This window comes from Mustela putorius, unplaced genomic scaffold, assembly GCF_011764305.1.
Source record: "Mustela putorius furo isolate JIRA1106 unplaced genomic scaffold, ASM1176430v1.1 tig00000430_pilon_pilon_pilon, whole genome shotgun sequence".
Taxonomy (NCBI): Eukaryota; Metazoa; Chordata; class Mammalia; order Carnivora; family Mustelidae; genus Mustela; species Mustela putorius.
In genome coordinates this window covers 15,729,517-15,873,695 of record NW_025421377.1, presented here as the reverse complement: position 1 = coordinate 15,873,695, position 144,179 = coordinate 15,729,517, and the positions used below count along the sequence as shown (strand labels likewise).

Sequence of the window (144,179 nt, the reverse complement as noted above, 5' to 3'; positions counted from 1 at the left end):
TAAGAAAGCAAAAGGCCGTGTCTTGCAAAGAAAAAGCAAGGTTGAGTACATCTGCAAAAGAGTAGAATTGGTCTACTTAAGGGACCTCTTATTACACATTTGTGCTGAGTGCTACATTAAAATATTCAGGATTAAATTAGCTGCCTAGCTGGAAAATAAGAAAAAAAAAATCACACACCAAATTCGAAAACAAAAATGGACAAAAACAGTGCAGGTAACAAAAAGCAAATTTCTCTCCAGAAGGGGTTTAGCTCATCCCTTTGGAAAAGACAAATTGGAATCCATCTAAATTGTACCTTAATATTTCTGGGCCCATTTTTATCTGATTTTTCGTGAAAAGCAACCATTTGCAACATTCTTTTCTTTTTTTTTTTAACTGCTTCCCTGTAGAAATACTAAATATGCATACTATCTGAGCTAGCTTGATACTACGAGTCATTATCTAGTTCCATAAATAATTTTCCAGTATAATTTCACCCTGCTAGAACCCAATTTGAGATTCTTCTTCCCATACTTCTAATGATCTAATGAAGATAAATATGTAGGCTTTCAGAAAAAAATGATTTTCACACAAATAGGTATTTTTTTTTATTAATTTGGCTTTGTCACTCATAAAAAAACTGACTCTTATCTTCCTGATAGTCTAGAGACATTCTTTCAGATATCTAGATTCCTTTCTGACAAGATGCAAAAGAGAGAACAGATTTAGTTGGATATGTATATTCAAAAAATAAACCATACTTAGTAAAGGTTTTAAATAAAAGAAATTCTAGTTTGTGAAAAAAAACTCTGTAATACAAAAAAAGGAGATGTCATTTATTAGATATAATTTGTTGTTAGGCAAAGGTTTCTTTGTTTGTTAGGTTGGATGGTTGTTGTGGTTTTTATTAGTGTTATTGTCTTCCCAACTTGAAGGGAGTGGTGAAACCTGGTGTGGTGAACCGTGAAGAGTGTTTTACCCCCTGTGGAGTTGATGGAGATGTGGGTGAACCCAGGTTTCAAATGCCGGGAAGTGGTGAGGCTTGGAGATGGGGGGTGATTCCCATGGGTTAGGTGGAGCCCAGTCCGTAGGTATTCTGTGGTGCTACCAGATGTGGTGCTGCTCAGAATGAACCCAGGCGGTCTTTTTACAGCTGTCAAGAGGATTGGCTCCTGAATCCTTCCTGGGTTATGACTTCCTGCTAAAAAGAGTTTCTTTACTTAGGGATGTTCCCATCTTGAGATGACTGAGCTGGAAATACAAAATCTCTTTCCCCTCTCTTCAATTTAGAGACTCAAGGGACATCCTAATTCAAGGGGAATTTTGGATCAACTGAGAGCTTTCTTAGGTTTGAAATGCACCTAGTTTCTCTCTTCGTCATTTGTTTTTTCTTCTTCAGAAAGCATTCCCTGGTATATTTCTTGCCAGATAATTATTTCAGGGTCAGTGTCCCCGGAGTTCCAACTGAAGTTAGCCCAGGAGGTGGGAGGATGTGAATTTGCGCCTCAGGTGCTAAAGGAAAGATTTGATTTGAAAAGACTTCTCAGTTTTGGTTTTGACCTAAATTATTGGCTTTGGTCTGTAAACCCATCCCTACTTACCCAAAAACACCATTAGTAAAACAATACTTTCTGAGTGAGCTTTTTACCTAGTAAAATGCCGATAATAGCAGATTCCAGTATTAACTGAAAAGAGAAATTGGGCTTCCAAAAGGGGATGGTCAAACAGGGCTACATACATTTCATAAACCAGTCTATTGCCAGAGACCAGCATTAGAATTTAGCCTATGGTTTGGGGGACGCATGTAGTTAAATAATCCCTTAAATACATCTAAAAAAGGTAATGAATCATCAATTTATTGATATGGATTTAGTGTCTATTAAAGGAAAAATGAGGGGCGCCTGGGTGGCTCAGTGGGTTAAGGCCTCTCTTTCAGCTCAGGTCATGATCTCAGGGTCCTGGGATCGAGCCCCACATCGGGCTCTCTGCTCAGCAGGGAGCCTGCTTCCTCCTCTCTCTCTGCCTGCCTCTCTGCCTACTTGTGATCTCTGTCTGTCAAATAAATAAATAAATCTTTAAAAAAAAAAAAAGAAAAGAAAAATGAGGAAGTACTTGGCCTGTGATAGTTTCTAATCTAGGAAAAGAGATAAGATTTATGCACAAATAATATAAGCCAGAAGACTGGCAAATGTTATAGAACATACAAATAAATAACAATGGAACCAGAGAAAATAACGACCACCCTTGTTTGAATGCTGAGGTAAAAGTTTCCATATTAATTTAAAATTAATCAACAAAAAATATAAGAGGAGGGAGAAATTGCTATGGAAAGAAATATGATTTATTATTGAATTTCTCCTAGAGCTGATTCAAAGATGGCATTTAAAATTGAGACAGCACATCTGTCACATCTAATAGGGCGATTGCTAGAAACACAAACAAATGATACCTTCTCCTTAATTTTAGAACTTGTCATCTCCTTTACACTGTGTTTATAGAAGACTGTGTCCCAGGCATTAAGAAAATAGTGACAATAATGGAAATAATTGCTGATGTGACTGTCATCTATAGCTAAGAGCTCTGGAGAAAGAGAAGAGTATCAGTTTGGAGTAATAACTTCCAAAACTTAGGCACTCCTAATTTTCATGTTTCTATATACTACTTGTTACTGGGGTGAAGTCCATTAGTCTACATTGGCATGGATTAAGGGGTCATAAGAGCATTTTCTTTGTTTTTTGACATAGGTCAATATTTTTCTTTACACATGGCTTTCAAAACACTTTGTTTCTATTTTTTGTTTAAAAGCGATTTTATCATCATATTTGGATGAAGTGTGTCCTATATAGTCTTCTCATTGTCATCTCGTAACTGTAACCTGTCAGATTACCATTGCTATATATTGTATTTAATTTCAATATTATAATCTATTAATGAACTTTTGTTTTTTATTTATTTTTTGCTTATTTGTTATAGTTACTTGCCCACACATGTACACCATATACACTTGTGTCCTAATTGAGAGAAAATATAGAAATTCAAATTATATTGCCCTAGTACAAAAAAGGGACAATTGATAAAAAAATTTCAAGAATTAGTATACATCATAATTGATACATTAAACATATTTGAACTAAGTTAGTCTTAAATTTCTTTTAAGACACTGATCGAGGAATCCATCAGAAGCAAGAATGGAAGCAATCATTCCTAAACTAAGAACAGTAGTAGTTTAATAGCTCACAAAAATGCCTCTTTGGAACAAGGCAATTAACTGTTGCCTCCAATGAAAACTGCCATGGGAATTTAGGTAGGCAAAGTGTAATTAACTAAATGAGAAGTAATGAAAATGCTACACTTAAACAGTGGTAGAATTGTATAGAGACTTAATATACTACAGTGGTTTGTGGTCCATTTGAACTCCTAGATACAATTAAAAGACATTTCCTCTAAAAAGATCAAGGGATTTTTATCATGGAAAATTGCTGCTGCTTGCCAGCTCTTTCCTAAAGAATGTTAAGATGCCTATATTGTACATGGGCCTACTGGCGCCATTTTGTGTTCAGGCAGGTGGTTGATGCTCTGTTCATGTCACAGCTGTCTGGGCAATGACATTGACATGATATTGAGGAAAGTTGCAATGTCCCTCCGGCCAAGTCTCAGATTCAAACACTCGCACATATTAGATACCCAACATGTCCAAAGGGAATGACATTCAGGATCTAGTTAGTGATAGATATGGTATTACATCAATTCCACCCTTTATAATTTTGACTAAGATTTAGTAAAATAAACATCCATAATATAGTTATACTGGAGCCTGACAATTGCAAAATTGCAAAATCAGGTAATAAAATTATTACCTTTAGATCATGGCCTTTACATTTATTTTTACAAAAATCCCACAATAAAAATGACATATATTCGTACAGATGTTATATTACAAAAGTTGAACTCAAAAATTTTACTATGGTCATTTCTTTAGTTGAGAATAATTTCATTTACATTTTTATCTATTATTTTGTCAAAAATATAATCCATGAAGTCTTTATAGACAAAGGTGTTTCTGGCATCCAATCACCCTCCCCACAACATTAATTAAATACCTAATAGAAACTAAGTTCGGATGAATTAATGTTGCCTAAATTTTTTTTGGGGGAGGGAGTCTTTTTTTATTTAAATTCCATTATTTAGTGTATAGTCTATTATTAATTTCAGAGGTAGAGTTCAATGATAAATCAATCTTATATAACCCCCAGTGCTCATTACATCATGTCCCCTCCTTAATGTCCATCACCCAGTTACATCACCTCCCCACCCACAACCCTCCAGCAACCTTCAGTTTGTTTCCTATGATTAAGAGCCCCTTATGGTTTGTCTCCCTATCTGATTTTGTCTTGTTTTATTTTGCCCAGGTTTGTTTCTTTTAGTAACCAGAATCATGCTAGATACATTGTTCTTTGATATGTTTCTTAGAGATGTTCTCAGCCTAGCACACTCTTTTTATCCATTCCCTATTCCATAGACTTAGTGACATTATAGGGGTTGCTTTATTCTACTGTTTTTATTATGCCCACGTTTGTGCACAAACTTTAGCCCAGGGGTTGGAATTTCAGGGGACAAGTGTCATTTTGAGTTCTTGTCAATCTGAGGTGAAGATGTGTTGACTTGGCATCAAGCAGGAAACAGGCAGTGCATGATGGCTAGGGCAGGAGGGTGGCTGGACTGTTGATTTGGAACCCACAGGGGGATGGCATCATGTGTGATGGGGAAATGGCTTGTTTTGCTCCTGGTCATGAACTCCTTTAACTTTTGTTTTTTTGTTTTGTTTTGTTTTGTTGTTTTTTGTTTATTTGTTTTTTTCTGGGAAACTCTATCTTGCCAATTCTGAATAAAAGACTTGCTGGACAGAGTATTCTTGGCTGCAGATTATTTTTCCTTTTAGCACTATGAATATATCATGCCACAATCTTCTGGCTTGCAAAGTTTCTGCTGAAAAAAATACACCGATAGCCTTATGGGCTTTCCCCTATATGTAACTGCATTCCTTCCTCTTGCTGCTTTTAAAATTCTCTCTTGATCACTATTTTTGGCCATCTTATTTAATTTGTGTCTTGATGCAGAGTTTTTGGTTTGGTTTTGTTGGGGCTTTCTATGCCTTCTAGATCTGGATCTTTTTCCTTCCCCAGACTCAGGAAGTTTTCAGCTGTTATTTCTTCATATAAATCTTCTGCTCCTTTTCTCCTTCTGGGATCCCTATAACGCAACTCTTATTGTTTACAGTGTCACTGAATTCCTTGGATCCACTCTCAATTTGCATTTTCTCTTTCTCATCTGCTCGGCCTGATTATTTACCGTTACTCTGTCCTCCATATTGCTGATATGTTCTACTTCCTTTTGTTTGGTATTTATTCCAGGTGGTCTATTTTAAATTTAATTCAGTGAGTTCATTATCTCTAATTGGTTTTTTTTTAGGTCTTCTATCTCTTAGTGGAGGGTCTCACAGAGGTCCTACACTCCTTTCTCAATTCTAGGGAGTATCTTTATGAGCATTACTTTAAATTCGCTGTCATACATATTATCTCCATTTTGTTTAGAGGATAAATCATTCTTGCTATGATTTTGTTCTGTTCTTTCATGTGAAACATATTCCTTTGTCTCCTCATTTTGTCTATTGCTGTGTCTGTTTCTATGTTTTAGGAAAGTCAGCAATGTTTCCTGTACTTTAAAGTAGTAGCTTCATGAAGAAGAGTTCCTGCAGTGCTCCAGTACAATGTATCCTTTCCACCAGAAAATGATGCTTCAGCGGTGTCTCCTATGTATGTTGTTACAGGAGTGTCCTACTGTTGTGGTAAATGTGTGTTTACCTTCAGTCCAGTTTGTGATGGTTCTCTGCCTGTTGTAGGCAGAGTCTGGTGCCTGTGGTGTTAAAGGGCCAGTCTGGGGCTGCCTTGGGGTTGAGTTGAGCCAGACCAGGTGTGTGCCAGAGACAAAGTCGCACCAAACTGCAGGGCACTTTCCCTATGTTGTCCCCTGAGAAGCTTTTGTTGGTGGTTGGGGCCTGCATTCAGACCCACTGCCTGCCCCCAGCTCACTGCTAGGGTCACAGTCAGACTGGTGTGTGGTTATCTTCCCTTTGTGCTGGAGGAGGACTCACTTTGGAATGGTGTTGACTCTTCTCTGGGCTGCTTGCACACTACTGGGCCCATGGCACTACTTTGATAGGATCTTGTAAGAGCATAGCAGAGGGGGTGGATCTGCTTCACTGTGGCCTTTTGTCTACAACTACCTGTGGAGGGTCTATTCTGCCAGTCTTGAGGTCACTTTCTTTGTTTTTTATGTCGATGTGGGTGTTCTTTAGGTGGTTAGGTGGCCACACACATGAGGTGAGCCCAGAGGCCACATACTCTTTCCAGCAGCCTCTGGACATTGCCTGAATTTTAAGTTATTTCCCCAAATCTCAACTGTACATGGCAACCATATTAACAAATCCAATCAAAGTGTATTTCTAAGGAAGCTGCCTTTAGGGAAACTGAACAAAATGCTGTGAAATCATAATTGAAGAGATTATAGTAGTTCTCTTTCTGTCTTAACTAAGATAATTAATAGAATTTTTATTACTCAATAAATCAAAAACATAAAATAAAAATTTTAAAAATCAATGCATTTTTGTTATATATACAAAACACATGTTTTTCACTTCCATCTTAAAGGATATTTTATTTATTATCCACCCAGCAAACCTCCATTATACTCCAGGTGGGTCAAAAATCATATAATCTCAAAAAAAAAAAAAATTACCTATGCCTATATATGAAAAAATTATCTTCAAGAAAAAAGATAACTGCTTCTATTATTTATTTCTGTCTGAAAATATCTTATTATTGGTGTTGTTTTTGTTAATATATTTATTGTCTAGCTCTTCCCATTTGGATGCTACACACTTAGATAAGAGACCTTAATATACCACTGTATTGCCTCAGTGCTTTCATAGTGTCTGCAGAATGAAACCTGGCATTTAGCAAATATTAATTAAACAAAAAAGAGTGCCCACCTGATTATTCAAAATTATATTTTAACTTGATAAAAAGTAGGTGGTCAATGAATATTTCACTTCCTAATTACATTTTAGTTTTCTCATTTCTCTTAAATATATTAAATAGCAATAGTGATTTATAAAATTTGTTATATTAATAGAAATGTATTAAAAAGAAATTTATTAATAGGAACAATCATAATTCATTGAATTGTACTTTTTTGCTAAAAGATGACTGCAGAAAGAATAAAATAGTAATAAAAATTTAAATTTGGAATAAAATCAGATTCAAAGACAGCTTTCATAGAGTTATTTTAAAGTCCTTATTTTTTAATGAAAAACAACATTTATTTTTAATTTTTTTTAAGTTTTATTTATTTATTTGAGAGAGAGAGCATGGGTGAATGGGGAGGTCAGAAGGAGAAATTCCCCAAGCAGACGCCCCGCTGAGTGTAGAGCCCCACTTCGGGCTCTATCTCATGATGCATGAGATCATAACATGAACTAAAACCAAGAGTCAGATGCTCAACCTATTAAGGCACCCAGGCACCCCTGAAAAATAATATTTAAAGTCACTTATATTAGTAAAAATGTCTGTGATTAGATATAAAACTTTCAAAGAGAACTAGTTTTAACCTGAAACGACTGAGTAAAAGATGTTAATAAACTGTTATCTGTAATATTGAAAAGTAAGAAAAAACATACAAATATTTATAAAGGTGTGAAGAAAACAAACTATGACCCAAGGCTTTATTATGCTTAATTTTGAGAGAAAAATATAATAATTTATAACTATAAATTATAATTATTATATAGCTTAATTATAATTATTATATAGCTTAATTATGAGAGAAAAAAAATTTCAACTGGCAAAGCTTTCAGAAAATGTTACCCGTAATGTTTTGTAAAAAAAAAAAATATATATATATATATATATATATTTACTCATTAAAGTACTTAACTCAAATGGAAAAAAATGGTTTTAGTTTTAAATATATGTTGTTAATTTAATTGTACACCTAAACTGTGTATCTGAGTATATAATCTGAATACAAACATTATTGTATCAATGTAATACCACAATGACTGAAAAGCAAAATTTAAGTCAGATTCTTTAGGCCTATTAAATGCTGAGAAATTCATAAGCAACAGAAATGAAGGACTATACTTTTTCTCTCCAAAAATAAATCTTTAGCACATAAATTCTAGCTACTTTGGTTTTGAAATGCTTAAAATGTTGAAAAACACATTGGTGCTTACCAAAGTAAAATTCTTCATTGTGCTTTTTTAACCTTGAAATTTGCACCTGGAAAATTAAAAACAAGAAAAAGAACCTTTCAAATTTACTAAGGCTTTTCTCTAATAATGCAAATATATTCCACCCATTCTATAATTAAATAGAAAGACATAATTTTGGTTGGTTCATTCTAAGTTCTACCCTTAGTTTCTCTGTAAATTCAAGAAGATTTGTTATAAAACAGATATTACACGTGATGGAATTTTTTTTTTAATTTATTTTATTCACTAATCTATATCTGCTCTGCATTTCTGCCTTCTTTCTTATAGTGAAAAAGCAATGAAAAGTATACTCCTGTCAAAATAAGTTTATGCAACAATTATAACTACCTATGAAGCTCAAAATATGTTCTATGATCACAGAAAATGTTTTGTTGGTTTTGAAATGGTTAAGTAAGGAACTTGAGTATGTGGTAGTCTTTTATGAGTCCAGATCTACTAGAAGTTTTAAAAATTCAATATAATTAAATGGTCAAGTACATAACAAATGTTCCTTTCTTGTTTCAAGTATAATCAAGTAAATATAACTTAAATCCTAAAATAATCAATTATTTACATTGAAAATAACCAAGCTATGGAGGGTATAAACATAAAATATGCATAAATTTTCTATAAAATTACAAAAAAAAACCAGAGTAGCTTGTTTAAAGAAATATTTTGGAAAACACCAATATTTGTAAAAATCACTGAAATACTTTTGTTCTAAATGTTTATAGAAAAATTTAAAAGTGCTAAGATGGGTATAAGTTCTAAGTTTAAGGAAATAAGTAAGGATAATAGGCTTATGTATCAGAATTTGAAAATACTTTGTCAGCTTCCAGTTTTTTCCAGCATATTATGTCACATAATACATTTTCTTTTCTTTTCTTTTCTTTTTTTTAATTTATTTATTTGAGAGAGAGACAGTGAGAAAGAGCATGAGTGAGAAGAAAGTCAGAGGGAGAAGCAGACTCCCCATGGAGCTGGGCACCTGAAGTGGGACTCGATCCCGGGATTCCGGGATCATGACCTGAGCCGAAGGCAGTCGTCCAACCAACTGAGCCACCCAAGCGTCCCTATGCCACATAATACATTTTCAATAAATATTGCTCATATGTGATTTTAAAATTGAAGATCTTAATTTTAAGTTTGTAAGCATATATAGAATGCTAGAGTTTTCTTTTCTTGCTTTTTAAGATTTTATTTATTTGTTTGCGAGAGAGAGAGAGAGAGAGAGAGGAGTATGAGAATGAGAGAGAGCATGAGCAGTGGGGAGGGACAGAGGGAGAAGCAGACTCCTGCTGGAGCAGGGAGCCCAACGTAGAACTCAGGGCTTGATGCAGGGCTCGATCCCAGCACCCTGGGATTATGACCTGAGCTGAAGGCAGACACTTAACCAGCTGAGCCACCCAGATGCCCTTAGAATGCTAGAGTTTTCTATATCATTATTCAGTTTGGGTGACATATGGAGAGGTTACTATGATCTGTTCTCACAAGTAGAAAGTACTGACACGAAAAAACCTGTAGTTCTTTATAATGTGCATAATTTGGGCACATATATTTACCTCTATAATCCACATCATTGGAAATAAATTATTCATATTTATAAACATTCAGAAAATGGAGCTTTAGTGCATCATTAAGAAAATCAGTGACTCTTCTTTAATATTTTTAACATATCATTAAATTATTTTACATGCATTGAAAGAAATAGTTCTTATTTAGAACTCATCATTAATATGAGTTTTGGATTTAAAAAAAACACTCCTTTTTGGATAAAATAATTTATATTGTTTTTTCATTATAAAAGCAATAGACATTCTGTAGAAAGTGGATTTTATCAAGTTTGTAGATTATTAAAAACCTGCTGAGTTGATCACTCTGAAAGTGATCATGAAGCAGTAATCTTAAATGTAAATCCAGCAGGGATTATGATAATTTCTAATGATGACACATTAATAAAAACCTGATGAAATTTGCATTGTAAGATAATTTAAACTGTTGTGCATTTATGCTTACTATTTTACTGTTGTACATATTCTAAACATCTATATTCCGTTAATATATATTAAAATTTAAATTTTTATGTGTGTGTTTTATCCAATATTCTAAGATATTAAAGAGAGAAAGTTGAAGGAGAACAATGAAAATGTCAGATTTTGGATTTTATGAAAAAAACTAAAATCACAAAAATTTTATTTATTTATTTGCTTGTTTATTTATTTATTTATTTATTTAGATGTCTAATCTTATTTATTTGTCACTTTTAGAAAATCTCATTTTTAACTGGGCTCGATTTTAACTGGTTCCAGGTTTCTTACTATTTTTTTAGGGGCTTTCCAACAGCATACTGATGGAGATCATCTTCTTTAGAGATGGAAAAGTTTAAGGATTTTGCCAATTCTTTGGGGCCCCAAGTGATGATGCACAGTAGTATCAGCAAGTTCAGGGATGTTCTTCTACCCAACCCCCACAGTTGTTTTTTTTTGTTTGTTTGTTTTTGTTTTTTTTAATAATGACCAAGTTGAGGAGGAACACAGAGACTGGCATCCACAATGCAACTCTGACCAGATTTGCGCTTTCTTTCTCCTGTCTTCCTTGGTTTGTAGCAGCAATGTCCCTTCATCAGCAGCAGGCGGGCATGGCCATGGGTCAAGACACCTACTTCCTGGGGAAACCTGGTCTGCCACTACCTCAGACCGTGTAATCTTTTCAGCCTTCAACCAGTGCATCAGCAGCAACCTCTGTGGCCATAAGCTTCTCACAAAAGGTACAAAGTTTGCATTAATCATCCACTTCATTGAGTTTCTAGAAGCCAGTAGTTGGGAAATAGATGTTCAGTTTCATCTTGAAATAGCATACTACCTCCAAAGCATGACAAAAAGAGAGCTACGAAAATGGTATTTAGCTGGGCAGTCTTTACAGAATAGATTGAAAGAAATAGGATGGATGTAACATAATACAGATTTTCCTCAACTTACAGTGGGGTTATATCCTGAATAACTCATCATAAGTTGATAATATCATAAGAAAAAAATGCATTTAATATACCTATCCTAATAAATATCATCGCTTAACCTAGCCATTTTTTTTAAGAGGGGGAAAGTATGACCATCAGGGAGGAGCAGAAGGAGAAAGAGAATCTTAAATAGATTCCATGCTCAGTGCAGAGTCCAGTGGGGGAGAGGGTTCCATCTCAGAGTTTTGAAACCATATAAATTGAGCTGAATTCAAGAGTTGGACACTTAATTAACTGAATCACCAGGCACCCTATAGCCTAGCTAATTTTAAACATGCTCAGAACACTTAAAATTTGCCTATAGCTAGGCACAATCATCTAATGAAAAGTCTATTTTATAATAAAGTATTGAATATTTTATGTAATTTATTAACAACTGTTCTAAAAGAGGAAAAACGAAATAATATATGGATACAAAATGATTCTAAGTTTTTTTTTTTTTTTTTTTACCGTTGTGATCATGTTGCTGACGGGGAGCTACAGCTTACTGTTGCTGCTCAGCAACATCGCGAGAAAGTTATCATACTGCACATCACTATTTCTGGGAAAAATACAAAAATTCAAAAGCAGCTCAAGTGTCTGTCAATAAATGAATGGATAAGACAATTTTAGACGTTGTTCCTAGGAAGATGTTTCTGCGGCTGAGGTCAAAGAGGTTGCTGCCTGTGTTCTCCTCAAGGATTTTGATGGATTCCTTTCGCACATTGAGGTCCTTCATCCATTTTGAGTCTATTTTTGTGTGTGGTGTAAGGAAATGGTCCAATTTCATTTTTCTGCATGTGGCTGTCCAATTTTCCCAGCACCATTTATTGAAGAGGCTGTCTTTTTTCCATTGGACATTCTTTCCTGCTTTGTCGAAGATTAGTTGACCATAGAGTTGAGAGTCTATTTCTGGGCTCTCTATTCTGTTCCATTGATCTATGGGTCTGTTTTTGTGCCAGTACCATGCTGTCTTGATGATGACAGCTTTGTAATAGAGCTTGAAGTCCGGGATTGTGATGCCACCAACGTTGGCTTTCATTTTCAATATCCCTTTGGCTATTCGAGGTCTTTTCTGGTTCCATATAAATTTTAGTATTATTTGTTTCATTTCTTTGAAAAAGATGGATGGTACTTTGATAGGAATTGCATTAAATGTGTAGATTGCTTTAGGTAGCATAGACATTTTCACAATATTTATTCTTCCAATCCAGGAGCATGGAACATTTTTCCATTTCTTTGTGTCTTCCTCAATTTCTTTCATGAGTACTTTATAGTTTTCTGAGTATAGATTCTGTGTCTCTTTGGTTAGGTTTATTCCTAGGTATCTTATGGTTTTGGGTGCAATTGTAAATGGGATTGACTCCTTAATTTCCCTTTCTTCTGTCTTGCTGTTGGTGTAGAGAAATGCAACTGATTTCTGTGCATTGATTTTATATCCTGACACTTTACTGAATTCCTGTATAAGTTCTAGCAATTTTGGAGTGGAGTCTTTTGGGTTTTCCACATATAGTATCATATCATCTGCGAAGAGTGATAATTTGACTTCTTCTTTGCCAATTTGGATGCCTTTAATTTCCTTTTGTTGTCTGATTGCTGAGGCTAGGACCTCTAGTACTATGTTGAATAGCAGTGGTGATAACGCCAAAGGCAAGGGAAGCAAGGGCAAAAATGAACTATTGGGATTTCATCAAGATCAAAAGCTTTTGCACAGCAAAGGAAAAAGTTAACAAAATCAAAAGACAAGTGACAGAATGGGAGAAGATATTTGCAAATGACATATCAGATAAAGGACTAGTGTCCAGAATCTATAAAGAACTTAGCAAACTCAACACCCAAAGAACAAATAATCCAATCAAGAAATGGGCAGAGGACATGAGCAGACATTTCTGCAAAGAAGACATCCAGATGGCCAACAGACACATGAAAAAGTGCTCCATATCACTCGGCATCAGGGAAATACAAATCAAAACCACAATGCGATATCACCTCACACCAGTCAGAATGGCTAAAATCAACAAGTCAGGAAATGACAGATGCTGGCGAGGATGCGGAGAAAGGGGAACCCTCCTACACTGTTGGTGGGAATGGAAGCTGGTGCAACCTCTCTGGAAAACAGCATGGAGGTTCCTCAAAATGTTGAAAATAGAACTGCCCTATGACCCAGCAATTGCACTATTGGGCATTTACCCTAAAGATACAAACATAGTGATCCAAAGGGGCACGTGTACTCGAATGTTTATAGCAGCAATGTCCACAATAGCCAAACTATGGAAAGAACCTAGATGTCCATCAACAGATGAATGGATCAAGAAGATGTGGTATATATACACAATGGAATACTATGCAGCCATCAAAAGAAATGAAATCTTGCCATTTGCGACAACATGGATGGAACTAGAGTGTATCGTGCTTAGCGAAATAAGTCAAGCGGAGAAAGACAACTATCATATGATCTCCCTGATATGAGGAAGTGGTGATGCAACATGGGGGCTTAAGTGGGTACGAGAAGAATAAATGAAAGAAGATGGGATTGGGAGGGAGACAAACCATAAGTGACTCTTAATCTCACAAAACAAACTGAGGGTTGTTGGGGGGAGGGGGTTTGGGAGAAGGGGGTGGTATTATGGACATTGGGGAGGGTATGTGTTTTGGTGAGTGCTGTGAAGTGTGTAAACCTGGTGATTCACAGACCTGTACCCCTGGGGATAAAAATATATGTTTATAAAAAATAAAAAATTATATAAAAAAAGACAATTTTAGAGATATTATATATATGTGTGTGTATGTATATATACATATATATACACATATATATGGTAAAATATTATTCAGCCATAAGAAAGAATGAAATCTTGCCATTTGTTTTTTTTTTATTTTTTAAAATATTTTATTTATTTATTTGACAGACAGAGATCACAAGTAGGCAGAGAGGTAGGCAGAGAGAGAGAGGGGGAAGCAGGATCCAGGACCCTGAGATCATGACCTGAACCAAAGGCAGAGGCTTTAATGCACTGAGCCACCAAGGTGCCCTTGAAGTGTTTTATTTAACAAGAAGATTAAGGAGCAAAGAGTTTAGGGGATACTTCTCAAATCCACACAGACACTTAACAGAACTGGGACCGGAATCAAAGTCTCACATACTCTAAGTTTAGAGCTGTTTTCTCACTCTTATGCTGCCTTCCAATCCATAAATTTCATGTTTCTGCTTGTATTTTATCAAATTTATATGTTAGGTTTTAGAAAGATATAGCAATAGTTATGTATAATATTTGATACCTTATAGGTAATTTCCAATGTATCATAAACCAGATTGGAATAGCTTGAAAAAATATATTTTATTTATTTATTTATTTATTTATTTAGTAATCTCTGCCTGCAATGTGAGGCTCAAACTCATAACCCTGAGGTCAGGAGTCACATATTCTATTGACTGAGCCAGACAGGCACTTCAAAACAGACATTTTAAACTCAGTTGTCAAGTTCGAGAGTGATAGATAAATGATATAAACAGCTATTTTAATAATCTAAGAACAAAAGTTTTCAATATAATTCAAGATATATATATATATATGTATATTTCTTTAAAAATTTTATTTATTTATTTGACAGAAAGAGATCACAAGTAGGCAGAGAGGCACGCAGAGAGAGAGGAAGGGAAACAGGGTCCCCGCTGAGCAGAGAGCCCGATGCGGGGCTCGATCCCAGGACCCTGGGATCATGACCTGAGCTGAAAGCAGAGGCTTTAACCCACTGAGCCACCCAGGTCCCCTGGTAAATATATATTTTTAATTACAAATTTTTATATCCAACAGCTGATTTTTGCCCACTATTCATCCAGCTTGTTTTTGTAACCATTACTTTTTAAACAGAGCAAAGCTGAAACTATGAATTTTTAGTAAAATTATAAACTAGAGGATTTAATTTTATAGCGTCGTAATCTTCAAAGTTAGTATGGCACAAATACATAGAATGATGGGACAGCAAAAAGCTAGTTATTCAAGTAGGTAGTTATTTTCTTCTTTATCAGAATGATCAGTGTACATCTATTCAGATCACTTCCTAATTAATATTATCTCTGGAGTTTGTAGGCACACAGCAAAAGTATATAACAGAAACATTTTTGTCCCAAGGTAAGTACAATTTATCAACATCATATTCAATACTCTGGTATGGTACAAAAAACAATGGTAAAGTCATTGTTAATCTCCTATGTGCCATGTTAACATTTACATTTCAGTGTAACAACAGGATTTTGTGACTCCATTAACATAATTTAAAACTTTAAAAAGCTAGTGGAAAAAAAAAAAAGAGTGCTATCTCTGGGGCCAGACCATCTGGGTTTGAGTCATGTTTCTGTCATTTTCAAATTGTGTGACCTTGGGGAAATTATGTTAGCTCTTCCTGACTCCATTTCCTCATCTGTTAACTAGAATTGATAACCTGATACTACTACTGATATCCAAATAGGATTTCTGTAAGAATAAGTAAATTGATACATGCTGAGTGCTTAAACCTGGACCAGGCACATGGCTTTTTTTAAATATTAGCTATTATTATCTTTTCAAGCTTTTGGTATGCATTGATACTAAGATTTTACCTTGTTAATGGTGTAGAGAGAAACATGTGGGCGGAGAAAGTGTACAGTTTTAAATATAAGCAATTGGAAATATGTTCAAGACCATCTCCAGAGCTACTGTGATTTTCCAAAAAAGATCCAACTTTGTCTATAACAAAATAGTACAAATTTCTGAATGTATAGAAATAAAGGGAAAGAAATAAGAATCACATGCTTTAAAATTTAGTCTATCACTAGTTAACATATCTGTTAACATTTAAAAGGATTTCCTGGAGTGCATAATAATCTGACTTTGTATGTTAACATGTGCAGATACCTAAAGAATACATGATACCTAGGAAAATGACTAATTTACATTCTCAAAAGAATATTACCTTAGATTAGTTTTATTCTTTGAGATGACTTTAAATAGAATTATCTTTGCAACGTGAGAACAATATATAGAAATAGCCAAAGTAAAAATTAGAGCATCAAATATTGAAATAGATTTTGCCTATTTTTTCACAATCTTATAAAAATTTTTATTATTGCCAAACAATTGAAATGTAAGTTGCAGGATTGTGGCAACGTTGATAGTATTGCATTTAATGTAAAGACATCACATGAGATAAACTAAATAAAATTTAAAACTCCAGAGATGAAGGAAAAAAAAGTACACATAAAAAGAATACACTTTTTTTTGTTTTTTTTTTTTTTGTCTCAGAATTAATTTGAGTATATGTGTGTGGCCTCCACATAAGGAAGGGAGAATTATGAAAAAATGTGTAACATGTACATCAATGAAAAATCAGTAAGCCAAAGCATAGTGTTAAAATTTGAAATATTTAATTATTATGAAGTAATTTTTTATCATGGAAAAAATAAACAAACAACAATAAGTGATGTTGAACTTTACAGATTGAAAAGAAAACCACATTGTATATGTGTTAACCCATAAATTAGATTTATGAAATTGGTTAAAACTCTCTTCTTGTTATCTTAACTTTATTCCTTTAACACTGGCAGAATTAAACTTTATTTAAAATATATTTATGAATGATGTATCATATTGCAGATTTTGAAACAAGAATTTTCAGTACTCTAGAGGTATCAGTTATATTCAAATATATCTAAAGATTTAATATAAGCTTCTTGAGGTAGGTCTCTATTTGCTATATACTTCCCTCTTACATCTGCTTTTGCTGTATCCCAAAGGTTGTGGACCATCATGTTTTCTTTATAATTTGTTTTCATGTATTTTTAAATGTTTTCTCTAATTACCTGGTTGACCCATTCATTCTTTATGAGGATGTTCTTTAACCTCCATGTATTTGTGGTCTTTCTAACTTTTTTCATGTGACTGACTTCAAGTTTCATAATTTTGTGGTCAGAAAATATACATGGTGTGATCTCAATCTTTCTGTACTTGTTGAAGTCTCATTTGTGACCTAGAATGTGATCTATTCTGGACAATAGCACATGTGCACTCAAAACGAATGTGTATTCTGCTGCTCTAGGATAAAATGTAATGAGTATTATCTGTTAAGTCAGTGTGTCATTCAAATAAATTGCTTCCTTATTGATTTTCTGCTTAGATGATCTCTCCCTTGATGTGAGTGTTAAAATCCCCTAATATAATTGTATTATTGTCAATGAGTTCCTTTATGCTTGTTATTGACTGTTCTATACATTTGGGTTCTCCCAAGTTGGGGCATAAATATTCACAACTGTTAGAACTTCTTGTTGGATAGAACCCTTTATTATGGTAGAGTGCCCTTCTTCATCTCTTGTAGTCGTTCATTTAAAATCTAGTTTGTCTGATATAAGCATTGATACTCCAGCTTTCTTTTGACATACAATAGCATGATGAATCATTTTCCATTCCCTCACTTTCAATCTGCAGGTGTCTTTAGGTCTAAAATGATACTTCATGTGGAAAACCCAAACCCTACAACTCCGATAAAATATTCCTAAAACTAATACATAAGTTTAACAATATCATATGATACAGAAATCAATGTACAGAAATCAGTTGCATTTCTATACACCAACAATTGAAGCAGTAGAAAGAAAATTCAAGGAACTGACCCCTTTTACAACTTCACCAAAAACCATAAGACACACAGGAACTAACCTAACCAAAGAAGTAAAAGATCTATACTCTGATCTGAAAACTACAAAACATTTATGAAAGAAAATAAGATAATGCAAAGAAATGGAAAAACAGTCTATGCTCAGGGATTGGAAAAACAAACACTGTTAAAATGTTTATACTACCGGGCGCCTGGGTGGCTCAGTGGGTTAAGCCGCTGCCTTCGGCTCAGGCCATGATCTCAGGGTCCTGGGATCGAGGCCCGCATTGGGCACTCTGCTCAGCAGGGAGCCTGCTTCCCTCTCTCTCTCTCTCTGCCTGCCTCTCCATCTACTTGTGATTTCTCTCTGTCAAATAAATAAATAAAATCTTTAAAAAAAAATGTTTATACTACCTAAAGGAATCTTCACATTTAAAGCAATATATCAAAATAACACCAGCATTTTTCATAAAGCTAGAAGAAACAACCCTAAAATTTGTAGGGCAACATAAAGAACCCTGAATAGCCAAAATAATCTTGAAACAAAAACAAAAACAAAAACAAAGCAAAGCTGGAAGCATATAATTCTGGACTTTAAGTTATATTACAAAGCTGTAGTGATCAGGAGAGTATGGTACTGGCACCAAAACAGACACATAGGTCAATGGAACAGAATAGAATACCCAGAAATGGATCTGCAACTATATGGTCAACTAATCTTTGCCAAAGCTGGAAAGAATATCCAATGAAAAAAAGTCTCTTCAACAAATGTTGGGATAAATGGACAGAAGCATGCAAAAGAAAGAAACTGGACCATTTCCTTACACCATGCACAAAAATAAATTCAAAATGGATGAAAGGCCTAAAAGTGACACAGGAAACAACCAAAATCCTAGAGGAGAAGGAAGGCAGCAACTTCCTCTTTGTCATTGGCCATAGCAACTTCTTATCAGACATGTGGCCAGGGGCAAGGGAAGCAAAAATAAAAATGAACTATTGAGACTTCATCAAGATAAAAGCTTTTGCACATTGAAAGAAACAACCAATAAAACTAAAAAGGCAACCTTCAGAATGAGAAAAGATATTTCTAAATGACATATTTGATAAAAGGTTAGTATACAAAATCTATAAAGAACTTACAAAACTCAACACCCAAAAACCAAATAATCTAGTTAGGAAATGGTCAGAAGACATGAAGAGACTTTTTTTTTCCACCCAAAGACATATAGATGGATAATAGACACATGAAATGTCACTGTTCAATCTTCATTCATCATCAGGAAAATACAAATCAAATCTATAAGGAGATAGCACTTCACACATGTCAGAACAACTAAATCTAACACCACAAGGATGGCAAGGATGCAGAGAAAGAGGAACGCTCTTACACCATTGGTGGGAATACAAAGTGGTGCAGCCACTCTGGAAAACAGTATGGCTGGTCCTCAAAAACTTAGCAACAATTGCCAAACCATGGAAAGAGCCCAAATGTCCATGGACTGATGAATGGATAAAGAAGAAATATATGCACAGGAATATTAAATCACCCATAAAAAAGAATGTAATCTTTGATTTACAATGATGTGGATGAACCTAGAGGCTAATATGCTAAGTGAAATAACTCAGTCAGAGCAAGACAAATACCATATGACTTCAATCATATGTAGAATTTAAGAAACAAAACAGATGAACATAGGAGGGAAAAGGGAAAAACCATAAAATAGACTCTTAACTATGAAAAGTAAACGGAGGATTGCTGGCGGTATGGTGGGTGGGGGATGGGTTGAATGGGTGATGGGTACTAAGGTGGGCTCTTGCTGTGATGAGTACTGGGTGTTGTATGTAAGTGATGAATCACTAAATTCTATTCGTGAAACTAACGTTACACTACATGTTAACTAACTGGAATTCAAATACAAACTTGAAAAAAAAAAAAGGATTTAATACAATCTCAATTTAAATCCCAAGGAACTTTCATTGTGAAATTTAGTATTCTCGATTTAAAGTGTACATAGAAAGCAGATGACTAAAAATAGCTAACAATATCTTTAAAACTATGAATAAAAGTAAGGGATTTACTCTACCAGATACCAAGACTTAGTTTAAAATCGTTTGACTTTGAGGTGTAGTATTAGTATGATAGCAGGCAATAAACTCATGGGAAAGCACAGAGGGCACAGAAATAGGTGTATATGTGCAAGGACACTTGATTTATGATAGAGTAGTAGGGGAAGCATAGTCTTTACAATAAGTGATGTGTTCTAGGTGTTATGTTAGTGAGGAATCACTAAATTCTACTTCTGAAACCAATATTACACTGTATGTTAACTAAGAATTTAAATAAAAATTTGAAAAAAAGGAAAAAAAAGAAAATATGAGACCCCACAAAACCAAAAATAAAAACAGTAAGTGATATGTCGCATAGTACCTAAAACATGTTGCAGGTGAAGGGTAGACCTAAAGGCAAGAGAAGAAATAATATAGTTTTGAATAGAAAGATACTGTTAAGGACTCAAAAGAGCCAAAAATATCTTACACAATGCAGTAACATATGGAAAGAGATGGGTTATATATATTAAAATGTAAAGACGAATTAAGAGTGAAAAAGAAAAACAGTTGAAAGAAGAGATTTCCTTCACATATATCCAAAATAATGCTTGTGCTCTGTAAATATAAAGATCTTCTATAAATCAATAAGAAAACAGAGACAAACCAACCAAAAACTGGCAAGATGCCTAAATATTCACATCCTAGGAATGCCTGTGGGACTAATATACCTAACAATAAAGGGAGTCTACCACATTAGTTTCCTTCTGAGACACCAATGAACATATATTTTAAGCCTGTTAGATATAGTACCTCAGGTTTCTAAGGATCTGTATTTTGTTTCAAACTTTTTTTTTTAACTTTCTGAACTTCAGATTGGATATTATCTATTGATCCATATTTAACTTCCCTTATGGTTTCTTTAGTTAATTCCAATCATCCGTTTAGCCCAACTAGTGAAGTTTTAAAAACTTTAAATATTGAATTTTTCCTGTTTAGATTTTTCATTTTGTTGTTTCACCTTGGGATTTCTATCTGTTCTTTTATAATGCCCATTTATCAGTTTGAATCCGTGAATATTTATAGTAGCTGCTTTAAATTATTGTCTAGGTAGAAATCCACCTCTGGACAAGATAAAGTAATAGGGACTAAATGTATCCTGCATCCTGAAACAAATTAAGAAAAAAGAGACAACATATAAAACAACATTTCCCAAATGCTGGACAAAAGGGAATAAAGAATAGCAATCCCGGGGCGCCTGGGTGGCTCAGTGGGTTAAAGCCTCTGCCTTCGGCTCAGGTCATGATCTCAGGGTCCTTGGATCGAGTCCCGCATCGGGCTCTCAGCTCAGCAGGGAGCCTGCTTCCCCCTCTCTCTCTCTGCCTGACTCTGCCTACTTGTGATCTCTGTCAAATAAATAAATAAAATCTTTAAAAAAAAAAAAAAAGAATAGCAATCCCTAAGAGGCAGAAGAGAAATGAATTGAAACTTTCCAAAAGAAGTCAGAGAAAAGGAAATAAATAGTTGGGAAAATAGAAAACACATAGAAACCATTAGATTTAAACTCGGTTATATTATCAACAACCACATTGAATGTAGGTGATATTAAGAGGCAGAGATTTTCGGACTAGATTTAAAAAGCAAGATCCAATTATAAACTGCTATAGGAAAACTACTTTAAAATAATAAAGCCACGACATGTTAAAATTTAAAGAATGGAGAAAGTGTACTATGATAATAGCATACCAAAGGAACACAGAAAGACTATATCAGATGTGGTAGATTTTAGCAAAAAAATTATATATATATATAATATTTAGTAAATATATATTTATAAATGTTTTGATAAATACAATATATATAATTTTTTGCTAAAATCTAAATATATATTACATTCAGCAAAAATATATATTATATTCAGCAAAATATGTATATATTTTGCTGAATATAATATATATATACTTTACATATATATTAACAAAAATATAACATATATATAATTTTAGATTATAGATAAAGAGGTTATTTTATTACCTAGACATTCCTGCATTTTGCACTCGATGAAATCTTACCATTTCCCTTGAGGAGGAATGGTAGTTAATTGTACCACAGTGGTTTAGCAAACCACAAAATTTGGAGAATTTCTATCTCTACAAAGTTTGAGGTTTGCTTGCGTCCATATGAGATACTTTATATGGGATTTGGAAAGCAACATGAAGCAACAGCTACATTCTATTTTTGTACTCAGAAAGACTGTTCAGAGCATCCAACATTACTGTAGCTCACATGTCATTAAACTGTGCTTCACTTTGTAGGTGTAAGGCAGCAGCCACCCAGAGGTTTCTCCAGCTTCTCCCAGACACATCCTTCAGCTTCTGAAGTTCCTGGGCCAGGTGTGTGCATAGTTCCATGTCAAAGAGCTCCAGTTTCTCCTCCTTGCTCCCTACAGTATCAAAGTTGGTAGCTTGGAGGTGGTGAGAGAGCCCAACAGGGTCCAGCTCGTCTTCATAGGGTCCAGTTGGGTGTTGCTTGCCCCACTTTATTTATGTCCCTATTTCTTGCTCTACTATTTGCCCTGCTGACTTGAAGGCCCAGCATCAGATCCCAGGGTAAAAGCTATAGCTAACCTGTTGAATATATAATATTAATTGTCTATAATAAATTCATAACAAGGGGCACAATTTATCAGGAGACCCTAATAATCCTAAAGACTAATAATCCCCAAAGACTCTGCATCTATAACAGAATTTTGTAGTATGTCAAGCATTAACTGGAAGAACTATATGAAGACATAGACAGATCCGTAGTTATAGTCAGAGATTTTAACATCTGTATCAAAAATTAATAGAACAAGTAGAGTTTCAGCAACACTATTGACCAACGTGACTTGATTGAATTTATAGAATACTCAACATAAAATGCATGGAAATATATTCTGTTCTACCCAATATTGAACAATTGCTACTAAGATAGACCACATGCTGTCGAATGAAACTGCTGTCAATTACCAGAGTAAGATTCAAGTCATAGGAAGTATGTTCTCTGACCACAGTGGACTTAAATGAGACACTAATAACAAGTTAGCAGCAGAATTCCCAAATATTTGGTAACCAAACACATTTCTAAATATCCTGGGCTAGGGTTGCCATAACATAATACCCAAAACTGGGCGGCTTAAAGAAGAGATTCTTTTTTTTTTTTCTTTTCTTTAGTTTTGGAGCCTAGAAATTCAAGATCAAGGTATTGGCAGGTTTGGCTTCTTCTGAGGACTCTCCTTGGCTTGCTGAACACCACCTTTCCACTGTGTTCTGACATGGACTTTTCAGGTGCCAAGTGGCAAAAAATTGACTCACCTGATACTCATATTTCCAAGAGATAAGTGCATGTGTATTCCTGGTATAACTCGTGTGCCCATAATTACTTCTCTTATTAGGACAGCCATCAGATTATAATAAAGCCCACAGATAGGATCTCATTTGAATGTAAACTCTTTGAAAGCTCCATCTCCAAATACAGTTACAGTCTGAGGTGCTGGGGGTGAGAGTTTCAATACATGAATTTCGGAGGCAGGAAGAGGGGATACAATTCAGCCCATGACACTGTGCATCTCAGAAGAAATCCAAAGAGAAAATTCAAAAGGTACCTTGAACAGAATGAAGATGAAAATAAAACATACTTGGGGCGCCTGGGTGCTCAGTGGATTAAGCCGCTGCCTTCGGCTTGGGTCATGATCTCAGTGTCCTAGGATCGAGCCCCGCCTCTGCTCAGCGGGGAGCCTGCTTCCCCTTCTCTCTCTGCCTAGCTCTTTGCCTACTTGTGATCTCTCTCTGTCAAATAAATAAATAAAATCTTTAAAAAAAAAAAAAAGAAAAGAAAACATACCAAAAACATACCAAAATTAATGGAAAACTGCTTAAACTGGTACCTTCAGGATAATTTATAATATAAATGCCTGCATTAAAAAAGAACAGTCTCGGGCGCCTGGGTGGCTCAGTGGGTTAAGCCGCTGCCTTCGGCTCAGGTCATGATCTCAGGGTCCTGGGATCGAGTCCCACATCGGGCTCTCTGCTCAGCAGGGAGCCTGCTTCCCTCTCTCTCTCTCTGCCTGCCTCTCCACCTGCTTGTGATTTCTCTCTGTCAAATAAATGAATAAAATCTTAAAAAAAAAAAAAAAAGAACAGTCTCAAAGAATCAATCTTAGTTTCTACCTTAAGAAAAAATAGAAAGAAACCCAAAGTCACCAGAAAGAAAAAAAAAAAAAATAGGAGGAAAATTTAAAAAACAGAGGGGCAACCAATAAGATAGAAATAATGAAGAAAGTCAATTTGAAAAATAAAGTCTGTAATTTGAGAAAATTAGTAAAATTTATTAACCTCTCCTTCCTCAGGCTGATAAGGAAAAGAGAGAGAACAAAAATTGCCAATGTTAGAAATGAGAAAGCTGTTATTACAGATTCTACAGACATGAAAGGAATAAGATGAATTTAACAATTTATAGAAAATGGTAATAGTACTGAAATATATAAACTACCAAAACTCACTCGAAACAGATAACCTGCATAGGCAATGATTTGCAAGGAATAATGAATTCATCCTTAAAAAACTTCCTATAGGGGCGCCTGGGTGGCTCAGTGGGTTAAGGCCTTGGCCTTCGGCTCAGATCATGATCCTAGGGTCCTGGAATCGAACCCCACATCAGGCTCTCTGCTCAGCGGAGAACCTGCTTCCCCCTCTCTCTCTCTGCCTGCCTCTCTGCCTACTTGTGATCTCTCTCTGTCAAATAAATAAAATTTAAAAAAAAATTCTAAAATTAGCAAACTCCACCAACAACAAAAAATACACGTTGTTGGTTCTCATTGTTCATGAACTTTTAATTTACTATTTTGCTTATTGGCTAAATTTTATTTCTAACACCCTAATCTATACTTAAAGTACTTCTGCATTCACTTCCCAACACAGACAGAATTGCCAGAAATTTGACTCAAAGGACAGTCATATTCCCAATGAGATAAAATAAGGCAATGCCCTGTGTTCTTGATTTAGCTTGTATCTTGTAAACAAGTGTCCTTCTCTTGGTCTATTTGTGTCACATTTTTGACATTTCTGTTGGTGATTTTGCTGTTTAAAAATGACCCTGAGTGTGGTACTAAAGTGTTGTTTTGGGTTGTTAACTGCAAGAAGGTTATGATGGAAAATACGCATGTATTATAATTTCATCAGGTTGTAATGCTATTAGTCATGAATTCAATGTTAATAAATCAACAATATGTATTAAATAGTCTTTAAGCATAAGTGTACATAAACCAAGGTTATATATTGATCAGTTAATGAATAGTTGTGATCAGAGGCTCATAGGAACCTAATTTTGCATTTTCCATAGAAGCAGTGTTTAGTATCCATTAATTCAGTGTTCACATTGATATTATAAACCATAAGTACAAAAATCAACTATTTACTAAGTGGCTGTTATTCCATAAATGTAGAAGACTAAAAAAGAATATTCATATTCATCTTTGTACATATAACTGATCCTATATCTATCCTGATTTAAAAAAATAAAATTAAAACCTCTTAGCAAACCTGGAATAGAAGTAAATTTCTGGAAAGTATGGAAACCAGTTATTAGCATTATACTATAAGATGAAAGCCAAATGTTTTTCACCTAAGAACAGAAACAAATCATGCATAACCACTGTTAATATTTCTTTTCTGTATTATACTGGTGGTTCTAACCATTGCAATGAAACAAGGCCAAAAAAAATAAAGACTATCTTGATCAGATAAAAATAAGAAAACTGTATTTACAGATTGCAGAATTATCTCTATAGACGATCCAATGAAATTGACAAAAAAATCTGCAAAAAATATTTAATAAATTTGGCAAAGTTATAAGGTATAATATCAATGTATAAGAATAAATTGTGTATTGATATACTAGTAGTAAACACTGGAGGTTGAGATTTAAAAATAGCATTTATGTGGCACCTGAGTGGCTTGGTCGGTTAAGTTTATGCCTTTGGCTCAGGATATGATTCCAGGGTCCTGGGATAGAGCCCCATGTTGGGCTCCCTGCTCAGTGAGGAATCTGCTTCTCCATCTCCCTCTCAGTCTATCTCTCCACTCGTACCCTCACTCTCACTCTCACTCATTCTATATCTCAAATAAATAAATAAAATCTATATCTATATATATCCTCTAAAAAATAAAAATAAATAAATAAAATAGCATTTATATTAATATCAAAAATACCTAATATTGGGAAAAATCTGAAATTCCTAATATTTAAGAAAAATCTGGCTTCTTTCATTTTGTAGAAACTAAAAAGTTTATTCTAAAATTTACATAAATATTGAAAAGTTTAGAACAACCAATTCATATTCCAAATGAAGAAATAATGTAGAGTTATACTAGCTAACTGCAAAGTTATAATAAATATAATAAATGTAGTATGGTATTGACATGAAAATAGAAAAACAGATCAAGAATGAACAGACAGATTATATGTTTACTAATTGCATATGTGGCAAACAATTTATATCTAGAATAAATAAAGAACATTTTAAAACTTAACAAAAAGAAAATAGAAACTTAACCAAAAGAAACAAAATTTTAAGAAATTGGCAAATGATTTGAATATAAAATATATAATATATATAATATATATATTCATAAAAGCAAATGTAAGATATATATCAATGGAATATTATTAAGCCTTAAAAACAAAAGAAATTCTGCTATTTGCAACAACATGGATGGGTCTGAAGACATTATGTTAAGTTAAATAAGCCATACAGAGAAAGAGAAATACTGTATGCTCTCATAGTCAGACTCATAGAAACAGAGAATAGAATGGTGTTTACCAGGGGCTGGGGAGAGAAGAAAATGTGGATGAGATTGTTAAAGGGTACAGAGTTATGAAAAATAAGTCCTGGAGATCTACTACATAGCAGATTGCTTATTAGTTAATATTACATTGTATACTTAAAATATGCTAAGAAGGTAGATCTTATTTTAAGTGTTCTTACCACACACATTAATATGATAGTAATAATAAAAGGGATGGGAGGCAACTTTTGGAGATGATGAATAGGTTTATGGCCTTGGTGGTGGCAATGTTTTCATGGTATATACTTAACCCCAGAATCATCTAGTTGTATGCATAAATATGTACACAGTTTTAACATGTCAATCATACTCCACTAAACTAGTTTTAAAACTGCAACTGTTTTAAAATGGGTTCTAATGAGCTGCTCAGAGTGCCAGAAAAGAATGCATTTAAACCCAGATGGAGCAGATCAGAAAGATAATGGAAAACCTCCCATTTTGGTTGGTGACCAGCATGACTGACTACAACATGCCGATTACCATGTCCTATACGAAGCACACAAAACCGCAGCTGCTAAATCACAACAAGGTAAGGATGAAAGTTCCATAGTAAGTGATGAATTTGATATAAGCAATTCAACACGGATGTCAGCTGTGAACGCTGATCTTAGCTCCAATCTGGAGGAAAGAATGCAAAGTCCTCATTCTCTTCATGGCCAGCAAGATGGATGCCTGGATGGCTCAGTAGGTTGGGCATCTGCCTTCATCTCAGGTCATGATCCTGGAGTCCTGGGATGGAGTCCTGCATTGGGCTCCCTGCTCAACAGTGAGTCTGCTTCTTCCTCTGACCCTCACTCCGCTTCTGCTCTAGCTCTTTCTCAAATAAGTAAATATGATCTTAACTAAAACAAACAAAATATAGCAACTAAACACATGAAAACGTACTCAACACTATTAACCATTAAAAAAATGAAATAAAGCCACAATTAGTTCTTACGACATCTTTTAGAAGGATTAAAATTAAAACATAACTGTTTATAGCATGTGTTGGTGGGAGTGCGGAGCACTAGAGTCTCCAACACTGCCAGAACCTTTTTGAAAAACAATTCAGTAGGCTCTTAAACTCACATCTACCATATGACTCAATCATTTCATAACCAGATATTTATTCAACAAAAATAAAAGTATATATTCTTAGCAGCTTTATTTGTAATAGAGAAGAAACTGGAAATGTCTACTATAATAGGTAAACAAATACATATATTGTGGCACATGTATACAATGGCATATTTGTCATCAATGTATATGAATGAATTTGATACAGATGCCAACAAGAATGAATATCAGAATTATTTTTTCAAAGATTTTATTTATTTATTTGTCAGAGAGAGATCATAATTAGGCAGAGAGGTAGGTAGAGAGGGAGGAAGGGAAGCAGGCTCTGTGCTGAGCAGAGAGCTCGATGTAGGGCTCAATCCCAGGACCCTGGGATCATGACCTGAGCTGAAGGCAGAGGCTTTAACCCACTGAGCCACCCAGGCGTCCCATGAATCTCAGAATTATTATGATGAGTAAAAGATGTCTGACCAAAAAGTAGTTCATGCTGTATGATCTCCTTTTCATGAGATTTGAGACCATGAACACACAATCTATGGAGATGGGGACTTGGAAGAGGCAAGGGGGAGCATTGCAAAAGGAGACAAAGATATGTCAAACTTATCAAGTTATTATGTGAAATTTCTTTATCTTAGTTAAACTCTCAGAAAGAGCTCAGTAAAACTCTTACAAATACTTTGTTAAGGAAAAGAAGTCATAAACAAAGAAAGTATTGAGTATGACTCCATTTATTTGAAATTCTCTAGTAGCAAGCCAATGTTTGCCTCTTATGAAAGGGTGTAGGACTAGGAATTATTGGGAAGAGGTATGAGAGAACATTCTGGAGTGACTGTACTGTTCTATATCTTTATAGGATTTTGACATATAATTCCTTCATTGTCAACTCCTCCATGAACTTAAGAATTATAGATTTCATTTATTTTTACTTTTCTCTCCTTAAAGAACATAAACAAATAGCAAACCTAAATTTACGAAAACCATTACCAAAGTGTTTAAGGTTGTGTATATTGGTATTTGTAACTTACTTTGAAATTCATTAAAAATTTAAGATGTGCTGATAGATAGCTCCAGGAATAGATAGGTTTTGAAGCAAATACTGTAAAATTCTATTTGTAGGATTTATGTGGTGACTATGTGAGAATTAACTGTATAGTTCTTCATAGTTTTTTGAATATTTGAATATTTTTTATAAAAAATGTTCTAAAACCTCCAAAAAGATGAGGCTACATAGTCATCAGAATGTCTAAAATTAAAAATGTTATCTGTGGGGCAATTTGTACTATCATAGACTGCTTGCAAGAACATAAGTTGATATTGTAACATTGGAGGAATCTTAATATTTTCTAACTGAACTGAACATATGCAATATGCTATGAATATAGCAATTTCACCCCTAGGTGAACACACAGAAATTCACAAAAGTAATTATAAGATTTTTCATAGCAACATTATTCATAATAGCCCCAAACTTGAAACAACCTAAATTTCTGTAGAATGGATATCATATTGTGGTCTCTTCGTTTAATACACTATTATAAACCAGTGAAATGGAATGGACTGTAGCTATACAAAATCAAGATGAATAACCTGAACATAATATTGACTAAAAAGAACCAGATATAAAAGCTTAAGCAAGGGTATGATTCCATTTATATGAAGTTCACAAACAGGAAAAACTAATCTACAGCTTGAAAAATCAGTAGGGGTTATTTTGGGGGAGAAGGTTATAAAAATTGCTTGAAGCACAAAGCGTGTTTGTGGGTTGATTTGATATTTCTTGATTTTGGTATTGGTTACACATACATTCATTTTATGATATTTAATTGAGCTGAATTATTTTTCTATGTGTATTTTTTTGTATATTGGTCACACCTCAATAACTGATATTTAACAATACATGGGTTTTTTTCCAACTAGATAGAAAAATATGCCTCTAAGTCCAGCATTATGTAAGTACACTAGATATTTTATATGAACATGTGTATAAGAACAGGAGTACACAAAATTCTTTCCTTAATTTTTGTCAACATGGACATGTATGTGAATAGGACAATTTGATAATAAATATCAAAATAGAACCTTTTTTTTCTTTTTTTTCCCCTCAAAAACTGTGATTGACTAAATGTAATGGAAAAGGAGAAAGGAAGTCAGCAATGCTGCTCAGAGTAACAAGTGGTCAACAGGAAGGAGAAGATAAGTGCAGATAAATAGTAAAGAATTGATAAGAAGCCAATCTTGGAAGACTTTGTGATAACAACATATTGGAGCCTATCTGACTAGACCAATAACTCAGAGGGAATAGAGGAATAAATTGGAGAAATGGTAACCACACAAACGTGGGGTTGTCCCAGGGGAACAACGTGGTACATTTTTGCCACAGAAGTATATAGAATTGGGGCGCCTGGGTGGCTCAGTGGGTTAAGCCGCTGCCTTCGGCTCAGGTCATGATCTCAGGGTCCTGGGATCGAGTCCTGCATCGGGCTCTCTGCTTGGCAGGGAGCCTGCTTCCTCCTCTCTCTCTCTCTGCCTGCCTCTCCATCTACTTGTGATTTCTCTCTGTCAAATAAATAAATAAAATCTTAAAAAAAAAAAGAAGTATATAGAATATAATAATATTTGCTAAAAAATTTGAGGCTGATAGGAAATGCATCAATTTAATATGTTCTGTAAACCCTCATCAAGTGTTAAAGGCAATGACAGTGTAACAGTCATGTGTCATTTGTTTCTCAAGGTTGTTCTGAAAGGTAGGTCCTTTAACTTTCATACTATGAATGTGAAACTAAGAGGATTTTAAGTAACACACCTAAAGTGAGGAGCCACCATTTTTATATAGGTCTATCTGCTATCCATGTGTGTGATTTCTCACATTCTTACAAGCTATCAAAATTTGAAAACAAAGTATATATATATTTTTATGTTTTTTAATACAGAATTGACCATAGCTGTTAGAATTACGAAAAAATAAATTGTGAAAATAGATTCCAGAATTTACTCTCTTTTAACCAGCTTGCAGTGAGAAGGATGAGAAGGAGCACTCTTTGGTATTACCTCCTCATGAAAAAACAAATCAGTAGAAAATAAATCGGTACAAGAAAGAATCATTACATTTAAGCTGCTTCTCTGAGGTTTAATATATTATGTTTATATCAAATTCCACTTTTCTGATCATTTTCTATATTCAGGCCTGACTCCCATGGTTAGTATTTCCAAGTATTTTTACTATTTGAAAACCGTTTTGTTTTATGAATGATAATCATTATTAACATTAATGTTACACTACTGCCATCTTGTGAGGGTTCAGGATCTCTACCATTTCTTTGAAAGGGCTTTTGCCAGATTGCAAAAGCAGAGAGATCATAGAAATCAGCAAATTACCTTTGATGACATAATATAGGCGGCAATTAAAATGTACTTTGCAACCAAAAAGTCATGCTTAATTAGGAAGGGCTTTTAAAAAAATTGCAATATGAATTTCTCATGGAATCATTCTTAGCTGTTTATCTTAGCTATATAATTTTACTTATTTGTATATATACATATATAAAATATGAATCAGCTTAAATTAATACACATTCGATAAGACTGCTATAAGCAGAGTCAAAATTTCAAGGAGTAAGCCTTAATTAAAGAAAATTATTAAATAATAATTGTTTCTGCTCCTTTGTGTTTTTCTTTTTTCTTTTTCCTTGTGGAGTTGTAAACAGCTAGTTGAATACAATGAAGAAATTCTGATTAACAATAAAACTATTAGGGTGCATGGGTGGCTCAGTGGGTTCCGCCTTTGCCTTCAGCTCCAACCCTGGGATCCCGCCTCTGCTCAGCGAGTAGTCTGTTTTTCCCTCTCCCTCTGCCTGTCTCTCCTCCTACTTGTTTGCTCTCTCTCTCCTGTGCCTCTATTAAGTTAAAATTAATTAATTAATTAATTAATTAAATTTAAAAAATAAAGTTATTGTTGGATATTGTGAGTGTTTAGGTAAAGAGTATGATTCTTTGGGAACCATTCGTGAATTATTTACTTGCATTTAATGTGAGAAAGTTTTAAGTCATAGCTTTAAAAAATAGTAAGTTATCACTCTTCCTTATACACACACACACACAGTATTTTCTCTTGAGATACTTGAATTTAATTAATAATAGCAATTCTTTCAGATCTCTGATTTATCCAATGATATTTATTTTATTTCCAATTTGAATGAAAACATATCTTCTACACTTTTGTTATGTTTCAAAAAAAAGCATGCTTTAAGAAAAATGTGTTTATGTAGAATAATCTTTCCTTAGTGTACATAACACTAAATGAATAAAAGGCATGAAATTATATGATTTACTTGCATTATTTGACAAGACAACCTAGATAATTCAGAGAACTGAATGTTTGTTTCATCAATCTTTGGTCAAAAATCCCAAAAGATTATTTAGAATCACTGGATATTTGTCTATGATTAAGATTATGATATCAACTTCCACTGACAGATCCTCAGTGATTTATTAATAACTTTGTAAATTATTTTTCTGCATTGAAAATCAATTATACTGTTATGGAAACTGGACTGAATCTTTATGGAAGAACCAAGAGGGACTTGGAGACTTAGGAGGATTGGAGGTTTGTGAAATACTGATGGGCTCCAAGCAAGCTGTTCTCCAAAGGACAGGCGGGGAGGACAATTTATACCCTACTACTTCTACAAACTTGGTACTTTTGGCATGAGTGAGAACAGCGTAGGAAAGAGGAACCCTGAAATGCTTTAAGAGAGGGACTGGAATTCCCTTGATTTGGTCAGCCATCTTGGAGTACAGTTTTTCCCTTATCAATACTTGCACCTAAGTTTTCACCTATAGATTATATTTCAAATTATTTCTCAAATAATTAAGTCTCTTTTTAAAAGAGATTGCAATACTTAAAAAAGAAAATTGGGATCTTTTTTTAAAAATATTTTATTTATTTGACAGAGAGAGAGAGTTCACAAGTCGGCAAAGAGGCAGGCGGGGAGGGGGGAAGCAGGCTCTCCGCTGAGCAGAGAGCCCTATGTGGGGCTCGATCCCAAGACCCTGAGATCATTACCTGAGTGGAAGGCAGAGGCTTTAACCTACTGAGCCACCCAGGTGCCCAGAAAATTAGGATTTTTTAAATATAAATTAAATTTAATTTAGAGTTAACCTAAATAAAAACTTTGTTCTTAAAATAGAGATTAACTCTATAATCAAGTATATCTATTTAACCAAAATGGAAAGAGATTGCTTAGGCCTGCAGGAAGATGAGATAAGGTTGTTTAGGTCTACAGGTAGAAAGAGAAAAAATAAATGAGAAAGAACAAAGGAGGAAAGAGGGAGGAAGAGAGGGGAGAGAAAGAAAGAGAAAATGGAGAAAACCTTGCAAATCTTTAACAAGGAAACCTCTTGGCTTTTTGTAACTTACATTTAGGATGCATTTACATGTAACACTCCCATTTAGTTTTCAAAACTTAGGAAAACAAACTACATCTAAAACACATTTTTGGCTCATCGGGGTATTTTTTTTCCCCCGCGAGAACATCTTGAGGACAAGAATCAGAGTGAAAAAATGCTTTTCAGGGCAGATTACTGTAAGTCAGAATTGAATCAAATGGTTCTGGAGTGAAGGGCAAAATCCAGTCAATGGCTGGCTATTTTAAATAAATTATTTAGAACAAGAGTGATATAGTACTAAAATTATTGCTACCATTAGAGAAATTGAGGAAATCAAATGCCTAATAATTTCCTCTATTGAAGACTGCACCAAAAGTGGTTATCAAGGATATGCCTAAGTGTAAAATTACCAGAATATGTTCTTTTCTCTATGTATTTTTTTTCTTGTTGAATTAGCCAATATTTCCTTCCTTTTTTTCTTCCCTTTCATTAGGTTATGAAAAATAATGAGTGCAAATTTCTGGCTTTCTTATTTAATTGTCTTTTAAGGCAGAGCTCCTGGAAAGAGGTTAATACATAGTTTTAAAAATAGTTGCAAATCCTTTTTTTTATATTCACAAGTTATGTATAAAATTGGTTAACTTATGATCACTTATTATAACTTATTATTGGTTAACTGGTAATATAAAATGACATAAAAATGCTGGGGTTTCACTTAAAATACTAAGTATCAATTAACACTTGAAAAAAGTCACTATGTACAACTTGTGCTGAATAAAATCCGTTTATTAAAAAAGTAGGAAAGGGGCGCCTGGGTGGCTCAGTGGGTTAGAGCCTCTGCCTTCGGCTCAGGTCATGATCCCAGCGTCCTGGGATCCAGCCCCGCATTGGGCTCTCTGCTCAGCAGGGAGCCTGCTTCCTCCTCTCTCTCTGCCTTCCTCTCTGCTTACTTGTGGTCTCTGTCTGTTGGATAAATAAATAAAATCTTTAAAAAAAAAAGTAGGAAAACTTGATTTTTAAAACTTTTTATTTATACTTAGCAGATGAATATTTTTGATTATTTAATGTATCTACTATTTTCATTATGTTTCAAATAAATCCTCTCTTAGTTAAGAGCAGCTGAAATTGAGTTTGGTCTTTTTCAACTGTAAAAATCCTGATCATGACATAATTTCACTTAGAAAATGAAAATTCCCATATTTTGCATATTTTTCTATTATACAGTTATTTTTAACAGATTGTTTGTAACATAGCCATTTAATCAAATGCCTTTCTATGATTAGGTTAGATTCTGCAATTTTCTAGTGGCTTATTTTCACTAATTTATACAATTTCCAGTGAATCTCATTTACATGTGAAAATATCTCCATGTAAATAGCCACTTTCTTGGGGAGCCTGGGTTGCTCAGTGGGTTAAGCCTCTGCCTTTGGCTCAAGTCATGATCTCAGGGTCCTGGGATTGAGCCCTGGCCCACTCTCTGCTAGGTAGGGAACCTGCTTCCCTCTCTCTCTGCCTGCCTGTCTGCCTACTTGTGATCTCAAATAAATAAACAAAATCTTTAAAAAAAATAACCACTTTCTCTAACTATTGGATCTACTTCTCACTATATGAAAACTTCCCAAATTGGTGATTTGACCTCTAAAATTACGCTGAGGGATTAGGAAAACGTATGGAAGGGATAATTTATACAAGATAGAGTTTTACTTTCATTCGAGCCTTTGAAACTATCAGAAGACATTTGAATAAGGCAAAAATCTTTCTAGTAAATTACAAAACCTATTACTGATTCCATGACGGAGCAGGCCAATGAGTTTTTTTTTTTTTTTAACTATGCTCTACTGCCTGATAACTTCCTCAAATGAAATTTTATCTTATTTTTGCAAAGGGCTTGAAATTACTTTCAGTAATATGTGAGGCTCATCAGTTTCTATTTATAATTCTCTAATATTTAAACCTCGGATGGGCATCGGTGCACTGAACATCCTACAGAGATTCGCAATCTCATTTACATGTTGATTCAACCTGGACTGGCATTTGTGATAATGATCCAAAGACCTTTATACTCTTTACAAAACTCCCTAATAAAACACTGGCATTTGTTTGTTTGGAAGGCTGCACTTTATGGTGTTTTAATTATTGCTGTGTGTTATTGCTTTCTAAATCACTTGAGGGCATGTACGTTGAACACTATATGGCTCTTTATCAAAAGCTGAAAGAAAAACACAAAATGGTGATTATCATTGTTCCTCAACATTGTAGACATGGAATCGGAATAGAATTTATGACTTTCATTACTGTAAAATTTCTTGCAAATCATTTATAAACACCGTAAACTATTTCAATCTTGTCCAAAAGAGGTAATAAATTATTTGCATCATTTTTTTATTTGTTATACTGTGGGGAAATAGCACAATGGTCACCAAGCTAATTGCTTAAAAAAGCAATAAGTAAAAAATAGTTCTTTATGCATGATGCAACCTGAATCTTAAAAGATTTTCTATAATGTGATTTCAGTGCCAATTACATAGATCAATAAAGATGTTAAGCTGGCTTTTTTTTGGATGCAGTTATTAGTGCAGCAGTGATAAAAAGCTAGGGAAAATAGCAAAAGTATGTTTCCAATATAGGAAATTAAGTGATTAAATATAAGCCTTAATTAGAGCATCAATACAATGCTACTGCTCAAGTCTCGCTACAGAAATAGAAAGCAGAGAGACACAGAACCATTGGACCATCTGGATCATGTTACTAACATTTTTTACTTGTAACACTTTATCTGAATTTATATATTTAGGGAGTAAGATGCTCATTAAAAGAAAAAAATAGATTATGCATCTTGCAACAATAGCAAGAGATACTCTCTGTTCAAGCCAAAATTAATAATTCACTGCAAAGGATTCTAGAGACATCACATGCTACCAGAGCTCTCTTCCTGGCACTGGGAGGTCAACACTAATTTTTTCAAGGGCTGCCACAAGTACCACAAGACATGGTCTTCTGAAATCATAACAGTGCTTCATGCTACAATTTAGAATAATGCACAACAATAAAACTAGAACTTGTGTGTTACCGGAAGCTTTGTAATCTTTTTCTATCTAAATAGTGAAAATTCCTAACTAAATCCTACAGTCCTTGAATGTATCAGTTCTTTGTAAATTGGCACTGTAATTAGGAGCCAACACATTACGGTTTATTTTATTTTATTTTATTTTATTTATTTATTTGACAGAGATCACACGCAGGCAGAGAGACAGGCAGAGAGAGAGAGGGGAAACAGGCTCCCTGCTGAGTAGAACCCCCCCCCCACTATTGGGGGCTCAATTCCAGGACCCTGGGATCATGACCTGAGCCAAAGGCAAAGGCTTTAACCCACTGAGCTACCCAGGCGCCCCCACATTATGGTGCTAATGGATTTTTTATGAAACATCTACCATAATTATATGCTCCCTTTCTCTCTGGTGACATTCTTTGTCTAGATGCCTATTTTTGTTTATTGTTAATATAGTCACTCAAGCTTTCTCATCAGTAGTGTTTGCATGATACAATTTTTTAACCCTTTTAACCTGAGTCTTTAGACCAGAAAGGGAGATTTTCCCTCCTTCTTCTTTGTAAAACAAACAAACAAACAAAACAAAACAACAACAACAAAAAACCCTTGAGTTTCTAATATCTTTTTTTTTTTTTTTTTTTTTTTTTTTTTTTTTTTTTAAAGATTTATTTATTGATTTGACAGAGAGAGATCACAAGTAGGCAGAGAGGCAGGAAGAGAGGCAGGCAGAGAGAGAGGAGGAAGCAGGCTCCCTGCCGAGCAGAGAGCCCGATGTGGGACTCGATCCCAGGACCCTGAGATCATGACCTGAGCTGAAGGCAGCGGCTTAACCCACTGAGCCAGCCAGGCGCCCGAGTTTCTAATATCTTAATGTGGGATTCTGAATGTTCATTTTTAGATAATACTTAACTGAAAAAAAAAGTGCTTTTTTTTCTAGATAAAAACTGTCTATCCATTTTTAATAAATAATCCAATGGAAGAATCTCTGATTTTAATTGGAGTATTTTTCCATTTAGTTTTTATACAGTATTTAATATGGTTGTGCTTAAGTCTGTCATTTTACCTTTGCATGAGTGGAGGGATTGGCAGATGTCCCACTGACTGCAAAGCCTGATCTGAGATCACAGGCTTGATCACAGATCTCACCACCCACAAGATCACCACCCATGAGAACATGACCTGAGCTGTAACCAAGAGCCAATAGCCCAACTGACTGAACCATCCACGTGTCCTACTATGTTTTCTATTTATCCCTTCTGTATTTGTTTCTTTTTCTCTTCAGCCTACTTCCATTCAAATATTGTTATTCCATTTTTTCCTTATGTTATATGCATTTAACTTTTAGTTTTGTATGTTTGTTTTATTTGAACATATTTATCTATTGATCGATCACATCATGTATTAAAATATGCAGAGTCAATTATCATATGGTTTCACTTATTTGTGGAGCATAACAAACAGCATGGAGGACATGGGGAGTTAGAGAGGAGAAGGGAGTTGGGGGAAATTGGAAGGGGAGGTGAACCATGAGAGACTATGGACTCTGAAAAACAATCTGAGGGTTTTCAAGGGGTGAGGGTGGGAAGTTGGGGTACCAGGTGGTGGGTATTATAGAGGGCACGGATTGCATGGAGCATTGGGTGTGGTGCAAAAACAATGAATACTGTTATGCTGAAAATAAAAAATCAAAAAGAAAATATGCAGCCTTAATTTGTCACACTCTGATCTGACTTAGTATTATATCTCTTCATCTATACTGTAAGAATTTATTTATTTATTTGTTTGGTTGGTTGTTTAAAAGATTTTATTTATTTATTTGAGAGAGAGGAAGGGAAAGAGAGGGATAGTGAGAGAAAACATGAGTAGGGGGTGGGGAGAAGGAGAAGCAGATTACCCACTGAGCAGGGAGCCCTATGTAGGGCTTGATTCTGGGATCAGAACCTGAGCCAAAGGCAGATGCTTAACCTAAGCATCCTAAGCATGCCTAAGTCATCCAGGTGTCCCTGTATTGCAAGAATTTAAAACAATATTCTTCCATTTTGCTATAAGTTGTTCCTATTCACTTTACCTCTTCATATTTTATAACATTATACCTGTTATTTGTCTTTTAAAGAAATTTTAAAAGTTGAAAATTTGTTTATATTTATTTACATATTTTTTTTTCATTTCTGGTATTTTTTATTCCTTGTGTAGTTCCAAATGTTTATTTATATTCATTACCTCTCTTCATCTTGAAATATTTTCGGTAACATTTCTAGTAGTACAAATCTGCTATTGATGAATTTTCTTAGCTTTTTCTTAGCTAAACTATCTTTATTTCACTATAATTAAAAGAGGATCTAAGTTGTAGGTCGACAGTTACATTTTTTCCCTTTTCTTCAGCATTAAAGATGTGGATATGTCCAATATCTATTACTCTAGCGTATCTAAAACTTTGACACAGATATCAAGAATTATCTCCTAAGTGATATCTTTGAATTTTCTCTATGAACTTTTACCATGTCATTTCTTTTATTTCTTTTTTTTAAATCTTATTTTTTTTTTTTAATTTGGACATAGTTGGCATACAATACTACATTAGTTTCAGGTGTACAGCACAGTGATTTAACATCTTTCTATATTTTCTATGCTCATAAGTGTAGTTACCATATTTCACCATGCAGCACTATTACAACATTATTGACTATATTCCTTATGCTATACCTTTGAATCCCATGACTTAGTCATTCTATTACTAGAAATCTTCATCTCCCACTCTGCTTTACCCATTTTGTTCATCTTCCCATCCCCCTTCCCTTCTGTTCTGTATTTAAAACTCTGATTCTGCTTTGGGTTCATTTTTGTTTGGTTGGTTTTTAGATTTCACATATTAAAGAATTCGTATGGTTATTTATCTTTCTCATTCTTATTTCACTTAGTATAATACTTTTTTAGGTACACCTATGAATGACTCAGCTTATACATTTCTCTCAAAGAAGTACAATATTTCACAATGCAGATCCAAACATGTTATTCTCATATTTGGGGTCATTCATTCAAATACTGTGACCTTCAGTATAAAATTCAAATGGTTTAGTTTATTACTCAACTTTTCTTTATAATCAGAAACTTCAGCCTTCTAAGCTTTATGCTATTCATTCTCCTACACGAAATACATATTCAAATCATATCAACCAATCAACCAACAAAAAAATTTACTAGTCTAAGTGTTTTAAAGCAATACATTAATGGACTAAAGAATGCAATTTCTCAGAAGGATCTGCCTGTGTTTTAGAAATACAGAATGATCAGCCCAAGTGTTTCTTATGAGTTCAGTCTTTAACAAAAGTAAGTAGCTAGATAGTCAAGGAGTAAATAGGAATAAAGCATACTAAAAAGTTCATAGCTGGAAGAGAGAATTCCAAAGGAAAAAAAAACATATATTAAACTTAGGCAATGGAAGGGCAAATCGAGAGGAAGGAATCGATATTAAAACTATGGTTTTGTAACAGATTAGATTTTTGAGGTGTAAGGGACATGTAAAGTCTTAATAGTTTCTTTAGAATGGCCATTAAGTAAGTGGAAAAAAAATAATCAAAATAAGAAATACAATAGAGGGGTGCCTGGGTGGCTCAGTGGGTTAAGCCTCTGCCTTCGGCTCAGATCATGATCCCAGGGTCCTGGGATCGAGTCCCGCATCAGGCTCTCTGCTCAGCAGGGAGCCTGCCTCCTCCTCTCTCTCTCTCTGCCTGCCTCTCTGCCTACTTGTGATCTGTCTGTCAAATAAATAAAAATCTTAAAAAAAAAAAGAAATATAATAGAAAAGGACATTGTTAGAAGTTTTTTTTTTTTTTAAGATATTATTTATTTATTTGACAGACAGATCACAAGTAGGCAGAGAGGCAGGCAGAGAGAGACAGGAGGAGGAAGCAGGCTCCCTGCTGAGCAGAGAGCCCGATGCGGGACTCGATCCCAGGACTCTGAGATCATGACCTGAGCCAAAGGCAGCGGCTTAACCCACTGAGCCACCCAGGCGCCCCACATTGTTAGAAGTTTAATAAGATTAAATTTCATCATGTTTTTCAAGGCTTGAGCGGAATGTCAGGTAGACATTTGGAAAACCTAGTCTAGACTATAAAGTGGGATTTTAGCTACAGACACAGTTTAGGGAATGCATAAGCATGTAGAGACACAGATCTCTCAGTGTTGAATATATGAGGAAGAGAAAGGATCCAAGAACTGAATCATGAGAAGCATATAATTATTTAATTGGATAGTGGACCAATAAGAGTCAGGAAATAACTCGAAATGAAAATGATAAGGAATAATAGAGAAAAACTGTAAGAGAAGCCTTTGGCAGATGTAAAAAGATTTTCTAAAAGAAAGCTATGATAATCTGTATCAAATCCAGAGAAATGCTTGAAGCAGAAAGGAAAGAATAGTCCCCCTTAAATTTGACACTTGGAAAGTTTTTAGCTTTCTTTTAAAGATTTGTTCATTATAGTGGGAAGTACTAGACAAAAATCAAAATGAAAATGGAGTATATTCAATTCTTTCTAGAAAGTTGGCAGTGGAAGAAAAGAAAAAGTTAGCAGTGGAAAATGGAGAATGATCAGATGTTCTTAGGGAAAGACTCACCATTGAATAATGGCTATAGACTGAATGTGTTTTCTAAATATTTACATGTTAAATACAAACATCTAATGTGATCGCATTTGGAGGTGATTAGGTCATGAGGTTGGAGTCCTCAAGAATAGATTAGAGCCTTATTAAAGAGACCTCAGAGAGCAGCACCCTCTCCTCTTCTGCCACATGAGGGCAGAGTGAGAAGACAGTTTTAAATGAAGCAGGAGGTGAGTTCTCAGTACTTACTGAATCAGCCACTGCTTTGGTCTTGAACCTCCCAGCCATGTGATAAATTAATATTTGTTGTTTATGAATCACCTAGTCAATGTTATTCTGTTATAGCAGCCCAAATGGACTCAAGCAATAATATAACTAATATAGTCAGTGTCTTGCTTGACATAGTAAAATTGAAAAAAAAAATCGAGAAAAAGGAGTATAATTAATAAAGTGAGGTGTCTACAAGAAAATCATGGCTGAAAATACAAATGGTAAGTAGGTCAAAAGGGAATGACTGAGAAGTACAAAGAGTCAAATCCCATAGCTTCCAAACTCTACACTTTAAACCTTTTACTCATTGTTTAGGCTCCTTTTGTTGTTTTCCATCTGAAAACAGCCTCTGTGACTCAGCTCATTTTCCCAGTTCTATTCCCTGAAACACTGCTCAGGCAAGATTTGAACCTGAGGAATTGTCCACTCCTACTGGATCAGGAAGGAAAGGCCAGAAGAGGACAAATTCCTTTTTCCTCATCAACAGAAGGAAAGGAGTTTCTCACATCTCAGTGTGGGACTCTGTAGGTATATCATTGTAGAAGTAGTATTAGACTCCTAAACTGCTGTTGCTTATAAGAAAAGGTATCAATATACACATTAAATTTGCAAAAGAAATCAATACATATAAAGTAGAGCCTATCATTTGTACACACTTAGAATATAAAATATTTTCATTATAGTAATATCTTAAATATTTAAGACATTTATATGTGTACATAGTAATTCATGTATTATGCACACATATAATGCATATAGGCATACACACATATATTACTTTGTAGACATACTAAATAGTAATTTACAAATATAATACTCTGTATAAAATATTTTATATACGTATACACACATATATAAATGTATACACAGCCACATATTCTGCTTCTCTGATTCTTTTATTAGTTTCCTATTGCTCTTATAACCCATTACCACAAACTTGGTATTCCAAAACAACACAAACTTATTATCTTACAGTTGTGGAGGTTAGTAGTCTGAGTGGGTCATCAGGTCATCATTCTTTCTAGAGCCTCTGGAGAGAATCTGTTTCTTTACATTTTTTTTTAGTTTTCCAGGCTACCTGCATTCCTTTGCTTGTAGCTCCACATTGCCTTGACCTCTACTTTCTTTGTTACATCTGTTTCTCCAATCCTCTGCTTTCTTCTTATAAGGACACATTTGGCCCAGGTAGATAATCCAGAATCATCTCCCCATCAGATGTCCCTTAATTTAATCACATTTTCAAAGTGACTTTTGCTGTATAAATTATCCTCAGGATTCTGGAAGTGCATTTTTCTACCCACTGGAGATTAAAAAAGATAGAAAAATAATGTCAAAAATTGTGTACTTAGAGATATGTTTGAAACACTTTCAGTTGTTTTTCTCTAATTAGTTGGGAGTTATAAGTCATTAAGCCAGAAAATTATACAGATATGAAGTTTTTAAAAATTGCCATATAAAAGCAATCTTTGAATATATAGTATATATGACTCTGTTAATAAAATCTATATTTGACTACTGTGGACATTGCTGCTATGACCATTGGGATGCATGTGGCCCTTCTTTTCACTACATCTGTATCTTTGGGGTAAATACCCAATAGTGCGATTGCTGATAGGGTATTCAAACTAAATTTTTCAATTTTTGAGGAACTTCCACACTGTTTTCCAAAGTGACTGTACCAACTTGCCTTCCCACCAACAGTTTAAGAGGGTTCCCTTTTCTCCACATCCTCTCTGGCATTTGTTATTTCTTACCTTCTCAAATTTCGCCTTCTAAGTGGCATAAGGTGGTATCTCACTGTGGTTTGGATTTGAATTTCCCTGATGGTTAATCATGTGAACATTTTTTCATGTGTCTGTTAGCCATTCATATGTCTTTTTTGGAGAACTGTCTGTTCATGTCTTCTGCCCATTTTATGACTTGATTATTTGTTTTTTGGGCTGTTGAGTTTGAAAAGTTCTTTATAGATCTTAGATACCAGCCCTTTATCTGTGGTGTCATTTGCTAATATCTTCTCCCATTCCATGGATTGCCTCTTTGTTTTGTTGATTGTTTCCTTTGCTGTACAGAAGGTTTTTGTCTTGATGAAGTCCCAAAAGTTCATTTTTGCTTTTGTTTCCCTTGCCTTTGGAGATATGTCTTAAAAGAAGTTGCTGTGGATGATGTCGAAGGGGTTACTGCCTATATTCTCCTCTAGGATCTGTGGAAGGAGCCAAGATGTCCTTCAACAGATGGATGGATAAAGAAGAGTGGTCCATATATACAGTGGAATATTACTCAGCCATCAGAAAGGATGAAAACCCATTTGCATCAACATGGATGGAACTGGAGGGGATTATGCTAAGTGAAGTAAGTCAAGCAGAGAAAGATAATTATCATATGGTTTCACTTATATGTGGAACATAAGGAACAGAGTGGAGAACATTAGGAGAAGGAAGGGGAAAATGAAGGAGGGAAATCAGGGGGGGAGACTAACCATTACAGATAATGGACTATGGGAAATAAACTGAGGGTTTCAAAGGGGAGGGCGGTGGGGGAATGTGTTAGCCCAGTGATGGGTATTAAAGAGGGCAAGTATTGCATGGAGCACTGAGTGTTATATGCAAACAATGAATCATGGAACTCGACATCAAAAACTAATGATTTATTGTATGGTGACTAATATAACATAATAAAATTAAAAAAATAAAATCTATTTTCTTCTTCTAGATGTCTATATAATTAAACGTTTATTTTCAAAATTTGTAATATTAATATTGATAAGACCCATTGAATGTACTATTTCATTACCCTGAAATGACTCATTTTCTTCTAGGTGGTTTGTAAAGCCCCATTGCACAGTAATAGGAATTTAATGGCAGAACTCCCCAATTAAATCTTCACGATCCCAGAAATGTCTTACCTTACCTTTCAAATGTTATTATCTGTAGATGTGTTTATTGGTTCAAGATTATTTTAAAGGTGAGAAGATCCTCATTATGAAGCTACAGGTTAAGAGGATAGCCATCAACCTGCTACTAAAATAATTTGAAGTAAGTGATTCCGCATCCATGCACATTACGTTTAATGATGCCATATAGCAAAGTGGTTTGGTCTTCAGAGCTTTATTGGAAACTTGCTTCTTTCCTGAAATGAGTTTTATAGTTTCTATGATTTTGTCCTTTGTATAGTGCAGAGGGTAAGCAACACTTTAGGTCGTTAGTACTATGTCATATATTCAGTCTGACAGTACCTTTTTCACTGCATTTGAATTTGACTGACTCTGTCTCAGATATGAACATAATTTTCCATTAAACTGGAGGTCAAATTCTGGTCAACTCAGTTAACCATTTCAAAGGTGGGAATATGGACAAAAACACATTAAAGATAAGGACTGAATATCTTTGAAAAGAGAAAGAATAAAATGTCAGAGACAGAAGGACTTCTTATCACAAAGGACATTTAATGGGTCAAAATGCTTTAGAATGCAATGTTTTTGTTTTTACAGAAATGTAAAATAATAGATTCCATTTTCAACTATTATTTAGGTAGTTATAAAAAAGATAATGGTACTTTAAAATTTTCTGTATCTGACTTATTCTGATTTGTAAGGACAAGTAGAATACATACCCAAATACTATGCCATTATAATTTGGAATATTTTAGTGTAGCTTACTAGGTATTATCATGCTACCCTACAGACTAAATTATATAGATAGCATTGAATAATCTTTCTGCTAAACTGTGACTCTCTTAAAAACAGGAAGAATTTCTTAAACTTTTGTATGTCCACTGTAAAACAAACAGCATACATTTGATAATTACAAATGTTAATGAATAACTTAATATATGGATTATTATTAATATTATACTAAGAGATGCTTATATTTTAAAAGAATAATGAAATACATTATATTTCTGGTTTGATGCTTTGTCTTCTTCTTCTTTTTTTTTTCTATTTCTGGAAAGAATAATTCAGGGCCTGGTTTCTCTTTGCTTTTGGCATAAATATTTCCTAGAACATGGATTTCCAACCTTGGATTTGCATAAGGGCTGATCATAGCAGATATTCAAATCTACTCTGTGATTGGCCACATGTGTGTATAGATTATTTTAATGGTTCATAGGTTATTCTGGTGAAGAGACTTAAAATACCTGTTCTAGACTTAGTTATAATAGATACCAAAGCTCTGGGCTCTAAACTTAAAAAAAAAAATCATTTTTACTAGATCCAAGTTATTTGCAAAGGGTGTTTATAACCTACATTAGGAAGTCACATCCATTAGGGAGTAGTTCCTTTACCAAAGTATCTTTGTATGAATCACTGGTGATCTCTTTTTCTTGCTGGGATTATTCTCAATGGAAGTATTTTTGAAGTTCAATTATTGAAGACCTGCTACTGTCTATTAGCCATGATACTAGTAGAAGATTATTCTGGCAAAAAGAATGCTGATGTAATCTGCCAGATTCCATAATTTCTCATCACTTGCACTATGTCAATTTCCCCCTTCATTAAGATAAAAATTTGGATTAAAAATTGAGACAGAAGTATTAAAAACATTTTAAAAGTTTCAGATTTTCAAACATTAAGTCAAATATTTAATTGGAATCAATTGTTATATTCCCCCCTAGTATGACACCAAAGAGAAATGATTTATACATAGAATTTCATGAATAGATGTCATAGTGACAATAAGGTTTCTTCGTTCTACATCCTCATACACTGTATTAAATGTTAGTGAATTCCAGGGCAACTGGCTGGCTTGGTCAGTGGGCATGAAATGCTTGATCTTGGGGTTGTGAGTTTGAGCCACATGTTAGGTATGGAGATTACTTAAAAATAAAAGTACTTTCTGCCCGTGGATGCCGCCGAGTAAGCATTGTTAAAGTCTCCCCTCCCACCGCCGTCATGTCTAAGTCAGAGTCTCCCAAAGAGCCTGACCAGCTGTGAAAGCTCTTCATCAGAAGTCTGAGCTTTGAAACAACCGATGACAGTCTGAGGAGACATTTTGAGCAATGGGGAACACTTACGGACTGTGTGATAATGAGAGATCCGAACACCAAGCACTCCAGAGGCTTTGGGTTTGTCACATATGCCACTGTGGAGGAGGTGGGTGCAGCCATGAATGCAAGGCCACACAAGGTAGATGGAAGAGTTGTGGAACCAAAGAGGGCTGTCTCAAGAGAATATTCTCAAAGACCTGGTGCCCACTTAACTGTGAAAAAGATTTTTGTTGGTGGCATTAAAGAAGACACTGAAGAACATCATCTAAGAGATTATTTCGAACAGTATGAGAAATCGAAGTGATTGAGATCATGACTGACCGAGGCAGTGGCAAAAAGAGGGGTTTGCTTTTGTAACATTTGATGACCATGATTCTGTAGACAAGATTGTCATTCAAAAATGCCATACTGTGAATGGCCACAACTGTGAAGTAAGGAAAGCTCTCTCTAAGCAAGAGATGGCTAGTGCTTCATCCAGCCAAAGAGGTCGAAGTGGTTCTGGAAACTTTGGTAGTGGTCATGGAGGTAGTTTTGGTGGGAATGACAACTTTGGTCATGGAGGAAACTTCAGTGGTCGAGGTGGCTTTGGTGGCAGTTGAGGTGGTGGTGGATATGGTGGCAGTTGGAGTGGCTATAATGGATTTGGTAATGATGGAAGCAACTTTGGAGGTGGCGGAAGCTATAATGATTTTGTCAATTACAACAATCAATCCTCAAATTTTGGACCCACGAAAGGAGGCAATTTTGGGGGCGGAAGCTCTGGCCCTTATGGTGGTGGAGGCCAATACTTCGCCAAACCACAAAACCAAGGTGGCTATGGTGGTTCCAGCAGCAGCAGCAGCTAAGGCAGTGGCAGAAGGTTTTAATTCCTGCCAGGAAACAAAGCTTAGCAGGAGAGGAGAGCCAGAGACGTGACAGGGAAGCTACCGGTTACAACCATTTGTGAACTCAGCCAAGCACAGTGGTGGCAGGGCCTCGCTGCTACAAAGAAGAAGACATGTTTTAGACAATGCTCATGTGTATGGGCAAAAAAACTCCAGGACTGTATTTGTGACTAATTGTATAACAGGTTATTTTAGTTTCTGTTCTGTGGAAAGTGTAAAGCATTCCAACAAAGGGTTTTAATGTAGATTTTTTTTTTTTTTTGCACCCATGCTGTTGATTGCTAAATGTAATAGTCTGACCATGATGCTGAATAAATGTGTCTTAAAAATAAATAAATAAATAAAAGTAAAATAAATAAAATAAATGCTAGTGGAGTCCTATAAAGTACAACAGTGGACAGATTTGTGAGAAAGTTGGGAGCCATAGGAAGGTCCATGACTAAGTAAGAGGTAAAGGGATCTTTCTCTCTGAGAAAAAGCCATTGGACTTGATATGGCATATACAGTAGTTGGTTTTCAGTGAGTGTTAACATTTGGGTGGGGGGCAACTACTGTTTGTGGTAGTTAAGAGCAGTGCCTTCTCTGACTCCCTATTTATCTTGGCCAGTGTTTATCACTTTCTTAACGTAAGTGCTCTGGAATGCCTCTATTTTGGCATGACTTTCCTTGTTTGATTAGAAGCATTAAGGCCGTTTCCCTTTCTACTTTCCTGGGCTATTCAGTTGTGTGAAATAGGTAGCTACCAGGAAGGATTAAGATCCTCAGGAAATATGAACCTAGATGCTACTCAATTGCTAACCACTTATGGTAGCCCTCTTTACTCTGTAGTTTTGATTTTTCAGAACTGGATTTACTTTCATCAACTCTGGTAAGTGATAGCATAGTCTTTTTTTCTTTTCTTAAAGATTTTAATTTGCTTATTTAAGAGAGAGCATGAGCAATGAGGAGAGGGGGAATCAGGCTCCTCCCTGAGTGGGAAGCTTGATGTGGGGCTTGATCCCAGGACCAGGATCATGATCAGAGCTAAAGGCAGATGTTAACTGACTGAGTCACCCAGGTGCTCCTAGCATAGTCTTATTTTCAACTGACTTGAATTTTATTTGGCTCATTCAATAATTATTGTATTCATTTTAGTTTAAAAAAAAAAAAACAACCAAAATACATGTATTTAATGCATACATACTAGTGAGTTTCAACACATGCATACATTTCCATAATCAAGGTACTAAACATATCAACCACCTCCAAAATTTCTTTGTGTTTTTTTGTTTGTTTTTTGTTTTGTTTGTTTGCTTGTTTTTGTGGTAAGAACACTTAAAATGAGAACTGACCTCAACATATTTTAGTGTGCATAATATGTTGTTAAATATATGTACTATGATATACAGCAGATAACTAGAACATACTTGTTTTGCATAACTGGACTTTTATATCCATTGAGCAATAATTCATCATTTCCCCTCATTCTCCCAATCTTCCAACTCCTAACAGAGACCATTTTATTGTCTTTGTCTATAAGTTTTAGTATTTGATATGTCATGTAAGTGGAATCATGTGGTATTTGTCCTTCTGTGACTGGCTTATTTCACTTAGTGTAATATTCCCTATGTTTTTTTATGTTGACACAAATGATAACACATCCATCTTTTTCAAGGCTAAATAATATCCCATGTATGTACACATTATCTTTCTTTGTTCATTTGTTTGTTGCTGGACTTTTGGGTTGTTCCCATATGTAAGATTTTTTCTTATTATTATTAGTTTCAAAGGTAGAATGTAGTGATTTATTAGTTGTATATAATGCTTACTGTTTATTATATCAAGTAGTCTTCCTCCCAATTATGCCTGTCTCTCAATTATCCCCTTCTCCTACCCAGTTCCCCTCCAGCAACCCTTAGTTTGTTTCCTAGAGTCCAGCATCTCTTATGATTTGCCTCCCTTTCAATTTTCATCTTATTTTATTTTTCCTTCCTTTTCACTATGTTCATCAATTTAGTTTCTTAAATTCCACGTGAGTGAAATCATATGGTATTTGTCTCCCTGCCAGACTTATTTCACTCAGCATAATGCCCTCTAGTTCCATCCATGTCGTTGCAGATGACAAGATTTCATTCTTATTGATGGTTAAGTAATATACCATTGTATATATATACGATCTCTCCTTTACTGATTACTCTATCTGTGGATAGACATCTGGGTAGTTTCCAAGTTTTGGCTATTGTGGACAATACTGCTATAAACGCTGGGGTGGATGTACCCCTTTAAAACTGTATTTTTGTATCCTTTGGGTAAATACCTAGTAGTATAATTGCTGAGTCATGGGAAAACTATTTTTAACTTTTTGGGGAACCTCTTTTCCAGAGTGGCTGTACCAGTTTGCATTTCCACCAACAGTGTAAAAAGGTTCCCCTTACTCTGCAACCTTTCCAACATCTATTGTTTCCTGAGTTGTTGATTTTAGCCATTCTGACTAGAGTGAGGTAATATATTATTGTGGTTTTGATTTGTATTTCCCCAATGTCAAGTGATGAGCATTTTTTTTTTTAATGTGCCTGTTGGCCATTTGTATGTCTTCTCTGGAGAACTGTTTGTTCATGTCTCCTGTCCATTTCTTGACTGGGTTTTTTTGTTTGTTTGTTTGTTATTTGAGTTTGAAAAGTTTTTATAGATTTTGGGTACTAGCCCTTTATCTGATAAGTCATTTGTAAATACCTTTTGCCATTCCATAGGTTGACTTTAAGTTTGTTGACTGTTTCCTTTGCTGTTCAAAAGCTTTTTATCTTGATGAAGTCCCAATAGTTCATTTTGTTTTTGTTTCTCTTGTCCCTGGAGAAATGCCTAGCAAAAAGTTGTTGCAACCCAGGTCACAGAAGTTGCTGCCTGTGTTCTCCTCTAGGATTTTGATGGATTCCTGTCTCACATTTAGGTCTTTCAACCATTTTGAGTTTATTTTTCTGTATGGTGTAAGAGAGAGGTCCAGTTTAATTCTTTTGCTTATGATTGTGTAATGTTCTCTGCACCATTTGTTGAAGAGACTATCTTTCTTTCATCGGGTATTCTTTCTTGCTTTGTTGATGATTAGTAGTGGTGAGGGTCTATTTCTGGGTTCTCTATTTTGTTCCATTGATATTTACAAACTTTTATTGATTGGTCTTTTTCTAGCCAAATTTCAGTAGAACAAGTAACATAAAATGCAGCTTACTTAGAATGCACTCCTGACTTATTCCACTTTTGTGGAGATAAACCATTGACCATTTCTTTCCTTGTTATTCTATTTCTCCAATCTCTTAGTGCACTGATAGCCAGTAGTATGCAACTTGATATTGTTTTATATATTTCACTCTTCATATTTCCAGTCCTAAATTGATAATTAGTTTGTAAACTTAAGATGAGCATCATATTTTGTGTATACTCCTGAATTCCACTCCATATATAATTCAGTGTTGAATACTTTAAGTAGTTATTAAATTCTTGAATAATTCATTTTATTTCTACTTATTAGGAAATTAATAGTCATTACTAACTGGCCTGGATATATTTTGTATCAAAAGCATATTCCATTCTGTTATAAACATTATTTCATATATTTGACAGGAAAAACATAAGATTTTTATATAACTTTTAATATCATAATTGAAAAAGTTTGAAATTTTTTTATAAATACACAGACTCATATGGCATGTGATACTTTTGGGTATTTTAATGTATATTCCAATCACTAATTAGGATGATGAAGCTTTTTAATTTTTTTTTTACAAACAAATACATTGCCTGATATTTTCCAATTTGAATATATATATATGTATATATATATTCTCTATATGTGTATATATATTCTATATATATATATACAAGCAAAAATATATTTTATTTCATCCAAATTTAAAGAATTTTATTATTAGTTGTTCCAAAGTATTTACTGTAAAAACAACAACAACAAAAACAAATAGAGGGTTTATTTATTTATTTTTTTTCACAGGCAGGAAGAAAAGAAACAAGGTATACCCTCAATTTGATATATCATGTTCATTTAAAAAAAAATGGATGGATTCTTCAGTAAAAAATTCAATAGTATTCAAAACCAACTTATTTCATCCATTGTCTTAAAATATTGTCTTAACTATCTAGCAGAACATCTTTGAAATATAAAATATCACTGGGGACTTGATGTTTCAACAGTGGCAAATTCCTCATAATTATATATTAATATTCTGATAAATAAAAGTGAATTGTAGTCATTTCTGTCAGTATCTTGATATAAATTTTAAAAAACAACTTTCAGACATTTCTCAATGCACCTATAGATTGACTGTATAGCATTTTTTAAAACTTATAATGAACCAACATAATATGTTTGACTGTTGTTGACTGTTGAAGTAATATTAGTTTGTGGATTACTTTAAACATTCTTATTGGCTAAATTAATTTCTATAATGTTATTATCTTCATTTGCATGAATGAATATTGCACACTTGCTATTTTTCTATATAAAAAAAGCATTCTATAATTTTTGGCTTCTCAGTGTTTCTTGCTTTTCTGCTAACTCTGTAACATTTTATCTATATATTAGAATATGTCAGTACTATGAAATCTCCCACTAAACGCCTGGTCTTTAATGGTTTTACTCAGCCACATTTCAACCTAAGATATCTTAACATATCTATTTCTTTCTTTTTTAAATTTTATTTATTTATTTATTAGAGAGAGAACAGAAGCAGTGGGGAGGGGCAGAAGGGGAGTGAGAAGCAGAGTCCCCACTGAGTACGGAGCTCTAGATGTACTCGATCCCAGGACCCCTGAGATCATGACCTGAGCTGAAGCAGGTGCTTAACCCACTGAATCACGCAGGCATAGCCTGATGTATCTTTGTGTGCTCTAAAAACTGTATTAGCAGACTTTATTTTAATAACAGTAATTAATTTTGCTAAAGGTAATTATCTGAGATGCTTATGCTTTTCATATTCCCTATAACATTTTTTATTTCAATACAAACTAGAGAAGAGACTTTAAACAGTCAGATAGATATCCTAAAGTAACAATAGGAGCTTCAAGTAGTCACAGGAGACACTCAGTTAAAAGTTTTATTACAACTTGTTGAGGCTGGTACACAGAAAACATTGACTCACTACTGAATTAGACAAATGACAAATCCCACTTCCCTCACAATAATAGAAATTTCCTGGGTGTTTGATCCAGTTTATATCAACAATCCTGATAATCATTTGTTGATATTCCACAAAAATCTTTACTCAAACAACTTCCCACATTTTCCTGAAGATAGGGTCACTGTAGTTATGTCTTACCTTTATTAGTTGTCTCTTAGTAAATAGTGGTAGCCATATTTTCCATTTGGGAAAAATCTTAAATTTGTACAACTTACCTAACACAAAATCTGTTATCTCAACATTCATTAAAAATTAAATTCATAATCTATACACATTTTGAAATATCCTTTTTCAAGTAAAGAATGAAAATTTATTGGTATTTATCTATCCAGCTGTTACTTTTTTTTCTTTTTCTTTTTTTCTGTTGCTTACTGATCTTTCTTCTCCTACCGGTCTAGAAACAATTTTCCTAATTTTGGTATTTTTTCCAGGCATATTCAGCTGTATTTTAAACTTTTGGTGATGACTATCTTGTAATGAATTTTTTCTTCTCAGACTCATCAAAGTGGGTACCCTTCCTGTTATAAGAATATAAAATTTCAGTGTTTTTCACCATTTTCTGTAACACCCTCATAACCATCCATGGCTTGCCTTGCCTCTCTTTTATTTATTTATTTTTTTCTTTTTCTTCTTAGAATTACTTTGAACTGAGTCATACTTAGTATAGTTACTTAGAACACCCATCTCTTTGTAATAGATTCAATATGTTTTCTCATATCAGGGTAGTCTCATTCTCCACTGAACATTTCAGTTCAGTTAGAAGAAAGGCATTTTCTGAAAGTATCTAATGCTACATGTTTAAAAAAATATTTACTAAAATTAATCAGAAATATTTATAGACAGCAGGTAATAAAGTACATTCTAGAGTGAAAAAAAAAAAAAAAACTTTCAGTTATTCTGGCAGCACTGCAATTGCCCCGCTGAGCTCACCACCTGCTACGCCATAGCACACCGTGACTGATGAGTTATGAAGATGCCAAGCATCCTTGTCTCAGTGAGCGCACAGACTGCATGCGGAGAATAGTGTTTTCCAAAAATTCATATCTTCTCAGAACCTCAGAATGTGACTTTATTTGGAAATAGTGTCTTTGGATCACTATATGAATTAGTATAAAGACTGAGATAAGATTGCTCTGGCTTCGCGTTGGTTCTAAATGCAATGGAAGTCTCCTTATATGAGACAGAAAAGGACACACAGAAATACAGAGAAGACAATGCAAAGTTGGGGACAGCGATTGCAGGGATCTATCTACAGGTCAAGAAACTCCAAGGACTTTAAGCAAGCACCAGAAGCTAGGAGGCAAGCAGGGGAAAATTATTCTCCTAGAGCTTCCCGAAGGAATCAGCCTTGAGGACAATTTGATTTCAGACTCCTGCCCTCCAGAATTATGAGGGAATCATATTTCTTTTGTTTTAAGACATCCTCTTGGTAGTAACTTGTTATGCAGCTCTAGGAAACTAATGCGGATGCCTACTAAGGTTTGTGGACACAAATTCAGCATGAAAGAAAACAGTATCACTGTGGTTTCTCTTTAATAACATCAGGTAGTACAGAGAACAAGGAACAACTGAAATAGTAATAACAAGAATAGTAACAAATATTTATTAACACTATAATGAAGGAATTTATATTCCCTCTAAAGCTTCACAGAGCCCAGAGATCAAATACGTATCGCTCCCCATTGCTTTTCCCCAAATGTTTCCTCATCCACCTTCATGCCGTCACACTTTATTATCGACGATGTCTTAGAGTTGCTGCCATCTACAGGGATAGCATGGTCATGTGGTCATTGCCTTACTTCTATATAATTAGCAATTTTTCTCTGCCTTCTTTCCGCATTCATATGCTTCACCACTTCTGGGGCTTTAGTATTTACACTGGACAAATCAGGCACTTGGTTCTAATTCTATTTTTTAACTCAGTCATACTCGGCCTCTTCTGTGATTATATTTTGTACGTTTATTTTTTTGTTTGGTTTTCATTTGTTTTTTTGTTTTTTTTTTTTTTTTTTTTTTTTTTTTTTTTTTTTTTTTTTTTAATTTTTTTTTTTTTTTTTTTTTTTTTTTTTTTTTAAAGATTTTATTTATTTATTTGACAGAGAGAGATCACAAGTAGACAGAGAGGCAGGCAGAGAGAGAGAGGGAAGCAGGCTCCCTGCTGAGCAGAAGTTTTTTTGTTTTTTAAGTAGGCTTCACACCCAGCATGAAGCCCAACATGGAGCTTGAACTCACGGCCCTGAGATCAAGACTTGAGCTGAGATCAAGAGTCCAATGCTTAGCTGACTGAGCCACCCATGCACCACCCATGCACCACCCCCCAATGTTTATATTCTTGATGGTCATATGATTGTCAATACTATACAATCATTAAAAAAAAAAAAACTCACTTTCAGATATCAATCTCCTAGCCCTGCAGCTCATATGTACCAACACTATACTTGTACTTTTTCTTTGACTTTATTAAGACCTTGAACACAGTGACATCACATTTCTTCTGTCATGAAGCATCTATTTCTATGCCTTCCCTTTCCTCCTTGATGAGACTTAACAACAATTAATTTCATGACAAATCACCATTTACACTCTATTTTTTCATCCTGATGCACTACTTTATCATGTCATTTCCTCTGACATATATTTTTTGTACTTAACAAACACACCACCAATATATCATCCAGTCACAAACTACAAAGACAGGCTATCTCTTTCACATATACCAATTATATAATGATAGAAGAAAAATAGGGTAACAGGGGTAAATATTTTTATTTATAAGATAAAGAATAGATGGCAGAGAATAGTCAGTAATCCACAGCATATATGAAATTCTGTTTAGTCCCAATTCCCTAGTTCTGCTCTCGAGATATCAATGTTTCATCTGTTGTTTCTTTAGTTCTTGATTCTGCTATGTGGACATTGTGTGGGGGGTCTCTTTTCCACCACTTCTCTTCAAAATAGAGCATTGGAAAACAGCACCCCCTCCCTACTTGTTCTGTAGCTTAACAGCTTTTTCAGATGGTTTCCTATCTCTAAAAATTTGGAGCCCCAGAATTGTTTTTGTTTTGTTTTGTTTTTAACCTCAAACAAACTTGGCTTCTTATATTCCAGGACAGAGGTGATTTGGTATATCAGTATCTCGAACAAATTGTGGATATTCCATGTATTTTATTACAGTCAGTTTATATGTACAAATAGTCCCATCCACAATTCATATGAAACACAACTTTCTAACTATGGTACCTGAAGTGAATCAGGCTTCTGTGGGATCATGACCTTAATCTTGCAGGAGCATTTTATTTCCAATTAAAAAGATTTAGTAGACATAATTTTGATCTTTTCAGAATACTTCTAAATGGATTTAACTAGGTCTTTACTCTGAGGCCATTATTTTACCGCAGCACCTTGCATTCGACATTTTTTCCTAACGGTTACAATGGTCACACCTTTGAATTAGTGAAAAGCACCTTCTTTTCAACCCTGCAATTTCTGACCTGTTTATATTCTGTCTCAATTCTGCTGACACAATGCTATCATGTCTTTCTTATAGTATCAAACCACCACCTACCATCAGTTAGCAATCAACTCATATTTCAACATCGTCACGAATTTTTTTCCTACTGAACTAAGAGTTTTAAAATTGATGTTATTTTCTTCCAAGTTAAGGTAGCTGACAGTTTTACTAAATATTTTGTCACTACTTAACACAGTGAACCATTTTCTTAAATTTCTCCCCCCCCCCTTTTCTATATTTCTAAAACAGTTCTTATTGCCCACCACTGGTTATTTATTTATTTATTTGAAAAAATTTTATTTATTTGAGAGAAAGCACGAGAGGATAGAGGAGAATCTTCAAGCAGACTCCCTGCTGAGTGTGGAGCCTGAGGTGAGGCTGATTCCATGACCCATGAGATCATGATCTGAGCTGAAACTAAGAGTTGGACACTCAACTGACTAAGCCACCCAGGTGTCCCTTTACACTAGTTTTTATGCCAATATCACATAAGTTTCGATATTTATTGCACTTGTGACAACTTCTATATAATCAGATACATTCAGAGTAATGACACACAATAAATCACTCAGAAACTTAGTGGTATACAACTATAAGCATGAATTCCTTTTTCATGTCTTTCTTATTCAGCTGCTTAAAAGAGCAACGAATTATTTCTTGTGATTCTGTGTATTGCCTGAAGTATTTCTCAGCTGGTTTTGTTTGGGCTAAATTACACTGTTGGGTTGCTGCACTCAGTGGGAACGGCTAGTACAGCTGAGCCTCTCATTTATTGTGGAGCTCTTCACAGTGTGACAAATTTAGGGTAGCATTCCATGAGGACAAAACTGGGCGCTTTGAGGTTCCTTAAATCTGAGTTTCTTACTTCAATCTCTTTTTATTGCTCAAAGGAAATAAAGAAGATAGATCAAACTTAAGAGAAAGGAAAACAGACCTGCAATATTGAGTAAGAAAAGGACAAAGCCACTTATCAAATGAAGAGGGAAAGAACTGACATACTTATCTTAGAAAACAATTTACTACAGTTATGTTTTTCCATTGCATTCCCATGATCTCATCAATTTTGAAATATGCACACAAAAAATTTATAATGCACATATTAGTGCTGGTATATTTGTTGGCATCTCATTGAATCTGTCAATCTGGAGATAACTGACATTTAAATTATTAGTTCTTTGATTCATGAAGATGACATATCTTCTCATATATTCAGGTCATGTTCAAATTCCTTCCAATAGTGTTTTCAAAATGTTCACTACAGAAGCCTACTAAACATTTTATTAAATGTGTTCTTTTTCAAGATTTCCATTAAATAATTAAATTAGTTTAATTACTAGCAGATTTTCCTAGTTTTTTTTTAATTTTCCTGGTTTTTTACATTTCTTTTCTTTTGTAAAGGTTTTTACCAAAGTTGCTTTATTTAAAGTATTTGTCCATATCATTACCATTCCAAAATTTTTGGTAGATCATACAGACTATTCTTTTGTTATAATTTACATACCTATAAAGGTCTGTCCTCTTTTTTACCCTGATACGTCTTAGACATTTTGTCTCAAGTCTTTGTCTATATCACTGTTTCTCTTTCAGAACCCTATCCTTTGTTCTTTCTTGAAATCAGATTTTCTTTGATCTGTTTTTCAAGCTTTTCAATGAACTCACTTGGCTTTGTCAATTTTTGCTGTTGCATGCTCAGTTTTTATTTTATTGATTTATATTTCTTTAATATTATCTTATTTCTCATCTTACTTTTCTTTTTCTTCCTTATTTTCTCTTTTCTTTTCCTTTTGGGTTTGGAGATAAAAGCTTTTTGGCCTTTAATCTCTTTTAATAGATACCACTTAATGCTATAATAAATATTGTTTTATGCGCTGCTTTATCTTTATTTCAAAAGTTTTACTTCTACATGTATTCATTACCTATTTAAAATCTCTTTAAAGTGATATTTTTATTTCTTTTTTGACTCATAGGTTACTTAGAGTTATATCACTATTAGCAAGAATTTGCAGATTGTCTAGTTATAAATAAAATGTTGCTTTATGGGCGCCTGCGTGACTCAGTTGTTAAGCAATTGCCTTTGGCTCAGGTCGTGATCCTAGGGTCCTGGGATCTTGTCCTGCATCACGTTCCCTGCTTGGCGGGAAGCCTACTTACCCCTCTTCCACTCCCCCTGCTTGTGTTCCCTCTCTCTGTGTCTCTCTCTGTCAAATAAATAAATAAAATCTTTAAAAAAACCAGTTGCTTTACTTATGATGAACACTGGGTGATGTATGGAATTGTTGAAACATTACATTGTACATCTGAAACTAATATAATACTATGTGTTAACTACACTGGAATTTAAGGAAAAATAAAAGTTGCTGTAAATTTGTAACTTAATTTCACTTTGTTGAGTATTCTTTGAAATAAGTCAACACTTTAAATTATGTTGAGTAATTTTAATGTCCCAATATGTAATTTTCTATGATAATTTCCCATGTGCATTCGAAAACAATGTAAATCTTTATTCTTAAGTGTACCTTGTATATAACAAGTAGATCAAGTTTTTAATTGTCTTCATCAGATATTTTTATCATTATTAATTTTGTACCTGCTTTTTCAATCAGCTATTTTGAGTGTTGAAGTATCCCACTATGATTGTAAATTTGCCAATTTCTCTTTATAGTACTTTCAATTGTTTCTTTTTATTATGTGTTAAGTTATCAGTTTCATTATAAGACATTCAAATCTGCTCTTGAAATGAATCTGTGGGATATAAATAATAGTATGCATTTTCAAAACTCAACAGAACTTTACAGAATTAAAAGTGAACCATAGAATCTTAATATATGTAAATTTAAAAAATCAACAAGAAGATCAGGATGTCCATGGATGGAATGCCTAGTGGGAAAAAAAAAAGTCAAACATTATTAAAAAATACATCATCGTACCACCAAAAAAGAATGAAGATGAAAGTTCTGACCTAAGTAACTATGGAACATTGTATTTCAGCTGGAAAGTATAAGTAAAAAAAAAAAAAAAAAAAGCAAAAAACAAAAAACAAAAAAATATACATAAACACTATAGTTGGTAAAGTTTTGTATCACAAGAATAAAGGCCCCAACTCAAACTGCCATCCATATGCTGGTATCAAACATGCAATTAGGTGGATGGCTAATATTGGGATCCAGTTTATTAACTTTCACAGAAGGAAGTTGCAGATAACCAAGAAGAGAATGCACAGTGAACCATGTGGTATTGGAATAGAAGTGGAGACATAAGTATGGATTGTATATAGCTTAATATAGATACATAGGTACATAGATACATAGGTACAGATTGATAGTTTGTAAATATTATGTGTTTGTGTATACATGTGTGTATGTGTAGCACATTCTATCCCCTGGAGGTTTAGGGACCATAATACTCCAGTCCATAAGAAGCACACTCAGCACTCAAATCTTAAATTCCAATACTATTTCCCCCCCAAAAAGAACCAAAGGTCCTTAGAGAATTAGTTGATTCTAGAGCTGGCAGGGAATATACAAGATAAGCCTATAATATATTGAACTATCATAGAATAAGGAAAGACAAAAACAAAACAAAACAAAACACCAAAAATCTTAAAACAAAACAAACGAACAAAAAAACACAAAAACAAACAAACAAAAAAAAAAAAAAAAAGGAGAAGAAGAAGAAGAAAAACTAGGGTACCTAAAAGGAAAACAGGAGCCCAGTGAAAATATCTCCAATGGCTAGAGCTAGGGAAATTTGAGAAACAAATGTATAAATAATGCAGCAGTGAATTATAACTCAAAATATAAAATATATATCCAGGAGTTTATATTAATGAAAAATTAAAGAAATAAATGGAGAAGAGATACATCTCCTATCCAGAAGAATTCCAAATAATTTATATTCATACTCTTCTCCAAAAGTTGGAGCTTAACTCTTACTCTTTAAGCATAGGCTGTGTCTAATGACTTGCTTTCAAATCATAAATTTTAAGTCTTCACGTGCCTTTAGCATCATATGGCATTCAGTCTGACAGAAGACATGTGAGCTTCTATCTTACTTAGCCCCCCACACCCTACTTATCCTTCAATGGGTGAAGGCAAGTGTCTGTCTCCACCTTAGAAAAGCTGTCTGTGCTCACTGTTTTCACAATATGCAATGCTACTTTCTTCACATTGTCTACAGGTCTCTTAATTTCACAAGTGTTTAGATACTTTCCACTCCTCTACAACTTCCAACTCTGTTCTCACGTGTTCTCTTTTCATGCTTCCGTATAGCAGTTGCCTTCGTGAACTACCCTGATTTCCCTTTAGACTAGAACTACCTCTCAGAAGTACCCAGCCTAACAGAATGGTGGAATGGCCAATAACACACGAGAATGGGCTCCAGTTACATCACCCATTCAGAAGGAATCCCATGAAGATGCGGAGTTTTATCTTGAAAGGTAAAGTGGATACTTTGAATCAGCAACCAATATATGGCACTATCTGTCCGATAGCTAGAATACATGAATCTGTGAGTCAAGGGGTTGAGGTTAAGAGGAAACCCTCTCGCCATTATACCCAATAACCACACACAGACTTGCTGCTTCCTCCCCCCGAAACTTTTGAGTGTTTCTCATTGGGAGATTTTGGTTTCCAAGGGGAGGTACGCATCCATCAGGGACCACAATATAAATCCTGCTAAACAGGGACATGAAACTGGCAGCATGCCATTTTGTGCTTTGGCACATTGAATCAAGAAGTAAAGAAGGGGGTTCTCTTCTCTTTGGAGTACTTGATGGTTATCAGCAAAGGGAAATATGGTTGCTGCTATTAATAAGGTCAGGAACAACCAGGTCTGAATTTCAGGGGATTTTCTGAACTTCCATTCATTAATTATATTTCCAATGGTCTAAGTCAAGGGAAAATTTACACTAAAAAGAATAGACAGGACCATGGAGGGTTCAGAAGTTTCAATAACCAAATTTGGGGTCTCTGACTAGAAGAGGAACCAATTGAGTTCCTATCTGAGAACCGTTATCATACGGATAGTTTCTGTGATTCCTCCTGCATAATGGATCACCCGACCTGCACTTATGCGGGCAGGTTAAACAATGTTGTTTGTGAGATTTGTGCTGCATAAGTGACCTTGGAAGCTGATTAGGTTGATAGTAGATGCCCTCTAGGTCAGCACTGGCCCTTCTGATCCAGATGCCAAGACCTGTCAATCTTGCCTTATATCCCCTCCAGCTCCAGACTGGGCTGGTCCCCATGAATGGAATCTGGGAGGGCAGGCAAGCATATCTAGCCCAGGTTCCCTGAAGATGTAAAGATGTGATTAGCACAGAACACAGCTCGCTCCAAATTGCATTTAGGCAAACAAATGTTTAACTTCAGACCCTGTCATTTGCTCTTTGGCCCTTATGGGGATGATCAGTATCACCTGAGTATCACTCCAGACTGGTTGTCTTCTCGCAGCTTCCTCAGCTAAAGAGGTTGGATGCTGTAAGGACCCGATTTGATGTAACTGTCTTATTCCCTTTACTGCTTCCTATTGCCCTCACTATGTGAGATTTCCCCCTTTTTTCTTTCTATTTCTGTTAGATTTTTGAAATATCAATAAAGCATTTTTTTCTCCTTTAAAACCAAGTGCATGGTGGTGAATCTTTTCTTAGAATAAGAACAAAGACAACAGAACGGACTGTGAAAGGAGGCAGTTCTTCAGCCTCGTTAACTAACAACGATGAATTCTACAGCAGAGATTTGTTATTTGCAGTAGATTGATTTTTGTAATGTAGACTGTTCATCCATGGCCTCCGATGGCCAACACTTCCCAATATTTGTATCTCTGACTAGTTTTCTTCACATTGACTAGGAGTTTGGTTCTGTGGTTACCTTTGGCCAAATAGGACACATCCAGTGGGCTGCAAGCATTGCCTTCATAAATGCTTTTATTGGGAGGGACTCCTCTTGAAAAGCTCTTCTTGTTTGCTCTCCAATCCCTGGATGATTGTATGTAATTTCTATGTTTTCATTTCTATCTGTACCCCACGTAACACCCAATTAGTTACTCTAACCAGAATATCTTTCATGAGTGCTAGATCATCCTAACAGGTGTGAGGTGGTATTTTATTGAGGTTTTGATTTACATTTCCTCATACGTAGTAATGTTAAGTACCTTCTTATATACATGTTGGCCATTTGCAAGTCTTCTTTGGAAAAGATGTCTACTCTTGTTGTCTATTTTTTTTTAAGATTTTTTATTTATTTATTTGACAGACAGAGATCACTAGTAGGCAGAGAGGCAGGCAGAGAGAGAGAGAGAGGAGGAAGCAGGCTCCATGCTGAGCAGAGAGCCCGATGCGGGACTCGATCCCAGGACCCTGAGATCATGACCTGAGCCGAAGGCAGCGGCTTAACCCACTGAGCCACCCAGGCGCCCGACTCTTGTTGTCTATTTAATTGGGTTATTATTATTGTTCTTTGCAGTTGAGTTATATTATCTGTATTCTTAAATATTTTGGATAAAATCCTTTATCAGATATACGGTTTGGAAATATATTATCCCAATCTGCAGGTTGTCTTTTCATTTTGCTGTTTGTTTGCTGTGCAGAAGCTTTTTTTGTTTGATTAAGTCCCATTTATTTACTTTCCTTTGGTTATCTAAGTTTTGGAATCCCCCCTCCCCCAAATCACTGGCAAGTTCATTATGCCAAGTGAAATAAGACACAAAAAGAAACAAACCCCTGAATGATCTCATTTACACGTGGAATTTAAGAAGTTGAATATGTAGAACCAGAGAGTAGAATTTGTTATCAAGGGTGGTAAGAAGGGGGAAATCAAATGTTAGTCAGAGGATACAAAGTTGCAGTTATATAGGATGAATAAATATGAATATCTAAGCATAATACGGTTTGTAAGTATTATGTTTGTCTTTACTGCTCTAAACCTCCTATATTTGTATGTTCATAAATTACTTTCTTTAAAGACATTCCTCTTTATACACATGTATTTAATTTATATATTCTAGTCATATTGCTTTCTATTTAAATTGTCAAACTCTGAGGCTTGATTTTTTTTTTTTAATTCACTTAAGACGTAATTATTAAAATGGAAATGTCCCCCTTGTGAAGCAGCACACATTAAGCCCATTAGGTAATGGTTTAATAATTATGTCTATATAAAAAAAGTAGAGTTCTGAGAAAATGAAATACAGGTAATCAGTGTTGTTTCATGAACTGGGTTACTATAAAGATGCCCGTTCCTAATACAGCAAGCGGACATGAGGTTTCTGGCAAAATGGAAAATATGTGGAATTAGAGTTACATGGTGGGAGCAGGTTCAACAGAAATGTGTACAAATAGATTAAAACCCTGAGATGATCATTTATTACATTTACATAAATTATTCAATGAAATAAATTTACATGTGCATGTACATATGTGTACTATTTTAGATATAAAATTAAATAAAAAAGGATAAAAGTTTTGTTTTTGATAAAAGTCAACTAGAATCAATTAAAAAAAAACACATCTTCAGCAAAAAAATTATTTTTTCAAAGTAGAAAGAAAATATCTACTTATGTCCACCAGAGGGTAGTGATGTAACACTGTAACTTTTCAAATGAGCCTGACATTAGAAAAATATTTCTTTTTTTTACCAGACATATTTTTTCACTGAAAATATTTTTCTAAATTTTTAATTACTAGTTTTAGAAGTTTTTATTTAAATTTCCAGTTACTTAACACACAATATACAGGTGTACAATATACCGATTCAGCATTTCCATTCAATACAAGGAGCTCATCACAAGTCACTCCTTAATCCCCAGTCACCTTTTTCACCATACCCCTCCACACACACGATTAATTAAATGATTAATTAACGATTAAACGATTAAACCTGTTTCTTAGTTTGGCCCCCACCTCGCCCCCGCCTTTTCCCTTCGCTCTTCAGAACCTCAGCTTTATCGTGGATAAATCAGTCAGGACACGATCTTGTGAGTGTGATGTGAGGATTAAACAAAATTATTAATATAACACACCTGACACAATATCTGGCACATGGTAAAAGATACATAAGTTTTGCTATTATTATTATTTTTTAAGATTTTATTTATTTATTTGACAGAGATCACAGCAGAGAGCCCAATGCGGGCTCGATCCCAGTACCCTGGGATCATGACCTGGGCTTAAGGCAGAGGTCTTTAACGCACTGAGACACCCAGGCGCTCCTATTATTATGTTTATTTAAAAAAAAAATAAGATTGATTATATGAGGCAGCATAGGAACTCTGACAAACAACAAAGGCAGATTAAGTCTGACTCCATTGTGGCTATCTGACGTTTGCCTCATGGGCTCTTCGTGGTCTCTCAAGCCTAAATCCAAAGGAAAGATCAAGAGATCAAGGGAACACAGGTATAGAAATACTCTCATTCACTAGAATTGATCTAAGATGGTTTCCCATTCACTCCAGACTTGCCAGTTGTTTTGTTAAAAGTTACCAAGCTCTCTCGTGGATGAGTGCATTCTGTTCCTCCTGGACGAGTCCACTTGATGGGAATCTTGTCACAGGGAGAGTAAGGCAGCTGGCTGGTCAAACTCTCAACTAGCCTTTTGCCTTTCTAGCAGTTCACCGCCCACACACTGTTGCTACTGGGGCTCCTAGACCATCTGGCAAGAGCTTTCTTGGGTGGAAACTTTTCAGATGAATTGAGGTTGACTTTTCTAACCCAGGCTCTGTCTCTGACCTTAAAATTTTCACTAGTTTGATCTGTTGTCATGGATCAATACTACATACGCCTCTCACCTTTGGATTACTCAAGCTTAGAGACATCCATCAGTACAGCAAACACATGTAAATGCTCTCTGGGAGACTCACAACAAGTTTACTTTATAAAATATTTATAAATCTCTTGAACGACTCAACATTTTTAAGCCCTCAAAGTATCACTTATTTACTTTTCACTTTATACTTTCTTCCATAGTAATCCTATAAATCTAATAAATGTTATAATCATAATAAGAAACATAAGGTATGTGAGATAAATACATACTTAGAGCCATTGCTACCTCTAGACCTGGATTGCAATAATCTTAAATTCTCTTAGAATGGATCAAAGCTTTATTTATCTCTGGGTTCCCAATAATGCCAAGTAATGTGATTTTCGTGATTTTAACATACAACAAAGTTAATGGAGAATAAATGAAATGCTTAGTTATATTTTATACAATTTAATGAGACAGTCATGTTTATCTCATCACTTAATTGTCACTTCATAGTAATAAAATGCTACTTATTTTCTACTTAAAATATTCTAGTTAAAATATTCAACTATTAACTGGTGTGGAATGTAAAAATAAAAAAAATATCCAAACAGTTATGTAGTAGTGGTTAGAAACAAAATGTTTTTACCAAATATTTCTAAATTTTAGTATAAGGACAGATGTTTACTTATTTTGGACTTGTCAGATTAAAGTTTCTTTTTTTTTTAATATAATTTTTTATTTTTTATAAACATATATTTTTATCCCCAGGGGTACAGGTCTGTGAATCACCAGGTTTACACACTTCACAGCACTCACCAAAACACATAAAGTTTCTAAGCATTAATTTCTTCGTTTATAATTTTATAGATAATACTAGTGCCTTCATCAAAGTGTTTTTTACCAAAATTCAGTGAAATGCACACTTAAAATAGTTATTATAATATTTATAGCAATGTAAGCTCTCAGAACTAATTAATTGCTTTTTTAACAAGACATTTGCAAAAATGGAGATGACTGGTATAGCCATGTTATCTTCTTTCTTTCTTTATTATCATTATAATATTGACTAGGCTATTTTCTGTTGCTGAAATGAAAAATGAAATTCAAGTTAGTTTAATCAAAGAAAAGAGTATTGTCCCATATGCTTTAACCATATATGGCTCTATTTAGCATCAGGTACAATCTAGGTGTCAAATCATATCACTAGGACTTAAAAGATCTCTCCTTACCTCTTTGTTTCACTTCTTTAGGACGTGATTACATTAAGTCCGATAACCACATAGTCTTTCATTTAGAACTGGAAGGAAGAGTTCAATGCTATCCTTTCCAGCTTTCACAGGAAAAAAAAATAAAATGTATTGCAAGGCTTTCTATGGGACAGGTGACTAATATTTTACCAATTTTTAAGGTCACTGGAAATTTCAAAAGCTATTGGCTCAGAACAGGACTGTGTTTTTTCATTCCCTGAAGTCAGAGTTCAGGGACTTCTTTAAATTTTCAGTTACAAGAACAGGTAAAATGAAAGTGTTAATGCGAATACTAGGAATGCATTCTGAATGCCTAAATCATACATACTAAGTAAATATTTCAAATTGATAAGCATATCTAATGTGTAAAATGGAGAAATAATAAGGTTTTCATACCATCATTCTTTTATTTTTTACTCTTTCATTTTTATTCTTTTATAATATTAACCCCAAATTAATCTGTGCTAAAATCTAAGGTATTTTTTTTAATTATTTTAAGCCTATTTTCATCTTACCTTTTCTAAATTAAAACATAAAAACAGATATTACAATTTTTGCATTCTATTGAGATTCAGTCAAAAAAGAAACATTTGCTTAGAAGAAAAATTTAAGTGTAAACATGCCAAAAATATTATGGTTTATGAAAAAAATATATTAAATTTTAGTTCAAATAGATATTCCTTGGTTTTAGGAATTTGGTGGAAAAAAAAAATCAGACAAGCATTCTGTCCCAAATAATGTGACCTACAAGTGGGTATGGGTGTAAAAGGAAATGAAGATGTGCAGACATCAAAAAGGAAGGTAATTTGAGAGAGAGTTAATGTAATAGAGAGGGATAGAGGTTCACTATAATGAACAGTCAAGAAAATTCAAGGACAATTTTAAGACTTGAATGACCAGAGAGAGCTACAGGTAAAAATCTGGATGTTGGTGATGAGTAGTTTTGTTCTAAAAAGAGGACACTGGGTGCCTGGGTGGCTCAGTGGGTTAAGCCGCTGCCTTCAGCTCAGGTCACGATCTCAGGGTTCTGGGATCAAGTCCCGCATCGGGCTCTCTGCTCAGCAGGGAGCCTGCTTCCCTTCCTCTCTCTCTGCCTGCCTCTCTGCCTACTTGTGATCTCTCTCTGTCAAATAATTAAGTAAAATCTTTTAAAAAAATAATAAAATAAAAAGAGGACACTATCTGTGCACGAAGCCTTTATAGGGGTATGTTTAAAAAAGAGAGAGAGAGAGAGACATGTATAGATTAGCCTATTCCATGTACGATGAAGGGTAGAACATGTAGTCAATGAGGCGGGGAAGAATCCAATTGTGATCCTGCATACTATTTTTATTCATTTATTTGAGAGAGAGAGAGAGAGAGAGCAGGAGCAGGGGTCAGGGGCCAGAAGGGAGAAGCAGGCTCCCCACTGAGAGGTGGGGCTTGATCCAAGGACTCTGGGATCAAGACCTGAGCCCAAGGTGGACCCTTCACTGACTGAGCCATCCAGGCACCCTTGTTGTACAGATTGTAATCAAAATAAAAAGTTGGGATTTTATGTTGGCAATGGGACACATTTAAACAGAAATTTATCATGAGACTGCTTTGATGCATGAATGATATATATTTTTATATTCAGCTATTCCCATTAAAAGAGAGGGAAGGAAATCATGGGGATGGGTGCTCTGCAGACTGTTGTACTCCTTGGCCACAGAAACCTACATTAGATGTAATCAAGCTTGAAATTGCCAATGCTCACTGATTAAAACATATAGAAAGAATGTTTTTTAAGAGCTTTAAAATTACTGAAAAAATGTTAAAAATTTTTGCTTAGGTAATTAAGATTGCTGGAAAAAGATAGCTTCACTGACATTCTTAAGGAAAAAATAGAAAAATTAATTGAGGCATATAAAGAAACTTCGATTACAGAAAAATTAGAGTAACTGATGTGGAAGATACTTTAAGGATGATATAACAGTATTTTAAGTGTAATTTTTACTCTGATTAATTTTTACTCTTGGTGAAGACTTAAGAGCCTATTATCCTAAAATGCAAACACCCAGGCAATCATTGTATGACACAGTATTGAAATGGAACTCTTTATATCCTAATTGTGCCTGGATTTCCAATGGTCTGCATAAAACAATACAGTCATGCAGTATGGTATGCAAAAGTATATATTACTGAAGACAGTCTGTCGATTAGAGCTAAAGTGCATGTTTAAACATTAAAATAGTATAAAGAGGCGAAGAAAGAAGATTTCTTTGGAGACAGTTTATAAGATTCTGTGCCTTCCTTTCTCTTAAGATTTTATTTTTAAGTAATCTCTACACCCAGTGTGGGGCTGCACCCCATAACCCAAGATGGACAGTTGCATGCTCTACTGACTGAGCCAACCAGGCATCCTGGTTCAGTGCAGGTTCCTTGTTGAGCAGCTCTTGCTTCCATGATGACACTCCTTCAACTCAAACCAGGTGAGAGAATATTAATCAAAGGTAACTTTTGGAAAGCTTTTTGTGTGATCCAACATTTTAAGGGGGCTTAGAGACACCGGTATTAACAAAGGGCCTAAAATGATTAAAAGTGTAATGTTGTGGCTTTGTGACCTAGCCTGGCACTCTGAGAATATATTTCCACCAAATATTAGGTTGAGGCTGCAGCTTTCTAGAGTTCATTTTCTTTTTAGAAAAGCAATCTGTCCAGAGGGCCTCCCATTAGGAGGAGGCTGACAACAATTGTCAGATGCAAAAGCTGAGGGTGTCGTTTAAGGAAGGCCGCCAGCTCAAGGGCAGAACTACCCATATCAAAAAGCTACCTCTGGAGGCACCAGAGCTGGTATTCAGAAGAGCTCATGGAATCACTCTAATGGGAAAGGGAAAGGAAGTAGTGTTGAGAATGTGCCTCACCGAGAAGGCTACCGTGCGAGGCTACAGAGAGATTGCTGGGATGCACAGCCATGAAAGTCTTTCCTACCTTTGACTTTCCCTTCACCCTAGCCCAGAGGAGCCAGAAGCAGACCCTGTTCTTACAGTAAAGGAGACGCATGAATCTGCTGGAAAAACAAAAAGTCTGTCTACATCCACATCTCGTCTGCCATTTTCCTGCCTAAAGTAGGTAACAGTAGGGGAATAAAGAGAGCTTTACACTGGATCAGAGCACAGAATTACTTGTAAAGATGCTGACCAAACATTTTAATTACTGAAATGACACTGTTCTTAGCAGTCAAAGTGATCATAAGACTTCTATTATTGGAGACATCAAAAAAACTATAGGTTCTCTAAGTGGTGGGGCCTTAGAGTGGATTTGAAATGACAATGCTCAAGATTTGAGTTGATTTTTCTAAAATCCTATTTGTGTCTCATTTCTTAGAATGAATATACATACATATATATGTATATATTATATATGCTATATATTATATATTATATGATATTAATTATATATTATATATACATATGTATGTATATATGTATGCTTGTTGAATATGTATGAATATATATACATATATGTATATATTTCTGTATAGTATATATACTATACATATATAGTATAGTAGACATATAGTGTATATATACAGAAATATATACATATATATGTATATATATTCATACATATTCAACAAGCATACATATATATACTATACTATATACTATATATACTATATATATAGTATATACGATATATAATATATATACATATATATGTATGCCTGTTTTCTCATTCACTAGTATTTACACTTTTATAGCCCATGCCAAAACTCGCCTCAGTGTTACACTTCTTGAAGTAAATTTGAGTCATGAGTTAAACAAGTACATGGAAATATAGAGTATATCTGGGTAAGCAGAATGATGTTGACTTGATTTTGCCCCTACTAGGCTGTCATTACTGGTGATGACAAGACTGAAGTGGTCTTCTACGACAATATGCACAATAAATTAAATGCAGAGAAGAAGCTTGAAGAACACTGTTTAAGAGGTTTCTATACTTATCTGTATGTTAAATACTTTAAAATTAGAATGTAGAGAGGTATTTTTGAGATAATAGCAATATTTCACCAGATGGAATGAATACAGTATACTGAAATTGAAAGATGGCTTAAAACTTTTGAGACTGAGAAATTTAAGAGAAGTTTGGTTCTAAATGATGAGAGAACTGATAAAAGAAGTTGAGATGATCCAATGAATGTTAAATAAAAACTGCAGCTTGGCAGACTTTTACCCCTGAAGCATATAATACGCTATATATTAATAAATAAAATAAAATAAAATTAGGCAAGAAAAAAAAAAAAGAAAACCCTGGTTGTTGCTTCCTAGCATTACTCTTTTTCATTCTGCCCAATAGCCATATTACGTTAGGTACATAGAAGACACTGTGTCTTGGGATGCCTGGTTGGCTCAGTGGGTTAGGCTCTGGGTCTGGATTAAGTCATAATCCCCAATTCCTGGGATCGAGTCCTAAATCGGGCTCCTTGCTCAGTGAGGATCCTGCTTCTCCCTCTGCCTGCTGCTCCCCCCTGCTGTGCTCTCTTTTTTCTCTCTCTATAGAATAATAAATAAACAAATAAATAAATAAAGTTGTAAAAAAAATGCTGCCTCTTAAAAGTGGTAAAGAAAGACCAGTAGGCCCTTTGTTATTTTTTTATGTGTTCCATGTTTTACTTTGTTAGATGTTTGCATTGGCCCATGTGGTCAGTGAACATTCCGCATATGTTGTCTGAATTTGAGTTGCATTAGTAAATTTTTAAATTTATTGGCCATCATCAGAGCATATATTTTAAAATGTATTTTATTTAGTGATAATTTATTTTAGTAAACTTCATTCATTTGAGGATTTAGAATTTGATGAGTTTTGACTTAATACGTTGCCCAAATCCTTAAATTGTTCACATAATCACTAATAAGAATGTTTTTGTTCCTTCCCACAGTTCGCTCATGTCTCTTTATAGTTTACTCTCTCCTTCGCCCTGTTGGCTTCAAAGAATTACTGATTCACTTTTTATTGATATATATTAGTTTGCATTTTCTTGAACCTTATAAAAATGGAATTATATGTTATTAAGTAGGGTTTTTTTTTTTAAGATTTTATTTATTTATTTGACAGAGAGAGATCACAAGTAGGCAGAGAGGCAGGCAGAGAGAGAGAGAGGAGGAAGCAGACTCCCTGCCGAGCAGAGAGCCCGATGCGGGACTCCATCCCAGGACCCTGAGATCATGACCTGAGCCGAAGGCAGCGGCTTAACCCACTGAGCCACCCAGGTGCCCTGGAATTATATGTTATATAGTCTAATTCTAGCATCTTTCATTCCACATAAAATTTTTGCTATTAATCCATTTTCTTGCATGAATTTTCTTGCATGAAGTTCTGTTGTTTGGTACTTTTAAAATTACTGAGTAATATTTCACTATATGAATATATTTATTTAATCTTTTCATCATTAATGGGTAATTAAATTGCCTTCAAATTTTGCTGTTATAAAAAAGATATGAACATTCATGTTCAGATTTATGTGTGCGTATATGTTTTTACTTACTTTGGCTGAACACACAGGGTTATGTTTTAGATGAGTTTTTAACTTTATAGGAATGTACCAGGGGTGCCTGTGTGGTTGGTTAAGTGTCTGACTCATGGTTTCAGCTCCAGTCCTGATCTCAGGGTCATGGCATCAAGCCTGGCATCAATTCAGTCCTGATCTCAGGGTCATGAGATTGAGCTCAGCATGGAGTCAGATTAAGACTCTCCCTCTGCTCCTCATCCCCCAAAATAAAAAAAATCTTAAAGAAAAAAAATAATATTGTGCCAGATTTTTCCAAAATAGTTGTATCATTTAAAATACTCAACAGAGGGGCACCTGGGTGGCTCAGTTGGTTAAGTGTCTGCGTTCAGCTCAGGTTATGATCCTGGGGCCCTGGGATTGAGCCCTGTGTAAGGCTTTCTGCTCAGCGGGAAGCCTGCTTCTCCATTTCCCAATTGCTCTTGCTTGTGTTCCCTCTCTCTGTCAAACAAATAAATAAAATCTTAAAATAAATATATAAATAAACAAAATACTCAATAGAAAGGTATGAGAGTTTGCTTTTCTAAATCCTTGCCAGTGCTTAATATTATGAAACTTTTAAATTTTAATGACCATTTGCTGGTACTTGTTATTTTAATTTTCATTTATTTGATAGCTAATAATGTTGAACAATTTTTGATGTGCTTATTGGCCATTTACATATATTGTAAGGTATTTGTTAAAATTTTTCCAATTATTAAAATGTATTTGTATTATTAAGTTGTAAGAGTCCCTTTGTACTATGTGCAATGTTTTTTATCAGATATATGGTTTGCATATAAATTTTTTCACATGCTGTGGCTTATATTTTCATTTCTCAGCATAGTCTTTTGAAGAGATTTTTTTTTTTAAGTTTTCAGGTTTTCCTTTCATCTTTTAATAGTTTGTGCTTCCTATATAACACAGTCTTGTCTACGGTGATATCATATATTATTCTATCCACTATGAGTTTCACAGTTTAGCTTTTACATTTATTATCTATGATTCATTTAGGTTAATTTTATAATTGTTTTAAAGTAAGGATAAAAAATATATGTTTATAAAAAATAAAAAATTAATTCAAAAAAAATATGGATATCAAGTTTTTCCAGCATCATCTGTTGAAAAATATTTATTGAAAACCCTATAAACTGGAATATAGTCTGACTTTGGGAGACATTTTTTTACTCAGTTCTTCTTTCACACTGCAAGGAAAAAACATGCCAGGAAGCCAACTGAGCTGCTTTTTATACCTTCTTCAGTTTGTCCACATTTGGTTATAGGGCAGTGGTCTTCCCGATAGCATGCTTTCTGTCCACCTTGGAACTTCCATCTGTAAACCAAGAGAATTTGGTTGGTCAATAGAGATTTGTTCATAAGATACTGCCCATTTATCAATAAATCTGGGAGCTCCTCAGATGGTTCCAAAGTCAGTTCTAGAGGAAGGTAGGTTACCTGCTCTCGAGTACCTCCTTGCATTCCTTCAATACCATGCTTTTGTATGAAACATTTTAATTTTATCATGGCACTTTCCCAGGCACTGACTTTTTTGTTTTATTTTATTTTATTTTATTTTTCTTCATTTTTAGAGTGTTTCTTCATCATTACCTAATACATTTTAGATATTTCAAGTTTTAAGATTATTTCATGCACTTCATGATAGGGACAGTTTGAAATAATGTTCAATAGGAAACCAGTGATTGTTTCTCATACAGTATGCAATGTATGGAAATTTTCTTATCAATATTACAGAGGTCACACTGGGCTTTTGCCATAAGTGCCAGTCTGGATAAGTGTAAGTTGTGAATACTTCCAGAATTATATCTGAGTGAGCATTATAGATTAAAGGGCATTGATGGAGTCACACTGTTGTCCAATGCAGACGTAGTGTGCTGTTGTTCAGGCCCCATTCAAATATGTCTTTTGAGGGACATAGGAGCTATAGATACTCTCAGATGTGAAATATAAATTCTTCAAAATACAAACATGACCAGTCTTTACATGTCCTGTTTAGTCCTGGGGATTGTCAATGATCACAATTTACTTTCAGTTGTCTGTAAAAATCATAAGTGACTTCTGTCTAGGTTATTTTAAACATTTCAACGTTTGGGAAAGTCTTTGGACTTTTGTTGGTTTTATTTAGCAGCCTCTGTTAGTCATGTGTGTCACCACTATGTTTAAGACAATCCTAACTTGCTCTTCCATTTCTGATATTAACATACCATCATTGTACTGTATTACTATACTCAGGATTTGCATTAAGTCTAAATCCCTTCTAACCAAGTTTTTACAATAAGTTGATGAAATCAAAGAACCCTACAGCATACAGTGGTGTATGTGTAAATTTATTTATTCTCCACCCACTGGCCATTTTATCCATACATGCAAATGGCCTGGGGTCCATTCAAGAAATTCTGTCCCTTTCCTCAGTCCTTATCCTAATTAATTTGCTGATCTATTGCTCCCATCAATTCAAGGTCAGGGTTCTCATTGTTCTCCTTGCCCTCTAGCTTTTTAACTTTTTTTCAATATAGGATGTACAGTGGATTCACTTAGTGTCATTTCATATTGAGGGACCATCAGGGGATCATATTCATCCAGAAAACCTCTAATAGTTTGCATCAGACTTTTGTTTCAACTCCATCAGTCTCCACAGTATTCATCCCATTTCTTTTTTTTTTTTTAATTTTATTATTTTTTTAATTTTTTATTTTTTATGAACATATATTTTTATCCCCAGGGGTACAGGTCTGTGAATCACCAGGTTTACACACTTCACAGCACTAACCAAAGCACATACCCTCCCCAATGTCCATAACCCCACCCCCCTTCTCCCAACCCCCCTCTCCCCAGCAACCCTCAGTTTGTTTTGTGAGATTAAGAGTCACTTATGGTTTGTCTCCCTCCCAATCCCATCTTGTTTCATTGATTCTTCTCCTACCCACTTAAGCCCCCATGTTGCATCACCACTTCCTCATATCAGGGAGATCATATGATAGTTGTCTTTCTCCGCTTGACTTATTTCGCTAAGCATGATATGCTCTAGTTCCAAGATTTCATTTCTTTTGATGGCTGCATAGTATTCCATTGTGTATATATACCACATCTTCTTGATCCATTCATCTGTTGATGGACATCTAGGTTCTTTCCATAGTTTGGCTATTGAGAACATTGCTGCTATAAACATTCGGGTGCACGTGCCCCTTTGGATCACTAGGTTTGTATCTTTAGGGTAAATACCCAGTAGTGCAATTGCTGAGTCATAGGGCAGTTCTATTTCCAACATTTTGAGGAACCTCCATACTGTTTTCCAGAGTGGTTGCACCAGCTTGCATTCCCACCAACAGTGTAGGAGGGTTCCCCTTTCTCCGCATCCTCGCCAGCATCTGTCATTTCCTGACTTGTTGAGTCATCCCATTTCTTAACAACCAATTAACAATCTTTATCCTAACGGGGAAAAATCTTAGGACCAACCAATTTGACTTTCCTCATTCTCTTATAAAACACTCTACTTTTTGTAGCATCTATAATAACCCAAAGGGGAAACAGAGACAACAATCATGATGTGACTTCTTATACTATGGCTTGATTTTGCAGTGGAAAAGTTACTTAGTATTAATGAGTTGCGTTGTATCTCTCCCAAAACTCAAATGTTTAAGTCCTAACCCCCAGTACCTCAAAAGGTGATTTCATTTGGAGATATGGTCTTTACAGAGGTACTCGAGTTAAATTGAGGTCATTAGGGTGGGTCTTAATCCAATATGACTGATGAGTTTAAAAATGGGGAAATATGGATACAGAAACATGCATAGAGGGAAGATTATGTGAAGACACATAGGTAGAAGTCAGCCATCTACAAGCCAAGGAGAGAGACCTAGAACAGGTAATTCCTTCACAACCTCAGAAAGAAGCAGCCTTACTAATATTTTGATTTTGGACTTCTAGCCTCTTGAATTGTGAGACAATAAACTCCTGTTGTTTAAAAACCAGAGTCTGTGGTACTTTGCTGTGGTATCCTCTCAAACTAATGCACATAGAATGCATCCCCATGCAAAGGAGATGTCCTTAATCACAGGATTTACCATGATCTGGGGAAAGATCATAATAAGCAGGTGAATATCTTGATCACCATAAGGTCAAACCAGCCTGACTTGCCTATACAGCATGTCAGCTTGCTTCATCTAAGAATTTTCACTTGACTTTTAAATACCCGAAGGCTAATATAAATTTAAAATAAGTCATGGGAATATAAAATATAGCGTGGGGAATATAGCCAATAATATTATATTAACTTTCTTTTAAAAAATTATTTATTCATTTAAGAAAGGCTGCTCGTGAGTGGGGGGAGAGCCAGAGGGAGAGTGAGAGAGAAAATCTCTAGCAGACTCTCCACTAAGTGGAGAGCCCAACATAGGGATCAGTCTCATGACCCTGAGATCATGACCTGAGCCATAATCAAGAATCAATTGGCTTAACCAATTTAGGCACCCAGGTGCCCCAATACTGTATTAATTTTCTAAGGTGACACATGGTAGACTAATTGCGGTGACCATTCCACAATGTGTACAAATGTTGAATCACTGTTTTACACCTGAATCTATTGCATGTCAGTGATAACTTAATAAGATTAAAAAAAAAGATATAGCAACCAAATTTTCATTTATTTTAAAGACTTTATTATTTATTTGCTAGAGAGAACATGAACAGAGGGAGGGGCAGAAGGAGAGAGAAAGGGTCAAGTAGACTCCATACTGAGCATGGAGCTGGAAGCGGGGCTCAACCCCAGGACCCTGAGATTAAGATCTGAGCCAAACTCAGACCCTTAACCAACTAAGTCATCCAGGCACCCCACAAAAACATTTTGAAAAAGCCCACTCCACTGTTATGAAATAGAAGAAAGCTATGCACATTACAAAAAGAAATATTTAAAATTTGTCGTAAATGGACACCTGGTTGGCTCAGTCAGTTACGTGGCTGCCTTTGCCTCAGTTCATGATCTCAGGGTCCTGGGATCGAGTCCTCCATTGGGATCCTTGCTCCGCGGGGAGCCTGCTTCTCTCTCTCCTTCTGCCTACCACTCTGCCTGCTTGTGCGCTCTCTCTGTCAAATAAATAAATAAAATCCTTATTAAAAAATACATTAAAAAATAAAATTTGTCATAAACATAAGCCCTGCTATGCCTCAAAGTTAACAAAACTCCAAAGTTCTAGCAATTAGAGTGAGGAGACAGCCTTGCTAAGCTACTCTCACTGGAAAAGTGGTTAGCATTCTGAAATGCAAAGCTCTTCTATCTTGCAGGGTCCACGGAACCCAGGGAAATACTATTTATTTATTTATTTATTTATTTATTTATTTATTTGATATTTTGTTTTTCCTTCCCAGGCCAGCCTAGAGCTGGGAAAAACTGAAAGGAACTATGAGCAGACATACCTTACTACAAGTTTTGCTAGGTACAGATTACCAAACTACTGATGTAACACAGCACTTGGTGACCATCTTTACTCCAATACGTGACACTTAGTCCCCATCTCACTCCTGACATTGATCCCCTTCCTTGTCTGTATTAGCTGCCAGACGTCGTAATAGAATTTGCTCATGTCTCTGAACTCCATTATTGTGAATTACTACGTTAGAATGTTTTCTGTTTCCCTCTTTGTCATCAGTTGATCCTTATTTTCAGGTATTTTGTTTCTTACACATGAGCATGGTTCCAAAAACCATCTGCCTCTGAATTTGAGGTGGGAAGTCCACAGAGTCATGATGCTATTTTGAGTGAAATTTCTTTCTAGTGTCACTTCTACCATTAACCTATTTATTATGTCTTCCCATAGCAGCCATGAACAGGCACTGCTGTGAACGCCCGCTGTGCGGTATCAATGACTGACAGCACCAGCTGTTGGCCCTCGAGACCCACAGTGGCATTCACCCTGAGCCTGCACATTCCCGGGGCTATTCCCAGCCAGTAATTTAGCACAGCTGCAGTACCAGCATTGACTCTTTCTGATGGGTCCTGAGACTTGAATCATGGGGAACTTTGTCTCTGATCTCTACATTAGCCTCGCTGAAAGTTTCAGAATTTTGCTGAAATTCGAGACTCTTTCTACCCAATTCTCATACATTCATCCTCTCCTGTTACACATGTCCGACTGCTTTAGGATCTGAAGGCTACCTTCACCTACTCCTTCTCCATTCTTTATTCTTCACGGGAGTTTCCTGCAATTAATCTCACACCATCCTACTCTCTCTGGACATCTGTTTCTTAGAGGATCCAAACCAAATCTCTGCCACTAAGGAAAATTGCTGTAGTACCTGTGCGTGTGGTGTATGTGTATGTGTGTTAGTGGGAGTGCCATTAAAATTCCTATCACTTGTGAAAAACCAATATTCATATCCCTTGTGGAAAAACCACTCCTCTTTTGATAGGTCTGCTATATAGTATAGCTGCGAAATAAAAATAAAGCTTGACATTGGGGAGGCTATATGCTATGGTGAGTGCTGTGAGTTGTGTAAGACGGATGATTCACAGACCTGTATCCCTGAAGCAAATAATACATTATATGTTAATTAAAAAAAAAAAAAAAGCTTGAGCTACTACAGTTTAATCATTTAAAACATTTAAAATGTTTTAAAAACAAATATTAGAAAACAGAGAAGTTAATAGGAGAGATAAAAATGCATTCCAAAAAAAAGATAAACCCCAAACACTCATATGACATTTTATTTATTTTCAACATTTTATCATGTTCTAAATAAGAAAAATGTTATAAAACTGTCATTAATTGGTGACTCCTGACATTGTTATCTACATGCTTTCAAAGCTATAAATTGGATAAAAATGGTCAATAATAAGATCAAAACACCTCCTACATATATTGATTATCTGGGGGACGTGCAGCTACAAACAACTCCATGTATTGTAGAGATGAATGCTTTTTGTCTAAACTTAAGAAGGCAGAAATAAAAGACAGTACCACTTCTGCTTCCTTCCTAAGTCCAACTATACTTTCTCAAACTTTCAAATGTTCCACTTTATTAATCATTTTGTATTCTATTTTATAGGAAAGCCCTGATGGAATCAGATTATTCCATATATTTTTACTAAACAGAGTTATTTCGTTTTCTCTAATTTCTCCTTTGGGGTTTTCATAAAAATTACATCCCTCACTTAATAAAATTATATTGCAAAATAAGATTATTTTTTAAAGATTTTATTTATTTATTTGACAGAGATCACAAATAGGCAGAGAGGCAGGCAGAGAGAGAGAGAGAGAGAGAGGAGGAAGCAGGCTTCTTGTCAAGCAGAGAGCCCGATGTGGGACTCAATCCTAGGACCCTGGAATCATTACCTGAGCCGAAGGCAGAGTCTTCAACCCACTGAGCCACCCAGGCACCCCAAAATAAGATAAATTCAGATATTTACTGCTAAAGGAGGTGAGGCTATCACACCATAAAAAAAAAAATTTTGTAATATGTGCCCATTTATCTTTACAGTTATTTAAAAAATTATGACTATGTAATGAAGAATAGTTGAAATATTAAAAATATTTGTTGAAAAGTTCATTTTCCCAAATATTCCTCTATTCTATGCTTTTGCCCATGCTAATCTACTTTTTGAAATTTCTTACCTATCTTTTCTATCAAAAAAAAAAAAAAACCAGCTAAACCTCTGTGGCAGATCGTATTTTCTAGGATTGCCACAAAACAATTCTCACATTGCTGTTCTTGCAATGAGATGTCATGTTCCTTTTATGGAGAGATGGTTCTATTGCATTCTACTAGCATTTGGATAGGCCTGTGCCCACAGCTAAAGTATGTTTTATAACTTCCCAAAATCATATCTTAAAATGCAATACCAACCCCTTGGCTGTCTTCAGATGCTTACTTTTGAGTTCCAGCCCCCATGCTGAAGGTCAGGCAGGAAGAACTTGCAAACCACTTGAGAGAATCATCTCTACAACAATTCTTCCAATTCCCAATCAGGCCATCCCAACTCAGGCCACAATCAGCCAGAATGAATCTTCCCTGATGAGTCCTTCCCACATTGTACGTTCAAGGTCTTAATTTTTTGCTGACAATTGTTAAGTGTTGCTTTAAGGCATTGTTTTGAAGTGGCTCACATGCAGAGATGTTAGCTGGAACATCACTGTTGTAGTCTGGTTGAGGCTGCTGTCACAAAATGCCACAGACTAGAATGACTGTAGAAAGTAAATGTAGAAATTTATTTCTTAGGATGCTTAGATGACTGTTGGTTAAGTGTTGGCCTGGATTTTGGCTAGGTCAGGACCCCAGGTTCTTTGGATCCAGTCCTGCCTCAGCCTCTGTGCTTGTGGGGAGTCTGCTTGAGATTCTCTCTTCGTCTCCCTCTGCCCCTCCTTCAGCTTACACATGTGTGTTCTCTTTTTCTCTCTCTCTCAGATAAATCAAGAAATCTCTAAAAAAACAGAAATTTATTTCTCACGATTCAGAAGTCAAGATGCCAGTATGGTCTGCTTCCAGTGAAAGCCCTCTTCTGAGTTGCAGACTGCCAACTTCTTGCTGTGTCCTCACATAGTGGAGGACCAGAGATCTTTCTGGGACCTCCTTTATGAGGATACTAATACCATTCATGAGATCTTTGTCCTCATGACTTAATCACACATTTGTTTTTATTTACATATTTTTTATATTTACCTCCACTTTATTGCATTGCTTTGGCCAATTTTATGCCGTTGGTTTCTGATTTAATATTAGAGTCTTAGAATTTAGAAATAAATTCTAGATGGCCTTAATCATCATCAAATTGTTTTATAATTAAGATCAAACATACAGAAATAATAACTTACCCAGGACTTTTTTTTTTTTTTTAACTAGTGTTTGAAATCAGAATCTGGTCTAAATCACAAATCAATATCTCTTACATTCTCATGCATTGTATATGATTGTGCTTAATGATTTGTTTTAAAACTCAAATCTAGAAATTTCATCAAAACTTTGTAATGCAATATAATAACATATCTCACTTATTTAGGAAATTGTAGTACTATTCTCTGTCCCCAACACCTTTTATTTCACTGGTCTTTGAAGCGCTGGCAAGTCACACAATTTTTCTTATAGATATGGTGTTTCTTTAGTCTATAAGACTGAATATGTAAATTCTCTTTAGAGTATAATTAAAAAGACAATCCATAGTTTGTTCTCCAAGTTAAATTTAAAGTTTCACCTACATAAACTCATGACTCATTTTATTCCTATAGAATAAATGCTACACACAGTATTAAATAACAAGGCTTCTTGGCATGAGTAATGTGTTTTAAATATCTTTGTTTTTTATTTACTTAGCTAGTAATATCTGATGAATTTCATATATCTACAAATTCTTCTTTAAATATATATATAAACTAATGTTGCCTAAGTTGTATGTTCTGAATCATGTATTTCTCTGCTGTGCATTTCACCTTATTCTTAGCATATGATATGTAGAGCAAAATCTCTAATTTTTGTTTTATTTGGCTTTTATGTCCCAAATTATTTTTCATGGTATATAAAATGTCTTGTAACCTTTGCAAGCTTTGCTTGGGCCCCAAATTTTTCATTATTCTCCCAGAGAGTATTATATGCTTACCCTATCAGATTGCTTTAACTGTTCTGTGCACCTTCTATCCTATTAAACATGACTCATAGCCTTCTCTGCATAGTGATGATATAATTTTAAGCCCATATATAATAAACCATGTTTTGCCTATCATCTTGATCTTAAGGAATTCTAGAAGTTTGAAAAGCTGCCTTTGTGAAAATATTCACACAATCAGCCTTGAAACTATATGAAAAACATTTATAAAGCAAGAAAAAAAAATAGCTAGGTTTCTATCATTCCACCAAGAAAAATGGTTTTAATTTAGAATCTATTCTTTTCTAATCCTTCTCCATATCCATAACTAAATTTTATATAATTATTAAACAATAAGTATTTTGAAGAAGCAACATAAAATATTTATTGTGAAATTATATTTTCATGCAATTGTTGCACAAAATCTTTTCTGTATATTAATTCAGTAAATTTTAATATAAAAGGAAAATACAAGCTCTGACAAGCCCTGATCTGTGGATTGTCTATAAAAAGTAAAGTGAAATTGTAAATAACATGAAAATAGCAATATATTTTCCTGAGATAGCTGTGGTCATGACCATTTTTGGACATAACATAATATTATGTTATCACAAAAAATGAATATATATAATATCAAAAACCCATGCAAATCTATTTAAAGTTAAATTTTAATGACTTGAAATTAAATAAAAAAATTCAGTTTGTAGTCACACTGTCTATACTTCAGGTGCTTATAGTTTAATATGATTAGTGGCTATCATATTTGAGAGCATAGATTATGTAACACTTCCATCAGTGCAAAAATTTCTACTGGGCAGGGCTTTTGTTAAATAGAAGATCTTATATAGGCCCCTGTATCTTCTGATAACAAATTAAATCAGTAAGTCAATTTCTTTGAATCAAGGTTCCATAGATAGCTCTTTTTAAACTTCTAATTTCCCAATTGAGCCCACAAAAAAATAATTGGCTTGAGTACATTGATCTCACCGCTTTTTAAAGAACTGGTCATGTTTACTTCAGCATCAAAGTATACACGTCACTTATAGTGTTTGGCTATTGCTGAATAACTTTTAAGTTAACTAGGAAAATAATTTATCTAAATCAAAAACAACAATGGATTTGCCATGAAGCAAACCACCAGGTATTTTTGAATTATTAAGAGATAGATTATTCTTTTTTTCCTAATTTCCAAAAGGGAAAAATTTTCCCCTTAATTTACATTCTTTCACTCTTTTTACCATTTTATTCATTACACTTCTGGAGAAGAATGACTTATGTCTTGGTAAATTTGGGAAGGTAGACATGACTCTCTCCTACCTTAATTCTTCATGGAAATGAGACCTAGAAAGGAATAAGAGAACCAGTATTTTCTGTTTCCTGTTAAAGTCAACAATATTTTGGCTTGTACAAATATTTTTCTCATCAGTTGGTCTGAAGCATGGAAACAACAGACTTAGCTAATCAGTTATTGCCTTCTGTATGTTATCTTTTCTTGGCCTACTCCTAAGAGCAATATTCTATGCAACATCAAAGACTGAGGAGCTTCCAAATAATATCCAACAAGCTTTTTATAAAAAGTCATGAGCATATTCTACAATCCATGAGGAAATTCAAAGGACCCAGAATAGCTAAATGATTCTGATAAGGAACAAAGTTGGACAATTTAACATCTATACTTTCACATTATTGTCTAGTATTGACACAACTATAAAAATAGAGCTCAGTGGAACAGAAGGGAGACCAAAAATGGGAGCATAAATATATGTATTCAATTATCTTTTGAATATAGGTATTCAAAGGTATTGAGTGTATTCAATGATGAAATCGTAGTCTCTTCTAGAATTGATACAGGAAAATGGTGGATATCTGTATGGTAAAACAAAACTCAAATCCTTAGACTGGTATTTCTTAAAACTTTTTTTTTCATTCTCATTTCCCCCTCACAGTAATCTTTTTTAGTTTACTTTTTCCTAATCAGCCCTAAAACTGTGAGAAATAAAGTATCTTTTTTCTGACTCTGTAACTAAGTAGAAAGCTCAGAGTTTGGTCAAGTTATACAGGTTTAGGTAAACTCTATTTCCAAATAAGAATGATACTTAGTTCTATTCTAAAGCCCTCCCAAAAAATAAATTTGAATTTAATAGCATCTCCAGTAGAAACTGTAAATGATTTCCAGAAAATTGTGCCTCAGGCCAAAGTCACTGAGCCTTACAACCTGTTTGCTTAAATGATTTTAGAAGTGTCTGTATCTAGAACTAAAGCCTCTGATCTAAGACAATCAAATACAGTTATTTAATGGAGACTTCTGGGGTTTTAGACTCAAAGCTGCTTGCAGCAGTTTCATATACCCACTGAAGAGAAAAATACTAGCTTGTTATTGAGTGTGGAAGGAAATTGCTGTCAAGGCAAAGCATATGATTCTTGGTAAAGTAAATAAAAGTTTGAGTAGAGACAGAGTAGCTCAGCAGAGTTTATTGATAAATTGGAAATGGCACAACATATTCAAGAGTATTTCACAGGGGAAAATTCAGGGCAGTTCACCGCATATTTAGTAGTCCCCATTACTCACAGAGGATACATTCAAAGACCCCCAGTGCTTGTCTGAAACCCTGCATATACTAGGTTTTTTCCTATACCTATGATAAATCTTAATTTATAAACAAGACACAGTAAGAGTACAATAATAATAAAAGAGAAAATAACAATACAGTGTAATAAAAGTTATGTGAATGTGGTCTCTTTCTCTCTCTCTCAGAATATCTTATTGTACTGTGCTCACCCTGTTTGTGATGACATGTGATGATAGAGTGCCCACGTGCTTAGATGAAATGAGATGAATGATATAAGTGCTACAGCATAATGTTAGGCTACTTATGATCTTCTGACAATATGACAGAAGGAGGATCATCTGCTTCTAGACATCAGTTGAAAGTGGTTAACTGAAACTGCCCACACACACACACACACAAATGGGGAAAAGGGAGGACTTCTGCATACATAGACTGCCTCACTGCTTGTGTGGTCAATGAAAGAGTACTTTGATGGTTGGTCTACTTCCTTTGCTGTAAGCTCTGAACCCTATGAATTTCTCCCAGCCAAGCCAAAACATATTACTTAGTTCACTGACAGTAGTTCATAAAATGAAAGTTGTGAATTCTGATGTACCTACAGATGGTAAATTCTGGTGGCAAAAAAAAAGAAAGTAAATATACACAATGGGTAGAGCAGAAAGTCATGAATGTACTTAAGAATTAGTCTCCTGCCAGAGGAACATATCTGGATATTGACATACTATTGGGCTGAATATAACCACCTTTTGATATGTTCAGGTAAATGGGTCCTAGATGGTGAGATGATAAAAAAATTCACATATAATGTACTAAGTTAAGGAAGTCTCTAGGGTAATTTAGAGAAAGAATGAAGGTGATTTTCAATTATATGCCCACTATAAAGACCCTGTTGCCGGCATAGGAGGGGATTGAAATGCTAATGAAAATGCTTCATTCAGGTCTCTAAAATTGATTAATTTTGTTCATGAAATGACAAACATGGGCTTCATCAATCCATGTACAAAGAGAGCAAACAGCAATCCATTATCTTTTCACCGGGTGAAGCCACTAATGTACAAGGAGCTGTACTCAATATGCACAGAGGGGAAAATACTTGAAGATGGCTTTGGCACAGTTCTTTTTGATAATGGTTAATAAGTAGATGACCTAGGAAGTCCTCACCTAAGAATGTTTTAGCAGCTCTCTTTAGATAGTTCTCTTTAAATTGCTTATGGTAAATTAACTTGAATTTATTGGATGCAGCTAGCTGGAGAATGGAAATATACACATAGATGCTCTACCCACAAGCCTAATGAAGTATAAAAACTAAGAAGCTCCAAATTAAATGATTTCCTCTTAGTTAATGTGATGCACACTTAGTAATCTTCCATTATTCCAGAAAGAAAACATGTGCTAGCATAGAAAGAGATGCATTTCTTTTTCCTTTTTTTAATCTATATCTTATTGCTTGAGTGTTTTGCAGAGATTGATGTTGCTATATTTGCACTTGCTCTTTGTTTATATCCTTTGCTAGTTTGGTGTTGGGTAAAATATAATTGTGCAAGCTTGCTTTTCAATAAATTCTTAGTGATTATTCTCTTTTGAACTTCTTTTTTAAATTTTTGGTTTTTTTTTTGTTTTGTTTTTTAAAGAGAGAGAGAAAGAGTTTGCAGAGAGAGTGGCAGAAAGAGAGGGAGAGAGAGAATCCTGAAGCAGATTCCCGGCTAAGTGTGGGGCCACGTGCATGGCTCTATCCCATGACCCTGAGATTATGACCTGGGCTGAGATCAAGATTTGGCCGTTTAATTGACTGGACTACCTGAGTGCCCCTGTTTTGAACTTCTTATTTAAAGCACCTAACACTGACTTAAAAACTAAGATATTTCAGATTTCTCCCACATTATTTAGAATACATACGGTTTTAAGTCTGTGATCTATTTTGAATTAGTTATTGTGAAAGGTATAAAGTCTATAAGATCTGTGTGTTTATGCTATTTTTCTTTCTTTGCATGTGGATGTCCAGTTGTTCAAAAACCATTTGTGGAAAAGAGTATCTTTTATACATTAAAATTGCCATTGTGTCTTTGTCAAAATCAGGTAAACTATCTTGTAAAGTACTCCATGGACTTAAAAATAAATAGCATTTTGGGTAAAGTTTGTTAATGTTATCATTCAAATATATATAAATGTTTTGTTCTACTTTTTCTATCAGTTCCTGGGAGAAAGCTGTTGAATTTCAAAATATGACCTTGAATTTGTCTGTTTCTTAACTTTTTAAATTTTTGACACATTTTTTGAAGTTCTATTATTTGAATGCATTTTCTTGATTACTATACATATGTTTTTGATCAACTGGCCCTTAATTACTAAGAAATACACATCTTTAAATTTGGCAGTATCCCAGTCTTGAAATCTACTTTGAACATTTAACGAGGCCATGACAACTATCCTATGTTCATGGTACATATGTTTTTCATCCTTATGCTTTTGATCTTTATGTGTCTTTATGTTTCAAGAGTGGTGTTTTTATAAGAACTGCACAATTGCATGTTTTTACTTTTTTCTTGTGTAAAAAAAAAATACACATAGTGACAGTTTCTATAATAGAGAACCCAGGAACGCTTTTGTGTTATGAGAGTGGCTGAAGAAAAGGAGAAATAAGAGTAGCCATCTTGAAGATGGAGGTATGACTGATTTATATAGGAATTAACACAGTACCTAAATTACAGTATAACACAGTAATACAACAGAACTCCATATTCAATCTATTTGGAGAGTTTGGCTTGTGTATTTCCACCTTGCACAACTGCATTTTCAGTAGGCTTACATTTAAAATTTTTTCTTTAGGGGAGGAGTCAAGATGGCGGAGAAGTAGCAGGCTGAGATTACTTCAGTTAGCAGGAGATCAGCTAGATAGCTCTTTAATAGAAATTTTCCTGAGCTGAATTTAAGTTCAACAAATCACTGAAATTGTTTTTCTTTTTTTTTTTTTAAGATTTTATTTATTTGAAGAAAGAAACAGTCAGAGAGGGAACATAAGCAGGAGGAGTTGGAGAGGGAGGAACAGGCTTTCCACAGAGCAGGAAGCCTGATGTGGGGCTGGATCCTATGCTTCTGGGATCATGACCTGAGCTGAAAGGCAGATGCTTAATGACAGAGCCACCCAGGTGCTCCAACTGAAATTGTTTCTTACAATGAATGAATGTTGGAGAAAGCAAATGTGAAAGGTTTTTGTGTCAACTACATCAGGTAATTTGACATCAAACTCAGAGTGAAAAACTATTTTTATATATTACTCAAGGAATCCCACAAAGAAAATAACAAATGAACACAAGTTTTATCTTGCTTACTCCTACTATTTTATTTAGGCTTAATTTTAGAAAATTCGTTTCTTCCCAAGATTGGAATTTGTTTTGTCTAACTATATATGTGAACTTTACAGTTGTAATGAAATAAGTTTTCAACATAAATATTCTAAAACATGATTAATGTTAGCTAATATTGTTATAGTTCTATGTGCCAATTAAAAATAAACAATAAATAGTTCATGTAAAAATAAAGTGCATTATTCTTAAAATCAAAATTGTATTTGGTATCTCCCTTATTTATTTAAAAGTCTTCTTATTTAAGAAAGAAGTTTAAAAACTAATTAGATTATCAATATCTAAAATTAACATTAAAGAAAAAAGACTGCTATGGTATGATGTATCATTACTATTTGTTCATCTTTATCCCTAAATATACTCTATCTTGTATTTGTAATCTTTTTTTAATTTTTTAAAGATTTTATTTATTTATTTGACAGACAGAGATGACAAGTAGGCAGAGAGGCAGGCAGAGAGATGAGGGGAAGCAGGCTCCCTGTCGAGCAGAGAGCCCAATGTGGGGCTCGATCCCAGGACACTGGGATCATGACCTGAGCCGAAGATAGAGGCCTTAACCCACTGAGCCACCCTGGAGCCCAAATTTGTAATCTTAAAGTTAAAAGTATATGTTGCTTTTAAAATACTCAAGATATCTTCATTTCATCCTATTTTCTCTTAATCCACTTAGATCTAATATTTCCTTAGTTATATGTGCATAATTCCTTGTTTCTGTATTTGATGGAGGTTTTGAGTCAACAGAAAACACTTTTCATTATATTATTGAAATTTCTTCCTGACTTGGGAAACTGTAGGTGGAATAGTGGCTGTCAGATCAATGGTGTGAGGTCATTTATCAGAGCATTTAACAAATAATTATTGGACATCCATTATGATTTGGACTTAGGTGTTGTCACTTAAGAAGTTATCTCTACCACCATATTCATTCTTTCATTCAACAAATAATTTTCAAAAACCATCTATGTGCAGGAACTTTTCTAGGGACTGGGTTTATCAATATAGGAGTGAAAAAACTAGACAAAGCTTCTATCTTCATGGAGTATACATTTTAGTAACTTAGAAAGGTAGACATAGATAGATGATAGATAGATAGATAATAGATAAACTAGATAGGTAAATATAGTGGTGAGATCTGTGAAGAAAAATTAAGCAGGCCAAGGTGACATATATTTATTTAGATGGTGACATCAGGAAAGGCTTTTCAAAAGAGCTTCAGACACTTAGACTAAAAACCATAAAGAAAGTAAAGAAATCTTTGAGGAAGACCATGGAGATAGACCAAAAAGCATAGAGGCCTGAGATGGTAAAAGGAAACTAGATAGAGGGGCCAGAAGCCTGTGAAAAAGGTAGAAAGTCCAACATCACATCATCTCATTCTTTGTCCTCTATTCAAACTCCAAAATTGCAACAGAATTCTTCCTCAAGGGCACCTGGGTGGCTCAGTGGGTTAAGCCTCTGCCTTCAGCTCAGGTCATGATCTCAGGGTCCTGGGATCAAGCCCCACATCAGGCTCTCTGCTCAGAGGGGAGCCTGCTTCTTCCTCTCTCTCTGTCTGGCTCTCTGCCTACTTGTAGTCTCTGTCTGTCAAATAAATAAATCAAATCTTAAAAAAAAAAAAATTCTTCCTCAGATTAAGTCTATAAAACTCTTAGAATTCTGTTCTTAGGGACCATTTTCTTTATTTATGTGAGAATACTTTCAATGTGTTCTTACATGAGTAGAAGAAAATTCTCAACTAGAACAAGTAAGAGTGTCAGCTACATAGTTTTGATTTAGCAAGATCATGGTCTACATTGTCAAACACCAGCTATACTCCTATTTAATTTCATGTAATTTAGTTAGAAGAAAGTAAAAAATCTACAGTGTTGGATTGGTTAAATTTTCCTAGTTATATTCACTTAACATGGTCTATTGCTAATAATCTAACACAGAATACCTCTAAGCATACATAGCCACGTAATTAAAACTATATAAATTATGCAGATTTCTATAACAGTGATATTATCCAGGTATTGATTTAGGCAAGACTTGTAAAAGAAATCAGTTTAAGTTTCGAGGTGATCAAAAAGAAAGAATACACGAGCTTGATTTGGGAGACTGAGAATAGTATTTATATAAAATGCTGTACTTGAGATTACACAATAAACTAAAACAAAAATTATTTATAATTCCAGAAAAGGCCCATTCTTTGCATCGTCTTCCCAATTTAGGACAAACAAAGGTCATCAGCCAATTTTACCAAGTAAGGTAGAATTTTACATATTCTAGCATTGAAGCAGGGAGCTTGGGCCTCATGGGAGCCCCTGTAGCTCTGTCATTTTTATTTCAATCTTTCAACACATATTATCTCCCATTCTGTGTCAAAGAACTCTAATCAAATTATTCAAGTTTTAGGCGAGCATGTGTTAAGTCTTTTTATTAGTTTTCTATGTGGCCAATAATCCTATTAGCCAACTAGGGAATTATTTATTTATTTATTTTTAAAAATTTTCTCATAACACATTCTGTGGGGAATGATAGATGATTAGATAGATATTAGATTTCTTTTCCACAGGGAATATAATTTCCAAAGTTTTACTTTAACTATTTTAACATGGGATGGTATATTTTTAGTGTACTACTAATATTTTCTTTTTTTTTTTTTAAAGATTTTATTTATTTATTTGACAGAGAGAGATCACAAGTAGACGGAGAGACAGGCAGAGAGAGAGAGAGAGGGAAGAAGGCTCCCTGCTGAGCAGATAGCCTGATGCGGGACTCGATTTCAGGACCCTGAGATCATGACCTGAGTCGAAGGCAGTGGCTTAACCCACTGAGCCACCCAGGCGCCCCTACTAACATTTTCATCATCAGATTTAAATGGTTGCAAAAATTTATATGAACCTATTACTAATACTGACACAAAAATCCTGCACATCATTATTTTAATGAAATCTAAAGATCACAATGATTTCCATAATTTTCTGTTTTTAAAGTTTGAATAACTGACATGCTCTATAACAGTTGTAAATTTTGTTTCTTTTCTTCTGAATTTATAATGTCTATTTCACTTTCCCCAAATACTATTGCAAAAAATATTTTAGTTAAAATTTAAATATTTTAATTAATATATATATATATATATTTTTTTTTAATTTAAACTCCAATTAGCTAATACACATTGTGACATTAGTTTCAGGTGCCAATATAGTGATTCAACACTCCCGTACATCACCCTGTGCTCATCACAACAAGTACAGTCCTTAATCCCCATCACCTACTTCACCCATCCCCTGCCCACCTCCCCTCTGGTCACCATCAGTTTGTTCTCTATAGTTAAGTGTCTGTTCTTTGGTTTCCGTCTCTCTCTTTTTTCCCTTTTCCTCGTTTTTCTTTTTTAAGTTTTTATTTATATTCTAGTTAGTTAACATATGATGTAACATTGGTAATATTGGTTTCAGGAGCAGAATTTAGTGATTAATCACTTACATAGAACACTCAGTACTTGTCACAAGTGCACTTCTTAATGTCCATTATCCATTTAGCCCATCACCTGCCCAACTCCTCTCCAGTAAACCTCACTTTGTTCTCCATAGATGAGTCTTTTATAGTTTGCCTCCTTCTCTTTTTTTCCCTTCCCTTAAGCTCATCTGTTTTATTTCTTAAAGTCTATATATGAGTGAGATCATATGATACTTGTTTTTTGCTGACTGACCTATTTTGCATAGCATAATTAGTTCTTAAAATTCCAATGACCAGGTTGTTTTATGTGTTACAAACTCTTAGATTGTTAATTTACAAAATAACACTAATTCACAGCTGATAAACATAATATTACATAATAGAAGTCTTGACAAAGTGTATTAAACCTAAAATGGTAGCTAAATTATAATTATAACTTTTTAAATTTCTCTCACTTACCTTTTCTAGATAGCCAAAAATAGATATATATGACAATGAAATTAGAAAACAAAATGATCATAAACATAGAAAAAATTATTTTAGCATTTTATTGTAGACTGAAAAAAACTACATGTTTATATTTAATTCAAAAAGACCTAGGAAATAAAATGATTTATCCCTAAGAAAAATTATTATAAAGGAATAATAGAGATAAGGGCATGTGAAGATTGTTATACATGAAATAGCGATTTTATTTCTTGCTTGAACTGAGTTCTGAGTTACATATTTGAAAAAGTTTAATAACATTAATATCTGAAAGGGATCAATTAATGCTAATTAAATGAAGCTGCTTTCCTAAATTTTAAGCTATTATATCTTAAATTGAATTTGGTAACACTTGTAATATCCATATACATAAAAAGATATTCTCTTCTTGAAAGCGTAATTTGTTTCTTTATTTTTTTTTAAGATTTTATTTATCTCTTTGACAGAGAGAGAGATCACAAGTAGGCAGAGAGGCAGACAGAGAAGGAGGGGGAAGCAGGCTCTCTGGTAAGCAGAGAGCCCAATGTGGGACTGGATCCCAGGACCCTGAGATCATGATCTGAGCTAAAGGCAGAGGTTTAACCCATTGAACCACCCAGGTACCACTGAAAGTGTTTAAATGGCATGAAAATTACCAACAAACAAAAAAAGAAATATTAGGTCACTAGTAAATAGGAGAATTAAAAATGTTGAATTAACAATATTTTATTTTATTTTTTTTTTTTAAAGATTTTATTTATTTATTTGACAGACAGAGATCACAAGTAGCAGAGAGGCAGGCAGAGAGAGAGAGAGAGGAGGAAGCAGGCTCCCAGCTGAGCAGAGAACCCGATACGGGACTCGATCCCAGGACCCTGAGATCACGACCTGAGCCGAAGACAGAGGCTTAACCCACTGAGCCACCCAGGCGCCCGAATTAACAATATTTTAAAGTACATTATTTATAGAGGAGTCACTAAACTATTCCATTTATGTTAAGCTAAACCTAATAAGCACATGGTAAGAATGGATAAATGTTGTTAGAAGTATTTGATGTAGGAAAGGGAATAAGGTGCTTATTTCAAAAAAAATAATGTATTTGAAATAGTCAATATTTTTTTTTTAATTTTTTATTTTTGATAAACATATATTTTTATCCCCAGGGGTACAGGTCTGTGAATCAACAGGTTTACACACTTCACAGCACTCACCAAATCACATACCCTCCCCAATGTCCATAATCCCACCCCCTTCTCCCAAACCCCCTCCCCCCGGCAACCCTCAGTTTGTTTTGTGAGATTAAGAGTCACTTATGGTTTGTCTCCCTCCCAATCCCATCTTGTTTCATTTATTCTTCTTCTACCCACTTAAGCCTCCATGTTGTATCACCACTTCCTCATATCAGGGAGATCATATGATAGTTGTCTTTCTCTGCTTGACTTATTTCGCTAAGCATGATACGCTCTAGTTCCATCCACGTTGTTGCAAATGGCAAGATTTCATTTCTTTTGATGGCTGCATAGTATTCCATTGTGTATATATACCACATCTTCTTGATCCATTCATCTGTTGATGGACATCTAGGTTCTTTCCATAGTTTGGCTATTGTGGACATTGCTGCTATAAACATTCGGGTGCATGTGCCCCTTTGGATCACTACATTTGTATCTTTAGGGTAAATACCCAATAGTGCAATTGCTGGGTCATAGGGCAGTTCTATTTTCAACATTTTGAGGAACCTCCATGCTGTTTTCCAGAGTGGCTGCACCAGCTTGCATTCCCACCAACAGTGTAGGAGGGTTCCCCTTTCTCCGCATCCTCGCCAGCTGAAATAGTCAATATTTTTTAAAAAAACATTCAAAATATTTATTTTGTGAATCTGAATAAAACAAATATAAAGCAGTGTTAGGACCTATGTAAATTATTTTAAACTAATGATGTAATGATGTTTTAACTTAAATGAGCAACTACTCTAAATCAAGTGGAAGACCAGGACACAGGTGTATGAGAGAGCTTACTATGTTTTTGTGTTTTGAGAACAAGGAAGATGAAAAAATATTCTTAATAGCAAATCATTATTTTTTAGCATACTCTTATATATCTAAAATATTATGACTCTAAGATGGATAAATAGTTGGATGAGAACTAGATTGATAAATAGATGTCAACTATTTCATCCAACTATTAGTTGGATGAAATAGAACATGAGTACCTTTAATATTTCCTATTGATATTTCAGGAATAATTATTCAAGACAATAATTTGGATGGAAGAGTTGAGCTGCTTAAAAAATACATTTTTCTTTATTTCCAATGAGAGTAGCAATGTATTAAAATTATGTTTATTGTACTTTTTTTTTGGCATCAAATTATATTTTTGTGGGCTGGCTCCTCAAATTAGCTGGTATGACATTGTTGGATGTATAAACCTAAAGTTCAATTTTAATCTCATGTTATTCTCCTCTACCAGGTAATATAATCAAATTTTATCTTCACTTTGCATTTTGTGTGATCACAGAACTTTAGAAATTTATCAAGTTTCACATACTAGTATACACACCAACAACCTTACATTTTAGATTGTCAGTTAGCTGTTATGTCATTTACACAACAAAAGAAAATTAATATCAATATGCTATGATCTACTCTTAGGTTTAAAATGTCCCAAAAATAGCCAAGATGTAGTCCAGATGTCTTTTTTATTTATTTTATTGAAAACATGGAATATGTTTATTATATTAAAGGTAAAATAAAAGAGTACTATATACTATCTTCTAACCATGGCCACAATCTAATACCATCTGTGGTAAATGGAAAATTTTTAAAAAGGTAGGATTTTCTCTTTCTTTTCTTTTTCTTTTTTTCTTTTCTTTTCTCTCTCTCTCTCTCTCTCTCTCTCTTTTTAAGTAGGCTCCATGCCCAATGTAGGGCTTGAACTCACACGAGTTAAGTGTTGTACACACCGAGCCAGCCAGGCGCACTTAGTCTAGCTACCTTAATGTAAGTAAGTATGGCTGGGAAAATAAGTAAAATGATGATACATTCCTTAGTTGTTTTGATAACAAAATAATTGATGTTAAATGGAATCTTAAAAACAACCTCATTATAGCTTTTGAGGATTATCTAAGTTCTCACATGTAAAACCATTAAGGGGCAACATTTTTCCCCAGATGCTACCAAGATGATCTTAATCAGTCTGTTGTTCTCTTTATTAGCATGCTGTGTGTCAAATAAACATAAATATTTGAGTTGCCAAAGTCCACTTCAGATGTAATTTTGTTATCCTCTAAATTTTATTAATGTCTTCAACAGTGAGTCAATTTATTTTTTATTTAATTAGAGGTGCAAATAAACCACTTCTATAGTTCTAGTAAACTGATCTGCCAAGCCTACTGTTTGGAAAAGCATTTTTGAAATTCTTGATTTCATTTCCTTCTCTTCACATTGAAGACCTAGGATAATTGCTTCCAGACTAATGTTAATCCAACTCATTGGTTATAGAAATCAAATCACGATTTTAAACTGCTTTGAAAATTATGCATCCACACGAACTGTAATGCTAATGGGGTTTTCTGAGAATTATCGAATACAGTAAGTGGTGTGATACAATCTTGTGAAGTTTAATTCAGTTGCTCAGTGAAATAGTATAGATCGAGTTATCCATCCTTGACCCGCTGTTTTAATTGCAGTTGCTTTTTGAGAGTTGACTCAATTTTAAAACATATAATGCGGTATAGTTATCATTCCTTTTATTGCTGATAAGAATACTGGTGATGATATGCACAGCTATGCCATTAGAACTAGAAACCAATAAAACAATGTGGGGAAAGATAAAACACAATTTCTATGTCCTGTTTTTCTAACCACTGTTAAAGGAAAAATATTTGTTTGGCCATAAAGCAGGGTTAGGTGACTGACTTGTTACTTCAGAACTACCCTGAATCGCAAGGACAATCTGGTCACATACTCTCCTATCCCACGTGGATCAGGACTTGACTCATGGATCTCTCAAGTTACCTGGATATGTTCCACAGCAGTCACCAACAGAGGAATGTTTTCTTCCAAATTCTCACTCAGTGTTGTCATTGCTACCTTTTAACCCTGACCTCCAACATTTGCCATGCAATATCACAGTAATTGCCTTCGGGAAAGCCTACATGACCTTGGTCCTCTCTGTCTTCTCAAACCCTGTATAGTATTTTACCCAACTTCCTAGTGCACTGACTTTTATATTTGAATCTTGCTTATTATCATTTACACTGGAGTTTTTATTTTGAGAAATGAGTAAGCCATGCCTATTGGTTTTACAGCAACAAAGAGGCAAAGTTAAATGGAAAATATGTGTCTATTATCTTTGTTAATGTATTCTCAGAGTCTCAGAGAGGAAATAAAAAGATTTTTTTGTTTGTTTAAGTACATAGTGTGTGTTAAGAAATATGCCAGATGTCTGGTGACTATATCCTTTCTTCAAGCTGACAGTGACCAAGGAAGATATTTGCATGTGTGGGTAACTTATTTTTTGGTACTTCTAAAGGATAAAGTGAAATCCAGAGTTCACCTGGAGATAAGATTGTTGGAGAGGATTTATTTATTTATGCTACCTTGTTTAAGTGGTTGTCCCTAGTGCAATTTGTGGTGACACTCTAGAGAAAGAGTAGTGGGTCTCCTTGTTTTCTCATGGATGGATTATAGAAATGTATAATGTATATAAGGCACAATCAGGCTCATACATTAAATTGAAGTAGATAGTATAGGAATATAGTATCATACTATAGGAATAACAGTAATAACAGTAAAAGCTCAGAAGTCCTTTTACTACACAACAGGTGCTATTCTAAGCTGCTGTTTATGTATTAGCTGATTTAATTTTTATAGTAATCTTCTCAAATAATCAACTATCAACATTTTTGAGGTGAGAAAACTGAGTCACAGAAAGGCTAAGTCATTTGCCCAAGGTCATACAGCAAGAAGCTGGTAGAACCATGGTTTTAGCATAAGCCAGCCGACAACATATCCTCTATTCTGAACTCCCTTGCTGTATGACCACAGGAATGGGTGTGAGGAGTAAAAGGATAAGCCCCATCTAGCCTTTCACCGGGAAAGTACGGAATTATAGTACTTTATATACATGATGTGCTTTATGGAGGCGCCAGATAATTGCCTGAGGATAACCTTCTATGGGATCAGAGATGAACCAGAGGAAAAAATTAGTCATCCAGTTTTTAAATTCAAATGAAGAAAATTCAGACTAATGAGTGTTTCCAGAAGAAAAATTAATTAATTAATACAGAGGATGTTCAAATCATGCACAAAGAATAAACACGGTATTACATGCTGCATATCATACAGTGTCTATGGGATTTGCCATGGGCAATCTGGGAACTAAAAAAGGAGTGATTACTTAGCCTTGCAACAGGTATAAATGAGCCTTGCATCGTTTGAAATATTTTCACTCTTCAAGCAATAATTATTTATTATATTTCTTCATTTAAACCATTGAAGAAATATTCAAAATAAGTATAATTTAAAAACCAGAGGGATAACTTACATATAAGCCAATAAATACCTGGGACAGTGACATCTTTTCTGTTGTTGTTGCATCTAAGGTCAAGATGGCAAATGTGAATAATGAGACTATACAATGTTCTGACTTTTTTCTATGTTGTTTTCTGTTCATTCACTGAAACTTTTTATTCATTTTATAAATACTAGTCATTGAATATTTTAAGTGTAAAGTATTTTGGGGGAAAGAGTTTCTAAATTGCATCCTGCTATAGAATAAAATTCATGTGTTGAAGTTCTAATCCTCAATATGATGGTTTTTGGAGGTGGGGCCTTTGGAAAGCAATCAGATCATGAAGGTAAAGCCCTCATGAATGGGACTGGTGCCCTTATAAGAAAAAACAAAAGAGAGATGATCTCTTCTTCTTGTCCATGTGAGGATGTAGAAAGAAGGCAACAAGCCGCAGTACAGGAAAGAGCTTTTACCAGACGCTCACTGTGCTGACAGCTTGATTATGGACAAGCCCGGGCCTAAAACTGTGGAAAATAAATATCTGTTGTTTTTTTTGGTTGTTGTTGTTGTTTTGTTTTGTTTTTAAAGATTTTATTTATTTGACACAGAGAGATCACAAGTAGGCAGAGAGGCAAGCAGAGAGAGAGAGAGGAAGAAGCAGGCTCCTTGCCTAGCGGAGAGGCCAATGCAGGACTCGATCCCAGGACCCTGAGATCATGACCTGAGCTGAAGGCAGAGGCTTAACCCACTGAGACACCCAGGCAACCCAATATTTATTGTTTTAAGTAGAGATTTCTTTACTAATTTATTTTGATATGATAATTTCTGAGATACTTAAAAGTGTTAGTAGTTGAAGTTGTACTTCAGCTCAGGGTTCATTAACTCAAGAAGAGATAAAGGGGGCGCCTGGGTGGCTCAGAGGGTTAAGCCTCTGCCTTCGGCTCAGGTCATGATCTCAGGGTCCTGGGATCGAGTCCCACGTCGGGCTCTCTGCTCAGCGGGGAGCCTGCTTCCTCCTCTCTCTCTCTCTGCCTGCCTCTCTACCTGCTTGTGATCTCTGTCTGTCAAATAAATAAATAAAATCTTTAAAAAAAAAAAAAAAAAAAAAAGAAGAGATAAAGGCAAATGCACTTCCTATAGTTGGTTTTTTCATCAAAAAAACAGTTCAGTCTGATTCTTAATTTTTGGAAGTAATACTTAATGCGGTACATTATTTCTACTAAAAGTTCATTGATTTTTTATGATGAAATCACAGCAATTAGATATTGAATGAGGATCTGCAGTTTGGATAAGATGAAGGCAAATTAAGAAAAAGACACAAAGAGAAGGAAAGCTGATTCTAAAAAGAGCAAAACAAGTTTAAAGCACTGTAGAAAATTACAAAATGGAACAAAGAAACAAAAGTAAATGTGAACAAGGAAAAAAAAAGAAAATTGAATAGAAGCAAAGACAAAAGAGACAAGGAAATTAGCTTGCGAAATTTTTTTTCTTCCCTTTCAACTCTCAAGATTCAGGTTTTTAAAAAGCAAGCTCTAATTACCTATCTTTAAAAGTTTCAGAGCCTTCGCTCTTCATTTTACTTTGGATTAAACACACACAACACACACAGTAGAGCAGAGTGCTATGTAGCATAGAGGAGTCCTTGGGATTTATTTATAGGCAGAAAGACTTAAGATACATCATTCAAGCAGTAAAATTAATTTTTGGACAAAATATTGAAAATCTAATTTTATTTACTTTTGACCTTGAATACTTCATTAATATGAGATTTAAATATCAAAGATTTCAAATTCCTTCTCCTACTAGAGAATTTTTCTTGAGTGTGGATTAATTTTATGGCAAATGAATTACAATTATTTGTTCTCAACAATCTTTAAATATATGCATTTTTTACACCTCACCCAAGAATTGCTTCTGCTGTACGCACAAATAAGTGGTATGCACAAATAAAATTCTAAAACCTGTAAAACACTTGGTTATTATTTAGCTTAATATGCATTCATTTTAAAGCAGGATATCTGACATTTTCAGAGGAGTAGAAAAAAACAATATTTGCAACTCAACAGACCAAGAGCAAGTCCTTTTGTGATCAGCTAGAGTGAAAAACCTCATAATTTATGATTCATAGGACATTTAGTAAAATTCCCAGAAGTATTTTGCTTCTGTACTGGGGAAATTCTAGTCCCAGATTAAACACTTCTCTGTACTCTAATAGCACAATTTTAAGAAAATATCCACAAGAATTTTAAATGAGTCTGAAAATGAAGTTTGATAATATTTTTTTAGAATATAAAAATGTCCAGGGTCCACCAGAGTGTAACTGAAAATAGTTGGTATCCTATTAAAAATTACCCATTATATAAAAAGGAGAAAAATTTGACTATTAACTAACTGAAGCCAAGCCAGAAATAAAAGGAGTAATAGAAAGAGTGGCTAGAATCAGTAAAAGAATTATAACAACTGTATTTCATATGCTTAAGAAACTAAATACATATTAAGTAGAAACATGGAAGATGTACAAAGAGGATCAAAATAGAACTATTGCAAATTAAAACAGCAACATCTGAGAAAACATGGGATGAAATTAACAGCAGATTAGGAATTGCTGAAGAATAGATTAGTAAATTTGTGAATGTGAGTCTGAAACACACTCTAGCAGGAGAAACTTTACAAAAATAACACAAACAAACAAAAAGATGGGGACATAATGAGCAGAGCATTAGTGAGCTCTAGGGAAGTTTCAGTATATGATATATCAATTATATATCAATAATGCTATTTAAGAAAAGACATATTACTTTTTGACCAGTCTACAGTTAAAAAAAAAAAAAAATCAAGTGTCCTAATGTATTTGTAGTTGGAGAATCAAAAAGAGAAGGGAGAGAAAAGGTGATAGAATTAGTTGAGAAAATACAGAATATTTTCAAAATTTATGTAATCATAAAACAGCAGATCCAAGAAAAGAAATAAATATTAACAACAGCTCCAGGGCTAAGAGAGGAAAAATGAGAGCATATTATCAGTCGGTTCCTACACTACATGTAAAGGGTTGGGATAGCCCCTGGGTGTAGACTGTGATGCATTAAGGATGTATACAATCAACTTTAAAGAACCCACTATTAACAAAAATAATTATATCTAGAAAGCCAACAAAGTAGATTTAAAAAGAGCCATACAACGCTCAATCCAAAAAAGGTAGAAACAAGAAGAAAAAGGAAACAAGGGACAGTTGAGACAAATAAAAATTGTAGAACAAGGTGGTGTATTCATATCCAAATATATCAATAATAACACCAAATGCAAAGACTACCTAGCTAAAAAGCAGAGAGTATTCAGTGCATAAAATTTGCAAGAACTAATTATATGTAAGAAACCAATGTTAAACGTAAAATACAAACAGGTTAAAGTTAAGAGGATGAAAAAGATATCCTGTGGCTAAACAATTGAAACTGAAAGTTAGTTGACTATATTAATAAATAAAAATCATTTTTAGAGCAAAGAATGCTATGAGAAATAGAGTTATTTCATAAAGTAAAGGAACCAACTTATCAGGAAGCGACAGCAAAATATTATGCACCTAATGACAAAGCTTCAAAATCTAGGAAGCAGAAAGTTATAAAACTACAAGAAGATATAATCAAATTCACAAATATATTTGGTGTATTCAATACCCATCTGTAAATAATAAGTAGCAGAAAATAAGTATGGCTACAAAAATATTTGAGCAATACCATCAATCCACTTGGCCTAATTAACATTTATAGGACATTCCACCAAGTAACAGAAGAGTAACATTATTTTTATGAGTTTGTGAAAGATTTACCAAGATAGAACACTTTCTGAGTCATAAAACAACTGTTTAATCTATACAAATTCATCAACTTAGACAAAGTCTATCCTCTGATAAAACTGAATTGAATTAAAAATTAATAGAATGATACTTGGAAAACCTCCAAATATTTGGGAACTAGATAACACAATACATGATATTTTATAGTTCAAGTTGTAATTAAAAGGGAAATTAGAAAATGAAAACATGATATCCATATTAGTGATATTCAGTTAAAACAGTAGAAATATTATTATAGCACTAAATCCTCATTTCAGGAAAGAAAGCCCCAAATCAATGACCTCAGAGTCCATCTAATAAACTGGAAAAGGTAGAACAAGTGAAACCCAAAGTAAGCAGAAGGAAGAAAATAATAACGATCAGAATGGAAACCAGCAAAATCAACAGAAAAAAAGAATGGAAAAAACAAAGAAACCAAACAAGTTTCTTTATGAAGTTCCATAATATGGATAAACCTCTTGATCAGGAAAAATTAGAGCAGCGAGTTATAAAGTCAGGAATGAGATAGGAGTCATCACAACAGATATTAAAATTATAGTAAGGGAATAGTATTAAAAAAATCACGCCCCAGGAGCACCTGGGTGGCTCAGTTGGTTGGACAACTGCCTTCAGCTCGGGTCATGATCCTGGAGTCCCGGGATCGAGTGCCACATAGGGTTCCCTGTTCGGCAGGGAGTCTGCTTCTCCCGCTGACCTCTTTCCTCTCATGCTCTCTCTCTCTCTCAAATAAAATAAAATCTTAAAAAAAAAATTCACACCCCAAAATTCAATAGCACATTAAGTAGGCAAATTTCAAGAAAGACACACACTACTAATGCCCACTTAAGGAGAAAGAGATAATATAGTACTTTCTATTTAAAATAAAATGAGTTAGTCAGGTGGCTTTACTGTCAAATTTTTCCAAATACTTAAAGAAAAAATAAGACCAATTAACTCAACAAAAGACAAAATCAAAGACTTTGCAATATAATTCTTAAAAAAAAAATGAATGCAGCAGTTTCAAAAAGAATACTGCATAACAGTAAGTGGAATGTATCTGAGGAATACTAGGTCAGTTGAAACTTTATAAATCAGTGTGATATACCATATTGATAGAATAAACACACACACACACACACACACACAACCAATCATTTCAATAGATAGAACATGTTCATCATCGGGTAACTTGATACTCAAATTCTGTTATATCCCACACTGAAATATAACCCAGAACCAAAATAGAATGAACTATTTACACATGCAATACCATGGGTAGGCGAAAATGAAAATAATTATGCCAAAGTCAGGCAAAGTGGGACGCCTGGGTGGCTCAGTTGGTTAAGCAGCTGCCTTCGGCTCAGGTCATGATCCCAGCGTCCTGGGATCGAGTCCCACATCGGGCTCCTTGCTCCGCAGGGAGCCTGCTTCTCCCTCTGACTCTGCCTGCCTCTCTGTCTGCCTGTGCTCGCTCTCGCTCGCTGTCTCTCTGACAAATAAATAAATAAAATCTTTAAAAAATAATAAAAAAAATAAAGTCAGGCAAAGTATGCATACACACTGTAAGTCCATTCACATCACATTCTAGAAAATGCAAAGGGATCTTTTTAAATTTTTTTAAAGATTTTTTTTTTATTTATTCACTTGAGAGAGAGAGAGAGAGACCGAGACAGAGACAAAAACAGAGACAGAGAAAGCACAAGCAGGGGAGAGGCAGAGGGAGAGGGAAAAGCAGATTCCCTGTTGAGTTGGGAGCCTGATTTGGGGCTCAATCCAGGACTCTAGAATCATGGCCTCAGCCTAAAGCAGAGGGTTAACTCCCTGAGACATTCAGGCGCCCCTTGAAGAGATCTTTAGTGACAGAAAGGAGATCCGCATTTCCTGGGGATGTATGTGTGGTAGTGAAGGAGGTAGAGGAAGGAGAGCAAATAGCTATTACCAAGAGGCATAAGGAGACTTTTGGGGCAATGATAGTTTCGGCATCTTAATTGTGGTCATAATTTGTGAGTATATCCATATTCCAAAACTTCCAAGCTATACATTTTAAATATTTTCAGTATACGATATATAAATTATATATCAATAATGCTATTTTTAAAAAGATTTTATTTATTTATTTATTTATTTATTTCTCAGAGAGAGAGAGAAAGAGGGAGAACACAAGCAGGCAGAGCGGCAGGCAGAGGCAGAGAGAGAAGCAGGCTCCCCACTGAGCAAGGAGCCCAATGCGAGAGTCGATCCCAGGACTCTGGGATCATGACCTGAGCCGAAGGCAGTGGCATCACCAACTGAGCCACCCAGGAGTCCCTCAATAATGCTATTTAAGAAAAGGCATATTACTTTCTGACCAGTCTACAGTTAAAAAAAAAAAATTGGTAAGGCTCAGACAGAATGGCTATTAACTTTAGGTTCTGATATTTGAAAGATATTTTCCAGATAATTCTGAAGTAATTATTTTTTGGCTAACAGCAACAATTTTCAAGTCCTAGTATTGAAAAATTGATAAAAATATAAATGGATTAGACATAAAAACTACTTTAATTCTATTTATTCATTCCATCAATGATTACCATTTAGCAATTATATGTTACTTTCTCTTGTGATTACAGCAGTAAAGAAAATAAAATAAAAAAGGTCTGTTTTTATAAAAATTGTATTCCAGTAAATGAGATAGAGAATAGGAAGAAAATAAATGATGTGGTGATAAATGATAGTTAGATGATAGAGAGATAGCAATAGATGTGTGTGTGTGTGTGTGTGTGTGTGTGTGTGTGTGATAGAGTGAGTACAAGCATGGCCAGGGAAGTAGGAAATGATGTTTTAGGAAGAGCCGTCAAGCTAAAACGTCAAGAATTTCAACTATTAGAAAGTCACAGAGCAGTTCACCAGGAAACCCTCTCCTCCCTTTCAGAACATTTCTGTTATAGTATGGATCTTTATCTAAAATCTTGGGACTAGATGTGTTCTTGAATTCAGAATTTTTTAAAAACATTTTTATCTTTTGGAAATAACACGTTCAATGTTGCTATAAACAGTACTCTACTCAAACATCCATAGTTATACAGTAAAATGAAAGAAACATTTCATGCTAGCCAGGTAAGTAAAATCTTTAGATAGCTTTCTGTCAATTCAGGTCAGATTTTAATACTATGTAATTTTGGGTCAGGACAGGCTTTTCACCAAAAATCATAGAAAAATTTATATCTGTATGATCTTACTGAATATAGCTTGGCAACACTAGCCTTCCTATCTTTCTCAATTAGTTGCTGATGAAGGTATAATACAGCATAGCCACGCTGCAACTGGAAAGAAAAGGTTGCATGGAAGGGATAGAGTAGAATAAAATGTACAGAAAATTAATTCTACCCAAGCACATAAAATAAGTATGATAGGTAACAGTTAAGGGTCTGAAACAAGAAACCGTAGGTCCTAAACTTGTCTTCAACACTAATCAGTCATAACACCTCGAAGAATTGACCCAAACTATCTAAAATTCTGTTGAATTACTTGAAATATGGGTGCACTGATAACATGAAGAAAGGGTATCAAAACTGGGAAACAAGACTAAAAGGTAAGTAGTTATTTAGTAGCATAGACCCATCTAAGGACTACTTAATAATTTTGGAAATGTACTTTGTTCATTCCTTGCTCACTGTTTATTAAATGTCTGAGAATTAGTGAAATTACATGTTACTTGTAGACTTTTGTCTACTAGATATGTAAATTTTTTCTATCCAGTAAAAAAAATAAAACCTCAAAGTGTATGGGTTATTATCTTACAGGATATTAATCACATTAATCAGTTTTGTATCTAGCCTATCAATCTTAAGCAGATATTATTTTATTAAAATATTTATTAAAATATTAAAATATTTATAAATGCCTAGATCTTCAAACATATCTTGAACTAGTCTTACCATATTATTCCAGTGTAAATTCCAAATTTTTTATACATATGAAATTTATATTTGCATAAAGGTCATATTTTTAACACTTTGGAAATCACAATATTAACATTGTAAGGCTTGTTTGAGAATTAAATGAGATAATCTAGGCAAATGGTAGATACTCTGTAACTTTATATATGTTAGTTTATTTTATTATCTTCATTGTTTTATTTTCTTTAGAAATGCTCTAATGAGTGTATTTGGTGTAGAAGAATGTATTTGCTGCCCAGATGCATCTGTGAAGTATGTTATTAAAGGATATAATCATTCATAAAACCTCTCAGATTTCAGCACAAATGTTCCAAGTGCTCTATCTACCCTTCGGGGCAGATGGGAGGGGTAGGTCAAAAAGTGTTGAGAAGGAAGGAACGTTTTTCAGAGAAGAAAGGAACTATGTTTAATTTTGTTCATTAAAAAATGCATAGCTTCCGGGACCCCTGGGTGGCTCAGTTGGTTAAGCAGCTGCCTTCGGCTCAGGTCATGATCCCAGTGTCCTGGGATCGAGTCCCACATCAGGCTCCTTGGTCGGCGGGGAGCCTGCTTCTCCCTCTGCCTCTACCTGCCATTCTGTCTGCCTGTGCTCGCTCTCTCTCCCTCTCTCTCTCTGACAAATAAATACAATCTTAAAAAAAAAAATGCATAGCTTCCCCCATGAAGAATGCTGTCAGATTTCATTAATATCTAGGAAACATTTTATAACCCCTTTTGTATCCAGACAACTCTTAGAACAAGAATCAGGAAAAAAATACTGATGTTTTACTATAGGCCCTTTTTATCACAGAACATTTTATTTTTATTTCTCCATATAGCAACTCTCTATGAAATTAATACCTCCATTTTAGATATTGAGATACTGAGGGTCGAGGAGTTTCAATTATTTTCTCAATGTCATAAAACCCATTTGTTAACGAACCTGAATTTTAATTATTTGCCAGTCTCCAAAGCTTTTATACTTTCATTGGTATTTAACAACCTTTAAGAATGCAGAAAAATACTCAAAAGACTTCATTTCTGTGACTGTAATTGCTCTGTTTGAAAATTAGGGAATCATACCTTACTTGTACTAGTATGAAAATTTTCTTGCATCAATACAGGAGGTTTTTTTTTCTCCTTTGATATAGTATCTTTTTTTCCCTTCCATCAAATCAGCATTTCACACCTCATGTAGTGAAGTGCTAACTACAATATGCATGATCTATTTCTTTGCATACAGAACATATTCCTTTTCTTTTTACTGATTTTGAATATATTTAACTTAAAAATCCAGAAAATTCTTGTAGATTATTATGTGGGTAGATTCATGGCTTTGCTGGTTATCCTATTAAGCATTAGGATTCCAGATTACACACACACACACACACACACACATACATATGTATATAAAATCCATAAATATTCCCACAGAAACTAATATTTGTTCCCAACTTGCTACTCTGGAAATTCTGATTCTTACATACTTTGAACTGTTTGGATTTCTGATTGCTATGTACTTAGAATGTTCTCATTAATTGACTGCATAAAACATCATAAGCATTCAGGCATGCAAAATAACTAACAATTAAGTTAAAAACAATTATTCCAAGCTTTTACTGAATTTGTATTCAGGTAAAATACAAATTCTTAAGACCGAAGGCTGATGTACTATTTACACTGCTATCTCACGTTGGTCACTGTTGGTCATCTTGTGGATGTCTTTTTCGGGGCATCAGAGCAGCTCATGGATTGAAAAGTAGCTAGTCGAGAAAGAGGATGGCCCTGATTCTGATCTTACCTGTCATTGTTTGTTAAGTTTTATTATTTTACAAGTCAGAATTTCTCTTTCCAGAAAACAGAGGTAACAATCCACTAGGTAGTTGTGAACATTAAGCAAATTCTGCATATACAGCCCTTTAGAACTCAAAACTGGACTAAAATTAATGATTAATAGCCATTTTATACACATTCAGTAATCATCTTTTTCTGGTTCTTGTCAGTACTCATGGATAATATGAGTTGGGGCTTCCGGTTGTCACATTAAAGCATATTTTCATTCCTGTCAAGGTTGTGTTCACAGAACGTTTCTATGAATTGTGTGATTCAAATCCCAAATGAGAAATCACTTGATTTATAGAATGGTTCTACTTCATACAGCAACATTTCTATCTTTTCTTTTCTAGATAACAACACATGAAAGATACCTCCAGAGTACTCACCCTATTCTTTTGTTTTCTAAGCCACTCTGTGACTGAAGACCTGAGTTAGTGGCTTTGTTATCCTGAGATAATCCTGCAGTTGCATTTGAATCCCTGCACATTGTTGTAGTTAGTAATTGGCACTATGTAAATGCAGATAATGCTTAGCTGCTCTTAAAGATAGCCTTGTGTTTAAGCATGCCACAGCTCTGTAAATTAGCAATTCTCAAGTGGGGGTCATAATCATAAACTCATAGTTTGCTCATGCAATTTAAGAGAGCTTATTTTAAATTATCACAGCTTTGTTTTTGTCGTAGACTGCCAAATGAGTCTATGTTTTGGTTTTAGTCCTATTATTTAATTTTTAATTTCAAATAATGCTAGCATGGGAAATAAAGTTTCCATGGGTTTATGATAAGCCATAGAGCATAATACCTAAAAGTCTGAGTTCACAGTTGGACTGTTTGCTTCAAATCTCATATTTTCTTCACATTGGCTCTATGACCTTGGGCAAACTACTAAACTTCTAGAGATTCTCAACCTATAAAATGGGAATTAGAAATGTAGTTACTTCATAAGTTAGGTTTTGTGAATAAATGCATTGAAATTATATAGAACAATGCTTGAAAGAATAAATGTTTAATAAATATATTTTATTTTCATCAAAAGATTTCACAGATTTTTTTTTAATGAGATATACTGTAAAAGCCTAATAACACGGACTGCTAGACTACAGAAAATCTAGATTCTAGTGTTGACCTTGATTTTGTAGAAGATATTCAGGTTTCTTAAACCTTTCTATACACATTGGCTTTACTTTTTTTTTTTTTTTTTTCATTTTTAGGGTGTATTCTAAATAATTACTTCTAGTCTATCTAGTCCAGTTTTACTTGTAAGGGCCTATTTAGCCAGAGCAATTCCATCCGGTTAAACAATGACCTTGTTGTTTATACAGTAAAACTTGAACTGTCCCTGTCCCCCGCTTCCCCAAGGGGACTTCAAACGAGTCCCAGAAACTAATCCCAGGTAACAAAGCCCAAAAACAAGGGTGGGTCAAGCCAGGTGGATGTATTCAATGGGGGGGGGTGCATACCGTCTCCCTAGCTACCAAGGAGCTTGGACCCTGCCCTTTGGGTGCCTTTTGGGTGCCAATTCTGACCAAGGTGATAGGCTGGTTCAAATATCTACTATAGGGTAAATTGTAATCAATTGGTCACTTATGTGTGACTTAGCAGGACTGTGCATCTTTCTCTGTGTTACAATCTCATTGACCACCTATGCATGGCCAGGCCCAACCACATGGCCTTTGTCCTTAAAAGCTAGTCTGTGAAGCAGAGAGAAGTCGCCTCTTTGCAAGAGACGGCCCTGGCCGGTCAGTTTGATTCTCAATGCTTGGCATGAATAAAGCTTTGCTTGACCTTCGATTTGTATCAGTCTCGCTCCTTTGACCATGGACCCAACGTTACTAATTATCTTCTATTATTTTATTATTTTAATTTGAAGATAGTTGGTACAAAATGTTACATAAAGTTCAAGTACGCAACAGAACAGAACAGAACCCAGAAATAAATCCACAATTATATGGTCAATTAAACTATGACAAAGAAGATAAGGATATACAATGGAGAAAAAAAAGTCTCTTCAATAAATGGCGCTGGGAAAATTGGACAGCTACACACACAAAATAAAACTGGACCACTTTCTAATGCCGTACACAAGAATAACTCAAAATGGATTAAAGACTTAAATGTGAGATCTGAAACCATAAAATCCTAGAAATGAACACAGGAAGTCATTTCTTTGACCCTGGCTACAGTATCATTTTTCTAGGTATGTCTCCTAAGGCAAGGGAAACAAAAGTAAAAATAAATTATTAGGACTACATCAAAATTAGAAGCTTTTGCACAGTGAAAGAAGAAACCATCGACAAAGAAAGGCAACCTGCAGAATGGGAGAAGCTATTTGCAAATGATATATCCAATAGGGAGTTAATATTCAAAACATATAAGAAACTTACGTAACTCAACACCAAAATACCCCAAAACAATCTAATTTAAAAAATAAGCAGAAAATTTGAATAGACTTTTTTTTTTTCCAAAGAAGACATACAAATGGTCAACAAACACATGAAAACATGCTCAATATCACTAACCATCAGGGAAATGAAAATCAAAACTATAATGAGATATCACCTTAGAACAGCTAAAATTAAAAAGAAAAATACAAGAAATAACAAGTGTTGACAAAGATGCATAGTAAAGAAAATTCTCATGAACTGTTGGGGGAAATGTAAATTGGTATAGTGGCTGTGGAAAACAGTATGGAGGTTCCTCCCCAAATTAAAACAAATACCCTAGGGGCACCCAGGTGGCTCAGTGGGTTAAAGCCTCTGCCTTTGGCTCAGGTCATGATCTCAGGGTCCTGGGATTGAGCCCTGCATGGGGCTCTCTGCTCAAGCAGGGAGCTGCTTCCCTTCCTCTCTCTCTGTGGGTCTCTCTGCCTACTTGTGATCTCTATCAGATAAATAAATAAAATATTTTTTAAAAAATTACATTAAAAAAACAAATACATATACCTTATGATCCAATAATTCCACTAATAGGTATTACCAAAGAAAATGAAAACACTAATTCAAAAAGATATACACACTGCATGTTCATTGCCAGTATTAGCTACAATAATCAAAATATGAAAACAACCTACGTGCCTATCAAAGAAAGATGGATAAGGAAGATGTGGTGTAAATACAGAATGGAATAATGCATAGCCATAAAAAGATGAAACTGTGCATCTGAGAAAATTAGCAAGTATTATGCTGAGAGAAATAACTCAGACTGAGAAGGACAAATACCATGATTTCACTTATAAGTGGAATTTAATAATATTTATACTCATTGACTTTAAATGCATGTTAATATATACCCTGCTTAACCCATGAGTTGGTTAAGATAGAGTAATACAATGAACATGAAATCTGTTAACATCTTGAAAATGTTATTATCTTTTCTAATATTAAACAAGTGAAATAAGGGAACTATCTTTGATAGTGTATTTTAAAAACATATTTTTATGTATTTTTAATATAAAAAGTAAAGTCAAACTCAGGGAAATTTGAATAATAACTATCCAATTTTAGTTGTGTATATAGTATATTCGGACATTATACTATACACTTCACAATGTATCTTTCTCATTTCATTTATAACATCAGGATATAGTCTTAACATATGATGTTAACATATCGACAGTATAGAATTTTTCGCATTTTAATTTATAACATCATCAGTAGAGTATTTACATTTTACCAATGAGGAAACTGAGGCCTAAAAGATTTTAGGAATTTGTTCAAAGTCACCAAGCTGCTAATGGATGAAAATCTGAAAATTCAGTTATTTTATGCCAGGGCTTAAGCTTTTACCACAGTGGTGTGTTATTTCTCCACTGCAACTATACACCTCCTGTAGTATTTTTCATTAAACTAGAGACATATTTAATAGAAACAGGAGAAAAAATGTATTCTTTTTCACATTATTCTCTGAAATGACAAAGAGCTTCTGCAAAGGCTACTTGACAGTGGATCAAGATGAGAATCTTTAACCTCAAGAGGAACAAACACACCGGAAGGGTATTGGCTTGGGGAAAAAGACTCTGGTAAATGCGGGACTTGGGTTTCTTAGTGGGGGGTTCAATGACAGAAGGCAGAAAGCAGATGCAAAAGCTGATGGAAAGCTATGGGAACAGAATCATGTAAGGGAATGCTGGTCCAAACTTGGGAAGTGAAAGTGCCTGACTCAAAATGGAAGCAGTAGGAAAAATAAATAAATAAAATAGGTGAATAGGTGTGAGATGATTAGTGAGTGCTTGCTATTCAAAGAATAGCATTAAGAACTGGAAGGTCTGTGGTGAATGAGTTTACTGGGCTGATTTCAAATTTCAAGTAGACTTATTCTGGGATTCATCTATTTTAAGTTCTGTGAGAGACAAAGCAAAGCCTTGGTCCTTTTTACAATTATGATCCATTTTTAACACGTTCTTATATTATTGTTATAAATCTTTTTGTTGCAAGTACAGTTCTTCACAATGTTAATATTCCAAAATGTGGAGCATTAACTCCATTCACTGTCCCCCTGAAAGAGAGTGTGAGAGAACAGTTAACCTTTTAAACACCTAATCTCTGCTAACCACTGAAAATGCAGCAAGGAATTTACTTTTCAAGGCACTTTCCTTAAGAAGGTTGTATTTTAAGAGTAGGAAGACTTAAAAATACTTAAATCACAAATAAGTAAGTGAAATAGATTCAGGTGTTTATATGATGATGTAATCAGCAATGATTTGTCATTTCCATTTGAGCAGAGAAATGAGGGAATGAACTTAGTGAATAATTCTGGGGAAATAGGTCAGAAGGAATAACATATTCAAAAGCCAAATTGGGAATAGGATTGACTACTGCTATAGACTGAATATTGTGGTCCCTCCCCCAAAATTCTTAAATTAAATCTTAATCCCCAATATGATGATATTAAGACATGAGGCCTTTGGGAAGTGAGTAATTCGTGAAGATAGATTACTCAGGAATGGGATTAGTGCCCTCGTATGAAAGACTCTATAGAGCTCCTATTCCTCTACTGCCATGTGGGGACATGGAAAGAAGACAGCCCTCTAGGAGTCAGGAAGCAGGCAGGCTTTTACCAGACTCAAAATCCGCTGATGCTTTGATCTTGGGCTTCCCAACCTTCAAAACTATGGGAAATAAGTTGCTGTTTAAACCACCCAATCTGTTGTTGTTCTAGCAGTCTGAACGAAGACTCACACCCAAGGGACATGGAGGAAACTGGACTGGGCTGTGGTGAATTAGGGAGAGTCTTACAAGACACAAGTTCAGAAAAGCAAGTAGGATAGATCACGCTGAACTTACCTCCAAGAATAAGATGTTTGGATATTATTCTAACAAATGGTCCAATATTGGTATAAGTCCTATGACTTATGCATAAACATAGCCATAAGCATTTGGGTAGGTATTTCATATAATTTTCTACCTTTTCACTAAAGGTAGAAAATGCATAGGTAAAGAGAAGAGTAAGGAGTTTGATATAGAAGTTTAATAGAGAGCTGATGACAATTTGGAGAAAGCTTATGAAGGTTAGCTTAGAGATAAAAATCATAAAGCAAAAGATTTGGTATTGGAATGTTTGTGGAACTTAAGAGAAAATAGAATTTTGGTCTGGGCAACAGATTGAATGATAAATCCATTTATTAAACAGATAAAGTTTGAGATGAGCATATTTTGAAGTGGGGGTATGAATAATTGGGTTTTGGAAATTTCGAGTTTGGTGTACTTAATTGGTCATCTCAAGGATAATGTACAGTGGTTGGAGACACAATTCTAGAGTTCAGATCCAGGCTAGGAAAAAAATAATCGAGAATCATGTGTCATGATGTAATGTGAGAAGTGTTATAACAGATGCACGGTCAATTTACTTAACATGCATGGGTGCTTCAAGGGCAGTTTTACAAATAAAGTTACTTTGAAGCAAGTTTTTCAAGGAATACAATTTTTAGTATATTTATTGAGCATTTATTTTCTGCCAAGCTCTTTATACATACTATTTCTCGTTCAGCCATCTAAACATTATGTGGAAATTGAGACATGGAGATAACACATTATTTATAAAAAGCCATTAATGATCAGAACTAGAGGTAGAACTTGCTTTTGTTTTGAGTTGGCACCAACGTGCCTTCCCTCTCCACCAGAGAAATGCCATGCACAGAGAAAGGAATAGGACAAATGTGCAGAAGATAGAGCACGATATGACTGAAGAACAGAGCTTTCTGTGAGTGGCATTGTGGTATGTGTAGGATTGGGCTGTTTTAGGAGTTTGGGGAGAAGGTAGGGGCCAGGTGTTAAAAGTCCTCACAGGGTTTGTGAAAGAGTTCAACCTTAGTCCACACAAAATGAAGAGGCCATTCAAGACTCTCAGATGGGGTGGGTGGGCCCTTCCAGCTGGGGTTCCATAAAGATCTAGTGTGTCAGTAATGTGGGCATGTGGTGATCTACATTTCTTTTTCGGTGCTTAAATAGCATAACTATATTCTATAATACAAGAGGTGGATACAAAGGGCCAAAAATTCACAATTAATTGCTGATGCCAAATAACATTAGAAATTTCCCAACAGTTTACCGTGAAAATGTCTTAGAACATGGTTTCTTTGCTTTTTCAGAGTAACTATTTATAACAAAACAAATAAAATTCAAAATACTGTTATAAGATTTATTACTTTCTATAAGAACTGTGATGTTTCATGATGTCATTATAGCATATGATAATTGAATAACATCATGAGATTCTATAGTTGAAACTCAACAAATTTCCAGAAATCTGACTGTGAAGGAAGGAAAATACATTGTCTTTGGTTATCCTCTGTACGTCTCACCACCCTGATACAGATAACTTCATATAATTTATGTATGCTTAAAATGTACATATATTGTGGTGTTTTACAATTTAGATATTTTACAAAGCCTATTAATAGCAGAGATCTCAGGCTTGCATGTATCAACCTGTGTACCAATAATTTGTTGAACACCTTACTGATTTGCAAGTTCTATGTAGAGGGAATATAGAAAAAGAAACCATTTTTGTTTACATCTGAGGAGCTGGCATCACATTTGCATATTCACTTTCAGACCATGGAAGAAGCGTCTCTATTCTTTAACCAAACTGCCTTTAGAAGGCAGATAAGGAAGTTTAATGAGTAAGATAAGGAAGGGATTCTTCAATATTCTTCTACGTTGAACTTAACCGATTGAGGGTCTTAAATTGGTTTCACTCCTGACAAAGATAGAAAATATCAAGTGTGAAATAAAGGTATTATATTCTTATATATCTGTGATTTGAAAAATTACTTATTACCTGACAAAAAAATTGAATTTCTATGTTCTCCATGAATAATCATAATTTTCACATCCCTACTTGTTTTGCTTGAAAATGCACACACACACACACACACACACTCCAGAAAAGACAGATCATCGAATATGTCAAGGTACATCAGTGATAATACTTTTTAATTATTACTATAATTATTTTCTCATAGGTTATAGCGGCTGAGGATCTATGAAAATTGAATCGCCCCAAGGATTTTTGTATCAGTTTTGCTCTTCTTTCACTAGGTGTCACCATTGCTCTAGCACTTTAGGCTAGTAAACCAGCAAAATGCCTTCCACATCTGTTCTATGTAATGTGCTTTTCAACAGAAATTTACCTGGTAAATTGATAAAAATAATTATAAACATGTATTATTATTTAATGACAATAGAAGAATTATAAACTGGAGTGAGGGTATTCAAATTGAAACTTTTTTCGAATTGATCTACAAGGACAGTGTCTTCAAGTAATATCCTAATATTCAGGCCTTTCTCTTTTGTTACAGTCAATGTACAAAATTTCACATATTTTATGCATTTGATCACCAAGGGCAGGAAAAAATATCACTATTTTGAAAACGAACAATGAATCGCCATCTTTTCAGGACAGGGTGAGGGTAACTTAAGGTGTCCTCCATTTTCATGGTCACCAAAATACTAAGCAAAGCCTATCCGTACAATCCAAGATACTGTCCCACTGCAGTCTGCCCATTACATTTTTTAAAGTATTTAGCATGATCATAAGCTTCTTTCTAACGAAAGGTATTGGAAGCTGCGGAGACAGATTGCAAAGGGTTTATTTACTATCTGTCTGTACTCAGTTACTTACTGGCTCTGTGAAAGAACTGAAATGTTTGAAGCGACGTTTCAGTAATGGTTATGTCTTTGCCAGGTTGGAGAGGAGCATGAGGCGTAACCAAAATAAGCTTGAAATATTCCAGAAAATGCTTCACGATCTTCAAGTTTATTTTGTAATCGGAAAAGAAATACTCCCAAAGAATACGAGGAAGAGACAGGGATAGGAGTGTTATGGTAGGCCATTATGGCGTTGATTTGGAATGGGCTTTAGACTAATATTGGCCAAAAGAGTCATTTTTCTACCTCAGTTTTCTGTTTTCTAAAACAGTTTGGTTCAAATGCTGTAAATGTGAAAAACCCCTCTGTAGCTGGAAAGTCAAACATACAGAGAAAACAAAACAAAGCAAACAAAACACAAACACATGCACAAACCATATTTCTTTAACAAAATTCCAGGGCCATCTTTTATACAGTGCCTTCCTTTTTTTATTTCCTTCATGATCAGTTTTATTCTTTTCCTGAGAAAATTTTCTTTCCATTATTTTCAGTTTTTCTGCTTCCTTTTCTTCTGTAATCCCCTATACTTTTTTTTTATCTTCTCGATTTCTCCACACATGAGACATTATTGTCCTCTAATTTATTGAGATAAATATATCTATTGATTTTGTCGTTGTATTTTTGGTTTTGAAATAAAGAACCAGTACCATCCCAGGGTGCTCTGCAGCACCGGTTCTTTTCCGTGGGCTGTTCTCCTTCAGAGTAGGCCACAGGCAGGAGCCAGAGTGCAAGGGCAGGATCCTGAAGCTCCAGTTCCACGAGGACTGGCAGTGGTCTGTGGCCACGTGGTTCAACCCGCTGGGGCAGAAGATCCGCAGACACAAAGCCCAAGCAAGCCAAGGCGGGCACTGTGGCCCCGCACCCAGCGTCCAGACTCTTCGGGCCCAGGGGGAGGCATCACACCAAAGTGCAGGCGGGCAGGGGCTTCAGCTTGGAAGACTTGCTGGCATCCACACGGTGGCTGGCATCCACACGGTTGCTCAGACCATTGGGATCTCAGTGGATCCAAGAAGGTAGAGCAAGTCCACCAGATCCCTGCAGGCTGCTGTGCAGGGCAAAGCGGAAGCAATACCTTTCCAAGCTCATCCTCTTGCCCCCGGAGCCCTCAGCCCGCAGCAAGGGAGACAGCCCTGCTGAAGAACTTAGACTGGCTCCCCAGCTGCCAGGACGGGTCATGCCCCCCAGAGAATGTCCAGTAGACATTGAGCATCCGAGTCATTCCAGACTTCTGGGAACTTCCGGGGCTTCGCCAGTCTTTGCATGGCCTGGAACGATATCTGGCTCTTTGGCATCCAGGCAAAAAGGGCCAAGGAAGCTGCAGAGAAGGATGCGGTAAAGCAAAAGATAAAGTGCCATTGGTAACTTGTGATAATTAATAATTAATTAATTTAACAGCTATTTAAGGAAGAAATAATATGTAGGTATATTAGATCAAAGTTTGAGCATTCATTAGCTCACTTGTCTTATTTATTTATGTATTTATTAAAAAGGATTTTTATTTATTTATTTCACAGAGAGATCACAAGCAGGCAGAGAGAGAGAGAGAGAGAGAGAGAGGGAAAGGAGGAAGCCGACTCCCCACTGAGCAGAGATCCTGATCTGGAGCTCGATCCCAGGACCCTGGGATCATGACCTGAGCTGAAGGCAGAGGCTTTAACCCACTGAGCCACCAAGGTGCTCCTATTTGTTTTATTTTTTAATGAATAAGTGATTTCCTGGGAGAAATCATGCCTTTGAGGACCTATCACAGTTTTCAGCCTATATGGGTAAGTTCAGTGTTCCAAGAAATGATTTAGTTCAAAATACGCAAAAACATCATTGTGTATTTCGATAAACAGATAAAATTGAAATTCTGCCTTCAAGTAAAAAGCATTAAAGTATTAAGTTAGCAAAATAATTGTTATCCTGCAACACCTACATTTCTGTTCTGATGTTGTTCTCTCAGTTATTTCCTGCTTGGTCAAGATTCCTATAGCAGGGATGTTTGTGTAATGATGCAAACTTTAGTATATGGTTTACAGTATAGATTGAAATGACATAAATCTCAGAACATATAAACAAATACATTTTTTAAAAGAATTTATTTATTTATTTGACAGAGATCACAAGTAGGCAGAGAGGCAGGCAGAGAGAGAGGAGGAAGCAGGCTCCGCACTGAGCAGAGAGCCCGATGTGGGACTTGATCCCAGGACCCTGAGATCATGACCTGAGCCGAAGGCAGAGGCTTTAACCTACTGAGCCACCCAGGCACCCCTAGATAAATACATCTTAATTGTCTAATTGGTGGTATTATTATTACTATTATGTACATGGCTAGTGACTCGTATTTGGCAGCAGTTAAGTGTCATATATTTCCCCTTTTCAGTGTCAATTGTTTGAAGTCTATTAGTTTCCCATCATTTTATAGCACTTCTCATTGGATTATTAAAAGGACATTTCATTTCTCTAGACTTGAGAATTTTCTAAAGTGTCCAAATTTCCCTGTGGCTACAAGTTTTGAACTTGCTAGGATGTCATATTTAGATTTTTTTCAAGATTTTATTTATTTATTTGACAGAGAGAGACAGAGAGAGAGAGTGAACACAAGCCCGAGTGTGGGGTCAGAAGGATCCCTGCTGAGCAAGGAGCCTGATGAAGGGCTTGATCCCAGAACCCCAGGATCATGACTAGAGCCAAAGGCAGATGCTTCATGGACTGAGCCACCCAGGTGCCCCATATTTAGATTTTTTAGAAGAGTTTAAACACATTTGTTATGAAGCACTGTTAACAAGACTGGCAAGGAATAGTACCTTGGTTTACCAATTCACTTTGAATTCTGACATCCTGCTTTTGCTCTCTAGGAATTTATATACAGGGGTTAAATTTATTTTGTTATGGATTCGAGAGTGTTAAGAGATGATACAGTGGAGTAGTTGCTTAAAGGACAATAAGAAGACATAAACTGCAACAAGGAAAGCATCTTACTTTACTTCCAGAAAACCACACAAGTGTGTGCATGTTCCATAGTCAGAATATAGGTAAATCTTTTCTTTCTTTTTTTTTTTTTAGATATTTATTTATTTATTTATTTGACAGACGGAAATCAGAAGTAGGCAGAAAGACAGGCAGAGAAAGAGGGGGAAGCAGGCTCCCTGCCGAGCCGAGAGCCCGATATGGGGCTCGATCCCAGGACCCTGGGATCATGACCCAAGCCAAAGGCAGAGGCTCTAACCCACTGAGCCACCCAGGCTCCCCTAGGTGAATCATTTTGAGTAAAAGGATGAATGCAGACAACAAATCCAAGGAAAAAATTAACAAAATTAGATTGACCAATATCAAGTATAGTCATAGAAACAAAGATAATATTAGTAGTGGCATGAAATGAAAAAGCTGATGGCTCTGATTCTGTGAAATTCTACAGATTACTTATATAAATGAGAGATTATACGTAATGCCATCTAGTAATGAATAGATATCTAGAACCTTGATGAAAGTGCCTTATTCATGCTTGTAGACGTACAGTAGACACTCAAGCTTGTTTGTATCATAAACTTACAACCTTATCTATCAGAGAGCCCCTTTCTACAGTAAGTCTGTAACTTAAACAGATATTCTTCCCATATTGAGTATAAACTTACTTTTATTCTTAATATATTTTGTTTTTCTTCTCAAAATGTATTTTCTCTTATCTCAGCTGGGTAATGAATGACAATTTTATGAATGCTGATTTTGAATTCACAAACATGATGTTTCAATGATAATCACTCATTCATTCTCTCACTGTACCATACATTCAATAGATATTGACGACACTATGTCAAGAAGTGTTCCAGGCACTCAGGGTCCAGACAGAAACAGAGATACCTGGTTCTTGTTCTTTCCATTTTAGTGGGAGGAGGCAGACAACACATGAACACTAATAAATTAGGAGCATGGAAAGCATCCTATAAGTAAGGTAGAAACTTTGATAAATTTTGTATGGAGACCAAACAAATTACAAGTAACTCCATAGTACCGTACACTCCACAGAAGCAGAAACTTTCCTCCACCCACCCCCAGAGCCCAACGATGAGGTTTAATTTTTGGAAGTTGGTGAATATATAAAGAGCAAAGAGATAATTGAATAGTAATTATGAATAGTTAGTAGTACATTTGAGTGATTGTATTGAAATGAATATTACATGGGGGATTTATCATATTTCTAGATACATTCTTAAAATAATTAAATCAAATGTCATATTTGGCTTAGATGAAAAGATCCAGGTATGGCAATTTCCTGAAGGAAATTAAAAATAAACAGACAAAATAGATTTTCCTCTACCTATTTGAGATTATCTATATCTTTTATCATACACGACTACGTAATCTTTTGGTTTTAGAAAAGGCATGGTATCCTCATGTACGTCTTCCATAACCCCAAGTGAGATTATCCTAATGTAGATAAAGACCTACTTCGCCAGCGTCACTATCGACATATTTCTAAGTTGGCCCTTTACTATTTTTCTTCCCAACAGTTTACAGGCTCTGTAATGCCAAAGGCTTTATCATTTTGGGCATAATAATGTGCCCAGTGTTTGGGAGAATTACCAGCAGGTGATAGATACCTGAGGTACATTTCTTGGATAAAGGACTGAATGATGGTTGTAAATAGACAACACGGATGAAGTCCAGGTCTTCAACCACTCCACCCTGACTTCCCTGCAATTCGAGTTCGCTGAAGAAAAATACAGAAAATAAAGATTTTTCTCAACTTAAATTTATTAATACTGGCCCACGATATTCCTGTCATCTCTTCCGCTGTTTTAAAACATTCTTTATTGTGTCCCTTCTTCAAATCCCCAACAGTATCCCCAGTATCCATCGTTCATTCTATGTCTTGGTTCCTACTTCTTAGGAACATTGACTACATCCGAAGAGACATTCTATAAACTGCTCTAGCCTACATCTCTGCCCACATTCCTGCTATTTTTTATTCGTACTCTGTGCTTCACTAAGTGATTTTTTTCTACTTGAACACCTAACTCCCTTTTCCTGCTCAAGGATAGAGTTCGAACAGTTCTCACCTTCTCCTAAATCAGAGGCTTTTGTTCTAAATCTGATTTTCTGTAAATTCAATCTTTCCCAAACACAGCTAACATTCCCTTCAGGGGGATTTTTTTTTTTTTTTAACCTAGAGATTTCATCCTTCAGATACCACTCAAGTTCCTTTCATAACAAGATTCTCAATATAAAGTTGATGCCAGAGGACTGCGGATAAAGTTCAGGAGATTAATCTACATGGGAAAAAAAAAAGGAAAATTATCTTTATTTTAATTGGCTAAGTATAATGTCCTTCATTCAATTTTTCATGTTGACAACGCACCACGTGGTATTACCTCCAAACAAATACCTTTTTATCACGTTAGATTACTGTAATACTACAAAATATCTTTTATACTCACCATCCCTTTGAAATTAGAATATGAGCCTCTTCTTGTATATTACTATTTAAAGAATAAGAACTCATGCTTTAGAGTAATATTCTTTGGCTATTTTGTTGATGTTCATTTTTTAAATTGCTTTCCTTCTTATCCCTTCAGACCTTTTCCAGGCAGGCTTTTGCTCAGACTGTTCTACAAAATAGCTTTGTCAGAATCACTGATAACAAGAATTTGCTAAATCCAGTAATCAAACATGAGTCTTTCTTGAGAAAGTGTTTGCCACATTCTGCTGTCTTGTCTTTGAAGCACCGCCTTCTCTTCCAAGGCAGCACACTCCTGTTTTTCCTCCTACCTCATTGTTCATTTATCTTTTGAGTTTTCTTTGCAGGCTCATCTTTATAAACTGAGCCTATTAATGTTGGAGTACTACAGTTCTCAGTCCTTAAAGTCTCTCTCTCTCTCTCTTTTTTTTTTTTCTTTAGTTGATCCCCTCCTGTGTGATATCAGCTGTTCCATGAGGTTAGGTAGACGACATGATGATGATTCCTAAATGTACAACTTTTTTGGACCTGAACAACAAATTGCTCTTTCAAACTGCCTTCTCAACATCTATCTGAATGTCTAATAGATCTCAAAACAAATCTGTGTAATATTGAATCTAGATCCCTCTCCCATCCCCACTCCAACATCCAGAACTTCCTCCCACAGCCATATTCATCTTGGCTATGGTGACTCTGTCTTTTTAGTTGCTTGGCCAAAAATCTCAGTCATTCTTTGCTCCTCTCTATCATACTTCACAACTAAGTTATCAGCAAATCTCTGCAGTTCTACGTTGAGAATATATTCCATACCATACCACTTCTTATTTTTTCCAACAATTTCCATGCTACTCCAAGCACACTTTCGTAGCCTAAATTATTGTAAGAGCCCACTAATAATCTCTCTATTTTTGCCCACGCTTCCCTTCAACATGTTCTAAAGGCAAAAGTGTAAGTAACCTTGGTAAACAGAAAGTCAGTTCAGTTCATCGTTCTATTCTGAACTCTCCATTACTTTTCCATCTCACTTGGTATAAAAGCAGAAGGTCAGCACTTACACTGGTTATCTATTTACATCTTTGACAACTATTACTTTCTTCCTGCCTTTCTCTGTAGAGCGCCCTTAAACTTCTTTCCTCTGTGTTAACACATAGCTATATCTCTTTCTCAGGATGTTTGTATTTCTTTTTTCTTTTCTCGGGAATAATATTAGGGTTCTACATCTATGTGACTTGCCTACTGACCTTCAGTATTTATAAAGTGTACATTTCTTAGTAAGGTCTTCCTTTGTCATTTTTCTTATACTTTGACAATTGCCACCTTCCCCATTTCTATTTTCCTTTATCTAATTATTTAACTCCGTGAAAATTATTGCCATATACATATATTTTACTTTCTGTATTTGTTGTTTGCCCCTTCCCCTTGCTCCATAATATAAGCTCTACGACTGGAATGACTTTATCTATATTCCCCCTCCCATGGCCTAGAATGTTGTCTAATAATAATAGTCATGCAACTTTTTTTTTTAAATGAATGAACGAATAAATGAATAAGGAAATAAATGAAATTTTACCATACATCTCTACATTTATCAGTTTTAATTATCTGCTTTCAGGGGGTATAACAGCAAATTATAATAACCCAGTAAACATAATGAGTGAATGAAGTAATGCTATGTACTGTTTACCTCACAAATTATACTTATACTTTTTAAAAACTATTAAATAAATTTGGAATGTCCTAGTCCCTATTCAATGTGGGCAGGGATATGCCACATTGCTCTTTATACTTTTAAAATCAATTAGAAGCATAACTTGTAATCAAAGAGTGCAAAAATAGAACAAAATATTTTCTAAGTGTTAAATCTTCCGAAATCCTCTTCTCATAACTCTTATGAGTTATACCTCATTTATATTGTTTGACTACCTGAAGGAACGATTTAAATTATTCATTGAAGAAAGTGAACTACAGACCACTATCTCTGAAGAAGGAGGATGCAAAAATCCTCAACAAAATATTAACAAACTTAATCCAAAATACATTAAAAAAATCATTTAAAATAAACAAATTATTCATTCCTCATGGATTTTTATTTAAGATGAAGCTATTATTTAATTCTACTTTGACAAATGTATTAGACTTTATAGAAACTCTTTGTAAATAAAGATATCTAAAAAAATAGTTGAATAAAAGGTTCTTAAAAATTCTGATCATAATGACTGAATTAGTCTAGGAAACATTATACTCTATCAGTCCATTAGCAAACAGCATCCACAAATTAATTAGTTTATCCAAACTGACATTTACCTGAGTAGGTTTGAAAAAAATATAATTTCAGTTTAGGTGATTTTAAACTACTTGCAGGGACTATACAAATATTTTTCTTTACTATTTGTTGATTAATTGTTTTTCCTCCTAAATAACCTCTTTTTGAAAACAGATAATGTTCTCTGTTTCTCATTACAACCCTGATGAAAAGAACATATTAACCACAAACTGATTTTGACATTTTAAATCATTTTATATTATAATTCTTTAGAAAAATATTAAAGGGCATCTAACACATTTTCTTTCTATATAATTGGACAGATAGAAAATATCATCATCTGTTTCTGGTAGTCAACATGAATTTATAATAGTTCTATTTGGGATTTCTCTTATTACCAAATTTGAGCTGAAATTGATATCTTTTTTTTTTTTTACTTAATGTGTTTAATTTTTTATTTTTTATTTTTATAAACATATATTTTTATCCCCAGGGGTACAGGTCTTTGAATCACCAGGTTTACACACTTCACAGCACTCACCAAAGCACATACCCTCCCCAATGTCCATAATCCCACCCCCTTCTCCCAAACCCCCTCCCCCCAGCAACCCTCAGTTTGTTTTGTGAGATTAAGAGTCACTTATGGTTTGTCTCCCTCCCAATCCCATCTTGAAATTGATATCTTAATTGTATTAAACATTTAAATATTTAAAATATATTAAAATCTTTACTTTTAATAATAAGTAACAAATTTTTGAAGTTTATTATATGACATTGCCCTATCTAATTATATAAATTCAGAAACATCTCATGGATATAAATTATATATGAACCAAAAACAGCTACACACATAAACAGATTAGATCCATACAAGGAAATATGGATTGTAGCATAATACCTACATTTTATTTTATTTTGCAAATTTTAAGAAGATTTTTTTTTTTATTTTTGTGAGAGATAGAGAGAGAAAGCACACAGGATGTGTGAGGGTTTCAGAGGGAGAACAAGACTCCCCACTGAGCAGGGATCCTGATGTGGGACTCAATCTCAGGACCCTGAGATCATATGCAGAGCCAAAGGCAGATGCTTAACCAACTGAATTACCCAGGTGCCCCAAACTAAATTTTAAAATGTCCCAATCCCATTAAACCAGATCCTTAGTCATTTCTTTTCTCACATTAGGCTTTCTTCTGAATACAAATATTCCCAAAATACTAATACAATTGGTTAGTAATACAATAATACTTTATTATAAATCACATGTTAATTATTTCCTCTATAACAAGAAAAAAAGAAGTCAAGAAATACACTAATTATATTAGTACAAGTAGTTGATGTAGATAGAGGTAATAAAGACACTATAAAAGGCAGGCACTGGCCTGCAGAATATTGCTGAAACTTCTGACTCTGTCTAGGAGAAGCTTGAAAGTAATTTTCATTCCCATGTTATTAGTGGATACTGGGGAAAAATATCTTTTCCCAAAAATTGAAAAGGAGGGAACTCATTTCACAAGGCCAACATTACCCTGGCACCAAATCCAGATAGGGAGACTACGAGAAAACTACAAACCAATATTCCTGATGCATATACATGCAAAAATTCTCAACAAAATTCTAGCAAACTGAATTAAATAGTACATTGGAGGATTTATCTCTGGGCAAAGATGGTTGAACATATGCAAATCATTAGGTGTGATATACCACACCAAGGATACGGATAGGGTAAAAATCCTATCATAATGATGTGGGGTCCCAAGCGAATGGTCAAGAAAGAATTGTTGAGATGCTTTTGGTGCAAAGGGGCTTTTATTATAGCATGGGTTTAGGGCTTGTGGGCAGAAAGCCATACGTGTGCTGTATGAAGCCAGATGCTTAGTGCTCATGGCGGGGGGATGTGCAGGAAATATTAGATCATAAATGTCTTCTTCAAGTTTCTACTCATGAAACTACTTTCACAAGATTCCTAGGTGCTTATCATTCAGCTCAATATTAACTATTGGTGAGATGTACAGGCAGTCATGAGACCCCTTTACAAATGTAGCAACTAGATTGTATTTAATCCTTATTGAAAATATGCAAGTTACATGTCAGCCTTCTGAGCTAAAGGTGAACATTTCTCTGCTTTTATCCCTCACCCATAGGATAAAAAATATATGATCATCTCAATTGATACAGAAGATGGATATGATAAAGCTCAACATCATTTTATGATTAATGGATATGATAAAGCTCAACATCATTTTATGATTAAAAAAAAAAAAACGGGGCGCCTGGGTGGCTCAGTGGGTTAAAGCCTCTGTCTTCAGCTCAGGTCATGATCCCAGGGTCCTGGGATTGAGCCCCTCACTGGGCTCTCTGCTCGGGAGGGAGCCTGCTTCCTCCTCTCTCTCTGCCTGCCTCTCTGCCTACTTGTGATCTCTGTCTGTCAAATAAATAAAATCTTTAAGAGCAAACAAACAAACAAAAAACCTTGCAGAACTCTTGTAACTAAAAATGATACAACTATCATGTAGAATATTGGATTCTTTTTAATTTTTAAAAAAAATTTTATTTTTTTATAAACATATAATATATTTTTATCTCCAGGGGTACAGGTCTGTGAATCACCAGGTTTACACACTTCACAGCACTCACCATAGCACATACCCTCCCCAATGACCATAACCCCACCCCCCTTCTTCCAATCCCCCTCCCCCCAGCAACCCTCAGTTTGTTTTGTGAGATTAAGAGGCACTTATGGTTTGTCTCCCTCCCAATCCCATCTTCTTTCATTGATTCTTCTCCTACCCACTTAAGCCCCCATGTTGCATTACCACTTCCTCATATCAGGGAGATCATATGATATATGATATTTTTATTTACCTAAACAGAATATTAGAGAATGTTTCTTTGAAGAAACCTCTGGGTAAGATATTCCAATTGTGGGGGAGCCAACATAGACTCACTAATGTAATAACACTGCATCTAGCTCTATCCTCAGTTATGTGAACTTCACCATGATTAAAAATCCATGTCCCCATCCTCTAAGACTTAAAATCTCCTTGGAAAAGATTATACTCACAAGAATTAGTCAACAAAATTAATTAAAATTTGAGAAAGTTTCTTTTGAATGATTCATTGATAAAAGGCAGCCCTAAAAAATAATGGCAAATATACAAAATATGTGAGAACAGGAAAGTTAGAAAGGAAGCAAATACCTTAAGGATCATATATTCTTAGTGGACTTTGTTAATGAGATAGAATATGAAGGTGACCTTCAATATATACTGCAGAGTTGGAAATAGAAACAAGTAGGTTGTAGTTAACAGGTGGGAAGATGATAGCATCTGTTTACTTGTAGTCAACAGCAATATACAGAAGAAAAGATGCAAAAGAAGAACCGGAATTGTGGACTGTTACATTGAAAGAAGATTATGGTGAACTTTAAATTCAGAGGTCGGTGTTTAATTTTAATTCAAGAAGTAATGAGAAGCCAAGATAATTTCATTTAAAAATACACTTTTTAAAAATCCAATGTAGTTAACATACACTGTTATAATAGTTTCAGGTGTGTAATCCAGTAATTCAACAATTCTATACATTACTCAGTGCTCAACAAGAGAAGTGTACTCTTAATACTCTTCATCTGTTTTGGCCACGACCCACGTCTCTCTCCTCTGGTAACCACCTCTTTGTTCTCTATAGTTAAGAATCTGTTTTGTGGTTTGTCTGTTATTTTATCATTTGCTTCGTTTCTTTAATAAATGTATGAATGAAATTATGTATTTGTCTTTCTCTGATGGACTTTCTTTGCTCAGCATTATACTCTCTGGGTCCACCTGTGTTGTGCAAATGGCAAGATTTCATTCTTTGTTATGATTAATATTCACTGTATATATACCACATCTTCATCCATTCATCATTGGGCTACTTCCATATTTTGGCTATTGTAAATAATGTTGCAATAAACATAGGGCACATACATCTTTTTGCATTAGTGTTTTTGTATTCTTTGAGTAAATGCCCAGTAGTAGAATTACTGGATCATACTGTATTAGTGTGGTTCATTCATTATTTCATTTCTTCTATGGAAGTAACATATAAGCTAGGTATAATGAATACCATCATTCCTCTGGAAATGAGAAATTGGTGTTACAAAACAATTAGAGATTTTTAAAACCATTCAGCTGGTGAACAGCAAGGCTCAGAACTAAACTCAGACTTCTTTTTCCTCCAGAATTCATGCTTTCTCCATGTTACACAATTTTAAGATTTATTTTTTAAAATTAGGCACTTAGGAAAATAACAGCTATCACAGTCTAACAAGAATCATGGACTATTATTAGCATTATTATCCCATGTTGTACATATACCTAAACTATTTTAGGAACTTTCCACATGCCAGGAACAGTTCTAATCTCTTTATGGACACTATTATAATCTTCATTATAAAGATGATATGCAGGTAAAGTGAAAATCATTAAGTGGAAGCAGAGTTGCATCAGGGAAGCGCCAATTATAGAATTCAAATGAATGCCATTGAAGTCAAAGCAAAAGCAATTCTGTCCTAGAAGAAGGGTGAAAAAATACATCTTCTAGAGTTCCTTATTTTTAGTTTCTGCAAGATTGAGATGAGAAAAAAAAAGTATTTTTTTAAAAAGGGGCTTTTAGTAGGGGCGCCTGGGTGGCTCAGTGGTTAAAGCCTCTGCCTTCGGCTCAGGTCATGATCTCAGGGTCCTGGGATCAAGTCCCGCATCAGGCTCTCTGCTCAGCAGGGAGCCTGCCTCCTCCTCTCTCTCTCTCTGCCTGCCTCTCTGCCTACTTGTGATCTGTCTGTCAAATAAATAAAAATCTTTAAAAAAAAAAGGGGGCTATTAGTTATTCAAATTCTATTTTATATTAGATCATGTGAGTAGCTACAAAATATCTTGAGTATTTACTGAGGTAGTACTGTATGCATATTTTTTAAATATGAGAAAAGTCCAACCAAAGGCAGTTGTTATGACTCATATTAGGAGCAATAAATACTATATGCAATGCATTATGGTAGCTACTTATATATATTTGCTCACTCATTTTTTATGAAAATGAATGACATGTTTTTTTCACATTACATATGAGAAAACTTTGTTTCAGGGAAGTTCACTAATTTGCTCAGGATGGCATAGCTAGTAATTTGCAGGTAGTAAGTTTTAATACAGCAGTTTGGGGTTGTAATTTCAAAATCAATACTTCTACAAATCAGTGATATAAATATTGCTTATATTACACTGAAATCAAATTATATATTAACTCTTTAATTATGCTTTCATATATAATTACTATGATTATATATTATATATATATATACATATGTATGTGTGTGTGTGTATATATATATATATATATTTTTTTTTGAGGACATTAAAGTGTAAAGCCATGTTTAGAACTTATAACCAGTATCTATGGACCTTTCCACAGACATAAATTATATGAATTATTAGTAGTATCTTAGTTGAAAATGAACAAAAATATTCTTCATGATCAGAAAATAAGACATAATAGTGGAGTATAAACATCTTTCCTTTCTTTTACAATAAAGATACTTTATTTACATTATGGAGTTGAGAATTAAGTCTGAATCAAAGATTTGAATATTTTGCATGCCTTTTTCAATGCAACTGTCTGTCACTGCTTCCATTAGAGCTTCCAGTTCCTGCAGTGGTCTGCATTCTTCTCTGCCCTGCAGCTTTCAAGGTCTGTAAACCAAGTCCTACCACTGCAATATTGACACATACATTTATTGCAGGTGTTTAATGTTGTTCTGATTTATAAGTCTGCTCTAGTAGTAGTAGTTTTATAGAGAGTTCACTTGTAGTTTGCTTTTGTATAGATACCTTTAATGCACTCTCTATGTGCTTAACATTTTTCTCCCAAGGAGGTTTGTCTTAGAAACAGGTTGTACTTTGTGGGTGAAATCAATTTCAGGACATTCATACATTTTCCAAGTGAAAATTGCCTTTCATTTGTTACCTGAACTTTATTTCTCTTAATGACATAGATTTATCCCAAATACAGCACAGAGTTTTTATACTTGATTCAGATTTCTGCAAAACATCTCAAATATGTGCTTTTAAAAATAAATTCAGAAGGCAGTTGTTCTTGAACCCCAATCTGATTCCAGGTAATTAAATAGCAAGAAATCGAGGGCATGGATCACTAGCTTTTCTACTTAAGGAGAAACAGCTGGGTATTTAAAGAAACAGACTGAGTGTCCGTCCTTCCTGTCAATGTTTGCTTCTACACATGAGTGACTATATATGTTTTTTCACAAAGTCACTTAAACTCTCTGCCTCTGGGTCATCCATCTGTAAAAGAGAAATACAGTTATCTTCCACTTTCCAAAAAAAAAAAAACTGTGGAGAGTGCCGTTAATTAGTATAGCCAAACAGATTTAGAAACTTCAAATGAAGTAGAGGTATGAAAAATATTTTGGCTTTTGCACAATTTTTTAGGTATCTCCAACACAACACAAGCAAAATGTGTTTTTCTAAGCAAATTAAATCACCTCACATTTTAATACATATGAAATGTTGACAGTGTTTACTATCTAATAATGAAATGACTAATACTTGTATGAAAGCCTTCTAATTTGGGCCTGATTTCTTTCCGTCTCTCCTTCCCTCCCTGCCTCATTAATTCCTTCCTTCCTTCCTTCCTTCCTTCCTTCATTCATTCCTTCCTTCCTTCTCTCCTTCCCTCCCTGCCTCATTCATTCATTCATTCCTTCTCTCCCTCCCTCTCCCTATCCCCCTCATTCCTTCCTTCTCTTGTTTTGAACTCTACATTCCTGAAGCACTCAATGTCTATGATTTTATTAATTTTTTTTTCACTTTTGCCAATAGCCAGCTCTTTGTGTATTTCACATTTGTTACTCTAATTGCTCTTCTAACAGCACAATAGTTCCAGGAATAATGGCCTGTGTTCCAGAAATTCCAGTGTCTCTTCTTTGGAGAAACTATCTTTAACTTATTATTTTATTATGCATGACAGATGGGAGCTGAAATCTTCCTCCATGACTCCTTTTCTCGTCATCCGATGATGGAGTATAATGAGTAGGAAAAAGATTCAAGCAAAACCAATCTTGTTATTCCATTTATTTGCTACCAAGATTTGTCCAGGAGCTACAAACAAGCTGGGTGAATTAAAATACTATTTCAGTATTGTTTTGAAGTGGAGCTTGGAAAAATAACCATTTTACTTTTAATAATTAAATAGTGGAATTGTAATAGCTAAGTTTCTCCTAGCTATATGTACAGCTTTCACCATTGTTACATTTTCATTGCATATTTCCTTATCAATATAGATCAATCTAGAACAGAAGAGAATAGAGACAATATATAGAAAGAACCAAGGTCAAGAGATAAAATCCTGATGGTATTCAAGTTTTTGAAGACCAGGCATTACTGCCTTTCCTGAAATTTAATTATGTAAATAAGTAAGCCCCAATCACACAGACCAGCCTAACCACACAGATTATATATTTTTTGTCTTAATGTATTTAGTACTTAGCTTCCATGGTTTAGGAATAAAAAAAAAATACTGGCAAATACACTATACTTCTGGGGAACAAACTCATAAAATAAACTGAACATAAAAACATTTATGAAGGAAAAGAGGACTAACTACCCTTTCCATTTAAAAAAAAAATTCTTGTCTTTTTTTCCCAATACTTAAATATCTATATCTCATATGTGGACTGGTAGCTACTCAATTCAACTCTAGTGAACCCAGAAATAAGGCCTGGGATGTCTGTAGTATTCATAGTAGGTAAAAGTATCTGAGGAAGAATAAAGAACTTCCATAAAATATCAAGCAAATAGCTTAACGGCAATTTAGGTATATTCTGTCATTTAATCACTTCACATGGATTGTTAGGATTAGAATGCAATGGCAGAATACTTTGAACTATGTTTCATTGGTATTTTCCCCTTTTATTCTGAATATCCCATATTCTATTTATGACTTACCTATTTCAGGATTAGATCTAAATCTTATATCTAATCAACTCCCTCCTTTTCAGACCATGTGGATTTGCTCTGCTCCTCATGGGCTTGATAGGGAAATAATAAGCAGTCTTGAGGAACCTAATTAATTTTAATAAGAGGATGCTTATTAAAGCGGGCTCACTTTCTACACATTTACAAATACGTGCTCCAGTTTAGGGCAGCTTTAGCAGACTCAGTACGAATGTTGCACAACCTTCTTCCTATCATTAAATGACATTTTAAGTATTTGTCACCAGGAATATATCCAAGAAAAAGAGTTCAGTGGCTGGCGTGATGATAAAGTAGTCAAGGCTCCAGAGTTCTTTTTCCAGGAGTTGCAGCAATCATTGGTGAATATTTTTGACACTTTGACATGATAAAGTTTCTCTTCTAGTCACTCGCAAGCAAGGAGAATGATGGAAATAAAGTAAATGTAGCTTCTCCTGATGTGAGCTACTCCAGGACATCTGGGAAAATCTGAACTTGGTGGCTGATATTTGTTATATTAGCTGTTGTCATAGGAGGAAATTGAAGATAAGTGTTTAAGACTGTCAAAGAAAAGAAGGGGTTCGGGATTTTAGTACATGTTGTCCTTCATCTTACATCACGCTCTTTCTCCAAAAGTAGTTTTGATAGAAAGTCAATCAAAGATATTCTAACATCTAGTAAAACAGAAATAGATTCTACACATAAACCTGGTTGCTGCCTAAATCTTAATTATTATTGATGCAAGCATTTCCACAGGTCCTTTTGCAGTCAAATGTTTGAGCAATGAGCTATACCCCCTACACAGGTCTTTTTGAATATCCCATGTTTTAAGGTAAAATCATCTTACATTCTTGGGTGAATTATTCTTGGTTGGAGGTATTAAAGAAATATAAACTCTCAACTTCTAGAAGATTCTAGTCTAGGGTATTTTTGCCTAGACCATATATCAGTAGGCATCCACTTGGCATTCCTATTGATCTTTTTTAATTGAAAGGTTGTTTAAAAAAAAAAAGTGTCATAGAAGAAAATAGCTTTCCTTATAATAATCAACACTAATTTTCTTTCTTTCCCTGATTGAGTAATTAACACATAATGATTCATCCAGACAAAAGAAATATTATAAATATAGAAGTTTTATAAGCCATAAAAACTGGAATAAACTAGACTTCTTCCATTTTCTTTACAACTCTCATTATCCACTTGTCAGCCAGTGCAACAATGCCATTAGCTCTGTTTCCAAAATGGCTTTCAAATCTGTCCATGCAGTTACATCACGTTGTCACCACCAGATCTCAAGACAACATCTTTTCTTCTGACTGTTGTAAAATCTCCTCATTATGTTTATAAAAAATAAAAAATTAGAAAAAAAAATTTAAAATCTCCTCATGACCTCTGTGCTTCTACTTTTGTCTTCCACTAACCATTTACCAAATAGGTGATCTTTTTTTTACAAAAAAACTCTATCTTTTACTCCACTGTTTAAAATCTTTTTGTAGTTTCTTGTGCCATTTAGAAGAAATTCCTAACCATAGCACACAACGTTCTATTTGAGCTTCCACTGCACCCCCCCATTTCTTTAAACTTCTCTATTTCCCACTAAACTTCAGCAACATTGGCCTTCTTATTGTTCTTCCAAAACTTACAATCACTTTGTTTCCCTGATGCCTATTCTTGTTGTTACTGTCTAAAACCATCATTACTGGCTCCTTAGAAGTCTGGTATCTTAAGGTCTTAGGCCTGTGCCATCTCACAGACAGGTTTTCCCTGCTCACTTAAATTCCCCTTCTCATGACACCTTTTTTGTTTGTTTATTTCTAGGTGCTTATCTGTAACAGATGACATGCCATTAATTGATTTCCTTATTTGTCTACAATGTAAGCTCTGCAAGGGAAATTACCACTGACAGCTCAGTGCTTACATCAGTGTCTTGAAATAGAAGGTACTCTGTTGAATAAATTAATTCATACCCACATTTATTTGTCAAGTATGTATAATTCTTTTACATTTTCCTCACAGGTAATTTCTTATTTCACTTCCATTGCTACTACTGAACTTGTTCCTCCCAACACCAATTAAAATTGTTATTGAAAAGGACACTAGAAATCGACAATTAAAACACAGATAATGAAATTAAAAAATGAATACGATTTTTCAATATGCATTTTCTCCAAAGCAGATATACAAAAGATCAATAATCACACGAAAAGATGTTCAGCTTCATCATTTATTAGAGGAATACAAATCAAAACCACAATTAAATACCATTTCATGCACAGTTGGAAGGCTATGAACAAAAAGACATAAAAACAAATCTTGGCAAGAATGTTGAGAAATTGGAATCTTTGTAATTGCTGTCACTGTGGAAAACTATCTTTGCTCACAATGTTATTTAACATGTGACTCAGCAAGTCTACTCTTAGGTATATATCAGAAAGAAATGAAAACATGAATATTCAGAGCAGTATTATTCATAGTAGACAAAAATTAAACAGAATGAATGACTATGAAATGATGAGTGGATACACAGAAAATCAACACAAAATTCATACTATAGAACATTAGTGAGCAATAAAAAAGAATGAGGCACTGATGCATATTATAATATGGTTGAGCTTTGAAGCCATCGTGCTAAGTGATAGAAGCCAGTCAAAAAGGACCACATATTTTACGTTTCCATTTATATGGAAAGTACAGAATATGCAAACCCATACAGACAGAAAGTAGACTAGTGGTTTCCAGGGGCAAGGGAGAGGAAAATGAGCGTTCTGGCTAATTGGTATGAAGTTTCTTTTTATGAAGATGAAAATCTTTTAAAATTAGATATTAGTATAAACTACTATACTAATGATGTTTACATAACTCTGTATATATATGAAAAACTGAATCATACTTTAAAATGGTGAATTATATATTAATAATGCTAAAATAATAAAAGATTTTTAAAAAGTGAAAGGGTATAAAATCTATTTTGTTTCTTTTCAGCCTAGCTAAAGCAATTTCATAATTTGAACAAAACCAAAAATTAAGCAATAAGACAAAATAAGCTAGGATCTTGACTGAATCATATAGAAAGAAAATAAAAGTTCAAATAAGGAACATATAAAAATTTGGGAAATATTCTGTTTACAAAGTAAAGTTTTTAACACAATCATAACTAACCAGATTCTAAGGTCAATGACATTCCCTTTCTTATCTTATGTATTAAACATATGGTAGCTCCAAAAGTCTGCTACAACTTCATATGGAATTCTTGGTTCATTGGATCTAGATGAATTTTCTTCACTCACCAGAAATATTTTTCTTGACACTTTGGCCCTCTAGGACACTAAAAAACAAAACAAAACAAGACAATTCTAATTCTTCTGAGGATCTTTCTAAAAATTGTTCCTTCTTATCTAAGAGAATTAAGGCTTTTGTGACTTACAACAATATTTGCTGCATGCCTATTTTGATCTTCAGAATAGCTTGAGCAGTCTACTTATATTATTTCATTTATTCTCCAAAAGAACTCAATGAATTAGGCATTGATATAATCTCTATTTTAAAAATCGAGTAGCAGTCACAAAGAGGATAAATAAATTATCCAAGGCTACACAATTACTAATGATAGAACAAGAGTGTTAACTCATGGTATCTAACTGATGGCCTTATGTTATAATATTTTCCATACACATGTAAGCAATAATTTTCCATGGGATAAATTTTAACATTCATTCAGTGAGAATTACACACAAATACACACTGATTAGATGCAGGATATGGCTTTCATTGTCCTGCTAGGATTGAATGTTTCACTTTTGTTGGCCAAAATGTGTTTTACTGACTCCAATGTCTCTATAATACCAGAGAAGCTAAAATCAGGCATTAGGTTTGGAGAAATTGTTTTTAAATAGCATGATTTTTTGGTAAGTCATTATTCACACAAAATAACCCAGACTCTTGCTATGAAGTTACCAAAAGTAGACTGGCATGAATATATAGAGACACGGAGTAGTACATGTTTAAAGATAAGGGCAGAAATATGTTTGCTCAAATATAACCCTTTGTATACCTAGTGCAAATGATACTGGTGATACATAAAAAATCTGAGTATGACATCTATGAATTTCGAGGGAGGGTTTGGAATGGGAGAAAGTAGACCATAATGCTTGATTAATTTTTTAAAATATGTTTTCAATTTCCATTTCTTGAAGGACACTAATTTTTACACTAATTGGGAATCTAATTTACTGTTAAAAGTATTAAAAATATTATTAGCGTATCAACTCAAATAACTGTAGCTTTCCATTCTGACAACTTTTCCTTTAGGATATCTGGTAAAGATAGTAAAGAATAGAAATCTCTTTTACCTTTTGTATAAAAATGCACCTTTCCAGTTAAAAATTTTAAAAATATTGAAAATTATGCTATATGTATAAGTTATTTATACACATACACATATATGCATTACATGTACATATATACATATATGTATTACATGTAATACATATATGTATTGCATGTATATCCATGTATATGTATATACATGCAATACATATATATGCATTTTTAAAACTAGGCTCTGCAGCCAATGTAGAGCCTATCACGGGGCTTGAACCATGACTCTGAGATCAAGATCTGAGCTGAGCTGAGATCAAGAGCTGCATGCTCAATTGACTGACCACACAGGAACCCCCAATTTATAAGATTTTATATAGGAAATGCAACAGACCTTGTAGAGTCCAGAGGATTAAGTGTTAATTTGTTTCTTCAAATGGATTAGTGGCTGATATTAAGAATGTATGTAAATTAACTTATAAATCATACTCTGGAATTGGGATGACCTTAAAAATCATACTGTCAATATAATCTGAAAATCTAAAGCACAAATTTATTTCTAATAAACTACTTTTGTTTCACAACTAGTGCATTTATCATATTTAATCATAAAATGTATAGTTCCTCTTTTTTTTTTTTTTAAGATTTTATTTATTTATTTGACAGAGAGAGATCACAAGTAGGCAGAGAGGCAGACAGAGAGCCGCTGAGCAGAGAGCCTGATGCGGGACTCGATCTCAGGACCCTGAGATCATGACCTGAGCCGAAGGCGGTGGCTTAACCCACTGAGCCACCCAGGCGCCCGTATAGTTCCTCTTTTATATCAGATAAAAAGCTCAATTTATTACTCATGATAAAATTAAAATAGGCTAAAATTGATTATATTTTATGTAAAACTTAATTTGTTTTCAATGGATTAGAGAAAAATTTAATCTAATGGCTTTAAATAGTTAATTAGATATCTCTATAAAACTCCTGAAGAAAAATACAATTCAGGGTGCTTTATGATAAGGATCAGAGTTTAAAGTAAAGAAAACAAAAGTAGGTGATATAATATAGAGATGAATGAGACGTTTAATGAAATTCCATTTTATATAATAAATAATTTAACAATAAATATTTTGTTTTTCTTTATCAGAGAAAAGACAAATTCATTCCAAAGACAAAGACAAATCCAGACTCACCGTAATTCACTTTTTTTTTCTATTTTTTTAAAGTAAGTTTTGCACCCAACTTGGGGCTTGAACTAATGATCTCAAGATGAAGAATCATAGGCTCCATGAACTGAGCCACCCAGGCACCCCTGCAATTCACTTTCTTACTATCTTGCTGACTCTTAGAGAAAGACTCTTATCATCTGTGCTCAATTATTTTCAAACATTTGATTCCTTCTCAATAATGAAGGGAAATATTTTGTGTGGAATACGAAATTCCTATGACCTGAGAGTACCTTCTCCTTTTCAGAAGTTTCTTGTGTATTGCTCTTTTACTAACACTTTGTGACAGATTTTTAACTGCTAAATCAACTCCTGGATGTGGAAAAGAAACATAAGGAATCTGTTGAGAGACACCTTGTCTCTATGTCAGTGTAGTGCACACCATTAATTTGATAGGGAAGGTGTCTTGCCCCATTTTACTCTGATAAGTTTCAGAGTGTCAGTGACATACATCATTGTTTTCCATTAGGAAGACCAAAAAAAGAGAAGGCTACAGATCAGAAATTTAGATTTTGTCCCATAGATTGTTGAAAGTGCTTAAATGTCCTTAAAATACATGCATTATTTGCCTTGCCTTTAAACTTAGACATTTTTAAGGCTTTAGTAATCAAATTAATATTTCGGGTATTAAATTAAAACCCATAAAAATTTCAGGTCAATAGTTTGAACAGTTTTCTCAATTACCAACTTTATTGCACCAGATGTGTTCAATTAGTTTGAATTCTTAAAAATATAAAATTCTGAACATTATCTACAATTCTCCAACAAGAACATGTTATATAGTGGCAAAACATTTGTTAGAACTATCATCTATGATAATTTTGGATACAGAGAAATGTGCTTACTTGCCTGACAGCTCTAAGAGAAGAGCTAGAAAATAGAACTTTTAAATAGTGTGTGCTGGCTACTAATGACTGTTTTGGAAAGATGTTACAAGAGATAGATAGGCTCAGGAGTGTGCTGACTGGTTAGAAAAAGTTCAGAAGTTGAATACTTTACAGGATTGGAAACGTTTATGTTCCGAATTGAAGGGAATAAAATTGAAGAGAGATTTTGAATAACAAAGACCCTCTAAAAGCTATAAGTTGAATAAATGACTTGGGTAAAATTTGAGTTCAACTTGGCTTTCTAGGCTACCATGTTATCTAAGGTACACTGAAACATTTGCTTTTCATGAAATTATTTTATAATTTCATATCTTTATGAATCTTTCTTAAATTATAAAATGTCTTTAGTCTACAGGACTTTCTCCTCTTTTTCAAATCAAATAAATGTTTAGTTAACCTTCAAATGCAATTTTAAGTGCCATCTCAAATATATAATGCCTGTTATTCTGTTTGATTAGCAAGTACATGGTGTAGGGGCTGCATATTTCATATTCTCCATTGTTCCCAACTTCCCCTTCTGAACAAGAATTGTGTCAGCCACTGAATTTTGTAGAATGATTTTCTTCTTGAAGTCTACACCCCATACTAGTCAACTCTTGGCCAGCCATTACTCCAAATTGAGCTTATCATAGCATCTCCTCAAGGAAGGTGGAAATCTTTCTGACAGGAATTAAACATTAGCCAAATATTCTTTTTGTCACTTTCCTTCATTCTTTACTCTCATTCTATGTTTTTTTTCTTAATCTTTCTTAAAAATTTCCCTGTTTTTTCATTAAAAAATGTATATATATGAAATTTCAGGTACTAAGTTACATGATATAGATTTGAGTTTCAATATAATGGGATACTCCTAGATAAGAAACAGCTATGGACTATCTAAGACGTTAGTTTATGAAAGTCTCTTGTTTGGAATTGAACAAGACCTATTTAAATAATTTAAAAATATATTTCTAAATCTAAATACTTCCTTTGTGATGACTCTACTTAGGAAATTAAAAAAAAAAGGAAATTAAGATTCATCTTCCATTGTGGCATAATTAGTCAATGCATTGGCAATTACTTGTTATTTTTTAATGATATATTCTAAATTTCATTGTTCTAGGAAAGAGGTCAATTTGTCTTCTGCCTTTAAAAAAGTAAATATTATATGTCTTATGTCTCTAAAGACTAAGTGATGTGTGTGTGCGTGTGTGTGTATGTGTGTGTGTGTGTGTTGGAAAACATATGCAGTACTATGTTGCGAAAATAGTTTAAAGTATATAAAGTTGAAATTTTTCAAGTAATTTTTATCTTTTGTTGTTTATTTCATTTTTTAAAAAATTCTGGTTTCTTAACATATAGGGTAATACTGGTTTAAGGAATAAAATTTAGTGAGTCATCACTTACATATAATACCCATCGCTCGTCATTACAAGTGTCCTCTTAATATCCATCACCCATCTAGCCCAGTCCTCACCCCTCCCTCTAGCAACCTTCAGTTTGTTCTCCATATTTAACAGTCTCATTCCTCTCTCAATCTCTTTTTTCCACTTCCCCTATGTTTTCTTTTTGTTTCTTAAATTCCACATATGAGTGAAATCATATAGCATTTGTCTTTCTCTGACTGATTTATTTGCCTTCACTCTAGTTCCATCCACATCATTGCAAATAGCAAAATTTCAATCTTTTTGATGCCTGAGCAATATTCTGTTCTCTCTATATATAAACTCTTCTTTTTCCTTTCATCAGCTGATGGACACTTTGTCTCTTTCCATAATTTGGCTATTGTTGATGATGCTGCTATAAACATTCAGATGCATGTGTCCTTTCAAATCATCATTATTTTTTATCCTTTGGGTAAGCACCTAGTAGTACAAATGCTGGGACATAGGGTAGTTCTACTTCTAACTTTTTGAGGAAACTCCAACTATCCAGAATGGCTGCCCAGTCTTCATTAATGTTAACAATGTAAGAATGTTCTCCTTTCCCTGCATCCTCGCTAACATATCTTGTTTCCTGCTTTGTTAATTTTGGCCACTCTGACAGGTATGAAGTGGTATCTCATCCTAGTTTTTAAACTGGAATAATTGAACTAATTCTAGTTTCAAAGTACAATTCTCCAATAAACAGAATCATGATTCCTTAGAGAAGGTGATGATTCCATGGCTAAGGCAGAAAAAGCCCATATATGCATATATTAAGTTTCTTTTTATGGAAAAAAGTCAGGCTGCACTAAAAAATTATAGGAATGTGTCAGAAATTCAAGGGAGCTAGCCTGAATGTGTTTACATTGACTAATAATAATTTGGGAATGAACATGTTAGTAATAGATTATAATCCATCAAATAGAGTAAGATTTTTTTGTGTCCTCCATATCAATGTTTTTTTAAAAAGGAAAGAAAGAAAATATTTTTATTACAGTAAAATATTAATAAGGATAAAAGGAATAATTATCATTATGCAATAACCAGTAACAACAAATTATGGAAAAATGGATGTTAAAACTAATAAGTGAAACTTTGATGATGGATGAGATATTCACCTTGTGTTAAAGGACAACTTTATTCCATTTCTTAGTTATTGCACAATTAACAATAGTTATTTACAGAGAATAATCTGAAGGATAAAGTGTTAAAGTACAACTTTATTCCCATTTCTTAGTTATTGCACAATTAACAATAGTTATTTACAGAGAATATTTACAGAGAATAATCTGAAGGATATTACTTAAACGAATGATCAAAATTTACATCACCAACATGACACAAACTGATATCATCTGCTTCTTGATATGTTGCACTAAGGAAGGAACACTTATATAGTATAACTATCCAAAATACAGATTCTAAACTAAATGATGAAGAACCATCAGACACATCCAAACCAAAGGATATTAAACAAATAAATGACCTATGGTCTTCAAAATATCAAAATTTTGAGAAACAAAAAAATACATATGTATCAGTCCATATTAAAGCAGACAAAAGAGATAGTAAGTAAAGAGTAAAGTAAATGTGAGGTGTGATCTTAAACTAGAAAAATTTTAAGAGGAAAATTTTGGGGAAATTTGGCAAAATATGAGTAAGATTATAGGTTGGATAATAGTAGTGCAGCAATGTCAAAAATACTATTTTTATCATGGAATATATATTGACATATTTAAGTTAAAATCTTCATGATGGGGGTGCCTGGGTGGCTCAGTGGGTTAAAGCCTCTGCCTTCGGCTCAGGTCATGGTCCCAGGGTCCTGGGATCAAGTCCTGCATCAGGCTCTCTGCTCGGCAGTGAGCCTGCTTCCCTCTCTCTCTCTGCCTGCCTCTCTGCCTGCTTGTGATCTCTGTCTGTCAAAGAAATAAATAAAATCTTAAAAAAAAATAAAGGTGCCATGATGTCTGCAAGTTATCAAGTGTTTCTGAAAATAATGATAAATATATGTGTATGTATCTATACTTAACATATATATGTATGTACACATGATATGGGAGAAAGAGAGAGATAGATTAAAAATAACTCACAGCAGGGTACTTACAAGTTAATCTTAAATAATATTTGTGAGTTTTTGTACTAAGTTCACTACTTTTCTCCAAGTTTAAATTTATTTAAAATTATTTTAAAAGTTAAAAACTTCAGTTAATTATTTCTCTCTTTAGTTCCAAGATGTTATAATCTTGAGACTCAATTAGTGCAGTTTGAGGATGACAGAGAAAAGGCAGGAAGTTTATGAATTCTGTAACAATAATAAAAGCAGCAATTATAAAAGAAGAATAACACTTTAAATAAACAATTGGTTGTATAATTAAAGTTAAATACTACTGGTTGTTAAATCACTTTATTATTGAAATATTTTACTCATTTGTGCTGTATATCAGATGCTTTAAGTTAGTGAGAAGGAATTTAAAAAATAATAATATTTCATACAGTAGCAGGAGTAGAATTCAATGAGATAAAATGTGTCTCTCAGGATTTCTAAAGTTCTTTTCAAACGTGCAGCTTGCCTAGAGGAAATCACATCACACTAAAATTTGTTAGGATGTCATTAATGAGGTCTGTGCACATTTCAGCCTAAATTAATGTTGATGTTGGTCTACATGCCTCAAAACTGGTTCTCTGCTACCATCTCAGAGGGAAACACTGTCTCCATGCACATGAAAATGAAACAAGTTAATTGCAAATATTAAGACTGTAGGAAAAAAAGAAATATAAAGATTGTTACAGTGAAATAACAATTTCTTTTTTTTTTAATATTTTATTTATTTATTTGTCAGAGAGAGCACAAGCAGGAGAGCAGCAGGGAGAGGGAGAACAAGACTCCCTGCTAAGCAAAGAGCCAGAAGCCAGGATGCCCAACTCCATCCCAGGACCCTGGGATCATGACTTGAACTGAAGGCAGACGCTTAACTGACTGAGCTACCCAGGTGTCCCAAAATAACAATTTCTAATATGATTTCAAAGCATCCCAGATTCATAGTACAAAAAAATAGATTTAATTAATTTATTTGACAGACTCTAAAAGTAACTATAAATCAAACACTAATACTCATGTTTTCTTTTTTTAAAGATTTATTATATTTATTTATTTGACTGACAGAGATCACAAGTAGGCAGAGAGGCAGGCAGAGAGAGAGAGAGGTGGAAGCAGGATCCCCGCCAAGCATAGAGCCCCATGTGGGGCTCGATCCTAGGACCCTGGGAATCACAAACTGAGCCAAAGGCAGAGGTTCAACCCACTGAGCTACCCAGGCACCCCAATATCCATGTTTTCAATATGCACTAGCAATTCCTAGGAATTAGAAATTAATATTATCATAGTCTTACTAATTATAAAAATATTAATTTCTCTATCATATTTATATATATATGCCAATTAATCTAATCAACACATTTAAGTATTTTCTTCAGATTTATAAACAATAATATTTACATACTAAGTAAAATGTAGATGTATTGATAAGTGCTTTTGTATAATGAATAAGATTATAATTAATGTCAAGCAGTTGTGTATTAAACATTGATTAAAATATGAATAAAGTTCAGATGCAAAATGAACATTTATCCTTCACTGAAATGTTATACATTAATTTTTTCCCTATGTGATTAAAATTTTATCATCATATCTGGCATAAAATAGGTTCTTTTTTTTAAGTTTGACAATATATGACAGTCAATGACAGCTTCTTATCTACCTAGCAAAAACTCAAGCTACGAGGCAGTCAATTGTTTTTCCCTTTTTTTCTGCTTGAAAACTGCATTAAAGTAAATATAGGGAAGGAAATTAACACACCACATTTGTTGTTTTAAATCTACTTTATAAACAACACTTGCATCCTTTACAGACTTTGATTTTATTCTATTCTAGGTAAAAGTACCAAACAAGCCTTAAAATATTTTATTCCTAAAATATTCTGTACAGTCTAGCCAATATTAGAAATAAAGGCAATAAGTAAGAAGATTAATCAATGAATATGATAATAAAACTCAAGCAAAATATAAAAAAGATTATCAATTTTAGTAAAAATTGGTATTATATACCAATATCTCTCTCCCTTTTGATATATATTTTCATTTTCATGATTCCAAAATTAGTGTTCATAGAGCCATAATTGCCCACATAAAGTAATAAACTGTGGTGAAAATTTGACAATCATCATGCTAATTAAATCAATCAAATTGGATACCTCAATATTCTCTCCTCATTCATATTAAATAGTATCTGAATTATTTATTGGTTGTCAACATTAGACAAGTTATTGAAGAAAACTTGATTCTGACAACATAACTCAAAGTATCCCATCTGTGATGTGGACATACACTATTTCACTCCATGGAAACACCCTGTTCTATTTTCTGATACAGTGTTAGATACAGAATTTGATCAGCATGTGCTTGAGCATTGCAAAGTTAAGCTCACAATATTTTTTGTCATATGAGTGATGGATAATGCCTAACACCAGCTGTCTTTTCAGCTGTGACCTGCCATCTAACTTGTCAAATAGCTCAATCAAAAAAGCAGTAAGAGATGCTATTCCTTTTGCTGAGAGAAATGCCTCAAGTCATAAGGTGTCACAATACCCCTTGGTGATTTACATAGAACTGTTTCCATACCACATTTTCTTCTTCTCTTATTGATATTAGATAATGGCAGATTAATATAAGGTTCATTTTGATCATCATTAAGACACTTTTCACATTTTTCTTTTGCTTATTAGTAGACCCATTGTATCATCTTACAGAAGGCACTGAAGTATCAAAGAGCCCTAATGATTTTTGAGCCTTAGTTGTTTGACAGGTCTGTTTAGTTTTAGTATTCAAGTCAAAGAGATATACAAAATAAATCGAAGCATTTTGTTCTCTAATTAATTCCAACTCCTGAGACAACTCTGTAAATACAAATGTTAATTCTCAAAATGGGAGTAATGAGATCTCAATGTTCCGTGTAGGTAAGATGACTATACCATAGGTACTACACTGTGGAAATAACTCACTTTTCCAGGAACCTCATAAATAGGAATGTATTTCCTCTGTCACTTATTTTTTTATTTCACCGTTTTTAGGCAGTCCATCAGCACTGTGAAAAATTAGTGAGTGCCATACTTTCTTGATGTACATGTTAAACTTTATGAATCATGAAGTATATTTTTACTTCTGTTTCATTTTCATTAATAGGGACATTGTGGGGCACCTGGCTGGGTGGCACAATTGGGTGAGTGTCAAACTTGTGATCTCAGTGTGGTAAGACTGAGCCCTGTCCCCTAGTCTGGATCTGTGCTCAGCACAGAGTCTGCCTGGGGTTTTTTCTCTCTCACTCCCTCTAACCCTCCTCTGGTGGATTCTCTCTCCCTCACAATGAATAAATAAGTCTTTTTTTTTTTTTTTTAAGATTTCATTTATTTATTTGACAGAGAGAAATTACAAGTACACTGAGAGGCAGGCAGAGAGAGAGAGAGAAGGAAGCAGGCTCCCTGCCGAGCAGAGAGCCCGATGCGGGACTCGATCCCAGGACCCTGAGATCATGACCTGAGCCGAAGGCAGCGGCTTAACCCACTGAGCCACCCAGGCGCCCTAAATAAGTCTTTAAAAAAATACGGAAATTGAGAGTTAGGAGATCATTATATCCCCTGACAAAGTGAAGTAGAACTGAACATCTTGAATTAAATCACTGGGTTAAATAAGTAAAGGGGTCCAGTTCAAGTCAAATTTTTCTAATGTCTTCATATAAGAAACTGATTCAGAGCAGTGGTAACCAAATTTCCTTGTGCTTATGGGACTCATTAAAAAATGGAAGAGTATGATTTTTTTTTTTTTCCTCCTTACCTACAGATTCAGATGCACCCAATGTTTCATCTTTCTCTATTCCTGGTAAATGGAGATTTCTTTACTTTTTATCCTTTTAAAGTTATTTCTTTACTTTTTATCCTTTTAAAGTTATCCTGTTGCCAGGACCAGTTCTAACCAAGCAGATGTGACAACGGTTACACTCTGAGCTGAGGCATTTACTTGAATGTGCTCTTTCTCCTATCACATTAAGTTGGGGGCAGAAGTCTCTCTTCCCATGATGACCATATTAAACATGTAAGATGAGTAAAATAACCTTTTTCATGCAACTGTAATTTGGTCCTTGTATGTTATTATAGAATAACTTTGTCCATGCTCCTATCAGGCAGGAAGTAGGATTGTACTAAAAGTCAGCATTTTTGGAAGTGTTATCAGTTATAAATTATACATGTAGTCCATGGATCACATTTTAAGAGATATTACTGATTTAGCCTTCCGTTTGGAAATTTTTATTTTTTTTTCCTCTATGATACATGATCATAGTGAAAATTTGATAACTTGAAATTTGGTAACCATTGTACTTAGTTCAGGTTCTGCTATAAAAGTAACAAAGAAATCCCAGTTGAAGTATCAGGTCAGATCTCTTTATTCACTTAATTAATAAAATTCAAGATGTTCAGTTTTTCTTCAGTTTCAGTTTTCCACATGAGTCCTGTGCTCCCTTACTGTATTTTGAAGACCATATTTTTTTTTCAAAGACTATTATTTTAGAATAGTTTTAGGTTTACATCAAAATTGAGAGGAAGGAAAGAGATTTCTCAAATGTCCCTTACTCTACGCATGCATGATCTCTCCAAGTATCAGCCAGGATGGTAAGGGTTTTTTGTTTGTTTGTTTTGTT

General features: G+C 34.5%; 2 pseudogenes; both read left to right on the top strand.

Moving 5' to 3' along the window:
- The first annotated feature begins 46,055 nt into the window (after window positions 1-46,055).
- LOC106007019 lies at window positions 46,056-63,699 on the top strand (annotated as a pseudogene).
- Window positions 63,700-66,492: 2,793 nt separating this feature from the next.
- Window positions 66,493-115,293, top strand: LOC101671278 (annotated as a pseudogene).
- The last annotated feature ends 28,886 nt before the right edge of the window (window positions 115,294-144,179 follow it).